The following is a 106,427-nucleotide window of genomic DNA, read 5'->3' as shown; positions in this document are numbered from 1 at the left end:
AATCTTACACATCCAGCCATTTTTTTTTTTTTAATTCTGTTGAGCAGAAGTGTTTGGATCAGTACTTCAACTTCTTCCTGCAGGGACTTTCACACACACACACCCACCCGGCTGCTAGTAATTAAATATATCCAGTTGTACAAGGCATTGGTGAGAGTAGCTCTGCCACTATTAATATACTAAATACTATATATGCAGGGGCAGAGCTACTCTCACCAATGCCTTGTACAACTGTGTATGTTTAATTACTGGGGGGATAAAAAAAAAAGCACATTACTTTTTTTTTTAAGGCTTGAACCATTCGACCAGTCAGCCTCACCTCAGTCCCTGGAAAAATTATGGAGCAGGTCCTCTAGGAATCCATTTCTAAGCACTTGGAGGAGGAGAAGAGGGTGATTAGGAACAGGCAGCATGGATTCACCAGGGGCAAGTCATGCCTGACCAACCTAACTGCCTTCTAGGATTAGATGACTCGTGCTCTGGATGCAGGGAGATGGATGGATGTGGTATACCTTGATTTTTAGCAGGGCTTTTGATATGGTCTCCCACAGTACTTTCACAGGCAACCTAAGGAAGTACAGGCTGGATGAATGGACTGTAAGGTGGGTAGAAAACTGGCTGGAGCATTAGGCTTGGAGAATAATAGGCTTGATGTTTTGTTGGCAGCTGGTATCAAATGGAGTGCCCCAGGGGTCAGTCCTGGGGCCAGTTTTGCTCAAGTGTCTTCATCACTGACCTGGAAGATGGGATGCAGTGCATCCTCAGCAAGTTTGCAGATGACACCAAGCTGGGGGGAGTGGTAGATAATACTGGAGGGTAGAGCTAGGATTCAGAGTGACCTTGACTAATTGGAGGAGTGAGCCAAAAGGAACCTCATGAGGTTCAACAAGGACAAGTGCAAAAGTCCTGCCCTTAGGGCAGAACAATCCCACGCACCAGGCTGGTGGGCAGCAGCTCTGCAGAAAAGGACCGGGAGGCTACAGTGGACAATAAGCTGAACATGAGCCACCAGCATGCCCTTGTTGCCACAAAGGCTAACAGCGTACTGGGCTGCATTGGTAGGTGTGTTGCAAGTAGGTCAAGGGAAGTGACCCGTGTTCAGTTTTGAGGCCCCCACTACAGAAAGGATGTGGACAAATTGGAGACAGTCCAGTGAAAGGCAACAAAAATGATGAGGGGGCTGGGAGACGTGATTTATGACAAAAACTGAAGGAACTGGGTTTATTTAGTCTAGAGAAGAGGACACAGAGGGAGGGCTTAATCGCAGCCTTCACCTACCTGAAGGGGTTCAGAAGAGGGCGGAGCTGGGCTCGTCTCGGCGGTGGCAGATGACAGAACAAGGAGCAACGGTCTCAAGTTGCAGCAAGGGAAGCTGAGGCTAGTGATGAGGAAGAGCTTTCTCACTAGGAGGGAAAAACGCTGGAACAGGCTCCCCAGGAGGTGGCGGAAACTCCATCCTCGGAGACGTGAAGACCCGGGCAGACAAAGGCTTGTCTGGTCCCGCCTGGAGCAGGGGGTTGTGACCTCCCGAGGTCCCTTCCACCCCGCACTTCCTACCAGCGTGTGACTAAGGGGAAAGAAAAGCCGCAGACAGGCGAGTCTCTCCCGCCCGCGGCTGGCCCAGCACGTGTCCGCGCGGGGGCGGGGCCGCCAGGGAGGGGGCGGGGCTTCCGCTCGCCCCGCCCCGCGGGAGGAGCCGGGGACCCGAGCCGAGCCGAGCAGCGCCGCCTCCGCCCTGCAGGGGGCAGCAGCGGGGCTTGCGCGGAGCGGAGCGGCCCAGGTGAGCGCGGGCGGACCCCTGGCCCGGCCCGGCCCGGCCCGGCCCGGCCCGGCCCAGCCCAGCCCGTGGGGGAGCCCCAGGGTCCCCAGGGAGCCGCGGGGTGCAGGCCGCGGGGCCGGGGTACGGCCTTGCCTCCGCCTCTGGAGCCGCGGGGAGGCCAGGCCCCGCGCACTGTCCCTTGGGCCTCAGGTCCCCCCACCTCTGGGCCGGGCCCGCGAGGACAACCAGCCCCTCCCCGCGCTGAGGAGGGGCCCTGAGAGACCCAGAGCCATTTCTTGGCACACGAGGGCCGGGAGCGGGGCCCAGCCCGGTGATACTCCGCCCGGACGCGGACGGGAAAGTCCCGGCGTGGCCCCGGCCAGAGCCCGCTGCCAGGCAGGGGCAGCCTTGGCTTGGCGGGGGCGGGAGGAGGTTGACCAGGAGGTCCCGGGACAGGCGAGCGTGTAGACAGAAAAGCGCGGGGATTCGTGACCCAGGTCTGCTCCCCACTTTAGGAGGTCCCCCACCCGGGGAAGCGATAAGCCCCACCTGAGAGAGGGAGGCTAGCGAGAGGTTTAAAACGAGCGCGCCAAGGGGGGACACCGAGCGCAGCGCGCCGAGTCCGAGGAGCCGGGGGCGCTGCCCGGTGATACTCTGCCCGGAGACGGGATGGAGCGTGGGATAGGAAGGCAGCCTGGCCGTCCCGGGGGTCACCTCCTTTCTGGTGGGGTAGATCATTTGCTTGGCAAGGGCAGGAGGAGGTTGGCCAGGAGGCCCCGGGACTTGGGGTTTCGGGTGGGGAGTGTGCAGACAGGTGTGGGGAGTTCAGGCAGACATCAGGACTCACGGCTTCAGGCAGGGCGGCCAGGATCTGGAACCAGCTTCTAAGGGAAGTGGTGCTGGCTCCTTCCTTACGGGTCTTTAAAAGGAGGCTTGATAACTACCCCACTGGGGTCACATGAGCCCAGTATTCATTCCTGCCCAGGGCAGGGGGTCGGACTTGATGATCTGCCCAGGTCTCTTTTGACCCTACATCTATGAACCTATGAGTAGTGCCAGGAGACGGGGCAAGATGGACCTATGCTCTGACCCAGTCAGTGGCCATTCTTATGTTCTTAAGTGGATGGATCGTGAGTACAGAGCGATCTTGACTTTGGGCTCTTCTCAGACCTGTGTCTAGGCCAGTAATTCCCAACCCCAGGGGCTGCGGGGCACAGTCGTCTGAGCCTGTGCTGATTTCCTTGCCCCTCCCTGCCTGGCCACAGCCTGGCCCCTCTGCAAGGAGGGAAGCACCATAATAAATGCCTGTCTTTGCAGTCGAATGCTGCTCAGTTCACCGCTCTAACTTCTGTGCCAAATGAGGTCTGCCTCAAATCTAAAAAGCGGTTGAGAACCATTGATCTAAGCTAACGGATCCAGTGGTGGGATCAGTGCTGAAGTGTGTAATTGAGACTAGTGACACCAGATCTTTAACAGTTCTCTGGATCAAAGATGGTGTTTGTCAGACCTCCTGAAATTAAACTCTTGACAGCAGAGGCAAACACAAAGAGGGTGATGTTTTATCCTTTTAATGTTTTATTACAGGCAGTCAACAAACATTGGGCTTCATCGCCATGTATACCTTGACAACAGAACCTGTGGCCTTCTTGCTTCCTAATGGAAAACATTTGTGACATCCAGTCCTTTCAGGAACGAGCAGGGTTGGTGGCCTGGCTTTACTGACGTGGCTGTGCTGGTTCACTGACCAAAACCTGTAACTTCAGTTGCTGCTGTTTTGAAACTACAACTGAAAAGGTAATAAAGATTGCAAAAGTTGTAAAAAACAGCTCACTTCAATCCGGTGTTGAACTAGTATGGGCAAATGCATGATAGCTATTCGGATCCGTATGCAGTAGGTAATTTGAAATCATTAGAAGTGCACTGATACATCGGTCCCATATTGGATCGGCACTAATATAAGGAAAATTGACAGTATTGGCCATCAGCTTTTTTTGGCTGAAGTGGCCGAATATGGCCAATAAATTCCCTGTGCATGCACGCAGCTGCAGCATGGTATGCAGGCAGCCAGAAGCACAGCCCAGCAATTTGGAGAAGAACTGGGTCTGGCCTGTAAGTCTATTGTAAGGGAAGCGGGGTGGGGTGCAGATTGAGGCCCCCGTGGTGAGGGAGGGAGCAAGTCTGGGGCAGGTGCTGCTCAGCCAGGGTGGGGCAGAGCCACGGTTCGTCCAGGTGGTGGGGGGGAGGGAGAGCGGGATGGCTTCCACCACTGATTACACCCCAGGAGGGCATGGGGATGTGTGCTCCCGGCTCTAGGTGGAGGGCGAGGGCAGGCTGCTACTGTGGGCTGGAGCAGAGGCTGGTGCTGAGCTCTTCCGGGTGAGAGTGCTGGGCCAGGCTACGCTCAGGGTGGGCAGCGGTGGTGCTGGGAGGGAGGGGGAGGGGGCTACGATGAATTTTGGGGTGGCTGCAGCCCCCCTCCCAGCACCACCACCTCCCACCCTGAGTGCAGCTTGGCCCAAAACCCTCTAGGAAGAGCTTGGCCCCACCCCAGCCTGCAGCAACAGCCTGCCCTGTCCCTGCACGCAGATCCAGGGGCACAAGGCGCCCCATGCCCTCCTGGGGTGCATGCAGCAGTGGGAGCTACCCCCCGTGCCCCGTGGATGAGCTGTTCTTGCCTCATACCGAGCTCCGCCCTAGCTGTGCAGCTCCTGCCCCAGCCCCAGTCCCTCCCTCACTGTGGGGACCTCAATCTGTACCCCCCATGCCCCTTTCCTCGCCCCCACAACAGACTTACCAGCTGGACCTTCATATTGGCAGTTGGATTGGTATTGGCCAATATGGCTCATTAAAAAATAGGCCATCAGTATCAGCCCCAAAAATCTCTGTCAGTGAGACCCTAGAAATCATTCTAAAAAGTACCTTGTGGGGCATGCTGGGCCTGTTGACTGATGCTGTTACTTTTTGCCCCTTGCTTTACTTTCTTCAGTCAAGTTTCTACCTCATGCCTAATAAAATGCTATCTAGATATGATTAGTATTGCATTTTCTTTTCTCCTACATCATTTATACTTTTTTAAAGGTTTGGTTTCTGATGATCATAATATGAAAAAATACAACTTTTTATAAACTTAGTAGCAGTAATTTAATTTACAGCTTTCACTAAAACTGTACAGTAAAAAGGATGATACCATTTTGTGTAATATAAGGATAGCATTATATAATTTGTGGGTTTTGCTAAAAACATACAATGAGATGAGACATTCTACTAAATCAGGGGAGTTGTTTGATTTGGGCTCTTTACTTCCTAGGCATATTTGTGTTACTTGCACAAAGAGAAGTTGGAGAAGCCATATTGTTTTTTTTCTTCATTAGCCCATTATTTAAAATTTTCCTGTAATGGAGAGAGACGTTTTCCTACGGTAAAAGAAAAATGTATCTCTCCATTAGTGGAAAATTTTAAATTCCACTCTCTTCATCCTTGAAGAATGAACAAGGCCACAAATAGTGATTTAAGTTGTCATTTTCATTCCACATCCCTTTCCTTAAGGAGGGTAACATTATTTTGTATATGGCAGGAGTATCAAACGTGTGGCCTATGGGCTACCTACCGTAAGGCTGATGCTGTGGCTAGGGAAGAGCATGACCTGCCTCAGAATTTGAAACCTAGAGAGCCCTCTGGGCATGGTTCTTGTTTGCAGGAGGGTGAGTGAGGGCTGTGCTGATGCACTTGATCTGCTGCTATCTGGCTCCGTTGCCACCACTGGACTTATGGCAGCCACTACTGGACCTGCTGCTTATAGATCCAGCCCAGGAGGAGCCTCATGGTCTAATCAGGCCCAGGACAAGGATGACACCCTGGTAGAGGGGAAGGATCCAGCTCGCCCAGGTGGAGGCAACTTTTCTAGTGGAGTCCCAACTGGACTCCTAGCTCCAACTCCATGTCCTTTTTTCATAACTTAAGAACTGTGATGGAGCATGTGATGGAAAATGATGGAGTGTGTGCAATAGCTTTAAGCTGTGGGAAAAGTATAATCTTAGCTTTCATTGTTTTGATACAGTCTATTATTCTTTAAAATCTAGGTTTAATAACCTGAAATGTATCCTTCTAATGGACTACTTGAATAGCCTGTTTAGTTCTTGCTGATTATTTGAAATGGGTTCGTATGTCTGCAGAAAATTTAAATGTCTTCAGAAGACAAAGAAGCTCAGGAGGATGAGCTGCTGGCTTTGGCTAGTATTTATGATGAAGATGAGTTCAAGAGAGCAGAGTCTGGCCGAGGAGGAGAAACTAAAATCTGTTTCGAGTTGCCCCCAAATTTCAAGATATTTGTGAGAGGTGAGTTCAGATGTTTTGCATTATTGTGAAATAAATGTTCTTAAAACGGCCTATTTTTTTTAAAGATATATTTTCAAAAAAGAGCTACCCAAACATTCTTTGTTTTTGAGAGGTAGTTAACTGTTTTAGTCTGAAGCTAGGCAGAAGGCAGGACAGGGTGGGATTTTATAACTAACTTGTTCAGTGAGGCGTGAGCTTTCATAGGCTACAGCCTCTTATGTCAGATGGGACTTGCAGGGAGTAGGGGTACTAAATAAGAAGGACTAATTTCATTTTAATCTGAAAGATAGGGAAAGGGGGAAGAAAAGAGGCACTGCTGAGAGGCCTAGGGTCAGCTGAAGGGATCAAAGGGGAGTCTTTATCTTTGTAATGGTGAGTAATTTCTCATACATTACCACTGTAGAAGGTTTCACCCATTCTGACCATGGTATGACTTAATTATTTTCATATCACTTTTTAAAAACAGAAGCTGAGAGAGTGTGACTTCTAAATTTCATGCGAGTTGGTGGTGTTTATGGAATTTGTAATAACTTTTCCAAATGACTTCCTAAGGAAAATTCTCCAGTGTTTCCAAAGCTTTTTCGATTTTGAAGTGTGCATACTTTTATGCAAATTGACTGTTCACATCATTGAGTCCCCTTGAAACAAACTATAATTAGGTTTGTAAGTGTTTTCATTTTTATTTAGTGTACATTTGTAACACTTTGTTTCTGTAGTCCCTTCCATCTGAGGCTTCAAGAAACTTGGAATATTAAACTAAAGGACTTCATCTTTTTTTTAAATGACACTTCCTGGGGGAAAAAAGTTGCCTGCTGTTGTTACAAGTAACACTGAGCATTACCAAATATGTCAGATTATTCAAAATTATTATTCTCTATTTCTTCAGGTTGTTAATTTGTGCATCTGTCACCATTATAGTTAGTTTTATTAGTTCCCATATGTATTAATTCAGTTTCCTATTTGTATGGTCCAAACGTGGAAACAGGTATAAATCTTTATTTTTGGTGGGATAACTTTGAAACTAATCTCCCTGCATTTTAGACCCTGTGTTCTTTTATGTTTCCCAGACCATGAGGGGGTACTACCAAACCCATCAGATAACTGCCTCTGCTTTAATTTACTTGTTGATTGTTGTTTGCCAAAAATTGCACAGTGAAACATAAAATGCTCAGCCCTGATCTCTAGAAACACTTCTCTTGAAGTTGTCTGAAACATGAATGGGCTCTTTCTCAAGTTACCCAGAGTAGACCTTAATATTGAGAAGAAGGTTAGTCATCTTCTTAAACTTGTCTTTCCAAATTCTCTGGTTTCTCGTTTACCTGACAGGTCGCAGTGTTTATGGAGTTAGCATTCACCAATTCAGCCTGAAGCATACAGCTCTATGAAATTTTTCTGCATTAAGAATGGGTATAGTCTGAGATAAACTGTTAGACAAGAAATTCATCAAATGAAAAGAGAAGTCTTGGGGACCATATCAAGCTGTTATACTTCATCAGACTGCAAAATCCAGAATCATAGTTCTCTTGCTGTCTCTCAGATTGCTTCAATCAATTGTCTTTGTTTCAGGCAGTCCTAATGAGAGGCTCCTGCACAATGGGTTTGAGTATACAATTTGTTTTCTGCCTCCACTTGTGTTGAATTTTGAACTTCCACCAGACTACCCTTCAGCCTCCCCACCTGTGTTCACGCTCAGCGGCAAGTGGCTCTCCCGGACACAGGTTTGGCCTTACATCTTTTTAACACTACTTTCAGCTTTCAAGAACATGAAAAATGCTTATTATGAACAATTTAATGATAGGTAGTGAAGGAACTGGAGACTAAACTCATGTTTTTAAAGTCCAGATTAATCCAGGTTCAGATGGAGGAACAATGTTCTGAGGTAGAATATACACTTATCATGGCTTGCATGAGAGTGCCATAGGCTGAGAGAGAGCAACTACTTGAGAACATGCAAACTAATGTATTCCCGTCCTCATTGTGGTGGATATGTCCCCAGTAGTGGGGAAAAATCAGAATACCTCTCATAAAATGTGCCAGTAAAGCTTAATAAATATCTTCTGGAAAATACAATTGATGTCAGCAAGAGAACAAGAGAGATATCCAAGCTAAGAACAAATAGAAATAACACAAGCAGAGATGTATGGTTGCTATTGCCTACCTGTGCAAGCTATTTGGAAGCCAAGCTTTATGAGCTAGCAGCAAACAATCTCTGCCTCTTTCTCTCTCTGCATGTAAGCAGAGTGTACAAGTACCTGAGTTTTTTGGACCTGAGCTGTTGGACTGGAAAACCAGAAAACAGCTTGTTAATTATTTGTCACATATTTGGTGTGCACTTTTTTCATAAAAATGATGCAAGATTAGATCTGAGTCGCTTTGAAAATGGAGCTTTGGCGCACAGTGCTACATTTTAAAGGTATTAAAAGATGGGCACCTAATAGGGGCTTTTGAATCCTCTCTGCCTAGTTCCCTGTGTTTTCAGTGACAGTGAAGCACCTAACATGCATTAGGCAATTTTATAAATCCCAATAGCTGCTTGTCTAAATCTCTAGGCACTTAAATGCCTTTGAAAATCTGTTCCACAGACATTTTTGAAAGTGACCTACCCACACTGATTTGAAGTCTCTTACACTACTTATATATCATGTGCTATAGGGTAGGTATTCTTGTAGATGCCTATCATACTGTAAAATACAACCCGTATCTTGAAAACAGGTGTGTATTGTGTCACAAGACTGAAGCAGTTTCCACCCTATAAGAAGGGCTTTGTGATCCATTTTCCCCAAAAAACTCTCATCTTACTCTGAAATACACAGTAGAAAACAGCATTTTTTTTATAAAGAACAAAACCTTTTTTTAAATAAAGCCAGGCACTGCACTAACAGTTTTGCTGCATATTGCATATTTAATTGAGCTATTTTGCTCACAATTTTAGTAGCCTTGTTCAACTAGAGTTCATTCTTGAGCAGTGGAGAACTTAGTAAGAGAAATATGCAATTTATGTGGATTTTTTTCTTCATCAAACTTTAAGAGTTATTAAAGTTAACATAGTCTGCTTTTTCAGATATTTCTATAATGTTAGGGAGGAAACTGGAAAAGCAGTTTATTTCTGCAGATCAGGCTTTCAAAGCTAACAGCGTTCAGATAGCATGCCTGATTTACCACCTTGTGAAATGTGCACTCAGGTGAGGTGATCACAGCTGGATTAACTTGACTCTTGCTGAAACTGCAGCATCTATTGTCTGAATTAATATTTGGCAAGTGTAGCATGAGCTGTTATGCTCTAGAAGCAGCCACTAGATAGTGTAATTTGGAAACGAGAAATTGAGGGTTATGAATGGGTCAGAAATTCAGAGACTGCATTCAAAGTGTGCAGCTGCTAGTAAGTCAACAGATTACAATTGCAGGTAAAGCAGTGATTCTCAACAAGGTTGATGTGGCACTGCGGGGTTCCTTGATCTTTTTGAGGCTGCCACACATTGTTAGCACTGTTAGATGTGCAAATGTGATTCACAGGATAAACCCAGAGATTTCAAATAGGAAACTAGTGTCAAAAACATTCTGACCTGTTGTGGTCTTTCTGAGTTGTTTAAAACCAAAGGAATTATCTAATATTTTCTGTAGTCAAAAAATAAGTGAAAAGTAAGATCTGGCATTTTCCGAGGGGTGCCTTTGGTCTAAAAGGTTGAGAACCACTGAGTTAGAGGAAGGGCATGCAGGTGAATGTCTAACTAAATTTAAACCTTATTCCCTATTCACCACTAAGACTTCACCGCTAAAAGAACTAGGACGCAGTGTTAAAATGTCACTGCATGTCGCACAAGTGCATATCGGGAGGTGAAGTTTTCTGGTCCCAAGCAAATGTCTGTTCCAGTCCACTATATTAAAATTTGGTCTGTGTTTGATAATGAAAGTGGAAAAGGTGAGTGCTTTATGAATTAGTACATATATTTATCTGCTGCATTAAGTTTTGAATGTTTAAAACACCAGCATGGGGATAAGTCACAGGATAAAATATTACTCTTCAAATTGGGGGGAAATAAATGGCTGAATGTTCTGAATAGTCTATATTTGGTCCAGCCAGAGTGGTGGTGCAGACTTTTTTTTTTTTTTCATTACAGTCCAAACTTTGAAACCCTAAGTTTTTAAATATAATAATATAATCATTCGTCTGTTTTTTCTTTGCTTAAACTAGCAACCTCCACCTGTAACTTAAAATGACTAAATCAGACTATCACTTTAGTAGTAACTAAGTGGTACTTAAATGTTTGCCAGAAAATAGAGGAGTTCTTGTGATTACACTACGCTTTAATTTATTAGTTAGACATGCTGCATAAAACTGGAGGGAAAATAGTACTTTTTTGCTGCTTTGTACAAGAGAGGCATGCAAGATGTAAGTTGTGTAAATATGAATGGAAGGCTTGTCCTGTCCTTATTTTTCTTGGAAGAATCCTTGGACCTTAACGTTTATAGAACAGCATTAATTATTGCGTCGTGATTTTTATTTATAAATTTCCCATCACTTTTATCTCCTTCTAGCATCTTTATAATGCGCCTTGGTTTTTCATATTATGGCAGATTGTGGATTTATGCTTTGGCAATTGGAAAGTGATCAGATGAGAGTGGTTGCTTTTCTATATTTCCTCCTGAGTACTGTATTGAATTAGTTTATTTTGTGGCTTAAATTTGAAATTGGAAATTTCCATAAAAGAACACCACAGGAAAGGCAAACTTTATGATGAATGAGAAGTTGTTGGAAGATGTTTCTTCATTCAGTTTCTGAGTCTTAACTTCTCTTCTAGCTCAGTGCTCTCTGCAAACACTTGGACAACTTGTGGGAGGAGAATCGAGGTTGTGTGGTCTTATTTGCATGGACACAGTTTCTCAAGGAAGAAACACTAAGTTATCTGAACATTGTCTCCCCATATGAGTTAAAAATGCACCACCAAGGAAATGGGCAATGCAGGACATCATTGGTGCCTCCAAATGCTGAGCTGGATAGTTGCGGTGCAGCAGGCACCACAACAGCTGAAGAAGAAATCCTTGATAAAAGAGCTGTACAGGATGTGGAATCTCTGTCAAGTCTAATTATGGAAATCGTAGACTTTGATCAGGCCCAACGGAAAAAATGTTTTAACAGTAAGATACACTTGTGCAGTATCTGCTTTTGTGAGAAGCTAGGTGCTGAATGTATGTACTTCATGGACTGCAGCCATGTCTACTGCAAAGCCTGCATGAAGGACTACTTTGAAATTCAGATCCGGGATGGTCAGGTCCACTGCCTTAACTGTCCAGAACCAAAGTGCTCTTCTGTTGCTACTCCTGGTCAGGTAATATTAGCCCCATATAATCGGTTCCTGCACCCCTTTAACTTGCTAATAAGAGTTCAGACTCAGATGTTCATGCAAAGTATATTCATTAAAGCACACAGGGTTCTTTTCCCCTGGAGGCAATGTGTAACCATCTGAGTTAGAATAGTGTGCTTAGAATCTGAGTTCATCTGGCACTGTAATTAGCATCAGATGTCTCAGGCGGGGGATTGGTTTCATAAGGTCACTGGCACAGATTGTTTTCATTATGGACATTTTTACACGTGCTCCTGATGCAGCACCGGGCACTTTTATTTAGCAAGTCACACTAATTAAAAGTGCTGGGTGCTGCGTTGGAAACAGATGTATCAGTGGCACATCATGTGTCAGCGCTGATAAAATGGTAGCGGTGCAATTTGAACTCTTTAAAACATTGAACATGTTTTAGTTCAAAGCACACTGCCGCCGTTTTCACAGTGCTGGTGCACGAGACTGCCAGCGCACATCAATTTACGTGCTCAAACAGACTCAATTGAGTCTGCTCTGACACGCTGGATTTCCAGTGTGTCGGAGCAGGCTCTCTGGATGTGTGTAAGTACCCTATAGATTTGCCAGTGCCAGTGGTTTGAATTGCCAGTGAATCTTCAAAGCATGTATCCCCAGAAACTGCAGATTTAACTACATAGCTTCATTAGTAACTTCCATACCTTACCTCTCCTTATATTGCTTCCATAAGCTGACTTAGGGGAAAGTAATATTTTAAAATGCATCAAAGCATATTTGAACTAGCTGCCAGTACTCATTTCTTTGAAGTGTTTTTCTTATAATAGTAACTGAAATTCTGAATAAATGCATGCTATGATGTTTTGATCTGTGCTTAGGTTAAAGAACTGGTTGAAGAGCAGTTGTTTGCACGCTACGACCGCCTGCTTCTGCAGTCCAGCTTGGACTTGATGTCAGACGTGGTGTATTGCCCTCGCCCATGCTGTCAGACTCCAGTGATGCAGGAGCCTGGTTGCACCATGGGCATATGTTCCAGTTGCAACTATGCCTTCTGCACCCTCTGCAAAATGACTTACCATGGAGTGTCTCCATGTAAAGTCACTGCAGGTGAGTGACACTTGTTTGCAAGTTGAGCCCAGTGTTACAGTTTCTATCGTGAATGCATAAATAAATACAGGGAAATATTTTTTTCTCCTCCTTACACCTTCTGCAGTAGGAAACCTTTGCATTGATGCAGTCTTCAGTATCTGATGGTGGGAGTAGAATTCTTGGACTTCCCTTGATATTGGCAACTTACGGAGCTGAAAACCTTGCTCCTGCCGTGCTGCAGTAAAATGAAGAAGTTGAGGGGGAAAAGTGTTTATTGCAGTATAATAATGGAGTTACTGAATCCTCGTGCTTCAGAGTTGTTTTTTTTAATACAAAATTGATTATTGATTATCTGGGGGAAATATAGCGCATAGAAATGGACATGTGAATGTATCCTGTCCCCACAGTGGCTTAGTGCCAGAGGAAGGTATAACAGACCCTCAAGGTGAGCACTTGAGAGAATCTGCCCACAGAAAGTTTTTTCCAATAACTGAGGAGTTTAGTTCTAGGGAATGAAGTATTTTAATATTCAAAATAGTTTAAAACCTATACTAAGGTAACTCAGGATGTTCTTGCCTGCTTCATACAAGTTTCCATTTGTTTTGATTCCATTTTTTTTAATCCTGGTACTTAATGGGATTCTTGGTCATGAGAAATGTTGTTTAGAAAGCCTTTTCCTTTTTGTCATTTTTATATTTGCTACCTGTTTTTACTCTAATAGACTGTCCTCTTGTTGTTATGAAAAGTGGTGAAAGGAAGCGTCTTTCTACTATTTATTTCTATAACATTCTCATGTCCACTCCTATCTGACTTAGGGAGGAGATGAAATATATCTTTTCACTTGTCACTTCATATGAAACCTTTTCTGTTAGTGTAACCAGTTTTGTCATTTGTCTTTAAACCCCTTTTATTTCACTTCTAGTTTTGTGGGATAGTGACCAGAATGCAGCATTGTATGAACCCCATTGATTTATATCCTGGCATTGCAAGATTTTCAGTATTGCTTTTTATTCTGTTCCTTAAGCATCTTGAGGATTTGATTGCTTTTAACTACTGCCATACGTTGTGCAGGTGAAAGGAACATCTTGTTCAACATGCTCAAGTTTATAGACTTATAACTTGAGAGATTGTAGACTACATGTGGGTCAGCAAGCGAGATAAAACTTCTGGGTGGCTGTTCCTTTTTTTTTTTTTTTTTTCCTGTCAGGGCTATTGGAATCCTCTTGGTCACTGAGGTCTTTGAAGCCTCCTGGATTATGTCTCCAGTGTGCTTGGCTCATCTTTTTAAGCATGCAGGGGCATCTGGAAAGTTTTCTGTAAGTCAGAACTGATCACTTATGTCCATTGGCAAACCTTACTTGCATTCACTGTATGAAAGCATTATAGCCTATCAGTGGTTGTATTGGTTTCTTTGGAAAATACATTAGACAATTGGACTTCTTAATACAGTACCATGCATAAAAGGCAAAGGGGTCTTTTCAGTTCCTCTGTTTCTTTTCCTAGAGAAGCTAACGGAGTTACGTAACGAGTACCTAGAAGCAGATGAGGCCACAAAAAGATTTTTAGAACAGCGCTATGGCAAGAGGGTGATTCAGAAAGCCCTGGAGGAGATGGAAAGTAGAAAATGGCTAGACAAGAATTCAAAATGCTGTCCTTGTTGTGGTACTTATATAGAGGTGAGTTTCCCAGGGCAAACTGAAGAATCCCAGTTTGCTCTTAACTGAACTGTCTTAAGTTATTCAGGTAATTTCTAATGGGAGTCAGAATATTAAAGATTGGTTTGTGGGACTCAGAATAACAAGGGTTGTAAATCCCTAGTTGTGTGTCAAGAATTTTCACATTTCTGTCCACATTGCATATAATGGAGGTGATGCCTCCAGAGCAGTGGGTATTTAATAATAATACTGCTGGCTACTACTTATATTCATTGTTCCGCTGCTAAAAACCTTGGTTGGCATTGGTATTTGAGCCTCATATGTGCCACAGACTTCTGTACTGTTCATATACTACTTACAAGCATCTTTCTTTAGTTACTAAATGGGTTCACCATTAGTCCTCAGGGTAATTGCTAATAAATGCTTCAGGGAAAAGACAGTTCTGAGTCTGTTTAATAGTAAAGCAAAAGAATGCTGCAGTGTCACCTATCTAGTCGTTCACCAGCAATGAATAATTTTTACCATGTTGATAGTATCTTTGCTTGCAAGAATTTATATTCACTATTTTTGTCAGTCAGAGCAGCTGGCATTACAGTAAACAAATTTCTCCACAGCTGGCTCATTTTTTAAAATCGGGGTCAAGGGAGGACAAAGTACTGGATTTTTGCAGCCAATTTTGTTTTTTTGTTGGCTCCTTGCCCAGTGACCCACAATTGTAGACAGTGTTTTGTAGACAGAGAGAAATGCTCCAGTCACAAAATACCCTCAAATTATGCAAAAGTGTCATGTCTTGAGACTGAGGCATGAGAAATTTAAATCTTTTCTCTGCTGATTGCTGATTACATTCCCATATACTAAAACCTTATTATTATTTAAAGCCTCATACCTCAACCCTAACCAGGAGTCAAGCATTAGTCTTCCATTTGGCGGTAAGTTACAAACAGGTTTTGCAGGGTCACTTGAGGCAGAATGGGAACTATAGCAGAATCAACTCGGAGAGTTACTTAACATTCCTTGCAGGTTGAACATGCCAAATCTGTAGTTATTTTGGTTGTCTGTCTCCAATCGGCATCTGACACTCCCACCCCAGAATCAGAAAGTGGATTGGGAGTCCTCGGCCTATTTTGCTGTTTTCTAAAACAGTTGTCTAATCTGTTGGAAAATTTCTGCTGTTTCCCTTAAGTGGCTAGTGGATGTAGTGAGTAATTTGCTTTGGTAGCTCAGGTGGGTAGAGGTGTGTTGTTGATGTGAAAATTTAAGTTTCAAACCCTGCTGGTGATGAGTCATGTGGGGTGTTGTATCGTTGCATGCTATAACTGGAAAAAGTCATTATTCTTTTGAATAAACTGGGTTCTTCCTTTCACATGTTCATAAAGCAGTCTCTAAAACAGCTGTCCAGTTTCAAAGTGGCTGGGGCCTGAATGCTAAACTGCATAGGCTCTGTCCATCATGCCATGTGACAGATGCCCCCCCCATCATGTCACTACCCCTTTAAGAGCTTCATGCAGCTGATCAACCAGCCACCGGTTGGACAGCTCGGCTTTAAAACACTTTTTTTGTATTTAAAGTACATTTTTTTTGTAGTTAAGTGTGGCCAGTTGTGCAACATGCAACCAAATACAGTACAGGTACTTCACTCCATTTCTGAAAATAGATGCTTCTGTATCATTTTTTGCACATTTTGATTGTTGGTGTGACAGGCAGGTTTGCAGGTTGTGAGATTTACACTCTGATCTGTTTGATTCTTATCCCTGTTTTTCTTGTTCCTCAACAGAAACTAGATGGTTGTAACAAGATGACGTGCAATGGCTGTAGGCAGTACTTCTGCTGGATTTGTCTGGGGTCTTTGTCTAGGGTGAACCCATATCAGCACTTTCATGATCCATCCTCTCCGTGCTTTAACCGGTACGTATTCACAGTCCATGCTCTTGAATCCAATGCAACTTACATTTGTACAGCTTCTTTCCTACTACCTTTCACCCCTAATTTATTTTTTATTTTCTTGCACTGGAAAAGTCGATGTTAAAGTCTGTGTGTACTAGTGGGAGGAAAAATTCTGAGAGGTTGGAAAAGAATGAAATGTGTTCAGATATGGTTTGAAATATGGAAAATTCTTTGAGGAATTTTTAATATGGTGGGAAATCTGCCAGCTGATTGCAGATGCTCTTTTCTCTGCCACTGATTCAGAGGCAGAAATTAATTTTTTAACAAACTGCTTTCTTAAAAAGTTCTCTGTTGGTGTGATGAGCATGGGGTAAGGGCTGAAGTGGGAAGGCTGCTCCGGACTTTAGGAGCTGCAGACTTTTCTTTAGTGAATGTTTCAGCATTAGGATGGTGTGTGGGGAGACCATTACTGCTTGGGCAGATGTGAGAGGAACAGGTGAGAGAGAGGCGTGACACCAGTAAGATGAAAGCTTGTATTCTTTATATGGGGATTTCTTGCTAATCAAGCATGACCAAATAATTCTTTGCAAATATATTCCATTCCCAAATATTCCGGCAAGTGTCGCGTGTCCTTCACTAGAGCATGTTAGGTGCCTTATTCAACCCAATAGAGCCCACTGTTTATTTCACTTGAGAATGCTTGCCCACAGGGCCCTGGCAGGAACTGGGATTGGGCCATGGGTGCTTCATCTGATGGGAGGGGCTGGCTCCCCAGGGGCTGGCTCCCCACTGCATGCATGGGGGGGGAGCAGGCACATACCATCCAGATGTGTGTGCGGGGCGGGGACGGGTACAGGCTGCCTACTGTGGGTTTGGGCTCCCTGCCCTGCTGCCCTCCCCCCAGCGGCTCCGTAGCCCCGTTGGTGGGTCCCAGTGCGGCAGGGTAGAACAGGGCCAGGCGAGGAAGCTCCTTGCCACTCCAAGTGCCATGCCATCCTGCCAAAGCCCACCCTGCCTGCCTGGCAGCAGTGCGGGTGGCAGTGTGGAGGTGTGCCCCTCACTGCTGCTGGATAGGCAGCGGTCACTTCACCAGGGCAGTGTGGGGCTCCCAGCAGCAGCGCTGAGCTTCCCCACTGGGTCCCACCCACAGGGCTGTGGAGGTCTTGGAGGAAGGGCAGCAGGGTGGGGAGCCCTGAGCCTGTACCCGTCCCGTTCCCCCACCTATACCTATTGTGATTGATACCTAGTGTGGCATTTCATTTTAATCACAGATCTTTAGGGGGGGTTTATCAGAGAATTTGCAGTTTTTAAATGGAGAAAACCAGGATCCTTGTTGATCATTAATAAAATGTACTAGTGTTTTGAGGCTCAATGTTGTAAAGCTTGTTAAGAAGTTACAATGTAAGGGGTTAGGTAAGTGCAAAATATTTTATTTGAATTAACATTAAGGGTTGCAATATGTGCATTTTCCTGAAAATACAAAATTGGCAAGTTTAATTTGTAGCTTCAAATTTAGATTGACATTTACCACTTCCTAATACAGATTCTTGGTTGCTTCACAGGTTGTTTCAAGGTATGCATGTTGATGACAGTGATTCGGATGCTGAAGATGAAGATTAGTTGCATCCTAATACTAAGAGCTGAAGAAACCAGAAATGGATTTTCCCATTTTTTTTTAAGTTTGTTTGCTTTTTAGCTTGGTTACATGATAAAAGAGTGAAACAGTGCACGCTGCAGGATGCATACACAACAATTCACAGGCTGTTTCCAGAAACAGAAGACCTCTGATGCTTTAAGGTCCTTATGTTCATGTCCACTGCTAAACAAAGTGAACAAACTAATAGCCAAAAATTTAAAAACAGTGTAGGAAACTCTACATATTGTGATGCACCCCTTTCTCTGAAACACTTTCTGGAAAGATTTCTGGGAATTTATTTGGGGGATCCAGCCTTGTAAGGGTCTTTGGATTCCAGCCTGCATGGTTTGCAGCACTGTCCTGTACCTGAAAAGGGCTGGATGTGCTGTCTCTGGAGCTCTTCAGTGATGCTGCCCGTGCCCATCAGAGAGAGGCTTATTAAAATACAGCACAGGAATTTCTTCCTATCTGCAGAAATTGCCAGTTGCTTCCCTAGCATCCCCTGACCTGGATCCAGATTGACTCATGTCTAGTAATCCACTGCTCTGGTGCTGCTGCAGCTTACTTGTGATGGGGAATTTGGGAGCGGTTTTTCTTCCCTTCAGTAAATCTAGTTACCTTGATTTTTGCTGAATCTCTCTGTAGAAAAGTTACAGCCACTTATTGCATATTTGGTTTGGTTCATTAATTAATCTCTATATTGCTATAGTATATTAACTTATTTGTTTGGTTCTGATTTGCATAATGATGAATACTAAAGCAGCTGATAGAATTTGTGCCCAGTCTGTGAAATTCAGTGCAGTTCTTTTTAACCAAATATTTGTGAGGTGATTAAATAAAGCAAACTTCTGCTGAGCTGAATTTTTACAGATGTACAGTCAGCAGTAAGTTGAACCTTTCAGCTGACTGAAGACTGCCTGTTTTTCCTTCCGAAAGTCTAATATAATGTTAGTGAAGAAAATGTTATGGTAAATACTTCTGTCTAAAGAACTTGCATAGATAAATGGCTCTGGAGTACTATCAGCTCTGCTTCTGAACTAGATCACTCGTTCATGCTGTTATTACATGTCAAAATGGCATTAAGCTGTTGGATAAATAAATCTTCTGCTGCCAGGGCTTCAGTAGAAGTCTCTGAAGCAAGAAAGCAATGATTGGAAGAAACCACTACACTGTCAGAACTGCTTTTTACGTACACGATGGACAGAAAATATTGTGCTCATATTCTGTGTTTAAAATGAAGCCCAGGTGCTTGGTAATGCTGCAGAGCCTTGAGAGGAACAGTTCACATCCAGCTTTTGTTGTTAGTAAATAAATCTTTACTCAGATGTACTTGGCCAAACCGAGCAGTGGTTTTAGCTCACTTCTTTAGAAGACAAATATTCCTGTTGCACAACTTGCCATCATAGCTGGCAGACTTAGGAGAGATCAAAGATATGGGAGACAGGACAAATTCCATATCACATGGAGATGGGCCATGGTTGCCTTGGATGAGGCCAGGGGAGTGTATGCAGGGTGAGTTTGCTTTTTGCTAATATTGTGTATAATTTGTACTTCTGGCACCTTCACATGCACTAAAATCACTTTAAGACCATAATCATGGTTGTTGTCATATTCACATCTGGTATGGGATGAATACAGGGTACAGAAAGTCACCAGGTGGAACAGAACAATGCTCTTTTTCTGGATGACCACTGTGATCTTGTAACACATTTAACAGTGCGTCACACTGATTCATGTGTCCAGTGACCATATGTATAAAGGTGAAGTCCAGACTTGCACTGGTTATATGACATTCCAGATCTCAGAAAAGGGGCTCCTTGCCTTTCACTTGTTCATAAAGCCAGTGTTGGGGACGGGGGAAGCTCTCACTTCTTCAGAGTTCTAAGAAAAGATGTCTGTTTGGAAATGCTGTTTGCTAGCTCTGATACATGTTAAACACACAGCAATCAAGAATTCAGACTAATTCAACTGGATGAATGTAAACATGGTCTCTGAAATGTTTCTTTGTAATTGAGATATTGAGAAAAACACCCTATTGCATACCAGCTGTTTTAAGGAATGGTTATGTAAAGTGGATAAGGATATTTGGTTTCAGGGCTGTCCAGCCTCCCAGGCAGCCACCCTCCCATTTGCAGGGATAGCCCTCACTTGCCTGTGGGCTCCCAGGTAGATAACCCTGTTCTACTTCCTACTGCAGTGCACTGCATAAGGGTTAGCTTTGTAAAGAATTTTTGCTGAGACAGCCACAAGGATAAAGTAACATTGCTGGTACTCTTTCCTTTTTAAGCAACCAAGAGCTCTATTCCCTCAACTTTGTAAGAAACATGTAAATCAGTATCTATTATAAAGATGAATGTGAGATAAAGATTAATAAATATTATTTAAATGTAGATCTGTAATTACTCATGCTAGTATTTGTTCCTTTTAATTGTAGGGTCTGCAGCTGAGCCCTGTTTTGTTACAGACTTCACATCAGAGGCATTCATGTTCCATTGCCATGTATGGACTATTCTTGATATTCAGCAGCTCAGAGCACTTGCCATAATCTTTGATAATTATGCTTTGGGAACAGTTGTTGGCTTTTACATACTTGACCTACACCTTGGGAGTTCTACAGTCTTTCCCTGGTTATAGGCAAATTATAGAAGCTGAAGTAATTAATTACAGCTGCTTAGTAGTTAAAGAAAAATACTCACAGCTCCTGGGTAGATCCAGTTATGTTTAAAGCAAAACACACATTTTCTGCAGGAGTTCTAACTTTTTTAGCATTAGTTCTCATGGCCTGAATTAAATTTTTTTGAAAGTGCAGTTTTTCACGTAAATTATAGGTAAAAATACTCCCTTAAACTGGAAGCCAATATGAAAAGTCAGCCCCAGAACTACATGCATCTTTCTGTATCTGTTCTTACAAGCTTTTTAAACCTACAGAAATGGCTAGTAGACATGGAGTGCTCAAGCCCTGGCCTGTAGGCCAGATCCAGCCCTTGGCACTGTCATCCAGCCTGCAGGGCTCTCCACAGACCTGGGGGGGGGGGGGAGAACAAATGGGCTGGGGCCCCTCTACCACCCCTGCCCAGCTGGGCTCCAGTTATAAAATTGGCCTCATGCTATTTACATGGCCTGTGGGACCACTATCATGAGCACCACTGCAATAGATTAACTGTACAGAGAGCCTAGGCTATCGCTTTCTCCAGGCACTGAATAAATGCATTTGTGCTGTGTTGCTTTATCGATTCAAAACTTTTCAAGAAAAAATCTAGAGCTACTGCAATTTTTAAAGCTGCATATCTCATTAAGATTTTGGCACCTGCATTACACAACTATTTTTCATAAACTTACCTTTGCTACTACTTTCTCATATGTTCCCAGGAGTCAATTAAGTCATGCTGTTTCTTTCCTTCTTTTTTTTGGTTAGAAATGAATCGGCTTCTTTTTCTGACCGTATTGGAGTTCCATGGGCTTTGCAAAAAAAGTCAATTTTTGGCTAGAATGTTAAAAGTTGTGAATATAGTTGAGATGACTCTGTTTATTTGGAAAAAATACTAGATTTAATGTAGAAAGTTACATTTTGAATGAAAAGGTCATGAATTTCAATGTAAAAAAAAATATATTGCTCAAGGAAAGTCTTGCCACCAACTTTTCTCTACAGTGGTTTGGCACAAGCCCTTGTACAAGCTACAGAAGAGGTAATAGAACTTTATTCCTGGTTCCAATCCACAACATGAGTCTTGATTGAGGTCTGCTTATCACCAAGTGTGGTTAGGGGGCTACCATGAGTTGGATTTGTTGGCTGCAGTTTTCCATGTAAGGACAACAGGATACACCAACATGATGAAAGGGAAGAGGCAATGTCTAGTCTCAGGCCCCACACTGCCATACCTGAGTATTAAACAACGTAGAGGAAGGACACCACCATACATTACATGTAAGAACATAAGCATTGCCATTTACTGGCTCAGACCACAGTTTTATCTTACCCAGTATCCTGTGGCGCACAGTAGCAAAGAATGGATGCAGGAAGGAATAGAAGTGGGTAGGACTGGGGTTTGTCCTTCCTATTGTTCCTTTTCCACTTGCAACTCCCAGCATTTAAAAGGTATAGAAAGTCCTAATTCAGAGGCTATATCCTTAACTCTCATGCTCAATAGCTACTGCTACCTCTTTCCTTAAAAAATGTCCAATCCCTTTTTAAATATAAACATTTCTAAGCCATCATAAAACAGCAAAATAACCCTTGGGACATTATAATGTTGGGATTTAGTGTTTGTGTGTTTAAAACTCTACTCATAAACAAAACAGTAGTAGTTGTTACAGATGCAAGTAAGTTATTATTTACCTATTCAGTAGCTACTGCACTTAGCAAGACAATTTGAGAGCCAGAATGTCAAGGTTTTTACTTTACTGAGGAAAAAGGAAACCCAAAAAGTGTCCAGTCCCTCCCAGGAGTAGGACTTATCAGTACCAACTAACAGGTGCAAGTTTTGAGGAAGGTTACTTACTGGCAGCCTCCAGCAGGGGCCAGTACAAATTCACCAGGGTCAGGAAGAAGCATTGTGGGAGAATTAAAAAAAAAAAAAAAAAAAAAAAAGCAGTCATAGACTTATTTTACATAATCAGCTTTTTACATATCTTCATATTTGATACTAGAGATGCCCGATTTAGTTGCTATATAGATTAATACCTTGTTCACAACCGACTCTCTCATTAGAGAATTAAGTTAGTATTGGAAGTTGCCAGTACACAATGCAGAGGGTCCAGTCGTGCTTAATTAATGCCGTATAGTCAGCATCCACCTGCCTGGCGGGAGATGGAGAAAAGCAAGTACACTTTTTTTTTGTTAATTTAAGAGCCAACATAAGAGTGTGTGTAGCAACTCCTCCTGCCCCACAGCTGATGTCCCAGAGAAGAACCTGTTGGTGTGCCCTGGATCAGAAGAAACTAATCACTGTATGGCTTCTTAGACTGGCTTCTTTCTACTCCCATCTCCTTCATACTATATAGGGGCTCCACAAGTTTGTTATGAACAAGCATTAAACCTGGTACATAAAATAAAAGGAAACATTTAGTATGGGTAAAATGCATTGAATTAAGGCATTTTGTTGGTGAAAATATAGCCATTACTAAAAGTTTATTCCTGCCCCTATGCACCTTTCTAAAAACAAAACAAAAACAAAAAACCACCTTTATTGGGAAGTCTTAGCAATGAGAATTACTAGTTTCACATTTTAAAAGTTCTGTGATAAAGTGGCACTTTCTACCATAGGCAGGAAAAAACCCCCAAAACACATGGCATTTCATTCAAATAACTAAGCTGGCTTGATTGGTTTTGCTTATGGTTTCTAAGAAGCACCACTTGTTCTCGTATACTAGCCCAGCACTAGGGTTCAAAACACTGAAGTGGAACATTTAAATGTTCATCTGAAGATTTTAGTTCACTTTAAAAAGTAAACATGGAACACAAGATTTATCTGACAGCTTCTTCCTCAAAAGAAGAGCCTATTCAACAGGAAAGATTTTCTAATGCAAAATGCATAGGCAGCAGAAGGGAGTGGGGGCTAACAGGGCTTAGCCTCCCAAAAAACACGGGGCAGTGGTAGGGCTGCAAGGCAGCCTGGCCATGGGCTTCTGGCAGCTGCAGCAGGGGTGGGGAGGGGTGCATGCGCAGCGAAGGAAGAAGTGCTGGGGCTGCACAGCAGGGGCAGGGCACGACTGAGCTGCGAGTGGCTCATCCAGGGGAATTTGACTCCTGCTACTACACACCACGACGGAGGGGCGGGGTGGGGTGCACACCCCCAGATCTGCATGGGGCGGGCTGCAGCTGCATGCTGGGAGGGCTGCGCTGGGCTCTTCATGAGGTACGGGTGGGTCACGCTGCATTCGGGGTGGGCAGCGGTTGCATTGGAGGGGGCCAATGGGGGGGGGGGCTGCAGCCACCCCAAATTTTGCCATAGCCCCTGCAACACCCCCTCCCAACACCGCTGCCACCACCTGCAGCCTGACCCAGGCCCCCCCACTGGGAAGAGCCCAGCACAGAGCCTAGCACAGGCAGAAGCAGGGGCTTGGGTGATTGGGTCCTGCCTGTGCCCTGCTCCCTCTCTCACAGCTGGGGCATCAATCTGCACCCTCCGGCCCTTCCCCCTCCCCCCTATATCCCCACAGACTTACCTGCTTGGGGGAGGCATGCGCATGCTCGGCTACCCAAATAATTTTTTCTCCCTTTGCGTGTGGCAAAATGTGCCACTTAAAAATTTAAAAGCTAGCCAAAGAGACAGCTTGATCTGGCGAATTACTCACCTTTGAAGTATTTCACTGTTTTAACTTTGAGTTCTAGCGTAGCATCCTCATCACACACAAAGACAGTGTTGGGATGCTGCTGAAAGGCAGAGACGGTCCACATGTGGTTCACCCCCTCCTCAATGGCTTTGTAGAGAGCAAAGGCTTTATGGGCTCCCGTGATCAGAATCATAACCTGAATTCCAAGACACAGGAGGTCTTTTGTCAGGCTCCGCAACACACAGGTGAAAGAGCACACTCAACTGTGTACATCTACATTCAAAACATAGTAGACGCATAGGTCAGCTGGGGCAAGAATAATTTTTTGTTATCCCCGCTTCATTTGCCTCAGAGAAACAATGGCCTGCCTCACCATTTTAGAATTAATGCATCTGGTCCTTTGAACTCCTAGTTTTTATGCCACAACAAGCTGGGTACGTTAGGCAGCTGCAGGCAGTGACCTAACCATTATGAGGTACAAAAATAAATTCAAAACACCCACCGTCCCCTGGCTCCCACGCGTTGCTAGTACAGCACTAGGTGAGTTAGCGGTTCTCACACTGTTTTGTAAGCTTTACTGGGGAGGTCCTAGTGGATGTTCTTAGTTTAACTGTATTGAATGGCTATATTAAAATAAGTGTTAAGACAAGGAAGAACTTTGGGCAGAGCTTGGTCACCAGGAAATAATACAGTGTCCTCAAGCAGCAATAAGGGACTATTTTTCTCCAACCTCTCTGGCATCCATGACTGTGCCTACTCCAACTGTCAGAGCCATTGTGGGGACTTTGGAGAGGTCTCCATCAAAAAATCTTGCATTAGCCAATATGGTGTCCATAGCCAGTGTCTTCACTCTGGTCCTGGATACCAGACTTGAGCCAGGCTCATTGAAGGCAATATGGCCATCTGGGCCAATACCTGTGTTGGAAACAGTTTAAAAAGTTAGGTCACTGGTTTAAACTCTTACAGTAGGAATCAGAATCCACCTCAATCTTATTAGAAATACACTAATAGTTGTAGATACACAAGGAAGGAGCACATTCACCATAAAAAGCTTAGAAAGAAATTAAGGGCAGAATCCCCATGCAAGACAGGAGGGGCAGAACCAGACTCCCGCACATTTGAGGGGCAATAAAAGTAATGGGAAAGTTAGTTGTCAAAGGCAAGCTGACGGTAGCAAGATTTCTGTTAGTTTCCACTGTCCCAGCACCCTGTTCCCAGTAATCAGAGGAAATGGAAATAAGTAACGTACTGTTAGTGGAGAGGTAGATGTACAACTTGACTTCCTAGGAGCCTAGTAAGTTGCTTTAAAAAAGGAATTCCCCAGACAGTTAACTAGAACTATGGTAGAACCAGGCTGCATTCCCTCCAACTAGTAAGGATTCATTATTCCTTCAGATTTTCACCTCCAATAAACAGTTCGATCCCTCCAGCTGCTTTAATTTTTCCCTCAAAAGCATCACACTCTGCTTGTAGGTCAGCTGCGTTTCCATCCAGGATGTGGGTGTTTTCTGGAGAGATGTCAATATGCTTGAAAAAGTTATTCCACATAAAGGAGTGATAACTTTCTGGGTGATCCCTTGGAAGACCTAGAGAATAGGGATGTTTGTCATTCATGCTTATATTACAGTTGTATCTGCAGACCCCAATCAAGACAGGTGCCAAGACTGGGCACTGTACAATCCAAAGTCCCGATCCTGCAAGCTGTTCCACATTGGCAGTTACCTGCATCCATTTAAAGCCCCTGTGACCTCAGTGCCCTGTACAGGGTAGTTTCCAGGGTTGGTACCTGAAAACGGCAAGTAAGTGAAGATGGGAGAGAGATATACATCTATGCTATAAGAAAGGTACCTAACTATGCATGGACTTGCAGTGTTTTTGATTACAAACGAGATGCCAGCTACCTCTTCTTTCTCACTCTGGGCTTCTTTCATTTCCTTGAGTTTTGCATTTTCTTAAATTTTTGTATTAAAAATAATACGTAACTCGAATAAGATCCCACTGCTAGGGAGAGGCAAATCATTCTTGTGCTTTGGTTGGGGTATTATACTATCATGGAACAGCTTCTTTTCCAAAAAAGCAGATGCACAAGTGTAACTGGTTATTGTCTTTACAGCTGTGCTCTAAATTAGCATGAGTAAGAGACTTTTACCACTGTGCCAAAAGCCTGGGAAGCAATGATTAAGAGACTAGCTAGTTTGATTTTTTGAGACTTCCCTGAGAGTTATAAAGACATCCTAGATAGGCTGCTTATGGGGCTAGTTTCTTGCATGAAGATTGCTCATAGAAAAATATGCAAATTCTTTAACTACTCAGACCAGGAATTGTGTGCAATAGCAGTTAGACAAGGCCAAAGAGCAGCCAGAGCGTGCATATTTAGCACTCATATTAGCTACCTCAATAACTAGAGTATTTGTCCAATGGTCTCTGCATGCTGCATACAAGAAGGGGGTATTGCACCACAACCTCATAAACAAGGCAATCCCCATCTAGCAAAACAGGAGCCTATCAGTAAGTCTAAAGGACATTCTAGCTGGAGGCCCTGCCTTTCTCAATCAATTACTAATTACAGTATTTCTTCCAAGCTAGCAAAATAGCAAGAAAATTGCACCAGATTTTATTTCCCTGACTGGAAGAAATCAGGACTAAAACAAGGATGTTCAAAAGGTGTTCCATTCTGCAAGCAGCATTTTGGGAAGGATTCCTTTATTGACATAGCAAGATTTAAAGCTATGGTGGCCCCCATAATTGGAGGAAAAAGGTGCAGTTTGTTAATTTGTACTACTCGGTATTCTGACCTCTTGTTTCTGTTGTCATCCGGTGCTTCGCAGTACCCAGGTTGTGCTGAAGCTCACACAAAACAACCAAGCGTATCTAACAGATACAACATCAGATGACGGCCTTCTAGTATATTCTAGATAGAGCCAATTACGTTAACACTTGGATGAGGTGGTTTAGACAGGAATGATCCCACCATGACCAGGGAGTTGGGACTAGATGGCCTCCTGAGGTCCCCATCAGCCATATTTTCTATCTATAGCCTGTAGTGATCAATGCTTATACAGCCTCTCTCTTCAATTCTCTTCCTATCTGAATGTTCATAGCTGTATTGTGCAAGTTTCAGGATCAGCAAATCAGAGAATCCTATTGAAGAAGGTATTCTTTGCTATATTGAACAGCAGCAGCAGTGGACATGTTCAGTATCTCTGGAAGAGAGTTTATGGGAGATGATTTACAAGTTAAGTAATAGCGAAGAGTGATAATTGTAGCTGTGATGGTCCAGAAGTTGTGCGAGACAAGGGCTACTTAGGGTGATGGCTTTTACTGGACAAACTAGGTCCGTGCCCAGGGCAGCTGCCCTGATTGCGCTGCACTGGTTATGGCACTGCTATTAGCAAGTTACAGAGTTCAGACAGCAAGGTGTGACAAGGCAAAGTGAGCCAGGTGGCTGCCAAGAAACTAACTCAAAGGGACACCGTACTCATTTCCCTCCTCTCTAGATTACCTGGCACTGCTTTTTCTACAACGAGATTAACATTGTAGTAAATGAAACAAACCAGAAATACCTACATTTCAACTATCACAAAGTTGGGGGGGAGGGGGAGACAAAGCAGGTAAAAAGCTTGCTTGTGCCCGTCCCCCCACCCCAGCCCCATGTCATGGACTTGGTGACTCACCTACATATTCATCCATATTAAAGGTTCTCACATACTTGAAGGACAGGTCTCCATTCTTGTAATATTCAATCAGCTTTTTGTAGCACCCTAATGGGGTGCTTCCTAGAATAGATACAAAGACAGATCAAAATAAAGTAACTAATGTTTCCACAGTGCTAAGGACCACCCAGTTGTTTAAAATTGATCATCAGTAATTCAGTCCTGTAGAGTGTTTTGTTACTAAAGGCTGAACTATTTTATTACAGAACATTGGCCCTCTCTTGCACAAACACAGAGTGCAAATTCAGTACCGGCACCATCTGTTCAAAATCCTGCTCAGAGCAGAACCTGGCGGAGGAGCAGCAGACTCAGTGCGCTTTACTGAGCTTTGCAAGTAAACGCACAAAGTCATATTGCTTCTGGGTCTCAGACTGATTGGGGGGGAGGAATCACTATTCATCTACTTCCTAGGAAGAAAGCGACGTTGTCAGTGTCTGCCCAAAGCTGCTTTGAAGATAATAACATTTACCGCTGAGTATAAAAGAAACGAGAAGTAGCCATGTGTACCAATCTGTAGCTTTAGCTCCCAAGTATCCCATGGGCAGCGCAAGTGACTAGTTCTTCTGATTCCGAGTCCCCCAAAACAATGCGACTGGCTCATTCAATCACCAGTGCTAAAACAAGTTTGCAAGTTCAAGAGAGTCCGTATTGTTCCCTCTAGTTCTGGTCTTACCTGTGGGAAGTCCAAGAGTGAAGTATCTGTCTGGACCAGGGCTAAACTGAACGATTCGATTCCTAATGAACTTTGCAGCCCACTCGCTGGTCTGTCCATAGTTTTCCAGAATGATGAGTTTCATGGCCACCTGTGCGTTGAAATAAAGAAGCTTTAACACGATTCGATTCTGCGTTGACAAAGGTGCCGAGGACTCGTTATAACCCTAGCCGGTTTTTTTGCACAGTCACATTCTTGCTCCACCTCTTAGTGCAAGACCTGCGAGTGGGAACGATCCAAGGTGGACGCGTTATCTGTATTCGATTGTGAAATAATCGGCAAATGACTCTAAGCCCACGAGGCAGGTACAGAAACTACCAAGGGAAGCCACACGAATAGACACCGTGCTTTAAAAGCAAACAGAGCAGGGGCTCCCTGGTACCAGGTGATTTGTGCAGGGTGGTGGCAAGCGGGACGGGACGCACAAGGTGAATCAGTTGCAAGCTCCTAAGGGTTCCCCTCCTAAAACCAGGAGTTGCAGGGTCGGCGCCTTGGCAAGGGCTCTGTCCCCTGGCAGGGTCACACACCCTCGGCTGGAAAGGACCTTGTGCAATCAGGTCAGCCCCCCACTCAGCCTCCAAGGTCCCTGCACAGGGGAGGCGCAGGCCTTGCTTGACCTGCTAGCAGGCTGGGACACGAGACAGGGCTCGCCTTGCAGCCTGGGGAGGAGGGCCAAGCCTGGCTCCACTGCCCCCCTGCTTTGCTCCGAGGCCGAGCCGGACCCCGGCAGCGCCGCGCGAGCCCCCTTACCTGCGCTCGCCCCGCCCCGCTCACGTGACCGCCCCGGCTGAGTCAGCAGCTGGCCCCGCCCTGCCCCGCCCCGCCCCGCCCCCAGCGCCCGACTGGGAGGCGGGCCGGGGCCGGGGCCGGGGCCGGGGCGAGCGCTCCGCAGGAGCTGGTTGCGTCTGGGCTGTGCGCGGAGCCGAGCGGGCTGGGCCCCCAATCCCAGCGCCCTGCTCGGGGTCCGTGCTTCATGCTCACGCTCTTTGGGTAAAGCTGGCGGCTTTCATTAGACCAACGCCAGTAGTTGGGAAAATGTTTCTTTGCAAGCTTTCGGGTGTCTTCTTTTGCAACTACAGGTTTCCCCGCGGTGTGCTGCGCCTGCGTTCCCGCAAAGCTGGGTAACTCCAACTCGTGTCAAGGGGCCCACTTCACAGTGTCCCAGACCTCGACTGTGCTGACCCCCAGACCTATTTGTACCGCCTTTACACGACTACTTTGGTGCTCACCGACAGTAGAGAGTGCACACAAGCACAGGGCACTGTCATAACGGGGATGGCGACTACAGGAACGCGTGTCGCAGACAACGAGCGAGGAGCGCAGATCCACACCTTGGTGAGCGTCACCCCCACAGTGCACCGCACGAAGCAGCTACTGCCGGCTTCCACCACGCCGATCGCATAAGAGTGAATTTACCTCGCCTCTAACCAATTTGTGGTATAAAAAGGGTCATCGCATAAGAACGAATCCCGCATAAAGCAAGAGAAACCTGTATTTGAGTTGGTCTAATAAAAGATAATCAGACTTGCCCAAAGAACCTTGTCTACCTATGTCCTTAGACCAGCAAGGCTACAACGTAACACCCCATGCTTCATACATGATATATTTTACATTTTTATTACTAAATATATTTTTCTAATGAAATGCTCATTCTTTAGCACATCTCATTCGTTGCGAGCCATCTTTAGTTGTGTCACAATGAGCTTTGAAAAAGGAACTGGGAATAAGGAACTGAGAATAAAGGAACAAACCTCAGCCAAGGGCAAGGAGCGTGGTGGGAGGGCTGGGGGACAGGACTGGTGACGAGAGGCTAAGGGAGCCAGGCTCTTAGGCTGGAGAAGAGAGGGCTGAGAGCAGGTTGGAATAACAGCGTTCAACTATTGGAAGAGGCTTCCAAAGATGCTGGAGGAAGACTGGTCTCAGCTGAGGTAGATGACAGGACAAGGAGCAGTGGGCTCAAGTTGCAGCCAGGGAAGTTTAGGTTAGATAGCAGGAAAAGCTTTCTCACTAGAAGGGTAGTAAAGCACTGGACCAGGTTACCCAGAGAAGAGGTAGAATCTCCATCCTTGGAGGTTTTTAAGATCCTGACTAGACAGAGCCTTGACTGGGATGACTTTAGCCTTGCTGCAACTTGAGCCCACTGCTCCTTGCAGGCAAGCTGAGGAAGTATGGGTTGGATGACTGCACTGTAAGGTGGATAGGAAGCTGGCTGGAGTGTTGGGCTCAATGGGTAGTGAGTGATCAATGTCTAGCTGGCAGCCAGTATCAAGTGCAGTGCCCCAGGGGTTGGTCCTGGGGCCGGTTTTGTTCAGTTTCTTCATCAACGACTTGGAAGATGGTATAGAGTGCGCCCTCAGCAGGTTTGCAGGTGATACCAAGCTGGGGGGATGTAGTAGATATACTGTAGGTAGGGCTAGGATTGAGAGAGACCTTGACAAATTGGAGGATTGGACCAAAGAAAATCTCATGAGGTTCAACAAGGACAAGTGCAAAGTCCTGTACTTAGGACGGAACAATCCCATGCACCGGTACAGCCTGGGGACTGACTGGTTAAGCAGCAGCTCTGCAGAAAAGGACCTGAGGGTTACAGTGGATGATAAGCTGAACACGAGCCAGCAGTGTGCCCCTGTTGCCAAGAAAGCTAACAGCGTACTGGGCTGCATTGGTAGGAGCGTTGCCAGCAGATTGAGGGAAGTGATTCTTCCCCTCTATGCAGCACTGGTGAGGCCACATCTGGAGTACTGTGTCCAGTTTTGGGCCCCCCACTGCAGAAAGGATGTGGACAAGTTGGAGAGAGTCCAGCAGAGAGCAACAAAAATGGTTTGGGGGCTGAGGTACATGATTTATGAGCAGAGTGTGAGGAAATGTGTTTTATTTAGTTTGCACAAGAAAAGACTGAGAGGGGATTTAATAGCAGCCTTCAACTTCCTGAAGGGGGGGTTCAAAAGAGGATGGAGCTGGACTGTTCTCAGTGGTGGCAGATGACAGAACAAGGAGCAAGGGTCTCAAGTTGCAGCAAAAGAGGTCAAGTTGGATATTAGGAAAAACTTTCCCACTAGGAGGGTGGTGAAGCACTGGAACAGGTTGCCCAGAGAGGTGGTGGAAGCTCCATCCTTGGAGGTTAAGACCCCAACTAGGCAAAGCCTTGGCTGGGATGATCTAGTTGGGGTTGGTCTTGCTTTAAGCAGGGGGTTGGGCTAGATGTGACCTCCTGAGGTCCCTTCCAACCCTCATTTTCTTTGAGTCAATGACCGTCTCTCTGTAGTTTGTCCTTCTCCGCCTATGTGAGAACATGAAAACTGCCATGAACTAGGTCAGAGCCTCAGTTCGTCTTGCCCAGTATCAGAGTCTAAAGAATTTAGTTGAAGATAGCTGTGGAAAGGGCAGGAAGGGGCTGGGGAAAGGAGGCACCAAGAGGCACTGCAAAATGGTACACCATCCAGGGCATTGCCAAGCCTGCCATCTGTCACCAGTCCTGCCAAGGGGACGTGAAGTGCATCTCAGGGCTCATCTATGACGAGACCCATGGGGTGCTGAAAGTTTTCCTGGAAAATGCCACCCGTGATGCTGTCACTACACCAAGCACATCAAGAGGAAGACCATGACCGCCATGGACGTGGTGTATGCCCTGAAGCACCAGGGCTACACCCTGTACAGATTGGGTGGTTAAGTCTCGCAGAAGAAACCTTGAATAGCTGTTGAACCCCAAGGCTGGTGTCACACGGAGGCAGAGGGTGGATGCTGAAGGGGAGAGTGAACTGCATATGACTAGGGTTTTTTTTCCCACACTGTTCCTCTCCCACTTGCAGCTTCCAGCATTTAAGGTTTAGGAAGTTCTAATTTAGAGTCTGTATCTCAAACTCCCATGAGCAATAGCTACTGATCTCCCTTTCCTCCAAGAATTCATCCAAACCCTTTTTGAATCTAGCTAAACGATCAGCTTCCACCACAGCTGGTGGCAAGGAGTGCCACACTTCAATGAGGCACTGTGTGAAAAAGAGCTCATTTTATTTTGTGACCCCCTAGTTGTTATACTGTGAGAGGGAGTAAATAATTAATCCCTATTTACTTACTCTTCACCATTTATTATTTTGGAAACCTTTATCATGTCCCCCCACCTCAAGCATCTATTTTCTAAACTGAATAGACCTGGGCTCTTTAGTCTTTCTCTCCTCCTGTGGAAGCCCCTCCATACAACTAATCATCCTTGTTGCCCTTCTCTGGACCTTCTCTAGTTTGTCTATCTCCTTTGTGAGGTGATGGAACCAGAACTGGCCATAGTACTCAATGGGTGGATCCACCTTGGATTTATAAAGAGGCATAATGATCCTTTCATTTGGTCAGAGCTGACTTGAAAGTCCTCCTGCTATATGGTAGCCCTGGCCCCCAGCCCTTCAAATGAAGCAGAGTGTATTACACCCCAGGCCAGTACTTGAAGTGCCCATGTGGAGTCTTCTCTCTCTTCCCCATCTCTTTCATCTCAGCCCCAAATATCTTTCCAGCAGCTCTGTGAAATCGATACATCTCAGACCAAGCAGCTCAAAGAAGCTGACCAGGTCCCATTTCTAGGTGCCTGTTTGAGAAAGTGAGTTGGTGGGAAGGGATGTGGCCTTCTTTGATGGTGATAGTTGTGTGTTTGTGGTCACAATCTAACCATGAACCTGTACCCTCAAAAAAAAAAAAAAGCAAGTAATATAAATGTTTTGTCCCAAGCTTGGTGTAATCCATTATAACAACTCTGAGGAGTATTTGAGGCAGCACATCAAAGCTCTACTCATGCTGTTATCCTGATACTGGGGTCAGGATGGGTCGCTACTAGTATTATGAATATGGTGTAAAAAGTATGCTTGGCGCTTCAGAAGGATGTGCTCGCTAACTGAAGAACTTTCAGTAGATGGTGTTTGGTGCAGAGCGAGGCCTCAGTTTAGATGGAGCTATGCTCACAAGTGCTGCAGGAAGCAATGAGAGGCTCAGAGACTGGGATGCAAAGATATTTAGTTACTAAAGCTTTCTGACATCTCCTTTGGTGTAAACTGTGGAGTCCTGGGTAGACTTTGACTGAGTGAAGTCCTTCTCTACTTGAATTCACCCTGCAGATTCCTTTTGCTGTCTTGTATCACTGCTAAATGTAGTTCAATAACTGCAGTGCTTCTTCCTCAGGGTGACTGCCTTCCAGGGATGTGTCAATGTGATATCAACAGATTCCTCAAATGAAAGAAATCCTCTTTCAAAAGAAAAAAAGGACTTCAGATTGACATAAGATTGTGTTACCCTTTATATCTTTTTATAGTTAAATTTAATTTGAATTGCAATAATCATGTAACATGTCCTTTACTCCTTTCCTTACTGTAAAGGCACTTATCTTTGTCCCATACAAATATTTCCTTGATATTCCATCCACAAACCCAGAGTCTTGAGTGTTCAAAACTGCCCTCCCCCATGTGAGTATGCAGGTTTTGAAACTGCAGCCTTTGCAAAATTACATCTTTTTTTCCCTGCATTTGGCTCAAGGAGCTAGTAGCTTTTTTACAGTGAACTGAAAAGAGTGGTACTTTGAGCCAGTCAGAATAAATGTCCAAATCATCCCCCCCCCCCCGAGTTCCTCCCATTAGGTCGATTACATGCACATTTCAGTTTTGTGGCAAAGAGTGGCTGCGACAAGTTTCAGTTTAGAGCAAACTTTCAGAGCTCAGTTACAAACCCTTGTGTGACAAATCTAGGGATATAACAAAAGTGCTGACACAACTGAAACTGCAATGGCTAAAATGAAATTATTCAAGCAGTTAATCTCACACTTCTGGCACTCACTAAGCCACCTTATCATTGGAAAAATGTATGATATTTTCTTTTTTTTTTTAATTGCTCATGAACTCTTCACTTCTTTCTCAAAAGCCATAATATGATCTTTGATTTGAAAATCAGGTAAAGAAACAATTTTATCCAAGTAATTCAATTACAATTACAAAGTAAATCAATTCATGACCCAAAAGTGGATTGCAAGAATATATGAAAGGGTCGCAAACAAACTTTAAAAATGGATTCTCCTTTAAAGGAGAAAGATGGGGAAACCAGTTCCAGTCTGGGAGGGTTTGCTTGGGGCCCCCCCATACCCTACCCACCTCACATACCCATCCCCCACACCACAGATGGGTTGGGCCTGGCCACTGATGTTTACAAATAGGTCCTGGTACAAAAAATGGTTATGAACTGCTGCTTTAAAGTACACTCCCCCTCTTCCTTTGGGAGGTTGTTCCGACGGACGAAGAGTTAGATGCAGAACTTATCAATAGTAATAGTGAAACTCTGCTCTTGCAAACAGTTATGCATGTGCTTAGCTGTGTTCACATGATTAGTCTCCTGGAAAATTTGCAGCATCGGGATTTATAGTAGTAGGAGTAATTTTAGTTTCAGTTCTCTCTGAAATTATATTAACTAGGATGTTAAAGGTATATTAAAAAATCAAATGGTGAAATGGTGAAACTGGAGAAATGTTTTATGTTTTATTATATTCCTCTTTAGAAAATCATGATTTCAAGCTATTTTAGAAATATACTAAAGGACCAAAGCTTTTTGGAACCAGTGATATTTCTTCCTCTATTAAAAGACCAACAAGACCTACATTTTCTTTATCCTTTCCCCTCCACTGCTTTTTTTAGAGTGTATATTTCATTGTGATGGTCTGTCTGACTCAGCTGTTCTGCTGTTGTATGGTATCTCAGCAACCAAGTCTTTTGTCAAGTGAAGCCAGGAGCAGTGTCTCAGGGGCAGGAACAAACAGTTTTCGTCTCTTGAATATACTTGCTCCAGCTCTTTTTTCTGAAAGCACAGTGGAGTGACTTACTTCAACAGATTAGATGTTATTCTTGGGATCTGATTCTGCTCTCTCTGAAGCTACTTGATAATTATTATAAGTTCTTCATACTTTCATATGTCTAATAAGTTAACAGGAAATTAGTGAAATCATACTGTTGCATATTAAATGCATCCTCATTTTGCCCAGCCCAGACTTGCCTTTTCTCAGTTCTCTCATATTAAGTAAATAGCTTTTATTTGTAGTGCTCTGAACAGTAAACCTCAAGCTGGACAGGGGCTATGAGTGTTATTTCAGTGCAAATAACAGGTTTGCATAGCACCTGATTTCAGGAGATCTTTTGATACAACTCAGCTGGCTTGTTCCTGCTCTTAACCAGAATGATTGTGGGGGGGCTGGTTGCAGGGTTTTTCTCAGTTAAAATACAATATACTTGCTCACAGTTTACCTTCTAGAGCCATTTGGCATAGTTTGCAGTTAGGCTTTGGCCTGTTGTACATTTTGTATAAAAAGTGCGTGGTTTACAGCTTGTATTTTGTGACTTTCATACTGTAAGTAAAACTTTAGGAAATGTAAGCACAACCAAAAATGTGCCTGCCTTAAGACTTTATATTGTTCATTGAGGTCAGTAGATAGCATTTGCAGTGCTTGACAGGGACAGCAGGGGGCAATAGAGAAGCCACAAGAGAACAGAGTAGGTCACCCAGGGTGCCCCAGCCTGTGTTGTTAGGTGTACAAAACGTGGTTCACAAGATAAACCCAGAGATTTCAAATACGAATCCATAGCGTTAGAAACCTTCTGACCTGTTGTGGTCTTTCTGATTTTTTTTGCAACAAAATAATTGCTCTGTTACTTTTCTGTAGACAAAAAACAGTGAAAACTAAGAGCTGGCACTCTCTGAGGGGTGTCTCAAGCCTATTTAGGGGTGCCTTGATCCGAAGAAGAGCTCCTTGGAGTCTAAAAAGGTTGAAAACCACTGCAGGGGAAAGCAGCGAGGGAGAGTTATGGGTGCTATTTGACATGAGCAGGCGGCAGATGCTGTATTTCATTACTCCCCTATCCTTGATAAATTTCCTTTAACAAAGGAAAACAAGATGATGATATACTTTGAGAAACAGTGTGATCAGGTGGTTGATCTGGGAGCCTGGAGGCATGCATTGTAGTCTTGGGTCTGTCACTGACTTGCTTTCCGTCACTGCTTTGACCTCTTTGTGTCTGGGCCTGTCTACAAATAAAGGGGTTGCCAGTATAAGTCTTTCAAGTCTAGTATACTATCAAATCCTGCTAGTGGAGATGCAGCTATAGCTCATTTCAGTTATCCAGATAGAATATGTTCTACTGGTAAAATGGCATTTTTGCTTGTGCAGCTGCATCTATGTTCTGGTTGTTGCCAACACAGCTATATCAGAAGCGAGATTTTTTTTTCTCCTACACTGTTCACCTACAGAGAGTTGTTAATGAAACTTGATAGTCTGGACGGTCCTCGGACTCCTCATCTGTAAAATGGGTATAACTTGCCCCTCCCTTTGCCTACCTGAAGGGGGTGGCTTAGAGGATTAACTGGTTCTTTTGTGGATGCTGTTGGCCAAAAATGCATTGTAGGTGCCAGGAATGATTTGTGGTATTGCCTTTTTTTTCTTGTTCAGTGCGCAGATGCTGTTTTAAAGGGTGCAGTAGAAATGTTTTCAGTAGATGTAGACCTTTATGCCTTGCTGTGACAGCAACTATTTTTGTGCCCTCCCAAATCACACACAAAGTTGGTGCCTGGTTGCTCCCTTCTTAGTTATGCAACTGTGTCAATAGATAACCAAGGGTTGAGGAGGAGACAGATTCTGGCCTGATTCAGCTTCCTGGCCATATGCTTCTAGTTACCTCCATTTCTAACATGCTGTGTTCGCAGAAATGGATGCTATGCCAATGATGCATCTCAGCATGGCTTCTCTTTCCTGCATTGTTATTATGAAATAATGCATGATGTGCCTGCTTAGAGTCGATTGTGTGTGTTGGGTGTAATGCTTTTCCATTAGACAGACGCCAGATCTCAGAAGCAGAACGTTAGACTCTGGAGAACTAAATTTCCTCTCTAGATTTAATGTTTGGGTATTCTAACCTCCTCCCCATTTCAGTTATTTTAGTCCTTTCATGTGGCTCATAAACAAGCAGGAGGCAGGCAAATTCATTACACCAAGCAAACTGATAAACAGGAATCCTGGTTTTCTCTGATTTAAAGAAATCCCCAATTTTCTGTTAAAAATAATAACCCCAAATCCACATTTTTCTGCAATTTAAATGAAACACCACATAGATAGATATATATAGATAGCTATATCTATATAGATATAGATATATATATATTTCATTTTAATCCTGGAAAAATGTAGATTTGAGATTACTTTTTTTTTTTTAACTGAAAATTGGGGATTTTTTTAAATCAGAGAAAACCAGGTTCCCTGCTGATAAATCAGTATACGTGCAACTTTTCAGTCTCTGTTTCAAAGAGCATACAAGGAGCATACAAGGTTTGCCTGTCAAAGGATTCTGCTAACAATTCTCCAGAGCCTTCCTAGTTTACACGAAATTGTTTCCCAATTCATTTGAACTGAGGTATGTACTGTGCAGTATATTATCTCCACTTTACAGGTATGTAAACTGAGACCCAGAGAGAAGGAGCACAGGACTCTGGGGCCTAGAGGCAGTTCAGTAGAGGTATAAAGCTGCTTTAGGGTTGTGTGAACAAGGCTTATCAAGACACCGGCTAGGGAGGGTAAAATAAATTCCCAAGTGTCAATCAGCTGAAAGCCCCTTCCTCAGGGCTGGTTTTAAACTTTAAGCACAATGGAGTTTTAAAAACAAGAGCAATGCAGCTCAGACCACTTGGTCACAACCATTGGTGAAAACCCTTCACAGCTTTCAGCAAGCGACCAGGGACAGAGGGACAAAGGCCTCACTTGCATTTAATACCCTTGCTGCAGCTTCCTTGCACCTTTATCATCTCCCGTATCCATGGTACAGGAGCATGGGCTAGGCTCTTCTTGTACAGTTTGGGATGCTGGGAGCTGGGAACTGGATGAGTGGGGCACCTTTACGTCTCGTTGCAAACATTTAGCATTCCAGCTTGTTGGAGACATCAGGCACTGCAGCGTTTCATGCTGAAGATGAAAAGGAATACATTCACATAGGAACCTGCAGACAGTTCTTTAACATGTAAATGACTGTAGTGTTAGGTAAAAAACTTCAAGCCAGTGCTGTGGGCACTGTCTGGGCAATGACGGATGAGCTCTCCTGCCCCACCTGCATGCTGCCTCTTACCTAGTCAAATGTAGATGTAATGGCCAATACATCTGCCACTTTCAGTAGCTCTGTGTGACGAATCTTGTCATCTTTTAACTTTCAGCATTGCATCAGTTTAATGATGTACCTGCCAATTTCCAAGAATCCCTAGGCTCAGGTTACCAAGCATTAGTGCATAAGCGCTGAGACCTGTGACTAGCTCTTTTCAGTTCTCAATTACTGCCCCCAAAGCACTGAACTGAGAGCAGTGGTGATTTTTAGGTCAGCTGGTTCTGGTTGACTAGTCAGAAAGAAGAATCTTCAGTCTCTGGTTCCTCTTTTTAGATATTCCTCATCTGAAGGAAAATCTAGCATGTTTCTCCTTTGTCAGGATCAGTAATAAGAAATATAATTTAGTGAGGCACACATGCAACTCCTTGTGTGCAAAGGCCAAATGATGAATAGCCCTTACAGTAACAATGTACAGGAACCTCTAGACTGCAGCTAACCCTCATCAGATCTCACATCTCATGCCGTTACTATGGCAACGTGGTAAGGTCCTGGAGATTTCTAAAAAGCAAATAGAGAGGACACAGGCAGCATAAGAATCAATTGGGAGAGAGACAGCATAGGCCCCTTGTGTGGAAGCAGCTGGCTTACCCTTTCCCCTGTGGCTAGATCACTGTCAAGTTCTTGGTGGTTGCCTAGATCTATAGCTGCACAGTCTTTTGTTACACTGCCCCCCTTGCTCCTCTCAGGTGTGGTTAGTGGGACACTGCTGTGCTTGAAGACTGATCTCACTTCATCCAGGCAAAGGGCAAGACTAGGATGAACAGACCTAGCGCAGAGCACATGAACTGGAATTTGCCCAGGACACCTGGCGCAACTCCTCAAGTCCCCCAAAAATTGTTCTGAGTACTTCTTAATGGTTACGACTGACCACGTGCTTGCAGCGGACATTTTGACTACTGTACTTTACAGTGCAGTGGCAATGGGCAGCTCCAGCGAAAGCAAAGCAGGAGGGGAAAAAATCCCCATCAAGGGAGTCAGGCACGTACATCTGTTATGACAGCTGCCCAGCTCTCTCCACGTCTCCTGCCCCCATATACCATGTATGACTGAATGATGTGTGTTAAATAAGATTCGCTGCTGGGCTGTGCTTTATTTTTATTTATAATGCAATATGTTTGCAGTTATAATTGTTTATGTGTTTCATTATGTTCCTATATTGTTGACAATGATTTAAATATTAAACAAATTGACTGTACCTGCATGAGCTGATTTTCCTTCTTTGCTCAGCTACCAGATGGCGGGGAGCAAACAGCCCTACTTCTCAGAGCAGCTGAATTTTAAACAGGTGATTCTAATAAGCTGTGCATTTTTCTTTCTCTTGGTGTTGTCTTCAGCAGCACTGAGAGCAGGACCCTCCCCTTGAGGAGCTGCTGGAGAAGGGCTGTGTGTTTATTGTTTACCTGGATTGAATTTTGTAATGTAATTACTTTAAAACAAACAGCCATGGTGGCCCTTTTTCAGATCCCTTAGTCAAGATAGCTACTTTCACATTTACCATCTGTCACTGCGCTCTACTCTGGCATGACCCACTTCCCTTCTCAAGCCTGGTTTTAAAAAAAGAACAAAAGTGCCTACAGCAGAAGAATAATGAAGGAGAACACAGAACTACTTCACTCTGAGAGCCTGATTCACTGCCTGGCTTTTGCCAACAGAGCCTGGGTGCCAGTCTAAGGCAACAATGACAGAAATAAGGATATAGCAGGCACAACCTCTGCTACATCCAGAGCTCAGACATTAGGCATTATCATTGCTTTAGATTGTTAACTGACCTTCATTATCACAGTATCTGAATGCTGCACAAATGCTGATGAATTTGTTTGCATGATATTAGGTGACTTGCCTGAGGTTATAAGGGAAAATTGTGGCAGAGCCAGAAAACAAACCCAGATCTCCCTAGTCTATGGTGCCTTAATCACATAACTATCCTTCCTTCCAACATTTTTCCACTATACAAATAACAACACTCAGTAGCCTTGCCAGGGCAGTAAATGAAATGTCACTAGTTTGATCCAACATATATGGCCAGCATTTATACCATGTTCTGTGCCGGCACTGGCTACATTTCCTAATCCTTCAAAATACATTCTGGGCACTGCTGAGTGGCACCAGACACAGAACTTTCAAGATGCACACCCCACAGAGTCAGTGATCCGCACTCAGCAATTCAGCTCAGATAATAATTTATCATTCAACAGCTTCTGACAATAATAATGAACAAGAACTGAAGAAACTCAAAAACAGAAAAAAAGTAAAACAGAAGAAATATTTTTCTCTTGGACAACTTCTTCCTCAGGGGCCACATTTAAACTGCCTAGGAGTCATAAGCAGTTCACAAGCTGTGGTTTGGCCACCCCTGCTCTGCGCTGAAGTGTTCATTGTGCAGCTTTCATAGTACTGAGACAGTTAAAAAAGCACAATCCACTAGTGCGAATGCAGTTTGTACAGATATATAAGTACTTCAGCCTGGGAAAGTTAGGTCTGCGTAGGAAGTACAAATAATTCTACTAAGGTGCACTTACACTGGTGGGACGTCTCCTCCACAAGCCCCTCTCCCCTACCAAACTAAATCACGTGCCTGTGATTAGAGACATGGTTATTCCAGTACAAAACCTGTGTTTTTGTTGAGCGCCTTGTGTTTGTCAAGCCAGATAGTATCTACCTTTGTGTGGATGCTCTGACTCTTCCATGCAGAAAGCAGACCACAAGAGGTCAGATGGTTTTTAACACTATGAATTCCTATTTGGGATCTCTGGATTTATCTTGTCAATCTTGTTTGCAGGACTAAGGGTGCATCTACACATTGCCATATGGCACTGTTGCTACGGTGCCGTGCTTTAGTACTTCTTTTTGGAAGTGCTAAAGCACGGTGCAATATGGGCAGGTACTGTGCTGTGCACATGGTGCACAGCTAAAATATTCTGCTATGTCGCCATAGCCGTGCACTGTATTCAGGGAGTGCCCCACTATGGTGATGTAGCTGGCAATCACGTATAGATACATGTGATCACTACGTCGCTGTAGCATGCTGTACGGCAATGTAGCATATCTCTATGTTGGCATAGGGCGACATGTAGACACACCCTAATAGTACTAACATTTATGGTACCCTGTGGCACCCTTGAAATGATGTCAAGGTACCCCAGCATGCCATGGTATCTTGTTTGAGAATCACTGGCTTAGACCTTTATAAAGGAGTTGTGAGAACTGCTTTTTAGCTTTCTTCCCTTGTTTGCTACAGGGACATTAAAGCCACTGCTTCTTAAGATATGGAAGGCCTTATTCTGCCCCAGTTGAAGTCAATGAGTGACTACATTGGGAGTAGAAAAATGCTCATTATACTTCCTTCCTTGCCATCTTGGCACCACTGATACTCTAATCGCCCCTCTTCTGCACTAGTCCAGGGCTTACTGAGCCTTAATTGCATGCACAGATTAACAATGGACAGTACAATGTATGAGTTATAGGTCGGTATGAGATTGTGCTTGCTAATGCCTCAGCTGTATAAGTCTTTCTCATTATAGCAAATCAGCCTCTCCAGCAGTGACAGAGTGGCTTTTATTATGACAATTTATAACTGAAAACAGTGAGAAAGCAGTGAAATCTAAAATATGTCCCAATAATCCTGTGCCAGTATCTACCATCCTGGGAAGCCTGCTCTCCACCAAGGTTAATGAGGCATAAAAGTGGCTTCCTTTTCAGGGTGGTGTAGTGGAACATCAGGCCAGTAGGCCAAACATGTTCATAGGAGTTACAGTGTAATGTACGTAAGAGGATGGCAAGAAGTTGGACACCGTGTTAGGCCATGTTATTTGTGAAACAATTAGGGTTCATGCCTTACTGAACAGCCTTGTGATCTCCTCTGATTCTTTGTTTTTCTGCACCAAGCGTGGGCAGGAAAGAATCAGCGAGACCTGAACCAATATAGTAATTTAGCCTCAGAATAATCTTATAGTTTACCGTGTTGATTTAAAACTATGCAATGGCAGAAAGTTATTCTATGGTACTGAGTCAAAGAGGCCAAGATACTAAACACCATCAGAAATCTCCACTGGCAATTATTAAATATTCCTTGATATCAGCTTAATCTGAATTAGTTGCCAGTCAGAACTGACAGCCAAGGAGTGTGTTGAAGTTGGCTACAAGTAAGAGCTATTCTGTACTTTTACATTTTTCTTGCTGTACATTTTGACAATAGAACAAGTTTTCCTCATCAGTTTTCTTTGGAGCAACATACGGTAACCATCTTTTATTAGTTCACCCCAAATATTTTCAGGCTTGATCATAGGGTTTTAAATGGATGCGACTGAGGTCTCAGATAGAATGGGAATAAGAGAATCAGCCTTTACAATACCAGAGTTGTTCACAGGAGAATTAATAATGTAGCTGCCTTTGGAAAGTTATCAAGCCCTGAGCAGAATGGAAAATATATTTTTTTATTTTTTTACCTCTATTTCCTAATGTCAGAGAGAGCTTTGTTTTTTCTGCCTTTGTCTTTCACTATATGACACCCTATGCAGAAATTATAGTTCAGAGCTGTGTGTGGCAGTAGTAAACCCAAAAGTCTCAATAAGTAAACATAAGCACCTGAGCTAAGGCAGAGCCATGCACAGCTTTTCTGTTTGTTAATTCTGTTTTCTGTGGCTGTTGTGCTACAAGGGATCCTTTGCCATGGTGTCTATTAAATTATATTTAATTTATTTCAAGGATCCATAGCCAGAGAGAAGAGTGACTGCGGTTATTTTACCATGCAACTATTATTTATGTCACATTATGTATTAGAAGGCATTAAACCCTTGTAAGTCTATGTTTTGGTTTACTGTCTTATGAAACCCAAGAAAGGACAAAACTTTTCATTTTAATTCCAAACAGACACATCTGGGCTAGAATACTGTGTTGCATTTCATTGCATAGGGAAGTTTATGGCCTTGGAAAAAAGGCATTACAGAGATTTCTCCAAACCCTGTTGTTATTTTTACTTTGCCTTATTTGTGCTGCGGTAGTACCTGGGAGCTCCCTTAAGTTAGCAATGGTACAAATATATAACAGAGGTGGATGACAAGCAAAGAGCATGCATTTACAAGACTACAGACAACACATGGATATAAAAAGAGATGTGAAGTGTCCAAGAGAACAGCCCTAATCAGCCTGCAGTACCGATGACCACACCGTTTTGTGCTGAGCTTTTGTGCGCACCGCAGCCAAGGGGAGTTTCCATGGATTCCAGTCGGCTTTGGATTGGCCCCATACCAAGGTTTCACTCTGGCAACCTGAACATGATGGTAACTGTCTGTTTCACTGTTTTTTTTAGCCTACCATGTGCTTTGTATTTGCATGTGGTTGAGCTATGAGGAACCAGCCTCTCAAATATTATGTCTTGTATAGATCTAGAGTATATGAACATTTTGTCTTGGTTTCTTTCTAGAAAGTGCCACATGTCACTGAAAGGGTAGTGGTTTGTTTTTAACTGTAACAGATATGATTTCAGATATAATTTATGATTTTAAATGCATAATAATTTGGCCATATTAAATATATTGCTTAAGTCATTCATTATGATGCTTAGCTTAAATGACCCTCTCAGTAAAGTTTGCAGTATACTTTTTTATTTACTTCCCAGAGTTCAGTAGTTATTTACTTAATTAAAGTGAAAGCTTTTTCTTTTCTGGTTCTGATAAATAAGTGGGTGCTTAAAGACTGTTACGATTTTAGATGGCTCTGCAGTTCTATTATACAGTACTTAATTCTTTCATAACACAAAAGTCTAAAAAGACTAAAAAAAAAAAATTTAAAAGCCAAAGATTGTTTGTCTTTTAGAGGAAAAGACATTTTAAAGAGTGGAAAACAGTCAGAAACACAGTGGTAAAGTGACTTGCCTAAAGCCATAGGGGAAATCAATTCAGAAACAGTCATATACTCTAACCACAACATCATCCCTCCTTAGCCACCTAGTTCTCTACCAGAGCAAGCAAATTAAATAAGCAGAAAGCAGCTGTGATGTGGCTTTCCAGCGTGCTCAAAGATGCCCTAGAACCAATGGGCTGTTCACAATTTTTCAGGACACCGCTTAGTATAATTTCTGGACAACTGTACAGATTGCTGCTTCTGTTAGTCTCTGAGATGTCAAAGTCAATCAGTTGGTAGCTAACTGTCACTGTGGATAAGGCTATACTTAGGGGTATAATCCCATCTTGGTGCACAAGTAAATCCATGCATGTCACCGTGAAACTGTCTTAAGCAGAAACCGAATCTTGCAGAAAGGTGAAACCAGGCAGTATGTGGGCTCACAGTTGCTGGACTTCTGGAGGCACTGACTGGTATAGACTCATTTTGTGATCTTAGTCAAGTCACTTGGTCAAGTTTTCTATGTATCACTTTTCCTACTAATTAAATTGGAAAAGCTTAATTACTATGGTCAAAGCCTCAGATTTAAACTCTTTTAATGCTTTAGTTCAACAGGTCTGAATATCCCAGCAGGACTGATTTAGCCTTCCTTCTTTTCTAAGCAGATATGTTTAGATGTTGTCTGCAGTATGGCTTTTTGTGTCAGCCCACCCACACTGATGTAGGTAAACTGATGCAAAACTTGAGCAAAGATGTGCTGCATCAATGTAAACTGGGTCTTACGCTGGCATAGTTATATAATTGCAAAAAACTCTGAACGCCAAACAAGCCTGTAACTCCATGTGGTCTCCTATGAGTGGGTCTTTTGGATGAGGCTGAATCTGAGATACCATCTGCTCCATGTGGATATTAAAGATCTCATGGCACTTTTTGCAGGAGTTGGCCAACATTTCTGTTCAGCCATCACTGTAGTGCAGTATGGTGCCTGCCTCTTGTCAGCCTGTGGTGATATACAAACTGAAGTAACATGCATATGTGTGCATAACAGCACTACCAATGGATCTGGCTGTATCAGTTTAGTTACAAGTGTAGTTAAAGCTCTAAGAAAACTGGGCATAGACCAGACTGAAAGACCAAGAGGCAGCTGTCTTGAAATGTGTTCCTTTTGGATGTTTACCCCATTCTGTTATTAGCCTTCTGAGATTTCATGTGAAGACTTGCTCCATCAGGACTATGTCCTCTACCAGTGAGCCAGGGCTCCTACACTTTGTTTTGCTTTATTATTATTATTATTATTATTAACTGCTCTGGCAACGTGAAAGTATTTTCTGAAAGCTTTGCCTGTCCATACATAGGAGAGTGCTATAGGAGGGGTAGCTAGCCTGCGACATACATGCCGCAAATGACACATGGTAGATTAGGGAGGGAGCAGGGAGAACAGTGGTTGACAGGGAAGGGAGCAGAAAGCAGATCAGCACATAGGGCAGGAAAAGGGGATTGGAGTGGAGTGGGACTTAGGGAGGGTGTGGGTTTTAACTTTGTGGCAGGTCTGCCTGAAAGGTCCCCACTGCTCTAACACAGATGGTTCCCTTAACTATCTGGACGCAGTTGCTGGATGGAGTCTCTACCACATACCACACAGCATGTCCTAGTGCATATTTATATCCAAATGTTTCATAACACACATGTCCTTAGCACCACTGCCATAACAGTTTTAGGGACAAAACTGCTCTGGAGTCTAGTCTTCAAATAATTAACACCTGCATGTAATTTATCATTTTCAAAGTGGAGAAGGTGGAATTTGATGTCGTTTACTGTTTTGTTATTTCAGATAAAACCTTAAGAACTGATTTTCCTCTTTGCTCTGTGCATACCTTACAGTCTGCTGTGCGTGTTGTAGGTCTTAGGGTTTGCTTGACGTTCCTGCACAATTTCCCTTCCCTCCTGCATTTGTATGGCATCCTATGTATCTTCTCTGCTTCTCTCCATCCAAGAGACCACTGCAGTTTAGTATAAAAAGGCTTGTTCCTGTGTGGAACAAGATAAATCAGTGGTCACTGACATTACTTTGCAGAACCAACCTGAAATTTCAAATCCCCGGGGCTACACATTCACCTTAGATCTTGATACCATGTTGTTAGATTAGGGCACTAGTCTAGGATTTGTGAGACCCTCGGGTCAAATTTGTTCTGCTTGCCACATACTTCCTGTGTGACCTCAGGCTACACAAAAGGTGAATGCAGTTCTGGGATGTAGCAGTAGAGTCGTTCAATGCAAGACATGGGAGGTGATAGTGCCTCTCTGCTTGGCATTGGTTAGGCCTCACCGTGTGCAGTTTTGGGCTCCACATTTCAAAAAGAACATGAAGAAGTTAGGTGGGGTCTAGAAGTGGGCAACAAAAATGATAAAGGGCTTGGAAGACAAGTCATACGAGGAGAGGTTGAAGAAAGTAGGCATGTTCAGCTTGCAGGAAAGGATGATATAAGTCTTTGAATATCTGAAGGGCTGCCATAAAGGAAGGAAAACATCTTTTCTGTCCTGCTGCGGAGACCAGGATGCAGACTAATGGCTTAAAATTGCAGCAAAGTAGGTTTAGATTGGATATAAGGAAACATTTCTTCACTGTTAGAACAGGGGGCAGGGGAACAACGGTCCTGCTGGGACTTGAATCTCAGAGGTTCGTCCCCTCTGGGCCGATCACCACACGCGGGGTCAGGAAGGAAGTTTATCTCATGTTCAAACTGGTACGGACTGGGCGGGGGGTTGCCTTCCTCTATAGCTGGCTGCCAGTTGACTCCAGTGGCGCCAAAACCTCAACCAAATGGCAGCCCATTATGAGGTGAAGCGTCTCGTCCTTCAAGCAGGGAAGAGAGGAAAGGAAAGGAAAGAAATCCTGTCCTGAGGCCTACTCTCCCCCATGGAAAGACTGGCAACTTCTGCGAACGGGCTGGGACTCTTAGGCAGGGCGGCCATCACGGAGGACGTTCCGGTTTCGTATCGATGGAGGAGAGGGTGGCAGAAAGCCGGATGCCTTTACGTCCTCTCTGTTTCCCTTCAAGAACCAACCAATTATCTCCAAGAGAAACAGAGGACATAAAGGCGTCCGGTTTTGTATCAACAGAGGACAACTGGACTGTCCTGCTCGATGGCCGCCCTCCTCTGGAGTCGCCACAAGCCCCAGCCACGAGCCGTGGCAGAGACGATCCTGTAATGCCCAAACGGCGAGGAACGGGGCCACGACATGGGCGGACAGGGCTGTGGGTCGGGAGCGAGGGGCCGTGCTGAGGGAACGGGGGTCACGCCGAGGAAACGTGGGAAGCGCGAGGATCCCGATGCGGGCTCGGCCCCCCACTCCACCTCGGCCAGGGGCACAGGGCCGTGTCGCGCGCCCCGTGGCGTTGGGACTGTGGATTTGGGCTGAAAGACCAGACGAGGCGTTTCAGGCGAGAGATGTCGGGGGTTCCTCGCAGCCCCCGGTCTCCGCGCCCCAGGCAGGGCCCTGGCAATGCGGTGCGGGGCGCTGAGGGCGCGGGCCCGAGGAGCGGGGCGCGGGCCCGAGGGGGCGGGGAGCGGCGGCGGCGGAGGAGGCGGGAGCAGGGAGGAGGCGCTGCACCACCGCCGCCTCACCAGCGCCTGCCGGGCCCAGCCGAGCCGAGCCGAGCCGTCCGCACCCGCTCCCGCCTGCCTGCCCGCCCACCCGGCCTCTTCCGCGCTACGCCATGGCGGCCGCGGCCGCCGAGCCCGGCAGCGGCCGGTACCAGCAGGTGAGCGCGCGGCCTAGGCTCGCCCGGCTCCTGCCCCGGGCCTCGGCGGCAGCTGCTCACCCCGCGGGCCCGGGGCCGGGGCTCAGTCACCCTCTCCTCCGCCCCCCCCCGAGACATGCGAGATGTTTATTTTCCCCTCCCAGAGTTTTCTGAGGGGCGGAGAAGCGCCGCGGCCTTTGCCCCGGGCCGGGCCGGGCCGGGCCGGGCAGGCGGGCGGGGGCCGCCACAGGGCCAGGCCGGGCCTGGGGCGGCGCGGGCTGCGGAGGGGAAAGGACGTCCCCGGGTGTGGGGCTCTAGGGAACCACGAGTCTGTGTAGACCTGGGGGGGGGATGAATTTTGTTTTTTAAAATATTTTCTGCCCTGAACATTTGTGTTAAATCTGTCAGACGTTGTTATCTGCTCCGAGATTTGACCCTGGAGTTGGGGGGGGGGGGGTAGTTTTGTTTTGTTAAAATATTTTCTGCTCTGCACATTTGTGCTAAATGTGTTAGATGTTGTTTTCTACTTGGAGATTTGACACTGGAGTTGGGGGGGGTTAGTTTTTGTTTGTTGTTTTTAAAAAAATATTTTCTGCCCTGAATATCTGCGTTAAATCTGTCAGGCGTTATTTTCTTCTCGGAGATTTTTACGTTGCCAGAAATCCCAGGCTCCTTCAACAAACCGTAGCGTTTTGCAGCGGGAGGGTCTCCGAGTACTTACAAATGGTAACCCCCAGACAAGAGTTTGGGTGTATTGCAGAGAAAAGAGTTCGTGACCCGCAGTTTTCGGGCAGGAGCAGTATCCGGTGAAGCCATCATCGTCGTCACGCGGCGACCCCTCCTGTCTAAGCAGAGCTGGGCGTGCTCGGCCGAACAGAGCTATTGTTGCTGCTGTTGTTGTTGTTCTTCCCGGGCTATAATTTTGCGAAGTACTTCGGAGATTAGAAAAATAGTCGGTGCCCCAAGGGTTTATTGCTGTGCCACGTAAACATGGCAAATGAAGGAACACGAACGTGCTGGCACGCTGTAGCTTCCTTGAGAGCAGTTGTCGCTGGAGCAGAGTATCTCAAGGGAAATGCGAGCCAGAAATCCATAGACGATCTATTTTCAATCAGTTGATTTATTCTTTTTTTTAAATGGCGTCTCGGCGTTCTTGAACCGTATTCTTGCTAGATTGATGAGTGTGCTATGCACTGTGGCCTGTCTTGCTTCAAAAGTGCATGCTTTGAAAATAAAGATGTGCGGTTGACATTTAGATGTAGAAAGGATGAGGGGGTGGGGGAGTCATTTTCTAACAGGGAATGTGTCAGGTTTAAATCTGTTTTATCATATGTTGCTATGCATTGTGATGACAACAGCTAATATATATCAGTCCCTTATGACTATGAAAAGAAAATGGTTTGAGTTTATAATCGCAGAGAATATATTCAGTTTCAGGAACTAGTCTGTGCCATCAGAAAGTAACCTTCAGGATAGACTTGTACACCTGAATCATCCAGCGTAACTTTTAGGTTACAAGGTTGTGACAGGCTGGAAATTCTGCTTTTAGATTTTTTTTCTTCCCCTGAAATTCAGTTAGTAAATTGTGTATTAGGAGTTCTGAATAACTGGCTGGCCCATATTTGGCTGATCATATATATTATCCATATACAGTACAGTGACTTAAGCCTGCTTCTGCAGACATTTGTGTATGTGCTGATTTTTCCTTTGTGCCAGCAGCACTCCCGTAGCCAGTAGTAGAATGTATGTAAAGTGTCTGCAGGAGCGTGGCCTGCACGTGGTGGACTTTGTCTTTAGTTTTTTGGGGTTTCAGGAAAAAGATGCTTATCTAGGAACCCTAAGGACATCAGGGATGAATGGTGGAAATTCAAGATAGAAAAGAAATGTGTTCTCTGTGCCAGCACCCAACCTGCATTGTGAATTGTGTTAGCAGGCTTCTGTGCCTACAGGGAGCCCTGTCTCAGTGACAGTTCTGAACTGAAGTCAGTCCCCAGTAAATAGAAGATAAAAATAATATTTACTGCATGTGATTTGCTTCCTAAAGCTCACTTTTTGGAATTTTTAACCCCCGTGATTGGTCCAGCTACCAGATAATTTGATCAAAAACAGCTAGTGATCATAGGGTGTTCTGCTTTAGTCTTATTGTTTCCTCAGTGAGTTCAAGGTCTGCTGTAGTATTTGATGGGTTTGGAGCAGATGGTTCAGAATGAAATCCCCAGCCTCAGCCCAGCCCTGTTAGACTGGGGGGTATGCGCTGGAGCAGTGAGAAGTGGCTGACTGCAGGAGCTGTGAAGGCTGACCCTCAGGTTCCCTTATGAGCAAGGGTCCTCGTTTTCTCTGTTTAAAAATCTCAGATTTTGGAGTTTAAATTTTTTTTCTCCCAAACTCTGATTAAAGACCCAAAATTTGTGTTTTTCTGTGATTAAAATGAAATGCCACTATATATATTGGTATCAGTTGAACTCAGTGTTTTATTGATATATTTATTGGTGATATATTTAACACTTTAAAGCAATTTGGAAGCCTACCAGAGCCTCAATCATTATAATAAAAGAAATACTAAATACCTATATATTTTGGCATTTGATTTTGTTTTTTTATCATAGAAAATTGGAGCTTCCTCGGTCTCTCTCACATGGGTCCAGCTGTGGCTGTCCTTCTCAAATTGCTTTGTGGTGCTGAGCAGCTTTGTCCTGCCCCTGCTGCTTTCCCTCATTCCCAAGCCACAGCCCCCCAGCCTTGCTGGTGTCCTTCACTCCTGACTCACTGCTCTCTGCCCCCCAGGCCCTTACCCTACCATGTGTGAGGAAGTGGGGGGGTGAGGCACAGGTGATGGAGCAGAGGGGCATGTGTTCCCTCCCCTTCCAGATTTCTGTGCCCATGGGGGAGCATGGGGCTGCAGCCAAGCCAGATCAGCCCCAGGCAGGAACCACTTCTGTGGCTCAGTGGGTGGGACCTGACACAGGAGGCAGCACCGCTCCATGGCTGTCAAGGTGAGGTGCGGCAGCCCGGAATTATGCCCCTGCTGCGGCTGGGCGGGCAGGGGGAGCCTCACCTTGGGATGTGTGTATGGTGAACAGGGCCATCAGCGCCATAGAAATTCTGAGCTGCAGTGAGCCCCATAAGTAGGGACCTACTGAATTCACGGCAGAAGTAGGCTGCACAGCAGCTCCTTTAAACTTGCAGGTTTCCCTGTGCACCCCCTCCTCTGTTACTGATGGGTTGGGGGACCCTGATGGGCCTGCTGCTTGCTGCTGACTGGCTAGGAGGCACAAATGGTGCCATATTCAAAACAGCAGTTTTTTCCTCCCTGCTGATCAGCAGCAACTTGCAGGGCCCCTCTGCCAACTGGTAGCGCAGGGGAACCTGCAAGATTAAAGGAGCCTCCCTGCAGCCCACTTCCGCCATGAATTCCCTACCCATGAGGCAGGCTCAGAAGGCTGCTGTAATTCAGACTGGCCTCTAGCCTCCAAAGTGGTTCAGGACAAAGAGGGTTCAAAGGTGGTTTAGAGCAAAGGTTGTTAATGTTTTTAGGCAGAGTGCCAAAAACCTGCAACCTCAACTTGTAAGATGTTGGCGTGCCAGGAGCAGATGGTGGGGGAGCTGCAAAGGGCCTGATCCTTGTTGTGTCAGCACAGCCCTGGCCACTTCCCTGCCATCTCCTCCTGGAGGTGTGTGCACCAAACAAAATGCCTGTGTGTGTGTCACACTCACTCTGGCACATGAGCTGGAGGTTGCCTACCCCTAGTTTAGCACCGCTTGAGCTTGTTCCCCAGGGTCCTGAGTTCAATGCAGCAGAGACTCTTCTTAGACCACAAGCTGAGGTACAGTAAATGTGCCCACCAGGAAAAGGATGAGGCTTTTAAAAAGCTTATTAAAGCCATATGTGTAATTGAAACTGAGGCTATACCTTTTTTTTTTCAGCAACTGAGTGAGATCTCAAGTTGTTTGCTTACACACAGTGCATCTTCAATGTAGAGCTTAAACCCATGTAGGAAATAGTGGGTACACACTCCTTCAGCAGCATTTTTCCCCAGAGGTGCTTGGCAAAGGTGTATGTCAGGGGTGGTAATTATTTTGACTGGAGAGCTGCTTAACGAGTTTTGATGAGGCATTGAGGGCCATGAGGGTAGCCCACCCCTGGTTGCCATTTTGTGACTGGAAGTCCCACTCCTAATCCCTGACCTTTGCCACCAGAAGTCTTTCCCCTTGCCCAGGAAGTACCTCTTAGCGGGGGTTGCTTGTATATTGTGTGTGTGGAGGGGTAGAGGGTGTATGTGGGGTGTGTGTCAGATGTGGGTATGGTGCAAGTGGAGTGTGTGGGAGGGGTGTGTGTGTGTAGGTGTGAGATAGGTGTGCGGTGTGTGGGGTGGATATGGATGAGTATGGGGGTGTAGGATGTGTGGGACAGTTGGATGTGTGTGTGTACAGTAGGGGAGTGGGATGTGGGTGCGTGTGGGGGGGGTGGGTGTGTGGGGTATGGGTATATGTGTGTGGATGTGGGGTGTGTGTGGTTGAGGGGTATGGCGTGTGGGTATCTGTGTGGTTGTGGTGGGGTTGGGGGTGTGGGTATGGTGGGGTGTGTGGGTATGGTGGAGATGGGGTGCGTGAGGGGGTGTGGGTGCATGTGGTTGGGGTGTGTTGGGGGCTTCGCTCCCATCTGCTGTTTGTGACGTGGCTGAGCCTAGCCCCTCCACAGGTGGGGCAAATGGAAGGGAAATCAGCGCTGCTTGCCTGGTGTTCAGTGTGCTGCAAAGGGTGCTAAGCCCTAGGAGAGGGGAGTGGGAGACAAGGAGCCCGAGCCTGGCACCCTTGGTGTCTCCCCACACCTGGGAATTAGCTGCCGCACACCTGGGACAGCTAATTTCTGTCCCACACCTGGGAATTAGCTTTGGAGTAGGACTCCAGTTACAGTGTTAAACATTGTCTGTTCTGTCAGCTGTAGTTGTGGTTGCTCTGTGTAAGGCTGTGTGCATATTGAATTAGGGAAAGGGGAAGAGGTTTATTGAATGTCAGCTGCTTCAAAATAACTGCCCAAGTGTACCTTGCAGGAGGTGAAAGAGGGCTAAGCTACTGAGATTAACTTTCATCTGCCTCTGCATTAAGTATGTGTACTGACAGTTTTCATGGAACAGCTGACATGTGGTAAGTCCTTGCTTCCTGTTACCTCAGGGGAACTACTTCATATCCACATGCTGTACTGAAACTCTGGTTCTTCTGCACTAAGACTGCAAACAGCTGAAGGGTCTCTGTTCATGGTCATCTTGTAGCTACAGGTTTATTTTTTCTAAGGACTTGTCTACACATAAGAGTTATGTTAGTGCAGCTCCTTGTGCAGACACTTAGGAATGTGTGTGTCCACACAGGTCATTATACCAGAAAGTTTTCCCATGTAGGCTATAACTACCAGCCAGTAAAAGATAAGCTACCCTTACACCAAGGATCTATCTCGATGGGCATCAGATATGTTTGTTTCAGTCTTTGAATTCAGTTAAGATAACGTAGTCAACCGGCCTTCCTAGTCTGCCTTAATATACAGGGTAACACTGAAATGTGGTACCCTATGACTTAATAAGCCTTTTCAGTTCTGTGGAGCTAACAGTATTAAAGAAAACACTGTTTTTCTGTCAAGAAAGGGCCAGCAAGGCCTTGAACCTGAAGTCAGCTGTCTGTGGGTTGGCTCCTGCATGGATCCAGCTGCAGGAGCAGGTCTGAGTACACAGTTCTGTTCCTATTGAAGCTAGTGCAGAAACTTTCAGTTATGTTAGTGGAAGTAAGCTTGGGCTCATAACTCCTGTTAAAATCAGTGGGCACAAAATTTGGCATCAGACTGTTGACAATAGAAGTAGTCAGCAATTTTGCTTAATTAAACCTTTTTTTCTTGTAACCTTTCCAGGCGATATAGCAACAAATTCAGAGTAATTAACGAGCAGATTTTTGAAATACAGGGACCAGAGCATTTCAAATGAGGGGAGTATCTAAATGAACCATAACCCGTGTTGATTAACTTTTTTTTTTCTCTTTAGTGTTTTTGTAAAACACTTTTCTTTGCCTTCCAGATAGACATGACAGTTTAATGTCATATTTTACTTCAAGCCAAAGTTATTAGGGGACAAAAATAGAGCTTTATATTGATTCTTATATAGTCAGCATCTTCTGTATTTGTCTTTTAGAAACCCGAGAGCTCGCTATATTACCATAGTAACACATAAGTAAGATCTGATGAGGGTTATCTGCAGTTTAAGGCTTTTTACATCTTGTCGCTATGGGATTCTTCATCTCTTCTGCCTTTGCATACCAGAAGTTGTATGTGTGTTTCCATGGTGGAAATGTATTCAGTATCAACACCACAATTAACACCAGTGAAGAAAAGTCTGTTAAGCCTACCTTACCTAACACTAGATGAGTAGATATGCTTGTGAACTAATGTCTCTGCTAATTTTTCCAGTCTCTGAAGTCTCTTGATGGAAAGGCATTGTAGTAATTCAGCCCTCCAAAAACTGATTAGATATTGTAGGAAACATAGCAAACCGATTCACAGCAGATTATTGCTAATAGCTAATGTAGGTAGTTCTGAAAGTTTTAAATGTGGCATTCAGTATTGACTGGAGGCTCCTTTGTAGGTTGGCAACTTTATGTTAAAGAACTTAACGTGGCTATTTCAGTTAAAAAATATTCGGAAGATGTCTGATGCCTCAATCCTGCAAACTTATTTTTGTGTGCTTAACTTTACTACCGTACATAACCTGAGGACTATTCAAACTAGTAATAGGAGGTGTCTGTGTTAAGTGATTTTTAGGATCATAGTTTAGGGACTCAGAGCTCTCGTGAGTTTTCCAGACACTGAGGCCTGATTTAATGCTTACCAGTATTGAGGGGGGCCTTGCCATAATATCTACAAGTGTCCCCAGTTCCCATGGTGGTTGTCATGGCCTCCTGCAGACACACAAAAGGGGGGTCCCAGGAGCTCTCCCATTTGCCCCCTAGTGCCAGCTCTGAAGTGAACCCAGGAGTCCTGGTTTCTGGAGGCCTGTTTTGGGCATTCCTCCATGCAGCCTCCCCTGACCCACACCTCTTCCCTCCCCTTTTTGAGCCTGGCCTTGCTGCCCAGGGCTCATTCTGGTAGTTCCCATCTGGATGCCATCAGCATCATCAACTTCATTTCATCTGTCAAAATAAAGTATAATTTAAAGAATCTGCTCCTTCAAAAATGGTGAAATTCTGTTTCTTTTAAGCAATTCACAGTCAAAGTATTTTATAACTTAACCTTTGTTTTCCTTCCCCTTTGCTTAGAATTTCCCTTTGGAAGCTGAAAATAGTGTCTGTATCTCTCTTGCTGTCCTACTCCTTAATCTTGTTGTGGGGATGACCTTGAGTGCTGGAGTGTGAATCAGTTTTGGCCTCTGTTAGTTTAACTCTAGGAACATTTGTCACAGAGCTTGTTGAACTCTGTCACATTGTCTTGTTAGTAAGATCAGAGACCCAACTGAATGTGGAATATAGCTAATACAGTGATTCTCAACCAGGATGCCATGGCACCTTGAGGTGCCTGGAGATCCTTTCAGAGGTGCTAGAGGGTGCCATGCACATGTTAGCACTGTTTGGTGTTCAAACACGATTTGCAACATAAACCCAGCGATTTCAAATAGTAAACTGTAGTGTCAGAAACATTCTGAACTGTTGTGGTGTTTCTGAGTTCTTTGCAACAGAACTGCTCCAGTATTTTTCTGTAGTCAAAAAACAAATGAAAAGTAAGAACTGGCATTTTCCGAGGGGTGCCCTGAGTCTGTGCGGTATGCACTCCTCATTCAACAGTAGATATTATTTTGGACCTTTCTGTTCCACTTGTCATAGTTTTCTAAATCAGTTCAGGTTTTACTACTGTGCAAACCTGAAGCTAGACTGATCGCAGGCTTCCTTTCTTGTTAGAGATTATGTTTTCAAAATACAGAATTTAAGGATTATCATTTTGGAGGAAATCTGATAGCTTTTGTAATATATGTAACCAATAATCTTGCCATACTGTTGAACAGAGTAAAGTTTTCTAGATTTTTATCTTTGATTGAGTATAAACGCATCTAACCAGGCTAGTAAGTATGCGGGGTTATGAATTTTTGAACACTTGAGAGGTTAGCATGAGATCTGTGGATAATTTAGATTTAGAGAGTAAGCGTGTTGTAGGTCAGACACAATACCATATCATAAATCCTAATAACCATGTTTTGAAAGATTACAAGAATGAAAATATTAGCTATTACAGTATTTCACATTTCTGTAGAGAAATTCGCACTCAAAGATTTCAATAATTTTACAGGTATCTAAAATTTTCAGCCCTGGGGAGGGGAGGCATGTAAATGTGGTTGTACTACTTTTTCTGAAGGTGAAACTGAGGCACAAAATGAGTGTCTTGCTTGGGGCCTGTGGTGACTTCCTGGCTTCACTGGGATCAGAATATTTCTGGGTCGCATCATACAGCCTAACCTCAGGACATGCTACCGATCTAATATTTAAGTAACCAAGGATCTATTAACTTTTCACTCAAGACTTTTCCTCTAATACAACAAAAAAGGATCTAGTTTTTGCAAACTAAAATCCATCAGTGAATCAAAGGAAAAACACAATGCTTAATTCAGATATGCATGTGAAATGGCCTTTGCTCCCTTCTGACTTCATTCAAATTGTGCATTAATTAGATTTCTCTTGTTCTGACTAATATTCTTCCAGAAGTCCAAAGGGGAAACCACTTGCAAGGGCAAATAAAGCATTCTTAATTGTGTGTACCAGGTGTCTGCACCATTTTAGCTGGAAAATGCAAGGCTAGTGCAGTTCTGGCAGTGTTGGGCCACATGATACCTGATGATTCATTCTTTCTGCCACATGAATCCTTACTGCCTTACTAATGAGCGCTTTGTTAAATTTTAGATGCCTGGAATCATTAGAAGGGCTGTGAGGAATTTCTGTGTACCTTGTGCATTAGAAGGAAAATCTGTTTCATGCAAGCATATGCAGTGTGGGGTCTTGAAGTCATTTAAAGTATAGCTCAGTTTCAAAATGCCCAGACCGGGCAAAATATCTGTATTTTGTTTTGTTATATGCATTGGCATGGTTAAAGTGAACGTTAGGTCCAGCTTACCTTTCTTCGTTAAAACACGTTTGTAGGAATAATTTTTCATTTGAGGCACTTTCTTCTCTTTCATCCTTCAATATTATCTTTTATTCTGTGCTTTCATTTCCCCTTCATCTTACAACTCCTTTTCCTTTCTTACCTCCCCCCCACCCTTTCTCTTTTCTTGTATCATTAAAGATGCAGTGGGATGCCTCCTTCCACTATTAGGGACCAGGTAGTACAACATGAGCACGTGTAGGGTGTGTAGGACTCTTCCCTTTGCTGTTAATGTCCTGAATCTGCAGGGAAATAACTTGTGTACATATATCTAGGGTTTGCAGATTGCAGTCTAGGTATCTGACATGGAAAGCCTTTCAGGGCTTGAAGTTGGGCCAATGTTTCATAGAAAGTGGAGCCAGAAGAGCCTGAGTCAAGATTTAGCTCTGTACTTTACAGGCTTGTTCTCTATGACTCTCTCGTCTTGTCCAGGCTGCTGTTGAATTTGTACAGCAGTACTCTAATCCACTGTCTCCTTTTTTGAAGTCTCTCAGGCCCAACTGCTCTTCAAGTTCAGAATTTTTATGGCAAAACTACATGCATTGTTCCTTGCATCCAGATCGTTTCTCCTTGTCTTAACAACTAATGCTTAGACTGATAGTAGTATTTTAATGGCTTGTTTTTCTCCAGTTGCTGCAATTGTGTTTTTAACAGGAGGCTTTTTTTATGGTATTTTTGACATTTTTGGGGTGGAACACAGTGTAGCAATTAGAACTGGAGTTTGTTCTGGTTTTGAGTTAGACTGTAGAACAGGGGTGGGAAAAAATATGGCCCAGGGGCTAGATCCAGCCCACCAGGCCATTATGTCCAGTTTGCAGGACCCTTCCAAAAAATAGTTATTATCAGCCCTTGGCTGGCCCTCTGAAAGCTGATGGGAGGCATGGGCTTTTAGAGGTTGCATGGACTGGACGGGCTCTGTGTCTCCATTTCTGTGGGACTCCTGGCACTCCAGCTAGGAACCCCATGTGGAGGCATCAAGTATAATGGCATGGACTGGATAGCTGGTGAGTGGGGAGGAGAACTCCTGCCTGCAGGGGGGTGGGCGTGGGGTTTTTGGATGAGTATATGCCCTCTTGCCACACTCCTCCTTCCATCCCCAATGGTGCACAGCCCCTGGCGGCAGTGGCAGCAGCAGCAGGTGGCGGGCTGTCAGGGCGCTTATGGGCTGCAGTAGGCAGAGTCCCCCAGAGGTGCACAGCTCCAGCTGAGTCTTGGGAGCTTCACTTGGCAGCACAGAACTGGCCTGGCTTGCTGGTGCATGCCTTCAGACCACACCAGGCTTGTTCTGTGACAGCACATGGAGCTCCTGGCACTGCAGGTGGGGGCTATGCATCCTCGGGCTGGGCCAGGCTGGCTCTGTGCCTCCATGTGGGGCTTCCAGTACTCCAACAGGGAGCTGCACCTGCAGGTATGGAGCCAGCCTGGCCAGCCCAATGGCATGCAGCTCCTGGAAGGACAGCTGGGAGCCACACGTGGCACAGAGACCACCCGGCCTGATGGCACGTGAATCAGGAGCTGGGGGAGTCGCACACCATCAGTGCAGGCTGGCTTTATGCCTCCATGTGTGGCTCCCTGCTGGAATGCTGGAAGCCCCATGTGGAGGCACGAAGCCAGCCCAGCCTGGCCCGATGGCGAACAGCTCTTGCCTGCAGTGCCAGGAGCCTCATGTGCTGGCACAGAGCCAGCCTGGTTTGGTCTGAAGGCTCGTGCGAGTAGGCTGGGTTGATTCCATGCTGTCACATGCAGCTCCTGGGATTCAGCTGGAGCCAAATGCTGCTGGGGGGCTCTGTCTGTTGTGGGCCATGAGCACCCCAAGGGCCTGCCGCTACTGCTGGTTGCGGGGTCTGTGCACCATGGGGGCCCACATCTGCCCACAAACCCTGCATCCACCCACACACTCTATACCCATCCTCCCTTTTACAACAGCCCCAACAAACCCCACCCCCATACCCCTTCATTAACCTCATACACACACACCCCACACACCCTCCACACACAATATACAAGCGCAAGATTATTTTGAGCTATTACGCAGTCACCTTTATATGTACAATGAAGACGCACACAAATCAGGACAAAAATATTTTTTGAAATAAAATTAAAATATGTTATAGTAGACATTTGATTTTTAGGATATGATTTTTTTTCTGGTTTCAAGAAGGCACCTCCCTTTCCCCCCCACCAAACAGAGTACTTCTGGGGACATGGGGAGAAACTTCTGATGAGAGGTTAGGGGATAGGACTTCTGGCAATTAGAGGGCAGGGCACCTGTTGAGGGGTGGGGCTACCCTTGTGGCCCTTAACGGCTCACCAAAAGTTGTTAAGCGGCCCTCCCCTGGGGGGAGTAATTGCCCACCCCTGTTCTAGAAGGACTGAACTCTCCAGTCTCGAGAGTTCTTTAAAATTTTTTTTTGTTTTCCCACCTAAAATACTGGATATTTCTTATCTTTTATTATTATTTGTATTATGACTGTTCTGTTCTAGCTACACTTAGTTGTTTGTTTTTCATCAGTTTCATGGTTAAAGCCAAATCATTCAATTCAGCATATTCACTCAAATGCAGCATGGACATTTACTGTCTGACACTAACAAAGCTTCTCTGTGCTCTTGTAAGATGCAAGCAGGTAGTCCCAGATAATGAAAGCCAGATCTACGCTGAAAATGTTTGCTGCTACGTTAATGCCAGTTAGGAGGTGTTTTGTTAGTATAGCACGTACACATCCCCTGTATTAATTAAACAGTACCAGCAAAAATGTTTCTTTCCTGGTATGTGTGTGCAGTAGGTTTTTTGCTGGTTTAAAAAAGATGTTATCTCTTTAACCAGCATTACTGTCTTGGAAGATATTTTAAGAATAGACATGGCTTTAGGAAACTACATTTGTATTCTTGCCACTACCTTATAGGTGTACAGGGAAATTTTATGGTGTCAGCTTGTCAAAAGGATTTCCCCACACTTGTGCTCACAAATATCTAGTCCGTATGTGCAGATTGGGTACTGGTGAGCACAGATGATGAGTTAGATGATTTGCCTTTGATTTAAAACATTGATTTGCAATAAACAGGCATATAGTGTTACAGTAGCATTGGCTGCTGCTGTCCTATTGATCTAGCCGTGCTTTGTGTGACTAGCACAGCTGTAGCTATCAATCAGGTATCCTGCACACCTTGCCTCAGCGTATACTTTGAAGGAATAGGATTTCTTGCTTGCAGCTGGAGGTTTTGGGTTAAATTCTACTGGGATCAAGTGTTTGAAATTTGTTACTAATTTTGTATCCTTCCTCCTTGCTGTCTGGAACAGGAGAGGTGGGAAATGCTCTTTATTTATAAACTACAGGTCAAATTTTGGACCCTGACTACTTCACTGCCTTCTCTTTTTAAGAGAAATTATTCATGTCCATCATGTGTAAGACCAGGACTTTGCAACCTGACAGTTGCAACTACCCTGCCCTTTTCCTGTGGTTAAACCAAGGAGAATCTCAATAGGTGGCAAAGTGACATCAGGCAAAGTTGGAGGGGGACCTGAAATGAGAGCCTTAATGAAAAGGTTAAAAGCCACTATGTCAAATGGGTAGTAGTTTTTGAAGGCTCGTAGATCACAAATTCACATCAAGCATGCAGGTTGAAGTCCTTGGTAGAACTATTGTGCCTAATTAGCTATTTCCATGCATATTCACCTGTTTTGTATGCTCAGACATGGCAGTTGCATACCTGAATTAGTCAAACTGGTTTCCACTTAACCATAATAACAAACCTGGCTCAATTTATTTTCTAACAAGCTTCTAAGTCCCGTGTAACGGTGGTCTGCCCCTTTCAGAGGGATTGGTCAGCCTTGGTGAAAGAGGCCAAATGTGGGAGCATTTGGATAGGCAACAACTGCAAGGAGCTTTAAAAAAATCCCAGGAGATTTTGTGAGCAAAATAGCTTGATACAAAGAAAGGCCAGGCTGCTGTGCTGGGATGGGCTTCTCTCCTACTAGTGCCCAGGACAGGGCAGCAGGATTTGGTTTTGTGTGTTTGCTTGTTGTGTCTTATTTGGGAGGACTGGCTGAGGAGCTCCTTGAGGAGCGATATCCACCTGCAGAAGCCAGCCAGCAAGGCAGCTTGCTTACAGCCTGACTTTCCAAATGACCTAGACATGTACACGCTTGCAACAATTGCACATGTACCTTACCTGAAAATTCAGTCCTTCAAAATTTGGGGTTGGCTTCAGGAAGGACATGGAGCAGTTAGATTTTTTGATGTTAAGTCTAGCAAAAATAAACTGTATGTTGAACACAAGACACAGATGTCTCTTTAATAAAACTGAACCTTCATCTAAAGCAGAGACTTGCATTTTTCCTGGTAAAGAATTTGCAGATGTGCAAATGAAGAAAGAAACCCCAACCAAAAAAAAAAGAAATAGAACTGCTAGTTCTGCAGGCTGAGCTGGGAAGAAAAAGGGCTTTTTAATACTTGGGAAGCACTTGGATCTTGAAAAGAGGTCATAAGTGTCTTCAGTAGAGAAAAAGAAGAAAATGTCACAGGCGGCTTCAGGGATATTAGCATGCATGGAGGGTATGCATAGAGGGTAGTTGAAGATGTTAAAAAGGGAATTGCTATTTGGAGTGTTGTTGTCACTTAATTACGATGAGAGAAGGAAAGAATAGCTGTGGATCAAGGCAAGTGGTTCAGTTCCAAAGCAATGTTTTGGAATTGGTTTTCTATGTAAATATACATTTTCTTTGTTGCTTCAGTGATGTCAGTGGGAAGAACAAAGTAGATGATGTTTGATGCATATAATCTGGTCTAATACATTCTGTGTTGAATGCTTGTAAACCAGTGTTGTCAGCTTGTGTGATCAAAGAATATGTTTGCATCTGAACTTAATGCAAGCTAGACATTGAGCATTAGATAAACATTCTGGCTGTTTATATTCCCTGGCTGCATCTACACGAGATGGTGACTTTGCAGTTGTTACCACGCAGTCATTTAGTACTTGCATACACAAGGACTAAAGCATTAGGGTCACTGAGTGGCTTTTAGGTAATGCTGACTGTGGAGTAGTAACAAGCTCCTGCGCAGTCAGTGTCTTGTGTAGGCCTGTATGTAGGAAGCACCAATCCACAGCAGAAGGTGTAGCCAAATTTCGCCCCTGGCTGCTGCTGCTTCTCGTCCTTCACTGCATGACTGACAGACAGGCAGGCAGCCTATTTTGGGTAACTTGCCTGAACACAAGTTTTCTTAGCACAGCTACAGCGAGCCATGCAGTGCTCTGTTGAGTCTCTCCTGCCACTTCCTCCTTTTTGATGCAACTGCTGTTTGCAGCTAGCTGGTGCAGAGGAAATGGGAACCAGAAGCACCCGTGCTGTGGAACCTGACGTGTAAAGGAACTTACCATGTAGACTAATTTTAACTGGAACAAAGTTTATTACATACATTTTCAAATGGTGTTACAGGATGCTGTGCAGTAGTTTGGTAAGAGCAGTGTGGACACGCAGGTGTAATTTAGCAGCTAGAATGTCACTTACCCAGTGCTGTTATGTCTGGATGAGGTATATCAGTGCTCATGGGAGGGGGCGGGGGTGCATTTAGTTTTCTTGTCTGTGGTTGCAGCCCTGTTAAATTGTAAATACTACTTCTGTTCAGTTGCAGAATGAGGAGGAGCCTAGTGAGACTGCACCAGCTGTGAGCGATGCCCCTCCACCCTACAGCAGCATTTCTGCAGAGAATGCAGGTAAAGCCAGCAACTAGGGAATAGGTCTTTTTATTCATTCTCTTATTTCTTATGCCCTTGTTTGTTTGTTTGTTTGTTTTACGGGAAGATACCCACTCCTTGCTCGACTAAGAGTAGAGGAATGAGACTGGATTGAAACAGATCATAGTTACTTGCGGTTTGGAATAAAACATACTTTGGTGGCAGTTGTCTGATGTCATCCTCGTAAAGTGGTGCTCAGTTTACATTTCACAGAGCTCCCAGTGTAGAGAAGGAGGGTAACATTTGAGTGCTGTGAGGAGTTGTGGTCTGTCTCTAATGATCTGACATTTGAGCAGGGCTTGTTCCTTCTACCTGAGATATCTTTACTATTTTTGTCCTCAGAGCTCCTTTGTTGGTTATAATGCTAAATTATGTTTTTCAATGAGTATACAAATGCTTGAATGTGGTACAGTGTTTTAAATACCTTTTGTCTGCAGTCATGGAAAAGGAAATGGCTGGAACTGATGATGTAGAAAAGAGCTCATCTGAGATAACATTATGGCAGTTACTCTCTATGTAGTGCAAGAATCATGCTAGGAGTAAGGCCATACTTACCTAATTTCACTTATCCTCTGTATATTCTGTGCTAACTGAGCGTATAATGAATAAAACAGATGGAGATCCTGGAAAAGTTGAAAACAAAAAAATATTTTTCAGATCGAGTTGATAAAATGTTGTCCTAAAATATGAAACTTCCATTTATAATCTCTCAAGCTGTCAGACCTTTTTTGTCCCCCTTCTGAGTGTTTTCCACATTCAAATATAGGCCATTGAGAGTGCCTCTCCTTGACTACCCATCAAGGGATCTGACAAAAGCAAGTCAGTGTGCTGTTATGTTTGAAAACAAGTAGAAAGGCCATCTCTAAGGTAACAAAGTCCCAAACCATCTATGGCTTTCTAGATTTCAGCACCTTGAAAAAGGTGCCATAATTTGCACCCATATTTTGCACTTCCTGAAGTTACTGAATGGTTCCATTATATTATTAGATTAATTATGGCTCTAGTTCTGATTACATCTATCATAGTTTCTCAGTAATAAAGAGGATTAAGACTGACTAAATCAGCTTATAATGTACCCTTCTCATCTGTGTGATCATACCAAGTAAAAGTGAATAGTTCTTAGAGGAATGATTGCTTCTGTGCTGATAACCAAAATCTTCATTCCTCTCAGCAACATTTTCTTTGTAGAAAATGCAAATCAAACTTGTAAATCAAATAATAATGGCTGCATAGAAGCAATATAGAAAAACTCACAAGAAAACTGAAGGCTATTGGAAGGAAATAACAGCCCTGTCCTTGTATCCCTTCGTTGCCATCTCAATTCAAGAGAGTGAATAAACATTTTTAAAAACCTTAGCTAAGGGTAATTATCCAGTGAAGTTACTCCTTGCAAATACAAAAAGGAACCCATTGACATGTTATATACAGCCTTTCTGCAGTCCCTTTTCAACCTGGCAATCTCTGGAGCAAATTTGGTTTTCAATCTTGCTATGATTTTTGTAATCCCCAAATTCAGCTGTCTTCCTGAAAGGCCTACCTTTTGCAGTCTGCCAGATAGGTTAGGGGAGTGGGTGGTCTGCGTTTTGCCTCCCTGTGCAGAAATTGTTAATTTGATGGAGACAGAGATGTCCAGGGTCACAGATCTTGCACACAACCAGCGCACTCTGGGCAGAGGTTATTGAATACTATCTTCCATGCTTCTGAGTGGTGCTCCCTAGGGAATCTATAAAACATACTACATTCAGTGCTGTACCCATAAAGGTGCCCCTGAGTGGTCTAATTCTTCAACAAGTATGAGAGAACAGGACCCAGTTTTAGCTCACTTGACTTTATCCCACTATCTTTTTCAGTCCTCAGAAAGCAAACTGGGCCCCTTTCTGACAAATTGATTGCCTTTGGCCTGAAGGACTTAAGAGGACCTGGAACAATTTGAAAACGTAAATGTTTCTATGTCTCTTACTGGAAAAGGGAGGTACAGTATGTGTTAGCCGTGGTGCCTTAGAGAGCCTAGGTAGACCCAGTTAAATTGGTGCTTTCTGCATTGTTCCTTTCCAGTTGAAGAACCACTGTATTTTCTCCGAAAAAGTTCAAGAATGTGTGTGTGTGTGTGGCAGGGATGTGTTTAACATGGTTTCAGCTTTCTTTTCAGTCTTCCTGCTCAAAGAAGACTATCCTTCTGATTTTCTTCTAGAGTGAAATCCCTTCATCCTCTAAAATTCTTCGAATATTGCTTACATTTGTTTTGCTACTTTTATGATGGCACATTTCAGTTTCTAATTCATGTGACCTTAAACTAGTGTTTCACTACAAAATGTTAATTTTTAAGGGTCTGGTCTTCTACAAGCTATTTTTGCTGGTGGTGACTCTCCTCAAACCAGCAGTTGGAGGCATATTGCATCCTATGTTAATGTGAGGGGGTTTTTTCTTCTTCTTTTCCTTAGCATATTTTGACTACAAAGATGAGTCGGGCTTTCCCAAGCCCCCTTCTTATAACGTGGCTACAACACTGCCTAGTTATGATGAAGCAGAGAGAACTAAGGCTGAAGCTACCATTCCTTTGGTTCCTGGACGAGTAAGTTGACTTTTTTGCCTGCATGTTCCTAAAGGTCTTTTCTGAGAATTTGATGCGTCTAAATAACCCTAAGTACCTTGTTAAGCAAAAATCTCAATTTATTTATTTATTTATTTATTTATTTATTTTGGTGTGTGCCACCATAGCATTTCCTCAAAAGGGGCCAAAGTATTTTTCAAAGAGTTCTTTATCTGACCAGCTGGCATGATGTAAAATTTCTTAGTAACACTGGTATATGCCATTTGGATTAATTTGGGAATCAGGTATAGTCGCATTGTTCATGCCTGCAGGCTTATTGTTTAAGACTTGATCATAATTTGTACTTCCATAATACTTCCCATGAGGGATCTCAAAGCACCTAGACTTTTAAGGCCGTTCCTAGAGCTCAGATGCTAGTGTTGTTATAAAGTGGGAGTAGAGCTGAGTTGGCAGAGTCTTAGAGGTCAGGGCTCACTTTGTAAATCTGTCAGCCATGTTTTTTCCAGCAACCACATAAGGACAAAATTTGAAAAGTAAGAGGTCATAGTCCAACTTTTTGCCCTCTCTCAGGTTAGTTAATTCCTCATTCCTACCATTTACTGACACTTTTTGGAGGTCAACCCTTCTGGTGTGAGGATAATAAAATCCACTGTCTGACAGGATAGATTTCTTTTTCCTCCTTTGTTGTTGTCCCCAGTGCTTCTCTACCCCAGGTAGCCTTTGTTAATCAGCTACCAGCATCAGATGTCTAGTATATGTAATTTTTTTTCTCTTCTTCCAGTTTGCACTGAGACTATCTAAACCAGGGGTAGGCAATTTTTTTTGGCCAGAGTGCTGAAAAAAACCACAATGTCTACCTTGGAAGATGCTGGAGTGCCAATATGCCAGAGCCCGGAGCAGCTGTTTGCAGCCTCCCAGTTGCAGCCGGCCCACGGAGCCCAGTCTGCTTGCAGCTTCCAAGCTGCCTTCTGGGAGCAGCCTGGGCTCTGTGGCTGGCAGCAGCTGCTTAGAACCCAGGCTGGGAGTGGTGTGCCAAGCAAAATGGCCTTGTGTGCCACGCTTGGCACGTGTGCCAGGGGTTGCTGACCCCTGATCTAAGCCTTGAGGGAAAATATTAGATTAGGAAGGGAGATTTATAGTTGATATCAGGAGTGTCTTTGTTTTGGCTATCTGAAAAAGGGGTCTCATGCCTGACAAGTCAATGTCATGTCTTGTATTACCTTTGGAAATTGCCTCTCCCATGTATCCGATGTCTTTCAGATGCAGAAATGCCATTGTGCCTAGAGAGTTCTTAAATGGGAAGTTAGCGTTTTGTGTCCTTGCATTGTACAAGGCACATTGCTGTTTGAGAACTCTTTCATGACCATTTGTTGTGAAGCCTCTGTAAGCTCCTAAACTCAGGCTTGTTGTGTGAAATAGATCAAATTAAACTTGACTTCCGCTCACCCCTTCCTCAATTTCATTTTAGGAGGATGACTTTGTGGCACGGGATGATTTTGATGATACTGATCAGCTGAGGATAGGAAATGATGGAATTTTCATGCTAACTTTCTTCAGTAAGTACCTGATGGAGTCTTGGCCATATTCTCAATGAAAGGTCCTGTATAGCAAAAATATGTTAACACTTCCATTTTCATAGCTACAGGAAAAACTAGATATGCTCGTAAGAGGTTCTAGGATGGGGGAAGGGATGTGAAGGATTTCTCATCCTCCCAAGAGAGAAATTAGGCACATTAAGCTCTCTCCCGGTTGGTCCAGGGTTTCATTACAAATCCAAGCTTTCCCTTTTCTTTTTCCCTTTGAACTTGATTTTCTTTTGCTCCCTATTAAACTTATTCATGTATTGTGAGGAGCTGTTCATCTTTATGAGGTGGAGGCATATCTCTTCATTTTTCATTATCATCTTTATCATACAAGCCTTTGTCATGTATAACCATTTTAATAAAAGCTGAAAATTTTAGCTACAGAATAATAACAGTAAAAGAGGGATGCTGGCCAAGTATTTTTGCTCCATGCTGTGCCTTGTGCCTGCTAAATTTCGATTTTTCTCCTCCCCTGTAAGTAGCTGTGTAAGACATCACTCCTAACCCTAACTGATTTTAATGACCAGGATTCCTCCTGCTGTTCATCCACTTATGCTGCTGAGCAAGCTATTGAAAGAGCTCCAAAGACCCTCCCTGCCTTTACCTAAAATCAATTATTTATTTATGTATTTATTGCTGAGGTTGCATATGGGCTTGCCTTATTTAAAGAGATATGTATATAAAATGAACCCTTGCTTTCAGTTTGAAATACTACACATTTAGAATTTAGCCAGTGGTGGGTTAACATTAAACAAACTAGCTCCTTCTAAAATTTTAAAAATGTAACATAGCTAAACTGTCTTACCCTAGAAGGAACTTGAGCTTAGTTTAAAAGGGAAAATGGGGGACTGAGGGAAGAGAATGTATGGAGATCAGCTATTAAATCTTCTGCTGTCAAAGATTTGTGAAGAAATCCTAATGGGGGCAGGGAGGACAGAGAGGGAGGGGGGGAGAGAGAGAGAACCAACTCTTCATTATTGTGCAACACATTGTTTGGAGAAATACTATGCGCTTGGGACTAGAGTTCAATGTTAGCAGCTTTTTAAAGGAATAAAACTTTATTTTAAGGGTATTAACCTAAAATATAAGAGACTTTGACCATGGCTTTACCTTTTGCTTTTTCAGTGGCATTCCTCTTCAACTGGATTGGCTTTTTCCTGTCTTTCTGTTTGACCACTTCAGCTGCAGGACGATATGGGGCCATTTCAGGGTTTGGGCTCTCTCTCATTAAGTGGATCCTTATTGTCAGGGTAAGTTAGACAGTGGAAAAAAATGTTCAGGCATGTACCTAAGTACTTAGTGTATTGGTACATTACTTAATAATGGCTCATCTCCATTCACAGTGAGGTAGCTTATTCATTAAGGGCAAAATTTTTCCATCCTTTGTAAAGCTGGAGTGATTGGGTTTTGTTCTAGGTATGAAGCAGGGGTTGAGGAATGATTGCATCATATCCTAGCCCAACCCTTGGGGTGGGGGGAGGGCATGTATCTGTGACCACCTCTCCTCTCCTCCAGCAGCCAGTAGGTTGTGTGAGCAGCAGCAGCCTCTTGCTTCCTACCTAAGGTTCTGGGGCTACTGCATGCATGATGTATCAGCTTCCTCAGGGCCTCCTTCTCCCTTTTTACTTACTTTGTTGGCCTTATCTCAAACCATAAACATCCTGCTGTAGAACAAATAGGAGTCTGCCATGAGAAGGGGAGGTAGAGCTTCCCAATGTGGCAGTTGTTACAGTTCATGCTTGTGTTGTGGCACTGTCCTGTTATGCAGTCAGATACTGGGATTAACCTTGTTGGTAGATTAGTCTCATTTATCACAGATATGTTACTGACAATTCCCAACCTTGTAGACACATCCTTCTCCTATTAGAAAAAAGTAGCTTGTGCAAAATATGACTATACAGCAAGCCGTGTTTATTCAGAAAGACCCCACCTACACACAGTGTTTCTGACAAACATAACATAGGCCTTAGTGTCAGTTTAGCGGCAGTTCTCTGTGTATGTGGCACCGTAACTTTTCAGAACAGTCTTTGAGGATTTCCTAAACGTACAGAAGTGTTCTAGGCATCAGTGGATAGAGCCCTATTCATTTTAGGAAAATTGAAAAATCCAGAAGGCCTGACTTTCACTTAGTCAGGCCCACTGAACAACCATTTCTTGCTGCAGACAGAATGAGCTCTCTGATGCCCTCTGCTGCTCCTTCCATGTTTTGTACACAGCAGTTTACTAGAGGAATGCAAGTTTCTTTGCTCATGTAAACTAAGTTGTGAGGTGCAGTTGAAAAAAGAGACCTGGTTGTGCAGGCTGGTTGGTACTGAGGACTCAGCTGGTCCTGTAACTCAACCTGCTGTGACCAGTGGGGTCCCCCAGGGCTCTGTCCTTGGACCCATACTGTTCAACATCTTCATTAACGATGTGGACACTGGAGTCAGAAGCGGACTGGCCAAGTTCGCCGATGACACCAAACTTTGGGGCAAAGCATCCACGCCAGAAGACAGGCGGGTGATCCAGGCTGACCTGGACAGGCTCAGCAAGTGGGCGGATGAGAATCTGATGGTGTTCAACGCCGATAAATGCAAGGTTCTCCACCTTGGGAAGAAAAACCCACAGCATCCTTATAGGCTCGGCAGTGCTATGTTGGTTAGCACTATGGAAGAAAGAGACTTGGGGGTCATCATTGACCACAAGATGAACATGAGCCTGCAATGCGATGCTGCGGCTAGTAAAGCGACCAAAACGCTGGCTTGCATCCATAGATGCTTCTCAAGCAAATCCCGGGACGTCATTCTCCCCCTGTACTCGGCCTTAGTGAGGCCGCAGCTGGAGTACTGCGTCCAGTTTTGGGCTCCACAATTCAAAAAGGATGTGGAGAAGCTTGAGAGAGTCCAGAGAAGAGCCACGCGCATGATCAGGGGTCAGGGAAGCAGACCCTACGATGACAGGCTGAGAGCCCTGGGGCTCTTTAGCCTGGAAAAGCGCAGGCTCAGGGGTGATCTGATGGCCACCTACAAGTTTATCAGGGGTGATCACCAGTATCTAGGGGAACGTTCGTTCACCAGAGCGCCCCAAGGGATGACAAGGACGAATGGTCACAAACTACTACAAGATCGTTTCAGGCTGGACATAAGGAAGAATTTCTTTACTGTCCGAGCCCCCAAGGTCTGGAACAGCCTGCCGCCGGAGGTTGTTCAAGCGCCTTCATTGAACACCTTCAAGATGAAACTGGATGCTTATCTTGCTGGGATCCTATGACCCCAGCTGACGTCCTGCCCTTTGGGCGGGGGGCTGGACTCGATGATCTTCCGAGGTCCCTTCCAGCCCTAATGTCTATGAAATCTATGAATACATAAGTAATAAAGTGTGTGACCCTCTACTTCTTTGTAGCGAGAAAATAATCTTGAAAATAACATAGCCAAGAAAGTTTCATACAGTGTTGGAATGATGTTTATGTAATGGTCCAGGAAATGTGAGAGGCAAGGATTTTGGTGTGTGATATCTTTTATTGGACCAACTGCGTGGTTGGGATAGACTTAGATAAGCTTCAGGTTCCTGATGAAGAAGAATTAATTGCATTCGAAAGCTTATATAGTAGTATCCCAACCAGGCATCTGGTCCAGTTAAAGCTTTCACACGCACAAATCATTGCTTCTCACATAAGAGAATTATAGGCCAAAAGAAATAGGTAATGGTAATCCTGTATTTTTTCTGAACATGTAAAACCCATTTTTGCCTTAGCAAATACGTCTTGTGTGGAGCCTGTGAGATGCTGATGTGTTGAGAAAAATGGCACATAGACATGCAAAAGGAGCCTATTTTATAAAACCCAAATAAATTAAAGACTTACCAGTACATCAGTAGAAGCAAAGGGATTCAGTGTAAGGCTGTCACTTCATCCTTAATCTGCTTGTGCTAGGAGTGAGGTATTGCCAATAGGGTATTTAATTAATTTGCTCCATTGTACAACACTTAGATTTTTCAGGCATCTTTGTAACAGTGGTCCTAAATGCTGCTTACTGGAATATGAAAAGGAAGTGATAAGGACAGTCAGCCTTAACTGGGAATTTGATTAATATTGAGTTTATCATTTGCATGATACAAACTTTAAAAAAAATGGAAAAAGATCAAATTAAATTTACTACTGACACAATAATGAAATTTGATGCTATAATAAAGTCAGTGCCAAGGACATGTCTTATTTAATAGGAAGCAATTTTCCCAGTTGAAGATCTTCCTGTCTGAGTATTCTTTTTACTTTACTTCATGGCCTTACTTCAACCTCATTGGTTTTGTTTATTGTTTGCAAAATTTGCAGAGGCTGATAATCAGCAAAAGAGTGGAAAGGTCTGTTGTTCAGTAGTGTCATCCCTTACAAGATTGTTTTAGGATTGGTGGAGATGGGTGCCAGACAGAGATCTGCTTGCTTCTCCACTGTCAGAGCTGTTGGTTTGGCCATGAGCATAATAAAGGGGAGGGGTGATTGGGGCACCAGGCCCAGATGTTGACCCTGTGGGGGGCACAGGAGGTGCAAAAATAGAAGCAGCTACACTGCTGCCACCCAGGACATTCAAGCATCCAGTTGTGCCTTTGGATTTGGCATTTGTGAGGAAGGGCTGTAAAATGAAAACATTTCACTTCAGCTCATTCCTGGAACAGTGTTTACATCCCATTTCTTAGGCAGATCTTACAAATCCCACTTATTCTTCTCCATAAAGGCCATAATCTAGGTACCCACCGATATCAGTAGAACTAGGATTGACCCAGAAAGCATCAAGTACTTTTAATTTCTTTTTCCTTTTGTAGTTCTCCACCTATTTCCCTGGTTACTTTGATGGTCAGTACTGGCTTTGGTGGGTTTTCCTTGTGCTAGGTAAGTTCTTATAATGTTCTACATTTAAGCAAAATGTGATTCCCCCCAAGCTGGATATTACTTTACTGGTTGTTAAAAAATGCCTAGCAGAATGTTACCTTTTATAACTAATTTCATTCTGGTAGTGAAAATTTTCTAGGTTGGTGCATGTGAGCATCTACATTCTTCTGTTGCCTTCAAGAAGGTAAGTGTGGGGAAGAATACCTCTACAAAGTAAAAAAAAAAAGTATTAAAGATCAGCAGAGCTGCCTGAAATTGATCTAACAGCTGCCAGATGTCAGTCTGTACTACAGCTTACAGGAGAAACTCTTCAAGTGACTTAAAAGCAAGAAATATAGGTTATTGAACCAATCACATTTGGAGTCATAGTCTTGGGACCATCATAAGGACCTGTGGGGGAGGACCTTTTAGATGTGTTAACCCTCTAAAGATGACTAACTCTGCAGCACTGAAATATCTGTCAGCTGAGTATCAATCAGAAATCCATTTCAAAGTGTCCATCTGTTAACACTTTTTTTAAACAAGCCTCTAGAGGTGTAACAAACTGAGCAGTTTTGTTCTTTAACTCTGTGGCTACTCTTTCTCTATACTTACATGATGGGATAAAATGATAGTACAGGCAGTTCTCAGACTTAGGACAAAATTGGTTCCTGAAAACAGGGTCTTAAGTCAAAACATTGTAACTCAGAACCAATTTTCTCATAAGAAACAATGTTATAAATGGGGGATTGGTTCCTGAACCAAGGCCCGATACCCTATTTTCGCTAAAAATAACCCAGAATCTTGTACTCGATCAATTATAGATGAGTAATATAGCTACATTAATGTATTGTATTAATTGTATTGTAAATAGCAATTGTATTGATTTGGAAGGACTTCTTTGAGGTGACTTTGCCTGACTTTTTGAAAGGCTTTTGGTTGGACTATTTGAAGGGTTCTTGGCTGGAGTCTTCTCAGGAGTCTTGGCTGCAGGTTTTTCTGGAGTTGTCTGCTTTCTTAAAGAAAGTGTCCAAGGAAGTTTGGACAGATGTTCTCCAGGGAGATGAGTGACGCAGCGAACTTGTTCCCTGGTGTGGCATCTAATTGGATCAAGCGTTGTAAAGTCGAAACAGATGTCATAAAATTGAAACAGGGTGTCAATTTATAAACTGTGCGAAATGTTGTAAGTCAGGGACTGCCTGTACAGTTAAACTTCTACAAGTGACTATCTTAGCCTCCCAGTGTCTCAAGAGACCACCCAAAAGAACCCCCATATGTATGCAGCACAATTCTGCCACACCTTTTTGCACAGCTATTTAGCAGCTGATTTTCCTTGGCCTTTAAAGTGTTTACCCAAGACAAATTTTCCTGAATTCTTGGGGTGTATGTGCTGCCATCTAGTGAAAATGTCATTTGTTGCATGCAAAGGAGGTAAAGCAATATTACTTAGAACCACATGTGTTTTCATGAGATGATCTCAAGAACTTTAGAAATATCACTAGACTAACTCCTCCTGAACAGAAGCAGAAAAAAAATCTAATTCTAATGACATGGGAAGTCATTAAATCATATAAAAAAAATGTAGTGGCATTTCCTGTTGAACAAATAAGTAATATTGTGGGTTTTTCTTTCTTTCACATACCAGAAATCTGACTTCAAAGTAATTTGGGTACAAACCTTTGTGTTTCTTTTCTGAAAGATGCATACGGTTGAAAATCCTATGTCACTGTTTTTAGCAAAGACACATAATGCCTCTTTATTAGGAACCTAGGGGCTGGTATGGGTTTCTCAGGCCATTGAGCTGAGTCCTTAATAAACATTTATTGAATGATGATTGTCTTTGTTTGCCAGGAGGCTGGCAGAATGTCCACTTAGCCCCTCTCACATACCACAACCTCAAACCACTTGATTTTAAAACTTCAAAATACTGCATTGCCATAGGAAGAAAGTAGGAAAAAAACAGTGCCTTGTACAGAAATCACTGTACAGTGATACTAGTACTTCTCTGTCTGTACTGAAAGTATACCGTAGAATTGCCTTGGCCTTTTTCAGGGCTGTATTATGCTGGCATCTTGTGATAATTCTTTAATTGGCCGGTATACCTGGGTCCTTCTCTTCCTCAATCCCCTACAATCTATGAGGCTCTGGGATCTCTGGCCCTGGATCCTCCTGGACATTTCTACTCAGCAAATGCTCAATAGCAGGGTTCCTGATTATAACATTTTAATCTAACACCCATATTTTTAAGGTAATCCATACAGCATAATTCCAAAACCAGAACATAGTACATATTTCTTATATAGCATTTTTCATTTGTAGAACTTACTTCATATTTTTATGTATGTTTAATGTTCCTGCTTGTTTTGTACATTTTTCAGCTGGTACCAAATATTTAGTGGCATAATTAAAAATTTTCAAAATACATAACTCAGTTTCATAAAAAATATTATGGAATTATCTTTTCTAGATTGACTTGATTATAAAAAATATGTCCTCATCAAGAGTTAAAATTTCTTTAGCTGACTTCTGGATGTTTCGAAGTTTTTAAAATTACATTTTTCTAGCAGTATTAGTAATAACAGTAGCAGTAATTTTGGAAATTACATAGATTTAGTTTAATTGAACAAAAACGTTTTTTCCTTTTAGGCTTTCTGCTGTTTCTCAGAGGATTTATTAATTATGCAAAGGTTCGGAAGATGCCAGATACATTTTCTACTCTTCCAAGGACCAGAGTTCTCTTTATTTACTAAAGGTAAATCTTTCCCCCCCTCTTTATCAGGCAGCTTCTTCAGGGGAGGTATTTTCTGCTGCAATTTCATAGAATAAGGAAGTGGGGGATAGTTTACTATTTGTGTTTTGCATACAGTACATGCTTCTAGGTCTAGCTTCCTTGTAGCAGCAGAGCAAGTATCCTATTTGACATACCATGAAAAATCAAATATCTGTTTCAGGGTTTAATATAGAGAATTTTAGAGTCTTGTAAATCCAGGATTTGGAATGCTTGAGCAGATCCCATTGCTTGGTTTCCTTGTGTACCCTGAAGATTATCATTTAACTAGTACTTGTGTGAAACATGTGGCATATCCTCAACATCAGTTAAGGTCACAGACGTAGCCAAAGCAAAGGTATGTACCAGTGTCTTTGGCTTATGTCCCAGAAACAGTAATTTGTCTGGATTTTCTATATTGCTCAAATTTTCTGCCAAGTTTTGGGAGAAACTTGACCCACACATATTCCCTTTTCTTGGAAATCGCTCTTGCATGCCTGTAACATATTGTAATACCCTGAGTACTTAAGGTCTTTCTTTAAGGTGCAAAATTCCCCTGCTTCTGGGCTGCACTTGAACAAGCTGCCTTTTTCTTGCCTTTTTTTAAAAATTTTTGTGGGACTTTAACGAAGGAAACTTAAGTGGCTGCCTCTTTCTAGTACATTTCCTCTTCCTAATAGATAATGGTTTGAATTAACTTTTCCTCTATTAGGGGAAGGACATATCTGTAAGCATGAGGTTTCTTTGCAGCTTGAGTGGTATGTGATAAGAGATCCTGGCTTTCTCTGATAAAAATCTAGAATTCTCTGATTAAGAACCCCAAAATCTCTCACTCCTCACCTATAGTCCCCTGCCTCTCCCAGCCCTGCCAGAGGGGTTCCCCAGCTTCCAGGGCTATGGGACAAGGCAGCAGCATCCTGCCCGCTCCTTGCTTCCTGCTCTGCAGGCGCCAGCTGCAGCCGGCTAGCAGTGCCTGAGCCTGGGCTGCCGGACATGGGAGGTGGTAGATGCTGCAGCCAGAGCAGAGGTAAGAGTGCAAACACCCAGCCTACCCCCAAACCTGGCTGGAGGGAGGAGGTGGCCTCCCCACCCTGCTGCCTTCCTCCTGGGAGCCTCCACAGCTCATCAGGTAAGACCTGGTGCACAATGGCAGAGTGGAGTGGAGAGGCTCAGTGCTGCTGCTGCCAGGACCCCCATGCCAGCTAAGCTGCCATGGCGAGACCCCCCCTGCCCACCTGGCAGCAGCAGGGGTGGTGGCAGCAGCACAGAGTTGGTGGCCGGGCAGGGGGCATCTCAGTTCGGCAGTGTGGCTGGTGTATAGCTTGTGGTGGTAGTGGTGACAGCACTGAACCTTCTTGCTCTGCTCTGCCCTTCCATGCAAGGTCCTGCCCACTGGACTGCGGAGGCGCCCCATGCTCCACTGTCTGTGCAGGTTCTCCCACTCCATGCCCATCCTACACATCACCAATAGGTATGCCCGGACAGTTTGCAAGTCCTGGCCCTCCAACCCCCACCCTGTCCCATAGACTTATCTTTATCCAGCTATGGGGGCTGCTCCCACCATGCAGCCTGGCTGTATTTCCAGGCATATGTGTGTGCATGCGCACACACACGCAGCACCTCCTACCTCCAGTTGCCCTCCCCTGCTCCCTCAGCCCTGAGCAGCCCCTTAGAGGCTGGAACTATGCCAGCCTGCAAGGGGAAACCCATGGGGGGAAAATCCAGATTTTCCATGTTTTTACATGGGAAACAGAATATCTGGATCCCCTGGTGATGATCCCTTTAAAGTATTAGCACAAAGCTAGATTTCCTTAGGACAGGCCTGGAGCAGTCATAGTTGGGACAGGAGCAAAACAAAATTTGCAGTCAGTTGTTAGATTTAGCCCGCTAAACCAAGACTTGCTTTCCTGTCCCATTTTCCTTTTGCTAGGAATGGCAAAGTAGTTCTACTTTGTTTTCAGTAGCTAATGAGATACCTAGTTAAAAGAGAGATGCAAAGAGTGAAGGCTGTACTTTTAATTAAGAACATTCAAAATTTAATAAAGAACTTTAACTTGAAAGCTGTCATGGCTTTAGGGTTGTATTCAAGGGGAATTTACATGACCATGGTAGAAAAGTCAATCTGCAAAAAGCAAAAAAAAAAAAAGAATTTCTATACTGTAATTTTTCATTTGTCCTCTTCCCAGTGTAGCGTTTGAAATTCACAGAGAGTTACAGAAGGGCTTGCTGCTATCAGCTGAAGAGCTACATAGATGAAATGTGACCAGTAAAGACTTCTATACATACCGTAACTTGTGTTCTGTTCTTCTTCCTGAACAAATTAGTTGTTTCTTTCCTAAAAGTAACTCCTCATTTCTTATGGGAACTACTTGATTCCTTGGTTGTACAAGATTTAAGACCCGAATACTGAAATGAGAGTTTTGATTACATAGGGTTTTTTTTGGCTGCATTGATTTTTTTGGGTGCCCCACTAGAGACTTTTTAGAGGGCCTTGCTTTTTCAAAATGTGACTATTTAGCACTTTCAGAAAAGTCAAGTCTTTCAAAAATGTCTCAATTTGGACAGCTAAAACCACTAGTCATTTACTACAACTAAGGCTTTGACACTTCCTTGTGCCCTAAAGCATTCTTTCATCAAATAAACTCATGATACTGGGTTGCGAGGCTTGTGTTAAACTTTTGTCTTTTTGGCTTACTTGTCTTGATTTTTTTTTTTTTTTTAATTTAAAAAGCACCTATGCAAAAACTCTAGGATTCATGATGTTACTTGTAGAACAGTGTAATTAACAGTAATAGTTAATTGCTCTTCACCCAGTAAAAATAGCAGGAAATAATACACAGGTTACACACACATTCATCTGATAATTTTAGCAATAGAGAAACTATTTCCATGCTTTTTCCTCTCCCCAGACCTCCTTCATTGTTCTCCAAAATGTTCTCTTAAGGATGTGCTAGAGCTGGCTTGCCCTCAATGGTAGTATTCAGTCTGGGAGGCAGCTCTGCTGACTGCATTGTATACTTCTATGAATTATTATAGCATACATGTAATCAGTTCCAGGTAGAAATGGAAACCGACTCTTTCTGCTGTGTTGGAAAAAGCAAGGAATTCTTTGGCCTTCCCTGAAATACCTACCTTGGGATTGAGCCTCATTCCATTCCTTCTTTTTTTTTTCCCATGCTCTGCAATGAATACCTATATGGCACTGAGCTCTCTGCGTGTCCGTGCATGTCTGATTGGAAAAAGGTGGCTTTTTGAAACAAATGTCAGATCTGCAGTTGTCTGTGTCACTTTCTTCACTTTCTGAAATTGCTCATGTTAATTATATACAATCTACTTTCATTTGAGTCGGTTGCTGTGAGAAATACTGACCATTGACTAAAAGAAAATGTTACTTATTAGACTTCTCTTGAAAGTCCACTTCCCCCACATTATGGGAACCAGACATCATCCTCTGTGTTTCTTTTCTTAATTAGCAGTTCCTTTTAGAATTACATTACTTAAACTTGATGTTGGGATCTTCTGCAAACATGCGTGTACTAATTGATATTACAAAAAGAGGGAATGAGGAGAAACTAAAAGAAAAAATGAATTGAAAAGCTTGGCTCAAACTTCCAGAACAGATGCATCAACAAATATCATCATACAGAAGTTCAGGTGTACAAGTATGTGGACTTTAAAAGCTGACATGTTCTGAGGGGTGCCTTGAGTCTAAAACAGTTTAGAACCACTGCTTAAAAAGAATAAATGAGTAGACTTATTTTTGCAGAAAATCCTCTTCATTTTAGGGGGGCACTGGAAGTGTACAGCACACTTGGAAACTTGTCACTATTATGCTGGTGTTTTGGGTTTTTTTGGTTTAAAAGGAGGTGTGGAATAGGGGAATGCTTTATAAAAAGCCAAAAGTAGTTCGTGATTAAATTAACCTAGCTCAAAGCTTGGGCATTTGCTACTTAAATGGTTGACATTATCACTGCTGGAAATCATCCTTGTATTCAATGGCATGAAATTGGCTGAGTAAAGCAGTGTCTAAGCAGAAATCATTAGCCATGTGGTAAGTGCACTAGTTTTATACTGTCACGGATGTAAAACTTTCCAGCCAGTGTTAGCAAGATGAAGAGTTTCAGAAGGTTGACTTTTCCATGTTCTCTACATTTGAGCTTGGAAGAGCTTTCTGTTCTGTGTTTGCGCAGTGGTATCCTGTTTTCTGACTAGGGCTTCTGGGAGCTAAGATGATAAAAGTGAGGATAGGGATGAGTACAGGGCACACCAAGCATTGTATTCAAATTCTGCTCCATTTTTCAAGTGCAAATAGTTTAACTCCAGTTACTTGACTGCCATTATTGTGGATTTATGCCAGCATAAGTGAGAACAGACTCTGGCCCATTGTTCTATATTTTTCTGTTGCTTAATGTTCCAAAGGGGTATGAACTCTTTAAATTTATAAATGTGCATAAAAATACTGTGTAATTGTGCCATTGCTGTAATTGCATAACTAATGCTGAAATGCATTTCGTATGTCTTCAGACATCCTGCACTTTTTTGTGAGTTACATCCTTCTCTAATCTAAAATAGCAGTCTAACTATAGTTTCAATATTCAATATCCTTCTCTGACAGATGTTTTCTGGCAAATATCTTCCTGCATTAAGATGAGTTCTCCCGCAAGAATAACAGAACACCTGCAGGAAGTGAATCAAGACTCCGAACACAGAAGAAAAAATAATCATCTGCTTTAAAATAAATAAATAAAAGTACTGTTGAAAAAGAAAAGCATTTCTTTCTATTTGTTTCTAGGTGTAAAATTTTAATAATTAATGCAGAATTCTGTAATCATTGAATCATTAGTGGCTAATGTTTGAAAAAGCTATTGCTATGAAGTCTGTGATGTGCTAATAAAGCCTTATAGTATTTGTAGTCATTTGAATAGCATGAACCATACCCTTGTAGTCAGTAGGGGGCAGTCTTGGTTTATTTCATTCTCCATCTTAAAAAATGAATTCAGAATCAGATATTTTAGTGTATAATATGTATAATGCAGACTGTTTTGAAGGGGTGTTCTCAAAAGTTTGGAAGATGGTTTTATTATGACTGCATTTCTGCACATAATGCCTATCTGCTGTTTAAATTGAAAGTAACCTGTTCTGTCTATGCCTGAAAGTAAAGGCAGCATATACAATACAGATTCTTAAGGCATGATTAATATGAAAGAATATTATTTTGAAGGTGGCACAAGTATTAATTGGGGGGGGGGCGTAATACTCTTTATTTGATCCCTTGGGGTATATATTACTTTCATACTGCATACACTTGGGACTATATCAGGATTTTCACAGTGCACATTGGTAATGTAAAGCTCAAAGATAACAATGCAACTTTGTATAAAAAAATAAAAGACATCTGACCTTGCAAAACAAAGGTTCTCTTCTCTCTCTCCTCTCTCCTCTCTTCTTCTCTCTTCTCTCTCAGTTGGCTTGGGACTTTTGAGATGATCCCTAACATACCTGTAATTTTTGCTTTTATAATTTGTGTTAGCAGAAACTATGATGCATTATAAGTGTAGATTTAATGTGCACTTTTGTGCTTTCAGCCAAGTGGTAATTCACCTTGGAGTTTTACTATGTTAAAACTGTAAATACAGCAGAACATTAATAAATGTCACTTACGTAGCAAATGTTGTAGATCAGTGTTTAATTTAGAATGTAAACTTAATTAGCATAGGGATATTGATTATACAGGCAGCCTGTTTAATGTCTTGCAGACTGATTTGTTACAAGTGGATATTTGAAATTTTCTGTAAAAGAAAGTTTTATGCAAATCTCATCTGTTCTTCAGTTCAAGGTGTTTTTCTCTTATTATATAACCCATTATCAAGTCCTTCAGGCAGTGACCAGTTTAACCAATATTTCTGGCAGTTTAGAAATAAGTGATTATGTGAACAATCTTAAATTGTTTGGTTAGTTTTGAATGTATAACCTCTTTATCTGTTTGCAAAATGATTTATTCATAATCTTGGTGCACAGCCGAACTTCAAAACTGTACAGGCTTGACAAATAAGCAGTTGGACTGACAAATATCTATGGAGGTTACATACAGACTTCTTTTTTAAATAGGAATAGGAGTACACGGGGAGAATTATTAGGTTTATCCTGTAAAGCAAAATCTGTAACATTGGAGAACTCTAAATCACATTTGCCCAAACTTGGTAGATTAGCCTTATGTTTATTCTCTTGGCATTTGGACCTTATTTGGTCTTGTGCAGTCAGACTACTGGAATATTTGGCATTCCTATTTCTGTTTGGTGTCTTAAAGACTTATCAGATACCCACAGTCCAATTATTCTTCTCAAATAGCAATTCTGACTACTTTTTTCAAGGAATTTCATTATGTGGTAGGCAGAAGGATGTTCTGTAAAAATGGGTGAATTGTTTGGACTTTTTTTAAAACTAGGCAAGCCAACTTCTCCAAATTTCAAGCTCCAATGAGAAACAGTTTAGCTTTCATGACAGTTAAACCATTTCATACCACATAGAATCAGGTGATAATTTTCATTCACCAAATGCCTTTTGTTTTCCTAACCTACAGTTTGCCTACCGGGACTCTTCCTAATACTCTAAAGACCTGGACAGGTTCAAACAGCAGGCAGATTTTGTGGGAACCGGCATAAGCTTTACCAGTACAAGAAATCTATGCCAGTGTAATTGCCTGTACTAAAGGCTATATAAGGAATGGTATTTCTTTAAAAATTTGCACCCCTCTTTGAAATAATTATACTAGAACAAAAATTGTAGTTTTGATCAGAAATATGAAGCATCTTTCTCTCTCTTACAAAGATGCATTGAAAAAGAGGATGTTGTAGGAAGCCGTGTTTACAGTTGTCACCTGGCATAGAGTTGCAGTTTTTTCCAGAAAGGTGTCACATCCCCTCTTCCTGTGGTCATTTCCTGAGCTGTTTGAAAGAATCATATCAGTGAGGTTCTGACAATGGTATTTGATCCGCCTGTTGAAGCTGAGTTACTTTAATTTGCAGAGAGCTGCTACCATTCTTAAAATGTCAGTTTGAAGTCACAGTACAATTTAAATGACTCTGTAATCATTGTAAAAGTGGTGCATTTAATATCTCAGACTCTCTATGAAGACATCAATTTTGCTGTTTCCAGGAGAGGGATTAATATACATAAAGTTTTAGTATATTTTTCCCAAATACAACTACTTTAGTATTATTTTACCAATTTCGGAAGAGACTTTAAAATACCTTAGACATGACTTTTTTCCCCCAAGTCTTGGTGATGCTGGTAGGGATGCTCCTGTAATTGAGACTGTGAACTTCAGTGATTGTAGGAATTAGGTCTTATTTTGTAAATCTTTTTAATTAGTCCTTCCATTAAAATGGATTCCAATGGCATCCAACTTTTAGAAACCTATTAAAGCATGCAAAGTAAGAGTGTGAGTTTACTTGCACAAATGGTGGATGAAAGTTTATGATTTCCAATAGGAGATTTCTCCTTATATTCAGTTTTTAATGTAATCTCAAAGTGTGAAACTGCAGGCAACCTTTAATTGGAGCTGTTGAAGATTGCTTGAAAAAAATGTACATAATCTCTGTCTCAGTAAGAACTTCAGCTTCGTGTCTGGTGCCTAAAATACTTTTTTTTTTGTCTTCCATGAAATTTTAATTACGAAATTCTTGAAATAAAAACCAGTGTGTGTCGTTTAGTACTGATGGGCCTCAGCCACAAAACGCCGATCCAGACTTCCCAAGTCTGAGGGTGTTGGTGTTTGGGAGTTTGGGCCAATCTCTACTGTTTAGTCTCTCAAGAGGTCTGACTTATTTCCTTGGCCCAGTATTCTGTCTGTTCCATTCAGGAACCAAACTGTTCTGCTTGAAGGTGAAACTGGGATTTTTATTTTGGGGGTTTCCAGGCCTTTCCTTATGGTTGTTGGTACTTTGCATTTATCCTAACACTTCATTCTAGGATTAAAATGACCAAGTGTTGCCCATGCCATGTTGCAGGTTAAGAAACAAAGACTAGCATGTTTAAGGTTGCACAGTGAGTCTTTGGCAGAGATGAGATTAGATTCAGGATTTCCTGGCTCAGTTCTCTGCTCTGACCAAAAGATTATTTCACTGCACATCTTTAATAAAGTAATAGGTTTAATATTTACATCATGAGCCTTTATACAGAAAGACCAGGCAATGCTGAAGAAGAGTAATTCCTGTTTGGTCCAAATATTAGAAATGTTTGTATGATTCACTGTTTCCTTTGCAACCATTTACAAGCTCTGCTTGGAGTTTTCTTTTTCCAGCTATTTTAGAAAATTGTTCCTTGATGTCTTATTTCCGGTTTCCCATGAGGAAAGGAAAAGCAGGAGATGAGGGGTGAGAGAGAGAACACCATGTGTTGGAGGAAATTAAATCTGTCTACAAAGAATGGAGGACTGTCATGGGAGAGACTGTATGAAATCTGTCCCTGTGTCCTTTCATCCTATTCTAATAGGAGTTCAGCTTCACATGAAAAGGTTGGTGCTAATTGTCCATAGCTTTCGCATGAAATAAAGAGGATTAAAGCTGAGAAGTGAAACAAGTTCGTGAGAGACCTCCCAATTGCTTAAAAAGCTTGAAATTTTCTTTCCTCCTTTCGGCCCAGCTGAGTTTGTTTTTTAACAGTTATGTTTCCAGGAAGTGGTTGACAAATACTATTAGTTGTTTAAAAAAAAAGAAAAGAAAAAGAATAACATTTCATAGGTTTCTCTGCTTTCACCCAAAGGCCTCTCTACTTGCAAGATGTCTCAAAGTTGAATTCATTACATTTTGGCCACCATAATGCCAATGACTTTCACCTGTTTTTATTGGCTGCCTTCATGTAAAATATTCACTGCTTGAATTACCTTGGCCTATTTTATATCATGTAGCATGATCATTTAAGACCACCTTGGCACTGATTCTGTGAGGTGCCATGTGCCCTCGAGGTCAGTGGAATCTCAGGGCATGCAGGAGATGTTTAGCACAGATACAGGCCCATAACTTAGTTGGGAAAAGTTAAACAGCAGTTTAGTCTATGGTAGCTTAATGTGTCTAGCTCTTCTGTATTTTAGATCATATCTAGAGAGTATGTGGGCCTTGCTGCCATCTCATTACATCATGAAATAGGCTTTAATAACACCTAGTTGTTTTTTTTATTGCTTCATATTTAGAGCACAGTACAGTTTAATTAGAGGGAAAGATAAACAAATGTGTTGCAGAAAATACATACAATAAGCCAAATCTAGTAGCTGTCAAATTAAAGCGCCTTTTTAAAAACTCCTTGAATACGATGTATTTACAAGGCTGAGTTTTATTGGTGACACTTATTACTCATTATATAAAAACACTTAGCAATGTTGGGAACAGGAAAAGGTCATTAAGTTCATTCAGGGTAGTCTCTTCATAAAATACTGTTTTGAGTATGTTGACTGCTCAAGAAATGAACAGGACTTCTTCCTTTTAGTATTTGCTGCTTAGCAATTTACCAATATACACAAGTTCCCTTTGGCCTACCTCTGTTACAAAAATTGTGATAGAAACAGCTAATATTGCAGGTATTACTGTATCAAAAATTTAAATTATATTTAGTAGTAGCAATGTGAGCACTAACAAACATGCCTGCCTTCTGCAAATACTCTATCACTGGGTTCAGTTTTTGTCATAAACTGCATAACTCATTCCTGGCAATACTGGTTTGTGCATTAATGTTGCATTCTCCATTATCCCCCTAGTAGAAGTCTCTATACTTTTCATCTCCTTTGACTTGTCTGGTTAATAAGATTATCTTAACCATAGCAGCTGTACATAGTAACAAATCAATGGTTTCTTGGTCCTTTTTTCAGAATGAGCAACAAATGTCAACTCTTCTCTTTTACTAAACAGGAAAGTAGGTGCAGGCTATAATTGTTTCTTACAACTTTATTACCTAATCCTCATGTTAAACTAGTTCTGTTGCCTTGAAATGACCAAGTCAAGCATGTTCTCTTTAGCGTAATAGGTTTAAGATGAAATTCTCAGGGTTGCTATTTTTGTTGGACTGTAGGAGGTACCTAAGTTTTTAGTTTGGAGCCAGAACTTGTTGCTTTTGCACAATTTTCTTAAGGTAATTACAATTTATGTCTGTTACTGTGTAGATTTAAAACATTTTTTCCTATTTATGTCAGACATTTCTGTGTGAAAATGCTGATGATATGTGGCTTTTTTAATGACATTCCATATACGATGTAGCAAGTGCAGATTGAAAGCTAGCTGTTTCATTTTCATTTGCATTTGGATATTTTAAAAAACTTTTTTTGAGCATGTATTTTTCATCATTTTGTATATGTGTATGTTAACTGTGGGTGCAAATTCATTATGCAAACAAAGTGTTAATCTCACTGTCTGATTATGTAGATAGAATTACATAGGTGGACAGCTGCATGTGCCTCAACGTCTACTCTGTTTTAAAAACCACATTAGTGTCTTAAAATATTCTCATGATTTAAAAGATATTAAAAATCACTTATAATAAATGTCTCCAAAAAACTTGCATAATAAGGAAGCAGTGGTTTTCCTTCCAATGCATACCCTTTTTTCATGTGGAAAATAACTGTATCCACTTTTACAGAACAAGAAGTACAACTGTATGAATTCTATTTTTGTATATTTCAGGAAAGATTAGTTATTACCAATTTAAGCAGGAATAAAACTTCTTTCAAGTTCTACTTGGAGTAGAGTTGTCCCCTCATCAGTATGTCCTATGATAAAAGAAAGTATACTTAAAAAAATGTACCAGGGCTATTTTACTCTTGTGAGTTTCATAAAAGTAGAAACTGAACAAAATTGGGGTAAGCAGAATTCAGTGTTACGAAACATTTCTTCCTCCTTATTTATTACATCTGCTTCTACTGTAGGCTCTGGTCATATGTGGCTCTCTATGCTTCCTGAGATGCACTGTCTGTGTAGTCCATGAAAGAGAAGGGTCTGCAGCAACTGTAGGATAGGTCACATAATTTGGTAAGCAAATTAAAAAAATGGTAAGATGGTTGAACTTCCATGCTATAGTTGTCTTGCTGGTTCTTTATATATATATATTTCACATCTGCTTCTGTTTTTGCTGCCTGATGTGAAATTACAGCCAGCTGGAAACAAAGAAATGCCTCCAGCCTCAAAATAACGTTTATAGTACTTGGGAAAGGATAATGGAAAAAAGGATACAGGAAATAATTAGGGCTTCTCCAGAGGACAGCAGTCATTTTCATATGTCCACTGGAGGCAAATACACAAAGATAATCCAGGTAATTGAAATCCTGGTCAAGCTTTATTGAGGCTGAGAACTATGCTTACCAAGAGGAAAATGCAAAGTCTTTTCAGGAGGATTTTACAACGTGGTTCTATTTGGAGTTCAGCTGTCCTTCAGCCCCCATTCTCGAGTCTCCTTTGTGAATGGAGATAGCTGGATAATCTGCCCAGTTCTGGCTCTCTCTCTCCTTTCTCAAAACTAGTCCCCCAGTGGTAATCAGGAAGACCTCATAGGGCTGCCTTCTATGCTGGAAAAGAAGCCAGGTGGACTGGGGCAGACCATACAAACCTGTCCCATTTCCTGCAGAATTGAGAATGGGCAGAAGATGGTTAGTAAGAAGAACATCTCCTGCTGGGGTGGAGGCTTCAGTCTTAGTGCTGTGGTGACCTCTACGTGTGCAAACACAAGCTGGGATAATGGACACAATGGCGTAGTTTGCTTTTGCTGAGCACGAAGCTGGACAGTATGAAACACCCCCCCCCCCCCCCCCCCAAGGCTCTGGCAACTGTAGATGCACAAAAGCGCTTTTGTTTGTCAGGCTCTATCGATGTTTAAATAGACCTGGAGGAAGTACAAGCACACGGTATCAGTGCCTTATCTGAGACCATGTTTATTCGCACATATTCATCAGTCACATGAGTTTACCTTCCTACGCCACTGCAAAGTTTGAAATTTCAAATGTGTCCCGGGGATGTGGCTTCAGTGCTGCTGGAGTCAATGTCTGTCATGCAGCCAGGGGAGCAAAGTTGGTTTACTTAATTACACAGCTGTGGTATTTTTGAGAACATGCTTATAGTCACTGGAGACTAATTGGCTCAAATGGTCAATGTGGGAAGGTGCACAAAGAAAATAAGATGACTGCCTGGGACTGCACTTGTAATGAGTGTTAACTGCCCACAAATCATGTCTGTAGCATGGAGTTGCTCTTTCATGGCACTCTGTTGAGCTTGGACTTTGGCATAGCTAGAATCCCTATGGAACATGGAGCATTTCTTTAGCTAGTCTGGCATTCAACTCCACAGCTGTAATCTCTCAGGTTTAATAGGGAGTTCCTTAAAGCACTAGGGTATGACAGACGTGTGCATGGAAATCATGAATTTCACTGTTCAGTTCTACCATTTAATGAGCATTCAGATGGCACTGAGTAAACTCAGTCCTGTCCCAATATACGTTAACTTAGTGTAAAACTATGGGGGTATTTGGGACTGATCTCTGGTGGTTTCAGAGCCTTGGTAAGGCATGTGGATGGGACTGTTTTGGGTTGTCTTGGGACATTCCATTCTCAAAGATTCAAATTCGGGGATTGGTACAGTTCTTACCTGTATCTAACAACACTGCATCATGTGTAAGTCTCTAACATGTTGGCAGGTGACAGAAGTTCTCTCCAAGCTGTTCCTACAGTTTGGGGTTCTGTGAACCCAAATTCTGATCTCTCTGCTTCCTTCTACTACCCTATTCCTGACAACAGATAATTAACTGATTAATAACTTGTGGACCAGTCAAGTGGACTAACCCATCATCATAGTTCAAATGGTGTGAAGGGCAGAGAACAAGCAATTGATACAGACCCTGACAAGTACATTTAGATTTTCAAGTATATGATGTAATATGTGACATGGTGGGAATTACACAGGGTGGGAACATAACACTTCAAAAACACTTTTTATTTCTTAGGCTATAGAGGTCCCTTTATGCCTTTTCTCTATCTCAGGTAGGTATAGAGCACCAATCCCTATGGTATCTCGGTGTCGAGAGAGAGAAGTCAATGAGATACTAGCCTTTTCAAAGCAAGGTGTGTTCATGATAGTAAATTCTGTTGCTTTATATGAATTGCTATAATACTTGGACTGTGTTAACAATTACCTAACCATGGCATTGAGGGAGCCACTGCTGATAATGGACAGCACAGCTCTGAAGGGAGGGGAGAAGCATTAGCAATTCTAATCATATGGGATTGTCCTATCATTAGGAGCTTGTGGGAATACATATTCCATTGCTATCCCACCATTTGTAGGTGCTTGGGTTATTTTCTCAAGGGATCTCAAATCTGTAGACTTTCTTAACCATTATTTACTTTGTGCTGTTTGAACTGCACTATGAATGATCTGTTCTCACCTCCACAGGTAATCCTTACTCGCAGAAGCTGTCTCATTGATCAAGTGCAGCGTTGGGGCCTTCTTGTGATGTCATCTTTCACATTAGTCTGACTAATCTCCAGGATTGGATTAGTGTTACTGCTTCAGCGTAGGAGACCCCACATCTCTGACTAAGAGCGGATAGAGGCCAAGGATACATTACCCTGGAGAAACTTAGTCAGAATGCCTATTTTAAAGGTAGCTATGTAGCTGTCTTTCAGTATAGCCGGTTTAAGCTTATCATTTTCCCATACACACGTAAGCCATATACGTTAGCTAAACTTCGTGCCCTTTTAAAATTCCATATATTATGACTGAGGTAATGTTCTATTCTGAGTCTTGTTCTTTTCTATGATATTAAAGATGGGAAACATTTGGACTGATATAAAATTTTCACTTCATGAGGAAGTGATATCAAAGAAAGCAATACAGTGTTAAGAATGATGCTGTTACAGAGCAGAGATGAAATTATGCTCTGAGTGAGCATTGCAAATTTTGTCCCATCTGTGTGAAAAGTGCTTTCCTTACATTGAATGGAAATGAGTGGAGGGTCCTTTAATGGGGAACTGCTATATTTCTCTCTTAGTGATTGTCCTCTCTACTTCTGTTTAGGAATCCAAGGTCATCATAGCAAAAGAGCTATGGTACCAAATGTGGCATAAACTAACGCAGGACTGTCTTGATTGTAAAGGATGCTATATTTTAGCTTTGCCAAATGGCCTAGCTATGATTTTATACTCTGGCCTTACCTGCTGGAGGGTCTGATGCAGTGCCCATTCAGGTTGGCAGGAAGATGGTTGAACTAATCGGGCAGTTGATTGGAGTGGCATTTCTAGAGCTAGCCAGTGCTCAATGGCACCTGACAGGTCACTGCAGTTAGCTGTGTGTGTCAAGGAGGAAGCAGCAGCATTTATTTTGCCCATGGTGGTAAAATAGTCAGTGCTGGCCCTGGGAACCAGCTCTAATTTAAGTAATGAAATCTCTTGTTTATGCTTGAGCACAGCTGGAGTTGTGTGGGATGGGGAGGGGGAAGCACCTCCAGTTTTACAGCGCCAGTTGGATGGGGCCTGGGAAGAGGAAGAGGGCCTCTGCTCTCCAGATGTGCTTGCTCTCGGTCTGCATGTGTTTCTCTGTGCGTCTCTCTAGTCAGGAAGTGAACTAATGAGGATATGTTTTGGAAACTGCGACTCTGCCCCACAATTGAGCTCTGAGAGCTCTGCTCCTTGTAATCCCCTGTATTGCAGCTCTATCATTAATCTAACTCTGGCCTCCTCTGTTTGTGCAGGCCCGGGAGGGATTAATTCTCAGCGTTACAACTCTTGCCTTCAGCTGGAAGGGAGCTGCTGACAAACCCACTTGATGTAATTTGCTGTATGACAGAGGGGGTGAGCTGGGATGAAGCACTCACCTGGTGACTAGCACCTCAGTGCTGGCCGCTCCTTCACCTCCTGGTCAGGTGAGCAAGTTTGGATCCCACAGGGAGAGATGCTGAGAAATCAGACAGAAGCTGGATAAAAGCAGGGAGGGCACCCCAACTTGTTCTCCCTGTAAATAACACCTCAGTGTCATGTCTGAAGAAGAGGGCAAGGATATCCTTGATACAACTTCCCCTCCAAAATCTCTTGAACTTGGGAGAAGTTGAGATCTTAGCTTGGTGAGGAAGCCCCCTTTCTTGTGAGTGTGTGTTTGCTACGTAAGATCAGGACTGGTCCCGTGCCCCACTGAATATACTACTATAAAGCCAAAAATTTGGCATTTCCCACAGGGTTGGTGGACTCTTATTGGTGGTGTCCAGCTGCAGTAGCAGCCCAGCAGGACAGCGGGCGATAGGGTCAAAGGAGTATAAATGTGGGTTACAACACCTTTGGCTGCCTTCACTCAGACTTGGGCTGATCACAGCTGGGTTAGACTGGATGCTCAAGTTCATACTTATATGGTTGAATTTGTTAGTATACTTCTTTCAATCCGTCTCATGCTCATTCTTGCTAACCTACCCTGTATTTAGCAGGCAAAGGCTATATTAACTGAACATCCCCTGAGTTTACAATAACACAATGCAGAGACAAAACATTCCTGTGTGTGCCGAAGATTTGGAGAATGATAAAAAGAAATGCATCTTGGACCAGCCCCTTTTCAGACCAAAGCAGCTAGAGATCTGTAATTAAAGACCCAGTGGCTGTAATCGGGAATGGGTTTAAACTCAAGGTCAAAATCCCTTCTGGCACTTCCTTTTCCTAATAACCATCAACAAAAATCAAACAAATCCAACTGGCTCCAGCCACTAATCTGTAACAAGCAAAGGTCACAGGAGTGATAAGAAAGTAGAGAGACCACAAACAGCATTGCTTAAAAACATATGTTTGAATGTGTTAGAAAGTGAATCCCGGGACAGCAGAGAGCAACTGCTGCAATTGGACTTGAGTGCAGTGTTACTGACAATCCCGCTGTCAGCAGCAAATTGGGGAGGGTTTAATGCCAAACCTATTGTATGGGGACAGCATGTGACAGGAAACATGTTCTATTACAATGTAAATGTGTCTGAATTTGAGATTCCTTTGGGCTGAGTAATGCAGGGACAGAAAAGAATTTCATTGTTTAATGCAGGGTCGGAGAGTTGTAGCTGTAATGGTGCAGGCAGCGTGGGAGAAGCAAGGGGGTTTTAGTAGTGTCCTTTATTGGTTTGACTGTAGTTGGGAGGGGTGTTAGATGAGCTTTCAGGTACACCATGCCTTTCTTCTGGTGCCCAAAAAGCTTCTTTGACACCTCTCCCAAGTACACAGTTGGCCCAATAAAAGGATGTTGCCAAAACCCCCTTATTACTTGTATGCTTTAATGCAGTGATGTAGCAATGAATAGTGTTGGGGAAGTTTTAAGTTCCTGCTGATCTTCAAACCTATGCAGGGGCTGAGTTGATACAACCCTGACTCCATAGCATCTTCCAGTTGCAGACCTCAAAGAGTTTTTCAGGCATTAATAGACTGACATATGACAGCTGCCCTATCACACCTGAGAGAGACATAACTGAGTGGTACATGAGGCAGTATACTCCAGCATTTCCTAGAGCTCAGAAGACAGCCAGCCAGCCAGAGTGATTTCACACATCTGGCCAGGCCAATTGGTGAGCAAAAAGTGTGTTGGACCAGTTATAGGAGCCAGGTACCAGCTTAGGCCCCTGGTTGGCAGGAGTCTGAACCATATTGTGCAAAGTCCGGACATGGCTAAGTGTGCAAAGCTAAGAGTGTACCTTTGTAACTTTTGGACTTGCCTTTTCTGTGTAAATTGCTGGGGTCAGTGGTACACTTTTGAGCTGAAGATAGTTTGTGAAAACAATTGCCTTGTGACTATCAGCATGGCCAGCTGAAAGCAGCAAAGCTCACGGGCTTCTCATTTGTGGTACTTATACAACACAGTTGTCTTACATAAATTGAAACAAAAGGTCATGAGTTTGAACACTTGTGAAGTTAGAGTAGAGAATAAAAGAACAAAGCATGAAAACAATAGACCCAGCCTAGTGTTTGCTTAATTAATAGCCCTGTGAGTAAATGGAGAAAGCTGACAATTACTGTATACTGATTATATCTACAATAGCCATGACACTTCACTGTTAGCAATAACAGTAGCACATTAATGTAGTCAGAGTGCTGGCTTCATAACCACCATGTCTTTAGGTTGGTTTAAAACATAGGGTTGCCACCATTTTCTCCTTTCCATAGAGTTAAAGTGTAGGGGAGTCTTATCTGGTTTGTGGTGTAATAAGGTCATGCCTTCCCTGTCCTTTGCATATTGCTAAGTATTAGATGTGGGGTGGGGGGGGGGAGAGGGGTCCTAAGGTGGTCCTGCTATGGAAAACAATGGAGAGCAATTAGCCCAGATGACTCTATTTAGAATGGCAGTTGCTGTTAAGATTGGTTACAACAAGATTTTCCCCCATTGCCATCACCAAAGAGAGCATGGCTGAGTGACTTTCTTTAGGAAAAGAAGGCTGAGTGAAGGCAAAGCCAAGGAAAAGGCCATGGCTTTCCTGAACCCTCTGGAGAGGCCTTGCTACAGTTATTAACACTGTCAGATCTTTGGGGCAGGAGTTGTCTCCTCCTCTGTGTACAGTGCCTTGCACAATGGTGCCCTGTTCCTCTTCTGCTCTTAGGCACCAATCAAATAAGCATTACTAATCATATACAGGCCTTGGTTTCACCCACTGAGAAACATCAGTATTTTCCTGGATAGAGACGAGAGAAATCTTCCCACAAGAAGGTTAATTTTTGTGTTGATTTTGGAGGTCTTTAAGAGGAGGCTTGACGATTACCTAGCTGGGGTCATTTGAGCCCAGTTTTCTCTCTTGCCCAGGACAGGGGGTCAGACTAGAAGATCTGCAAGGTCCCTTCTGACCCTACATCTATGAATGTATGGACATTTGCTCTTCATTTTAGTGAGAAACAAAAAGGCTTCACTTTTACTGCAGCAATCCCGTATTAGGGGCACGAAAAAGCCTGGCAGCCTGAATCACAGCCTGCATTCAACAGCAGGCTTTCCAAACCAGTAGCATCTCAACCTAAAACTCTTTGAGTGAACTGAGAGAAACTAAGATGGCTAGTGCCATCTGCAGCCCGGGTCCATTCCAAGCAGATCACCTCTTTGTACAGCTCCCTTCCAAGATAAGGAGCAGAAAGCTTCATTAACTTGTCTCTTTATGAGTTCTTCACCTTTTGGTGCTTCTTGGTGTTTATCTGCAGCTCTTTACTGCCTCAGCTACTTAAGACTAAGGCTTAACAAATTATGACAGACAAAGAAATAGAGGCTGCTGAGGTGAACCTCTAATCTCATTTAACTGCCAGAAGGTTGCACTCTGCCACTGACCTATGTCCAACCCAATTACCTCCATTCTAAAAAAAAAGGTTTAAGGGGCTTGCTGGCAATAGGACAAGAGATCTGGTTTTCCCCCTTGAGAATCATTAGGGTTAGTGGATATCAAACTATGGAACTGTTTGCTAGGCGCTGACTGCTCTGTACTGTACAAAATACACAATGCAGTAGTGACCAGACAGTCCCTTGCTACTGTGTCACTGACTTCACCTGGAGGAATTAGGTAAATTCAGAAGACCTCAAGGTCCCTGTTCCATGTAACTTAGCCTAACTCAATAGGCAAGACCTGCTTGGCAGTGATGTCAACTTGGATTTCTGGACACATCCTGGGAAGCAAATCATTAAAAGGCTTAATGGAAAAGATATGCTACAAGGAAAAAGGAAGCATGGGGACAAGGACAGGGCAAAGAGACCAGCAGTCAGGATGGAAGTCTGGGCAGTGTAAAGGGGAAAAGAGAAATAACAGAAGGCAGCTCTGGAAATGCTATCTTTTTTCTTTGCTTTAAACAAGTGGTGCCCAATCTTTTGGCCTTGCAGGCTGGATAAGTGGCATGGGGCCAGTTTGCAGGTCTGATCAGGCTTTACACGTCAGGATCAGGCCCCATGCTGCTTCTGCTTGGCCCTGTGCCGCTTTGTACCCTCCTTCTCCCTGGCCCCCCACTTTGCCCTGCAGTGCCCTACAGCAGCCCGATTTGCACTGCATGTTCAATCTAGCGTGCAGGGCTATGCTATCTGGCCTTCAGGGTTTCCCCAAGTTTGTAAATGTGGCAGCAGGAATGGCAGTTAGCTGCCACTGCTTTCCCACTGCCAAATTTTCAAACCCATTGGGGAATCCGGTGGGCTGGATCTTGCCAGTGGGCCAGGGGTTGAGCACTCCTGCTTTGAACAAATCCATGACAAAGTGGAAAGCTCAGAAAATTCAGTCTCCTATCAAGAGCACTGAAAAGTTCTTTTGTGGTAGGATTACTGCTTAGGCTAACAGAAACCATGCACTGTTTATCCATTTAACATCCTTGGTATTACAGCTCTTTCTGACTTCTATGTTCATGCAGTCACTGCTGCTAGACCTGTGGAAGGGAATGGTCCTTCTCTCGAGAATGGTCTCAGTTTTAGGAAGGTGACATGTCAGAACCCTGTTCTGTAACCAGAAAGGATGAGATGCTTTTGATATCAATGCAAACCCAGCTCCACACTGGAGACTACCAGCAGAGAACACTGAACCCAGAATGAGCTTGGCCAAGTTTGAAAGCAGTGAAGTCCTGCCCAGGTATGGCTGTCACTTGTGGCCCTGGGCAAAATGATGTAGTAGGGAAAGCTGTGCATTTCCTGGGCTTTCCTGTCTGCCTTTTTGCACTGCACCTCTGTCAGAGGAAAAAGTCTGTGCTGGAACATAGGATTTGCCTTAAAGAGGCTGAGAAAGGAACAGAAACAGTACCCTTCCCCCCCATCCCAAATGCCTTAATACGCTCAGCATTGTTTTGTTTCTGTACTTAAGTCTTGCCTGGCTCTTTTCCTCATGCCACCATGTTTGGAATAGTCCCTTCCTTTTATGCTGCTAGTGACCTCCTATTCTTTCAAATGCTTTCCCTTCTTCCATTCAGCCTTCCCCACCTCAGCCATTCTCTGATCCCACTCCCATACCTGCCCACAGCTGGATTAAAATGTACCATATTCAAGTGGCAAGAGGTTGCAACCTTTTGGGCTCTGCTTTGATGAAAAGAAACAGCAGCTTTGCCAATGTCTTTCCCCTGAAAAGTTACATCTCCCCCCAGTCTCTTACCCCACACCCCCCTCCCAAACTATTCTCAGATGGTTTGATAATGTCACACACTGAATAATTTGCCTGTTGGTTGTGAGCAGGACTGTGATGTCTGCAAGGTACTGTGTACTCCTTCAGACACAATATCAGAATCATCACTGTGGGAAATCCAGTCCACTCAGAATAACATACCTAATCTCTTGTTCGTAAAAGTTAATTTTTTGCGCTGATCCTGAATGGGGCTAAAAATCTGCAGTTCCTACAGAAGGCAGTGATGCAGGATTGGGCTCACTGAAATCAGTCATCTCTTTGGATCAGACCCTTGATCTTTGAGCACCTTGGTCACGAGTGCAAAATCCTCACTAGAGAGACTGGCTCAGTTTGTGTGTTTAAAAGGAATAATAACAAAAAGCCACCTTTCCTGTTGCAGATGTCAAAGAAACAAAAACAATAACAGTCCTCTGCCAGCACTGAAGAATCCAGTGCCAGAAGGGAGCCAGCCGTGGGATTTGCAGGTACTGTGCATCTCCCTGGCAAGCAGGAAACTTACCATGTTTCTGAAATGTCCAGGAGAGAGACAGGCTGCCTTTCTGATAAAGTTAATCATTTCCTAATGCTAATAGCATGAGAAGCCGCCAGAAAAGCAAAACAAAAGCCTGTGCTCCAGTCCTGTACGCTTTGGTGCCGTTCCCTGCTTTGCTGGGCTTCCTCAGCTCACCAAGCAGTGCAGGCCTTTGCTTATAGGGGCTGTTAATTCTCCATAGAAATGTGCAATGAGGGCTAAAACGCTCTGCTTTCCCTGAAGCCAATGAAAGCTGTGTCAGGAAAAAATTGAGGATTGAGCCTTTCTGGACTCAGGAAATAGCCTTGGCTGGTGAGTGAAGAGGCTCGTGATGTGCTCAGAGCAGCAGGCCTATGCTCCCTTTCTCCCCTGTGCACTCAGGAGCATGGGGTGGCTGGGGAGCCCCAGAGGTGTTTTGTTCTCCCTGGTTCCATGGCAATGCCCAGGCCTGGGAGCTAGGGCCTGAGGGAACTGCTGCCATGTGCAGTATGCACTCCCCAGGGCCTGAGTAAAATCGAATATTTCTTGGAACTGTTTTAATGAGCACTGCACTTGGCACCTCCTTTTATAACGAGGAGCAGGAAAAGCAGGCAGCAGCAGCCCAGCAGTAGAGGGAGCCAAGGATGTGGATGGGGCAGCCGTTACTGTGGAGGGCCCAGACTCTAATAAGGATCCACCTGACAGGAATCGGGGGTCTCTATATGTCTCAGAAGCTGTGCTCATGGCCTGGTGGGCTTCCCATCTGTATCTGCAGGTTTTTAGCATAGGAAAGTGTAATATTACCCTTTAGTATCAGGCTGAGAATCCCCGCTAATGAGAGAAGCAGAGATCTCTTGGCATACAGTCAGCTAAACTCTCATCTGCTGACCAGTCCGTCCAAGTTAGACACGTGTCCAGTGTGCTGCTTGCTGCCTTTCCTACTGGAACGGGAGTTGCCTGAGCCTTGGCTCGCACTGCTAGTCAACAGAAGTCACCTGTTGCCGCTGGTCTGTAACCTCCGTGCACACATTTTGATGTACGTTGACAAAATCCAGCCTTTCTACAACCTGAGTACAGCCGCCACCCAGGTGACACCTGCCCTGTCTGATCAAACGCTTCCAGTAAAATGCCCATGAGCATGCAGTCCAGCAACACAGCCATGTTGGCAGCTGTAAGCCCAAAGCTCTACCCCTCATGTGCCAGGTCTTCTTCTGGGAGAAACCCTTGCAATGAGAGAGTGCATTGTTAGTGGAAGCATCCCAGTGCTCTCATAGCAACAACAGCAACTAGGAGCTGACAAAAGTTGTGCAGGCAAAACATAGTCCTACTCTGTGACTGCCAGTCCCTTGGTTGCTGCCATCCTGATGACAAAAGTGGTTTGTTAATGCTGAAGTGCAAAATTGCATCCTAACCACGTGTCGCAGCTGGAGGGATGTTGCTTCGTGCCCTGGAAGAGAGTGAGGGTAGGCCATATGACTTTTGGCCAGGAAACACAAACTCTCAGACTGCTCATGCATCATGGTTGGAATTTCTATCCCTCACTCTCTCTCCTGGTTCCTCTTCTCACCGTGGACTCTATGCCTGAGCTGAGCTGGTTATGTGATGCTCTAGGAGCTGTGCCTGCTCAGGCTTTCCAAATTAGGCAGACTGAGCCTGCTTCCTCTTGATACTACACCATTAATCAAGTGGATCAACTGAATTATTTCCACTCCACAGCTGAAGAAGCCAAAGCACAAAGCAATGAAGGTTGCCCAGTGAGTCAGTGCCAGGCGTGGAGACAGTATCATCTCTCCTGACCTGCAGGACCTAGCTGCCTCTCCTGAGCCCAATCACTTATACAACCCAAACCATGCCCTTTTCCCTGAAGGTAAAACTGATGTGGTAGAAGAAACATTGTGGCTCACTGCTGTGCTTTCATCCATGTACTTGGTGCAAAGCATTGATGATCTGAAACCAGAGAAATGCTATATAGAGCATAGCATACTCTCCTGACAGTCAGATGCATGATTGACTCTGTCATGAGATTACGGTCTTGTGTGGCTTTGTTTCTGAGATAATTGTCCAGTATGAGAAGAGATCAGAGTACAGTCCAGACTGCCTGCTTTAATAACCCCCAATGCAAGGGTGCCTCCTCCTATTGCATTATAATCTTATCTCTTGTTTGTTTCTGTACTAGCAGAGAAATGCCCTGAGTTACACCCAGCTGTTGAGCTTCTAGACCAAAGGCTACTGTTTCCTTATTCAAGGAACCAAGGGGTATTGGAGGGTTAAAAGGCTTGGCCCTGCCATGTGTGTTTAAAAAAACAAGGCTGACTTTGCAGCCTGCTGGCTCCATCCTGACTCCATCCTGCTGTTAATAGAGGACAGAAGACCACTTAGAGCTTCCTCTTCACCCCATAACAAACAGCAAGTAGCCAGTCCCCGAGGCCTTCCTGTATCCCACACAGACCCCGCAGCAGCATGCTTGCTGCCTACTTTACCAGCGCTAGAGATCAGCTGAGCTGGAGCAATCTGTGCAAACAAACTCAGCAGCATCCACTGCCCTGGGCCAGTCTGAGGCAAGGAGTTATAAAGGACTAGCTCCTCTAATGATATGTTTACATTTAATCACTTGGGACCAGGTCTTGTTCCTGTTGGAGGCCGTGAGCGCTTTGCCCCAACGCTCCCTGTTGTACTTCTTTGCCCTTGCCTAGGATCATCTGAGCATATTTTAACCTAACTAATTTCCTGTTGCTGCATTGGCAACAGGGCATTGGCAGTGCTGTTCTCCTTCCTGCTCTTTAGTTCTTTAGCTGTGGTGCATTGCAGGGGAGTTTCTTAGGCTGCCCTGTGGCTGTGGTGTGGGAGAGTAGAGGTTCCTGTGGGCCCTTTTAAAATATAGTTACCTGTGAACACAGGAGACTGGATTATAGGCCCTGGGAAACTCTTCTCAGTCCTGTGTTCTTGGGGTCCATCTTGCTTTATGCCCCTGTCCACTTCTAGAGCAGGGAGGCAACCCTTTGGGCCAGTGTGCCACAAATTGGCCCTGCACCCTTCCTAAGTCCCATTCTGATCCCCTTCCTCTGTCTCATCTGCTGCTCTTCTTTCTGCTTTCTACTCTGTGCTCCCTGCCCCATCTTCTGCTCTGCCCCATGCCCTGTGCTCCCCAATGAAAATGCAGCTCTGCTTTCTGCTCCCTGCCCTGTGCTCCCTGTTTGATCTGCTGCTCTGTTTCTGCTCCCTGCCCACTTTGCTGCTTTACTTTCTTCTGCCTGTCCTATCTGCCACTGTGCTGCCTGTCCTCTCTCTGATCTGCTGCATGCCACGCAGAAGCTGCCCACGTCATTTGAGGCACCTGTGCTGCAGGTTGGCCACCCCTGCTCTTGAGGGTGTAATGATGACCATATGGGCCTCTCCCACTTGTCATCCAAGTGTGGTCATGCAAGTCCCTGGGCACAAGGACTACAAGGAGACAATGACACTAACCTCCTCCCAAAAGGTAGGAATATGGTTTGATGCAGGACCATGGTTTGCATGAGCCAGCAGTTCTCAGCCTTTTTGAGGCTCAAGGTCCCCCTTGGAAAATGCCAGCTCTTAGTTTTTTCTCATTTTTTGATTATAGAAAAGTATGAGAGCAATTATTCTGTTGCAGAAACTCAGAAAGCCCACAACAAGTCAGAATGTTTTTAACGCTGTGGATTCCCATTCAAAATCTCTGGCTTTATCTTGTGATTTGTGTTTGCACACCTAACAATGCTAACATTGCATGGCACTCCACGGCACCTTTCAAAGGATCCCAAGGCACCTGAGGGTGCCAGGAAACCTTGACTGAAAATCACTGATGTAAACAAGTGAAATCGCTCCACATCCAGATTCACTGGCCTGTGCAGACAGGGTAACTAGTCCTATTTACCCAGCTTAGGGATGCCAGCTAGAGGAGCAGGTGGATGCAGGATGAAAGCATGGCCTGTGATGTTTAAAGATGGAGATGGTCATTTCTCCCTTTAACCGCTTCTGGGGACAGAGACGAGCAGCTCCTGGCACAGAGGGGTTTTGGTCCCAGACTGGGGCTCCTGGGTGCTATAACAACACAACTAACAAATACTAATGAATGTGCTGCTGCTATTTGTCATGGGGACTCTGGAAGCTGTCATCCCCGTTAAATGCCTGTGACTTGTGCATGAGACAGTTTACGGGAAGTTCCTTGTTTGTTGTTAGAATGCTGTATTGTCTGAAACCCATACTCAGTAATGCCCCGTTAGGTTCCCTAGCTAAAATTCAGGGTCTTGGAGGTCACTCCTGTTAGGAGAAGCTGGTGTTGAAGTCAGGTGCTTTTGATGCAATCTGTTTATGTACCCGCTCCTTGACAGCAGAGGGAATTCAAGCCCCTTTCTGCCTGCGTTCTCACTCAAAAGATCAGCCTTTGGGTTTAACTCCTCTGTTATTTAGTCTGTGTCTAGGCTTCTTTCTCTGTCCTTTTCCATAGGCTTTTACTCTCCTCTATCCAAGCTGCGTCTCATCCACTGTTATGCCCTTTTCCCGAATAGTACCTGGTGGAAGTGTCCCTGCCTAGAGCATTCCTAGGCTGGCTTGCATTTGCCTTTGTTTTGGGCAGTTTCTTACAGCTCCCTTAAATGTGGGGCAGCAGTCCCATCTGCCGATTCACGGGTCAGAGTGTCTTAGTGTGTCTCGGGCTGGCTCAGGGTCATCTTCTGTTCTAATTGCCAGTTTCCATTGGACTCAGCGAGAGCAAGTGGTTGGGCCTCATTTTGTTGATAATGGAGCTGTGACCAGGAGGAAAGCCCTACAGACAGGTATCTAAGGGAAACCCTTAGATGCCTCTGGTAGAATAGGATCTGGTATTTAGTTCTTCCCTCCTTCATCTAATATTTTGCTTCAGTAAGCAGAGTAGATTAAACTCTGTAGGGTTTGCACAGGAGATGGTACAGAAAATAAAAGCACTTTGTAGTCATAAGTCTAGTCATCAAGTTGGGTGTTTTCTGAGCATTTGAAATAATCATATTTTGATTGTATTTGATTTGATTGACTTGCCCTCACTAATGGAACAGGGTAATGCCCTTCATGGGAACATCTAGCCAAGGATATCAACTTTTTACACGCTAAAAAACTATCAATCTTTTTAACACCCGCCTCCTGGTTTCCGGGAATCTGGTTCTGTCACCAGAAGCAGTGGATGGGGAAGATAAATGGTTCTAGCCTGATTAGAAATTTCACTGATTGTCAGCAAGTGTTTGAGCATGACTCTTGTGTTTGCAGCTGGTAGAACTGGAAGTAATTGGCACCTGTGCTCTGCCATTGGAAGGAGTGTGGAGGGCATGACAGCAGTATATGCTCCACTCCTAGCTGAGTTATGCATTTAGCACTAAGCTGCAAGATGACCAAGCATGAGTTGACCCTGCTAGTTTGGCCCTGCAAGTTCTGGTAGCCTCTGAAGGAAAGGAGTTGTTCATGTTTGGGGGGATAGCAGGCAGACAGAGTCCTATAACATTGCAAACAGTATTGAAAAAAAGGTTTCTATGCATATGGCAGCCAGGATACTGTGCTTAGTGTAGTCAGCCAACTAGAATGAGCCCCAGTCTCTGGTGTCTTCTCTGGTGTCTTTCTATCTTGCTCATGTTGTGAGAAACCCTCCTGCCTGTGAAGACCTTGCTGACTATCGCTGCCTTCTGCTGAGTCAGTTCACCACGTCGAGGCTCTGCCTGAGAGTGGGTGAGAAGCCTCTCCAGTGCTCCCAGGAAATCGGAAAGCTGTCGTTGTTGTCAGCAGTCCCTCAACATGAAGACAAGAGAACGTGTCTTCTTTTAACGTGGGGATGATTTTGAACATCAGCAACCATATAATGCTTTGTGGGAAGAAGACCTTAATCCAATGGCAAGGAAAACCTAGAAGATTGGAGGCTCCTATTTTGCTGTAGCCTTCATCCTTCTATTTTGCTGTAGTCTTCAGTGCCCTGGCAGCCAGTGTGAAGCATTCTTCATCTGCCTGCTCCGCCTCTGAGAAATTTTATTTTTTATTTTTGGATCACTATTAGTCTGGGAACTTCGCTCTTGAGTTTGCTGCCATGGGTGACCCTACAGCAATGCAAAACTCCAGACGGCATTGCTCTCAAGGTCATTGGTCTCACACAAGTCTCTCTACCACGTCATGGTTGCAGTCTATGAGCTGTGGAGCCTAGTGAGCTCTGCATCAGTGGCCCCTGGCTTCCATATGACCAGCTCTGTGCTGACCAGTCCTACTCCAACACAGCATCACCAGCCCATAACAACTGGCCTGGTGTTAACATAATTTTTTATTGGACTTTAAAATTTGTTCAAGATGATTTTGAATGTGTTTCATTGAAATGTTTATGTAACAATAAGAGGACAGTGGTATTGCCAAGCTGGTCTGTGGCTTGGACCAGGGTTGAATGTGGTTTGAACTGGTAGCTACGGATTAGAATGAGTGATGTCATGCCCTCATTTTCTTTGGTATGTTGTCTTGAGCATTTCCCTGATGGCTTATACTAGAAATGGTACCTACCAGGATATACTGAGACCCAACTCTCTAAGACGTCCAAGAACACTGCTAGGGAAAAAAATTGTGAATGGAACCAGTAAGTCAGCTTTTTATAGTTGCTTAGTAGTTCAGCTTTTAGTGGCAAGCTGGAGTCTTAACAGTTTTTATGAGCAAGTGGACAGAGCTCTGTGTAACTATTACTATTATGTGTAATAGCATCCAAGAGCTTCCAGGACTACCTGCTGGCTGGTTTCCTTCCAGACAGCGGTTTATAGCTGGGCTTTCAATAGGGCAGGGTGCCTGAACACTAGATTGCACAAGCTGCTTTGGCCTCTTGCTAGAAACCTTGGGGCAATGTCTGCATTTCTAAGTCAACAGGCATCACTTGTAACTACGAAAATGTAGGTGCTGAGCTCCCTAACCTTTGCTCATCTGTCTTGATGCTGATGTTTAACCCATCTCCCTGGTGAATGCTCTACCCACCAGGGCACAGGCAATTGTGGTGCTCTTTACACCTCTTAGAGGGAGGCCCGGCTTCCAGGCTGCATATTTCATCCAGTGACTGTGGCATGGAAACCCGTGGATCTCCCCCAAACAGAGGAAAGAACCAAATGCAGGTTTCTGACATTTGCAGCAAGTGCTCTAACCACTGGGTGACTGTAAATGAAAGGGAATACTAGTGGCTTCACTCATAGTTTAGAAGAAAGCAGCTCCCTGCCCCCTCCCTTTTGCGTGGAGGCCAATCCTTTCCCTGTGCATTAGCTGCGCTGTGAGCAGGCCTCTAGATGGAGTTCCTCCGTGGACCGAGGCAGGTGAGCACCTAGTTTGGCTATCCCTCGGGGGCAAGGGGGCTCTACAGCGCAGTCTGTGACACCCAGATGCTTCTGAGCATGCTGAGAGGCAGGATGTTAGGCACCAGGGAAGCTTTAGGGTCCAAAGGTGCTGGGCCTGTGGAGTCCAGGATTAGGCAGCAGCTGAGGGGGATTTTTCAGGATTGCAGTTTGGGATTTAAGTATTTACATTCTGCCTAAGGTCTACTGCATACACTTAAGTCCTTTATTGGATTTTACTCTAAGTGACTTGTCCAGTTGCCATAGCACAACGGAGAAAATCTGACTGAAAACTGAGAGAGACCAGGGGAGCCCACCTCCCTCTCCCCGCAGTCTCTGGCATGGGTTGCCTTCTGCAGCTGAATCAGCAGGGCCATGGATCAGCACAGCTGCTCCTCGCTGACAGACAGGGTTTTGATACTGCCTCTTGTTTGTGGAATTTGGTGAGGAGCCTGAGCCTTTGGACAGAAAACAGGGGCAGGGACCTGGGGGGAGAGCAGAGAAAAGCCTGACAGAACTGAGAGAGGAGAAACCGAGACTTCAATAATAAATAGATAAAATTCCTCCCTCTATTGACTTCATTGGGTTCATTCCAAAGAAGTGGAGGCCTGGCACAAGGAGGGTCCTCATCCTTTTCAGTCAAGAACCTTATAACCTCCCTGTGGGATCTGAAAATTATGCTGGGTTCTTTTCTTACATTAGCCGAATCAGACCCTCACTTATTCAGGTCCCTTGTCTCTAACGCCCCCAAATCAAGTCATTGGTTACATCTGCCTAAACCCCCAGCTTGGCTGCACAGGTGCAGGTGGGAGCTTCATTTGATGAAGTCACTGAGAACCCTTTTTTTGTTTATTTCTTGGAGATGCAGAGAGAGGAGCACAAATCCTAGCTTGGTTTGCTAAAAGGAGTTTGCTTGGCTGATAGTTAATGGCAAGTTGAATACGCTAGGTATGGGGGTAGTAAGAGACAAACATGAGACTATCATGTCACGTATGAAGACCCACTTTTCAGGGAAGAACTGTAGTTTACCTTAAAAAAAGATTGCAGCAAAGACCTCCCACTTTTGGCTCTGACTCTTGCTTTGCCTGCTTTTGGTAAGTTGTTTGTACTGTTTCTTTACTATAATGTGTACTCTTTTTTGTGCTTGTGTTCAATTCACTGTGATATTTCCTTTCCTGATTACAGTTTGTTTGGGACAAAGCTCCTAAATCACTGGGAGCATGTCACTGTCTTTTGAGTTGGTAAATCTGAGAAGCTGGAGTGGGTTCCAAAAACCTTCTGGTACAAACTCCAGAGACGGAAATCGGCAAAAAGAAATGTGAAGTGGATATGAGGGTGCATCAGGCAGGCAGCATAAACTGACTGTTTTTGGCTGCTTTATTGTTGCCTGTTTTGCAGCAAGTGCTTTATCACACAAGCATGATCCATTACTCAAACGCTCTCCAGATTTCCAGCATTTTATAGGCCCAAACTTCCTGAATTTACTGTGAATTACCTCATACATATTTTAAACAGAGATCATGAACAGCTGACTGTATCTGATGGATTGTGTTGTACAGTTTAAAGGTACACAGTTCTTTCTGATGGCTCTTTCCTAACCTCTTATTTCCATGCGACTGCTTCATTTTGTAAAACAGATCACATGATCCAAATGACCATGCAGGTGTCATGCTATGCTCATGTCACTTTGCCATGAGTGACAATCAAATGGTTAATCCTACTTTCCTTACACAGAAGTATATTTTAAAGTTCTGCAAACACCAAGTGAAGGGATGCAATTAAGGCAGCTCTTTTTTTCTTTTTCTTTCTTTCTTTTCTTTTTTTTTTTTTGGAAAATGCAATACTTCTATTAAGCAATCACTCTGTTTATGTCCCTACTAATTGAAGTAAATTGCTTTCTGCAATCAAATTGGGAAGTTCCCTTTCCGATCATGATTCGAGTTGGGCTCCAGTTCCTGATTTCTAGTATTTAGTCTGCTTTTAGTCTTTCCCTTTAATTAATTTCATACATTCAGATGATTTCTATAAGCCTGCAGTTGTTTGGTGGTTTGGATGATTCTGTTGCTTTTAAAATCTCCCCGTAGGGTTTTGTTAGGGCTTTTGTTTTCCCACTTTTTTCTCTAGCTTGTGTTTGCTGATGCACTGTTGAGGTACAATTTGAATTAACCTGGTTCTTGGTTGTATTAATTTATCAAACACAGATGATTTCTGGAGCCCTGAAAGTGGGCCATGCTGAGTAGTTCTGTACCACAATTTCAGCAGTATGAAAAATATTTGTAATCTGGTCCAGTAGAAAATTACTATTCCAGTTTAGAAGTTAAGAACATCAGTCGGGCATGAGTCACTTCTATTTGCTGTGGCTGCAGTTTTTCCCTCGCATTAATCTTATGGTCTATCTCTGCTGTTACAAGCTGAAGAGGAGAGAGAAATGCTAACCATAATGTAAATGCCATCTTCTCCATACTAACAGAAGCTCTTGCGCCGCTTGAACTGTATACTATTGTTAGCATTTTTTTACCACTCCTTATAGTATCCAATTTCTGGCCCAAAACACATTGTGTTTGCAATTTCTGTGTTGCTAAAGAGAGGAAGAATAAGGTCTTGTCTATGCATAGACTCATCCTGGTTTCATTTAACTGGGGCAAAGGACTATTTCAGATTCTGACTGATTTGTTTTGGTTGAGTTTAAATCTGTTCTCAATTATAATAGAATAAGCCACCCATGAACTGAAATAAGGATGGGTTCTGAGAAGCTTCTGCCCATTTAACCCAAACTGATTTTAATTCCTGGTTATAGTAAAATTAGTGTCACACTCTGTGGGTGAAAGATGGTTGAGTTGGTAATGTGCCCTCCAGGCCTGTCTGAAAACATCATGCGGGAGGGTACCTCTCTAGATAAGAAGCCAGTGAACTTTGGCCCTGATACAGCCCCTTGATCAATGAGAAGGTGGAAGCATGACTCCTTAGTATGGTTACAGTAGCCTTTTCCCTGTTCACATGGGCAAGAAGGTAATTCCTTAGTACAAAGGACCACAGTTAACCTTTCCAAGCCTAGTAGTGTTGACCACTGTTCTTTCACAGGCAGGGCCATTTGGGTACATTTCTCTTGCGTAATTTCAAACACTAGGCCCTAATATAAGACTGACTCTTCTTCTGTAGGCCAACGGGTGCTGGGGATGTTGCCCAGAAAATGAATTTAGCCCAAAGGAAGTCAATTGTATCAATCAACAGTGTCCACCTAACCAGTAAGTAGCACTGGGTTTGAATATATGTCCTGGAAAGTCCTCCTCTAAGCACTAAGAAAGGAGCTGGAAGGAGTGGGATAGGAAGGAAGAGGGTCTGGAGTGGAAGTGGAGAGAACCGAGTGTGTAGAGAATCTCTGAGGCCTGGGATTAAGACCAAATTAAGGGCACCTGTTTTCCTAGATTGATAGAGCAAGTTTCTCTTACCAGGATGAGGTGTAACCCATCTATCAGATATTAAATCAGTATAACGTACTGGAAGGGTAGTATGTTGGATACGTGGCATTTCCAAGAACATTGGGAATATATATGTCAAATTTCTATCCATAGAAAACATGACCACACATAAGTAAATGTGGTAACCATTACATATTTAGCAAGCTATACCGCATGCTGCTGTTCCGGTGCATTTATACTAGTTAGTGGTGGAATTAAATTAGAATTTGTCTTTGGCTAGAAAAAAAGGGGTATTTCCACATTTAACCTCTGGATGTGTGTCCAGAGGAGCTGTCCCACTTTTG

At 43.6% G+C, this 106,427-nt stretch overlaps 3 protein-coding genes, 3 long non-coding RNA genes and 1 pseudogene across 9 annotated transcripts; 4 read left to right on the top strand and 3 right to left on the bottom strand.

The window, feature by feature from the left end:
• Nucleotides 1–1,686: 1,686 nt before the first annotated feature.
• RNF14 (ring finger protein 14) lies at nucleotides 1,687–22,255 on the top strand. 2 transcript variants are annotated; one of them, XM_006263397.4, is made up of 9 exons: nucleotides 1,687–1,780; nucleotides 3,344–3,553; nucleotides 5,932–6,094; nucleotides 7,661–7,812; nucleotides 10,894–11,421; nucleotides 12,282–12,510; nucleotides 13,996–14,168; nucleotides 15,922–16,052; nucleotides 17,594–22,255. In XM_006263397.4, exons 3-9 carry the CDS (start codon nucleotides 5,941–5,943, stop codon nucleotides 17,649–17,651), a joined length of 1,425 nt encoding a protein of 474 aa, XP_006263459.1. In that variant the 5' UTR covers nucleotides 1,687–1,780; nucleotides 3,344–3,553; nucleotides 5,932–5,940; the 3' UTR covers nucleotides 17,652–22,255. The 2 variants fall into 2 exon arrangements, with proteins under 2 accessions (XP_006263459.1, XP_019334096.1); XM_019478551.2 differs by lacking the exon at nucleotides 1,687–1,780 and adding an exon at nucleotides 1,839–2,256.
• GNPDA1 (glucosamine-6-phosphate deaminase 1) lies at nucleotides 22,052–29,197 on the bottom strand. 2 transcript variants are annotated; one of them, XM_006263396.4, is made up of 7 exons: nucleotides 29,116–29,197; nucleotides 28,327–28,456; nucleotides 27,615–27,716; nucleotides 25,344–25,526; nucleotides 24,671–24,855; nucleotides 23,962–24,136; nucleotides 22,052–22,703 (listed from the first exon to the last, which is right to left on the bottom strand). In XM_006263396.4, exons 2-7 carry the CDS (start codon nucleotides 28,448–28,450, stop codon nucleotides 22,606–22,608), a joined length of 867 nt encoding a protein of 288 aa, XP_006263458.1. In that variant the 5' UTR covers nucleotides 28,451–28,456; nucleotides 29,116–29,197; the 3' UTR covers nucleotides 22,052–22,605. The 2 variants fall into 2 exon arrangements, with proteins under 2 accessions (XP_006263458.1, XP_014453069.1); XM_014597583.3 differs by lacking the exon at nucleotides 29,116–29,197 and adding an exon at nucleotides 28,983–29,079.
• On the top strand, nucleotides 29,186–30,015 carry LOC132252495 (uncharacterized). The gene is made up of 2 exons (XR_009464412.1): nucleotides 29,186–29,355; nucleotides 29,445–30,015. It is a non-coding gene; the product is annotated as an uncharacterized LOC132252495 (long non-coding RNA).
• A 282-nt stretch (nucleotides 30,016–30,297) lies between these two features.
• Nucleotides 30,298–32,035, top strand: LOC132252494 (histone H4-like; annotated as a pseudogene).
• Nucleotides 32,036–38,114: 6,079 nt separating this feature from the next.
• On the bottom strand, nucleotides 38,115–47,924 carry LOC132252492 (uncharacterized). Its single transcript, XR_009464410.1, has 3 exons — nucleotides 47,718–47,924; nucleotides 46,235–46,388; nucleotides 38,115–38,326 (listed from the first exon to the last, which is right to left on the bottom strand). It is a non-coding gene; the product is annotated as an uncharacterized LOC132252492 (long non-coding RNA).
• A 75-nt stretch (nucleotides 47,925–47,999) lies between these two features.
• NDFIP1 (Nedd4 family interacting protein 1) lies at nucleotides 48,000–80,412 on the top strand. Of its 2 annotated transcripts, none has more exons than XM_059733532.1 (8): nucleotides 48,000–48,124; nucleotides 62,897–62,978; nucleotides 65,441–65,571; nucleotides 67,019–67,106; nucleotides 68,259–68,383; nucleotides 71,931–71,997; nucleotides 74,623–74,728; nucleotides 79,359–80,412. In XM_059733532.1, exons 1-7 carry the CDS (start codon nucleotides 48,080–48,082, stop codon nucleotides 74,724–74,726), a joined length of 642 nt encoding a protein of 213 aa, XP_059589515.1. In that variant the 5' UTR covers nucleotides 48,000–48,079; the 3' UTR covers nucleotides 74,727–74,728; nucleotides 79,359–80,412. The 2 variants fall into 2 exon arrangements, with proteins under 2 accessions (XP_059589515.1, XP_059589514.1); XM_059733531.1 differs by having other exon boundaries at nucleotides 48,001–48,124; nucleotides 62,891–62,978.
• A 5,631-nt stretch (nucleotides 80,413–86,043) lies between these two features.
• Nucleotides 86,044–95,383, bottom strand: LOC132252493 (uncharacterized). Its single transcript, XR_009464411.1, has 3 exons — nucleotides 95,349–95,383; nucleotides 89,588–89,724; nucleotides 86,044–86,344 (listed from the first exon to the last, which is right to left on the bottom strand). It is a non-coding gene; the product is annotated as an uncharacterized LOC132252493 (long non-coding RNA).
• Nucleotides 95,384–106,427: the final 11,044 nt, after the last annotated feature.

This window comes from Alligator mississippiensis, chromosome 9, assembly GCF_030867095.1.
Source record: "Alligator mississippiensis isolate rAllMis1 chromosome 9, rAllMis1, whole genome shotgun sequence".
NCBI lineage: Eukaryota > Metazoa > Chordata > Crocodylia > Alligatoridae > Alligator > Alligator mississippiensis.
This window is presented reverse-complemented; position numbering and strand designations above follow the sequence as displayed.

What these genes read in the sequence shown, in the direction of transcription:
- RNF14 (XM_006263397.4), top strand. Translation starts at nt 5,941, where the DNA reads ATGTCTTCAGAAGACAAAGAAGCTCAGGAGGATGAGCTGCTGGCTTTG. An exon ending in AGTGGCTCTCCCGGACACAG is followed by an intron (nt 7,813 to 10,893) that starts GTTTGGCCTTAC and finishes CTTCTCTTCTAG; the next exon opens with CTCAGTGCTCTCTGCAAACA. An exon ending in GTTGTGGTACTTATATAGAG is followed by an intron (nt 14,169 to 15,921) that starts GTGAGTTTCCCA and finishes GTTCCTCAACAG; the next exon opens with AAACTAGATGGTTGTAACAA.
- NDFIP1 (XM_059733531.1), top strand. Translation starts at nt 48,080, where the DNA reads ATGGCGGCCGCGGCCGCCGAGCCCGGCAGCGGCCGGTACCAGCAG. An exon ending in GCAGCGGCCGGTACCAGCAG is followed by an intron (nt 48,125 to 62,890) that starts GTGAGCGCGCGG and finishes ACTTCTGTTCAG; the next exon opens with TTGCAGAATGAGGAGGAGCC. An exon ending in AGTGGATCCTTATTGTCAGG is followed by an intron (nt 68,384 to 71,930) that starts GTAAGTTAGACA and finishes TTCCTTTTGTAG; the next exon opens with TTCTCCACCTATTTCCCTGG.
- GNPDA1 (XM_006263396.4), bottom strand. Translation starts at nt 28,450, where the DNA reads ATGAAACTCATCATTCTGGAAAACTATGGACAGACCAGCGAGTGGGCT. An exon ending in CACTCTTGGACTTCCCACAG is followed by an intron (nt 27,717 to 28,326) that starts GTAAGACCAGAA and finishes TATCTATTCTAG; the next exon opens with GAAGCACCCCATTAGGGTGC. An exon ending in AACAGTGAAATACTTCAAAG is followed by an intron (nt 22,704 to 23,961) that starts GTGAGTAATTCG and finishes TTTATGTACCAG; the next exon opens with GTTTAATGCTTGTTCATAAC.